Source organism: Bufo gargarizans, chromosome 6 (assembly GCF_014858855.1).
Source record: "Bufo gargarizans isolate SCDJY-AF-19 chromosome 6, ASM1485885v1, whole genome shotgun sequence".
Lineage (NCBI taxonomy): Eukaryota > Metazoa > Chordata > Amphibia > Anura > Bufonidae > Bufo > Bufo gargarizans.
The window spans coordinates 104082829-104186809 of record NC_058085.1 but is presented as its reverse complement, the minus strand read 5'-3'; the positions used below and the strand labels follow the sequence as shown (position 1 = coordinate 104186809).

Here is a 103981-nt window from a genome sequence, read left to right as displayed (position 1 = left end):
GCGCTCAATAATATATGTCCCGACAGATTAATATGGGTATGGTGGAATTTGTGAATGCCTATAAATAAAAGGGCTAGTTCCGGGGAGGGATGAACTGCGGCCGAAGAGATCTGGGACACCAAATTAAAGATTTGTTGCCAGTAGTTATACAGTTTAGGGCAGGACCACAGGGTATGATATAAAGTGCCCGTATTTCCACATTCTCTCCAGCAACAGGCCGATACCCCCCGGATACATTTGATTTAACCTGTCCGGTGTGAAGTACTCAATATCTCAATAAGGTCTTCACCCCTGCTTCATAATGCATGATGCATTTAAAGTTGGAGGAAATAAAACCAATGGCTTGAGAGCACTCCTCCTCCGGGTAAATTTGTCCTAAATCTGATTCCCACTTTAAAATGGGATTGGATTTGACAAACGTTGCTTTATCATTAATCAGATCATATACATGCCTAGTGCATTGTTTTTTATGTAAAAGAGGTTTTTGGAAGAGTCTAATTATGTCAGGGTTTAACCTTAAAGGTGATTTTAGTCACGTGTTGTAGACATTTCTCACTCTTAAGTATTTGTAAAATTCCTTTATGAGAGATGGAAAAACAGCTTTGTATTGACTCAAAAGAAAGCAACGAGCCTCTTTGGACAATCTGATCGAGGGTGTGTATGCCCGCCAGCGCCAAGCAGAAAGGTCCAGACCCTCAAAGCCACTTTCCAGGGTTCGGGTGGAAACCAACTTATTCGGGAGGTTACCCATCTCACCATGAGAGTGGTGAAACCAGTGCCACACCGACCCTGCATAAGCTACAGTGAGTAAGGTGGGTTTGGGAGGCCTGGGGTTCCATAGTAATTGAACCAGGTAGTCTTTCAAAGAGCGACTTGTTATGGATTCCGATTCAATTTGAACCCAGGGTTTAGAAAATGAGTCGCTCCACCATTCTCTCAGGAATGATAGGCGAATTGCGCAATGGTAATCTTTCATAGATGGAAGGCCAATCCTCCCGCTCCCCTCCTCCTCCTTATCAAGTTATGAGCTATTCGCGGTCGACCCGATTTCCAAAGAAACCTATTCAGGAGTGTCTCTGATTTCAAAAAGAAGGATTCTGGTGTAGGAATGGGCAGGGCTCGGAAGACATAAATCAGTTTAGGTAGTGTCATCATCTGAAAAGAGGCTATTCTACCAACCCAAGATATATTCTTCATAGCAAAGCTGTTAAGATCTTGCGCTAAGATGGACAAGAGGGGCTCATAGTTTGTATTGAAGAGAGCAAGGATTAGTAGGTTTGATGCCCAAGTACGTCAACTCTGAAGTTTGCCAATCTAGAGAATAAAGAGCTTTTTAGTTGTCTAACCTCAGATAAGGGGATATTAATTGGAAGTGCTTGTGATTTAGACTCGTTGACTTTGTAGTAGGACAGTGAACCAAAATGAGAGATGACGTTTAATGCGACTCCAAGGGATTCTGTTGGGTTAGATAAGGTAAGTATAATGTAATCCGCATAATAATGAGATAGTATGGGTAAATGATCCCACAGCAAACTTGTGTATCCCAACTGTATGTCTTATATGTTGTGCTAGGGGCTCCAGTGCTAAAATAAAAAGGAGGGGTGATAGTGGGCATCCCTGACGGGATCCATTAGTGATTGGGAAGCTGTTGGAAAGCAAACCATTTACGAAGACCTTTACAGTCGGGGTAGAATATAGGCTAGATATGGCATTTACAATGCAACCCTGGAACCCCATTTCCTCCAGTACAGAGAAGGCAAATGACCAGTGTAGGAAGTCAAACGCCTTCTCTGCATCCAGTGCCACTGCCAGTAGAGGGGAGTTCTGAGATTCAGCATAGTTGAAAAGATCCATTACCCTACGGATGTTATCGGAAGCTAAGCGTCCAGCCAGTTTGGTCCATTTTTAATGAGGGGAGGATGGGGGAAAGCCTAGTGGCTAGTAACTTCACAAATATTTTGATGTCCGAATTTAACAAGGAAATCGGTCTAAAGTTTTGCGGGATGTCGTTGGATTTGCCTGGTTTAGGAAGCGTTACGGTCAATGCCTGTAGCATATCTGTTGGGAAAGGAGTGCCCAGCATACATTGTTTAAAAATAGACAGGAGGTGAGGGGATAATACAGAATGGAACTGCTTGTAATATTCATTTGATAGGCCGTCGGGTCCTGGGGATTTTCCTTGAGGTAGGGCTAATATTAGTTTTCGAATCTCCAAATCAGTAGGGGGGAAGTTCAAAGCTTCCAGCTGGGCCTGATTAAGCGAAGGCAGAGCTGCCTTTGCCAGGAACTCCGAAACCAGGGAGGAGTAATTTTCCAGCAAAGTGGTAGTGTCCCTGAGATTATAGAGATTCATATAGAAAAGCCTAAATTGTTCAGCAATGTCTCTAGGGTCTAATAATTTTGCCGGAGTATGAGTTATATAAGGGATCTTAGATTTGGTTTGCTGGGCTTTGAGCTGTCTAGCTAGTAGTCGCCCGGATTTATTGCCTTGAGCATAGTAGGTAGATCTTAGTCTGAATAGACCTTTTTCATAATCCTGCAGCAATGCCAATCTCAGTTTATCCCTTTCTAGTCTTAGTTCCTCTGAAATAGGGCTGAAGGGTTCTGTTGTCTTTTCTAGTTTTTAGAGATTTTTTTTTCTAGTAGTGTTTTAGCCGTCTGCTCCTTTCTTTTCCTCTCTATATGGTTTATTTTGATAAGCAGGCCACGAATATAGGCCTTGTGCGCTTGCCCAACTACAAAAGGGTCTGAAATTGAACCCTCATTGAATAGAAAATATTCCTACAATGATTGTGTGATGTCAGTCTGGTAGGGAAGGAGGTTAAACAGGAAGGAATTATTCCTTCACACAGGAGCTGTGTGAGTCTGATATTGATCTTCTAAAGTGATGGTGATGGGAGCATGATCTGAGCCGCTGATGAAACCGATTTCTGACAATGTGGTATGGAAGAGAGTGGTTCGATCCACTATGAATAAGTGTATACGGGAGTATGACTCGTGGAACAGGGAGAAGTAGGTGTAATCCCTCTCAAGACTATGCTGTGCGTGCCAAAGATCTATAAGGCCTTCAGAGTGGATAAAGGAGGACAAACTGCTTGAGGAGCATCTAGAAGGGTTGGTGGAGTCCAAGGAGGGGTCTATTATAGAATTAAAGTCCCCACACAAGATTAACTTGCCTTGTTTGAGAGAATAAACTTACCTCATTACTTTGTGGAGGAAGGATAATTGGCGTTCATTAGGGGCATAGAGATTAACCAAGGTTTACACAATATTGTTGATGGAGCAAACCATAATGATGAATCTCCCATTCTTGTCCACCTGATAGGAGATGTGTGTAAAAGAAACAGTGTTTTTAATCGCAATGAAAACACCTCTAGCTGAGTGGTGTGAGTGGATTATGTTAGGGAATAGACTATGTTTAATCCGATGGGCATCACTACTTAAGTGATGAGACTCCTGAATGCATAGAATATCAGTTTTCAAAGACAACGCTTCCCTCCATACAAATGCCCTTTCTTAGGACAATTCAGTCCCCTGACATTTAAGGACATTATCTTGATTTCCATAGTGCAGGATGACTCCGCTTTACAATAATGGGGTACTGCCTGGGAAAATCAACATAATGTGTCCGAAAACCTATTGAAGAAGTGAACAGAATGAAAGAACATAACCATTGTAATAACAGTAACAAGAACAGTGTAACCCGTGTAAAGTTAGGTGAGGCAGAAGTCCTTGCAAGAATCCGGGAATGCAGAACGCAGGGGTGAGTAAACACTTCTGCAGAACAAGTGAAGAAGAAACTGCACCTATAAAGAAAGCATAGTATAGAAAGAAAACCTCTAAATCATCAAACAGTAAGGCCCACAAAGGCTTATCGTCCTCCACAAATAGGTCTATATAGGTGAGAAGCCTTCAGCACAGAGATTTAAAGAACAGATGAGAGGCTGTTACAATGCCTCTTAGAGTCTCCTCAGGCTTTCTGGCTTCTCCCGTGGGACACTTGTTTCCATTCCTGTGGGGTCAAGGAGACCTGAAGGGGGATTTAGATTCCAGATGAGACAGCGGGATTCTCCAGTCTTGGAGCAAGCTTTTGCCTTCTTCCAGGGTGTGGATCACATGCATGCGCCCATCTCGGAGTATCAGCAGCTTTAAGGGGAAGCCCCAACGATAAGGGATATTGGAATTGCGTAGTGAAATAGTTATAGGCAGGAGGTCTCGCCTTTGTTTTAGGGTCATTGCGGATAAATCGGCAAATATTTTCACGGATTAAAAAGGAGAAGGTAGTGTGCTGGTTTTTCTAGCAGCAGACATTATCGCCTCTTTTACATGAAAAAAAAGTGAACCCTCGCTAGAGTGTCTCTAGGGACGTCAGGGCCCAGGTGTTTTGGCTTTGGGACCCTATACCATCTTCTGGTATGCCCCTAAACTTTATATTGTTCCTACGCGAACGATCTTCAAAGTCGGCCATTTTTCTTTTAATAGCTTCAACCTCCTCTACCATATCGTTGTGAGCATCTATCAGTGTTTTGAGATGCGGCGAATTTGCCCATTTTCGTTTCCACGTGCAGGACTCTGTCCTCCATCTCCTGCAATCTTGCAGTTATCGGATGGATCACTGCGACAATGTCCTGCTGTATAGAAGCTTTCAGCGCTAGTAACATGTGTTTTAATGTCGCCTCTGTGGGCGGTTTGTCTGAAGTAGGTAAATTAGAGAGAGTCAGCTTGGTCATCGTGCTGTGCACAGCTCTCTAGGGAGGCACTAACCTCTGGATTGTCCATCCTGTCCAGCCTTGGTTTTTGCTACTTTAGGCTTGTGGACGGGGTGCAGTATGCTCATGCAGAGCGCCATGCTGCAGTTCCGCCTCTGGTAATGGCAGAGATCACACTCCTTCAGGGGTAGGAGGAAGAGAAGGTAAGACCGGCTCTGGATATGCAGGGGAACCTGGTCCCGATGGTGGAGATATCGATCCTGCAGAATGTGCCGGAGACACGCTGCGGACGGAGGCTCTATCTTGCTCTGTGAGTCCGCGCCATCTTTGTTTTTCCCCTTCTCGAGTAGAACACCAAATTTGCACAGCTGATCTTCGGCAGGTTCCTTTTAGTCTTCCCCATGCTGCCAGGAAGATTCATAGGTAGTGAGACAGCAGAATAAAGCGTAGTGGTTTTTACTAGTCAAATGTCGCTCTGGTGCAGGAGCTGTTCACCTATGCGGCCATTGCCTCCAGCAGCCAAGCCACGCCCCCACTCCCCCTTTTTTGGAAAGTTTTTAGACTGGCATTAGAAACGACACTTGTCCCTATATTTAGGCCCAATGGTGTTTTTAAAAATAAATTTAAAAAATCATCGGTTTGATGCTTTTTTATGCCAGTTTCTGGCATAGGGGATCGTAGTATGACCCCCTATTAGGGATGAGCGAACTTCTGTTTTCAAGTTCGGCGTACAAGGTTCGGGTTATATAAGAATTCCATTATGGATTTCACTACCACGGACCATAAGTTATAGTATTCCATAACGGAATTCTTAGGTAACCCGAACCTTGAAAACACAAGTTCGCTCAACATTACCCCTATGTATATTTCCCACAGGAACCAGTTTTTCCCTGTTTGCCAGTACCTACATGTTCAATAAAATAGGTATGTCCAAGGGAATCAGTCACCGCTGTGCACCCCAGAACAACAGGTGAAATACGTTGAGGGCTTAACCTAATACCTCTCACCTTTTGAAAATCCCAAATAGGGACGCCTCAGCAAATATTTTTTAACACTAAGTCACACCTCTAAGTCCACCCAATGCTTATGTATGTGCACCCTATCACACCCAGTTCCCCCTAGTGCCTCCACACAGTAGTCATGCCCCCCATAATGTCCCCTTACAGTATTCATGCCCCCATACAGTTGTTATGCTCCACTAGTGCCATCACACAGTAGTTATGCCCCCGTAGTATTGTTCTACTGATGAATGGAGCACATCATGCTCTCCACAGCAGCAGGCACCATGAGGCTACTTGATCACGTGTTGAGCTGAGGAGAGCGAACAGGCCGACTCCCAGTTGATGACTAAACCCTCCGCCTGTGCCCTCTACTGCACAGCTCAGCAGACGCGATGACATCACACTTTCCGTGTCTGCTGCTGCTGCGGAGACCACAGGCCGGTGAATGGTGGAACAGGTTCTTGACATATATCAGTCAGTCCCAGGACCGCTGGACAGCAGCCAAAATCCAGAACTGTCCTGTCGGATCTAGGTCAGTTGGTAGGTACGACTCCTTGTGTCCTCTCCATTATGTGAGCACACTCATGAGTCCTCTCTATGTATTCCACTGCCAGTTTGCAGGCGCACAGCTGGGAATGGGGGGAAGGGATATGGACCTATAAATTAGAGATCCAAACTCAGCGAGGGCAGTACTACTTATGTAGTACACAACACTTGATAGGGCTTGGGGGAGTTGACCGATTGCCTTTATTATGATATATTTTTCTTATTTTCATATTTAGAATTTTCAAAGTAACAAAAAAGGAAAGGAGCCCGAAGCAAAACCTAGTAGTAGCACCCCCTTTTGGCAAGCATCATAGCTTGTAGTCGCTTTTTGTAGTCAGCCAAGAGTCTTTAAATTCTTGTTTGAGGGATTTTCATCCATGCTTCCTTGCAAAAGTCTTCCAGTTCTGAGAGATTTCTGGGCCATCTTGCATGCACATGCTCTTCTGAAGGTCTATCCACAGATTTAATGGATAGACCTGTCAGCAGGACTATGCTGCACTCACTAAGGGCAGCCTAGTGTGTTGACAGACCCGCTGATTTCAGTGGTCTGTCACTACTATGATGGTGCGTGCCAGCGCTGAGACAGAGATGAGTCCGATGCTGCTCCTGATGATTGACGGGTTTCTTTTTCATGCACAACGGGAAAGAAATCTGTCAATCATCACCCGGAGGCAGGAGCATCGAGCAGCATCTGATTCATCTCTGTCACACGCTGGCGCAAGCTGCGGGCCTCGGCAAGTCAGTACTATAAGGATGAATGTACACGACCAGGATTTATGTGTGGACAATCCGCACTGAAATCCGTGCAGTCAATCTGCATCAATTGGTGTGGATTTAAGTGTAGATTAGCATGCGGATTTGACTCTCCTCATTGAAGTGAATGGAGAAAATCCAGACAGGAAAAATTGACAAGCTGTGGATTTAAAATCCGCACTGCAGGTCAAAATCTGCATCGTGTGCATAAGAATTTCAAATTCTCATAGAATACAATGTACGTGACCTACGGTGCAGATTGTCCGTGCAGAAAATCCGCACGCAATCCTGATCGTGTGCATTTACCCTAAGGCCCCTTGCAGACGAGCATTCCTCCCGCAGAGAGTCCGCATCGCAGCACCTGGCCTGACCTCCCAGCACTGACAGGATTCACACCCTTATGCCAGTGTTATCCAATACATTCCAGAACTGAAAGGGTTACATAGCATCATAAATCAATATAATGCTATGTGACCCCGGCAGCGCTGGGATGTCAGTCCGGAAGCTGCGTTGCGGACTCGGTGCGGGAGGAATGCTTGTCTGCAAGGGGCCTAAGGGTAAATCAATGTGTACTGGAAATTGTAGTGGAAAAGATGCCCATAAAAAACACAACAAAAACGCAAGTAGATGTGGGTTTTGCAGTGGAAAAGCAAGGTGATTTCACCCTCTACATTGCAAGGGTAGCATGAGGCCAGGACTACACTGCAACATGCGTCGCGCGACAATGTCACACAGCATACTGTATAATACTAGTCTATGGTATCGCACTGCGACACGACAGTCGCACAAAAATCCATTTTGGATGGGTTTTTTTAGCGACTGTTGTGTCGCAGTGCGACACATAGACTAGCATTATAAAGTATGTTGAGCGACATTACTGCAGCGAATAGTCGCGCAAAAAATGTCATTTTGTAGCTCTAGCCTAAATTGACAGGCTGCAGAATTCAAATCCGAACTGCAGGGCAATTTACGCTGCAGTTTTTGTATGCAGCATGTAGGGCAGACTTCAATCTCATTCACTTTGCTGGTACTGTACAAGGCCGTGGATTTGTCACACGAAAACCGTCAATGGCAAATCCACAGCTAATCAGTGACCACTGACATCAGCGGGTATGTCAGTACACTGGGCTGCCATTATCAGCCCCCTCCTGCCAAACCTCAGACTCTAGCATTGCTAGGAATGTAACTGACGCTGACCCTATAACCTACAGGGACACAGCTGTTACACGTGGTCACTGGGACAGGTGCCTACCAGTATCCACTGACTGATGTCCTGCTCAGAATGTATGATCAGTCATTAGGGCATCCTCTATCCATGGGAACTATAACCCCCAACATACCTCATTACTTGACGTGAACGATAAGTGTCTAGTGTAAGTGTCATTGGCGTCTGCAGATTTTAGTCCTATTCCTATGGTAATGGTCACACAACGGAATTTGAAAACGCTCTGAAAAAATCAGCACAGAATCCACTAGTTTCTTTTTTTCCAGCCCATTTTTCACATGTTTTTTTCGTGTGGTTTTCGATGTGGTTTTTTTTAACCAATGAGTGTTCACTTCAATACAAAGCTGCATTTTCAGATCAAGTTTTTTGGTGTGGATCCGCATGAAAAAAAATGCTCAGAAAACTCACAAAAACACATGGACTTACATGGAGCTGTTTATGCTCATTCATTTCAGCCCCCAGATATGGCATGCTGCTTCTTTTCTCCACATGGAAAATTTTTTTATTGCTACTTCCCATTGAAATGAATGGGAGTCTGTTTTGAGGCATTTTTGGAGCTGATTTTGAGGCCGAAACGGTCCAAAATCAACGCCAAAAAACTGCGTGTGAACTGGCTCTAACATGTGGCATTTGCTAAGGAGCGACTCTTCTTTCTGCTGTTTGAGGAATAAAGTAAAATGGTGAACCCCTCCTTCCCCAAACTGGAGGTGAGAAGGAAGTCAGGTACGCGGTGACATGTTCTCAGGACCCATCCTTGAATATTCTGGCTTCGCTTTCTTCTAAGGACTCATGCACACGAACACATTTTCTTTCTGGGCCTATTCCTTTTTTTTTTTTTTTTTTTTTTTTTTTTGCGGACCATATGTGGAACCATTCATTTCAATGGGTCCCCAAAAAAACTGAAGATACTCCATGTGCATTCCGTTTCCATATGTCCATTCCTGCAAAAAAATAGAACATTTCCTATTATTGTCCGCATTACGGACAAGGATAGTACTGTTCTATTAGGGGCCAGCTGTTCCGATCCGCAAAATATGAAATACATACGGATGTCCTACGTATTTTTTTGCAGATCCCTGTTCTTCGGACCGCAAAATACATACGGTTGTGTGCATGAGCCCTTAGTCATTCCTCCTTATGACATAAAAAAAAAAGTACTGACAATACTCCCAATGGTGCCCACAGTGCAAGATTTACTGCTGGGCCTAGAGCACCGCAGGACATGTACCTGTACAAAACTAACATCTCTTGATAGATTGCAGAGGTATTACGCTATACACTGTTATCGAGGGGGGTGGTCTCCGACCTGTCAGTGCACAGATTGTATAATTATAATTGGTAGAATTAGAGGTTTATTACAGATGGTAATTTGTCACACCATCTACATTAGCAGGTGAAGCGAAACAGCCAAGCAAATGTGGATTTTTTTCTATCCATTTTTCACTTTATTAGGCTCCATTCAGACATCCGTAACGTGTTTTGCGGATCTGCAAAACACGGACAGCAGCAATGTGCGTTCCGCATTTTGCGGACCCTAATAGAATATGCCTATTCTTGTCCACAATTGCGGACAAGAATAGGACATGTTCTATTTTTTTCAGAAACGGAATTGCGGACCCGGAAGCGCGGGTCCGCAATTTCGTATCCGGGCAGCACTTCGTGCAGCCCCATAGAAATGAATGGTTCCGCAAAATGTGGAACGAAATTGCGGACGTGTGAATGGAGCCTTATGCTGAAAACCTAGTCCATTTTGGTGATGCATGAAGAAGTTTGCTGCAAAACGTGTAAAAAAAAATTAAATATTATTCCAAAGCACATCCATGAGCTTAAGGGTCCATTCACCCATCCGTAGTGTACTGCGGATCCACAATACACCCGGCCGACACCCACATAGAACTGCCTATTCTTGTCCGCAATTGCGGACAAGAATAGAACATGTTCTATTTTTTTTCCGGAGCAGCGGACCAGAAGATCGGGGCCGCGCTCCGGAAATGTGGATGCGGACAGCACACTGCCCCAGTAGAGAATAGATGGGTCCGCAATTTGCGGAATGGGTGTGGACACATTCACGGATGTGTGAATGGATCCTAAGTCCTGAAAGAGATAAGGGGGTTGTCCAGGCTGCAGACATTGATCATCTCTCCTCACGATAGGTCAATATCAGATCGGTGCGGTTTCCATCAGGCACACCCACGATCAGCTGTTTCAAGCACCCGCGGCGCTGGAAACTATACAGGGTGCAGAGCTGGAAGCAGATGGCTCCATTAATCTGTGTAATGGCTGTGCAGAGGTACTGCAGCTCAGTTCCATTTATAAGAAATGAGCTGCAGTATGCCAGCACCAGAAACTACAAAACTACACAGTGTATGGAGCCTTCTGCCTACGTGCCTACCCCACTCCCCACTGTGTAGGTGCCAAAAACAGTTGATTGTGGGGGGTGTCAGTTGTCGGACCCCTGCCGATCTGACATTGATGACTTATCGTGAGAACTGATGATCAATGTCTGTAGCCTGGACAAATTACTTTAAATAAAAACTCGGTCAGTTCCTGTAAGGGCTCATGCACACGGCTTTAGGAGTCATGTGATCCGCAAAACATGGATCCCTGCCACCATTTTTTTTTTACTCCTGCAGAAATGTCTTATCCGCAAAACACACAAAAATAGGACATGTTCTATTCTTTTGCGGGGCTGCGGAATGGACTTACAGATGCGGACAGAACATGGGTGTGCTGACCGCATTTTTTGCGGCCCCCATTGAGATGAATGGGTCAGCATTAGATCCGCGTACCAAAACTACGGCCTTGTGCATGGACCCTAAATGTGATAAAATATCAAAAGAAGTGATACCACTTTTTTCCCCTGCTGCTTTCGATCCTCCCTACTGGTGTTGGTTTCCCTGGCTGCAGCAGTAACCTTCCATGCAGATCACCAATACAGCCTTAGTGGCCTCAGCAGTGATGCTCTGTATACTGCTGAAGCCAGTGATTGGCTGTATAGTGAACATCACTGCTGCAGCCCAAAAGATGACATCAGTGGTGCAGGACCAGAGCGTAAAGCTGGAAGTACCAGGGAAAAAAGTGGTAAGTATGGCTGCATTTATCATTTTATCACATTTAAGGCTACTACTTGAGTTTATATTTCACTCAGACCCCTTTAAAGACTGAACATTTATAGCCAGACACCGAGGAGCAACTAAAGGTGGCCATACACATTAGACAAAGGTACACTAATGGTGGAACAACCACTGAATGACCATCTGCTGAGCAATGGCTAAAGCAACGCTGCCATACACGTTTTAGTCACTGCAGGTGTTCAAGCTGGCCATACATGTTCAATGGCACAGGGTAAAGGATGAATGATCTTTCTGGGAACGTTCATTCAGGGAAAGATCTTTCATGGACGACGTCTTTCCAGACAATCATTTGTTTTTAATCAGGAGACCTATGGTGTCCTAACCATGGGCAGAATGAAATAGTGACAGACTCCTTTTGAAATGCTGAAAACAATAAATACAAGCCTGGAATGGGGAGAAGAATAGTGCTGAGCGAACTTGTGTTTTAAGTTTGGCTTCTAAAGTTCGGGTTATCGAAGAATCACGTTATGGATTCCGCTACCACGGACCATATCGGAATTTAGAATCCATAACGCGATTTTTCGATAACCCGAAGCCGAACTTAAAACACAAGTTCACTCAACACTAGAGAAGAATCTTCTGGGCAGCTCCTCACCAGGCTAGGCTAGAACTGGTTATTCCCTATACACAAATAGGGACAGCCCTATTGATCTGGCAGGGAGCCGTCCCCTGAATAGGACATTTTCTATAATCTACGGATGTGGACTACAGATGGATAACATCCGATGCGGAACCAAGGTATGGTTGTATGCATGAGCCTTTTGGGTATGTTCCCAGGGCCTAAATGTCACCTGGATTTCATCGTGGAGTATTCATGAAAACTCTAGCAAATTCACATTCCATTGTTTCCAACGGGAATCCATGTGGAAGGTGTCTGCCTCATTTAATGGGCCTAATCCATAGTCGGATCCACACCATGACAATGTGCCCTGTGTGAACATGGTCTTAAGTAGCTGAAAGGATTGTAAACCTTACGTGACGACCGTCTCGTTGAACCTTCAGTATAAACCACTGACAGGTACAGAGCTATATACTAGTTTTGACTATGGATGTAACCCACTTCATAAGGGCGTGCATCCATATAAACGAGCTGCTGCTGCTGTCCTATGGCTGACCTGCCAGTGTGTAGGAATAGGGAGTCTCTGGTCACACCCCGTGTAAAAACAAAAAGCAGACTATATTGTTAATCTGCTGTATACCATAAAGGGAACCTGCCACCATGAAAATGCAGGCAGTGTGTTATAGAGCAGGAGGATCTGAGCAGATTGATATATAGTTTTAAACACCATGTTCAGCTTGACAGGTTCCCTTTAATGGATTCACCACGTTTTTATTTTAAATCGCCCCCCAAATCTTTACCACAATTAACCCCATGCAGAGACCGTTTGCATGATGCCCCAATATAAAAATCAATGTATCCCAGATCCCAAACAAAGTAAGATGCATACTTTCTGATTTTCCAACATATTGAATTATTACAGGATTCTGATATATTTATTTTTTCTGCAAATCACTCTTTTTGTGAGAAGTTATCTTCATCATCTTCAAACAAAGCTACAGCATTCTTCCCTTCTGGGCAGTATAATAGTTCCACCACCTCTCCTCCATCATTCTTGGTTTTTCGAAAGTGGAGCTCCAAAAGATCCCTCAGCGTTTCTTCATCCGTGATATCAGGAATCCCTGTTATCAATACTGTCCGGTTACACAGCAAATTCTTCATCTGCACATGAAAGAGCAAAGGCTAGGTTACTATAGAGTATAGACCCTAGGTTCTCCCATAGGGGGGGGGTAGCCCTATCCTCATGCTGAGCACTTAATAGTGTATGTTGTAGAAAGGCACAACGGTCCGCCGTTGACGGAAGGAATGTGTCACCGAGATTCCTGGCCTCGGTGAAGTAAGAGCCGGTATTTTCAAGTGTTAGCAACGTGTCAACCAGTACTAGCTGCCGCTATTTTAGTATGGCTGTAAGCTGATCTGGGCCGGCTCTTACACGGAGTAGCCAAAGTGCTGGGTGGGTGGCTTTTCCCCACGCTCCAGGCCAGGTCTTTACTGGCCTATATCAAACCCAGCCAGCAGTCTCAGCTGGGTGTGTATTACTCCTCTGTGACAGTGGAGCGCTGTCAGTACCTGTGTGTCTTTTGAGATCTGAAAACTTGTTCCGTGCTGGGAGCCGCATGCTGAGAAACAGGCCCCTAAAGCCTGCTGTGGACCACAGGTGGAGAAACTGCAAACCAGGTGAAGGTTTTTGTTCTGTGGACTTTTCATAGACTGCAAAATGTCACTCCTTATGTGTGAATAAAACACTGAACTGCTTAAGTTAAAGACTTTGTGATCTATACTGTGTCCACTAGTCTACCAGAGCAAATCCCCACAATGGTCATACGGGTCCTGCTAGCTAATATTCTACAAAATGTCTTGCTACATATCAATTATATTTCTTTTACTGACTGTGTAGCGCATGGACATGTAGGGTCTATTACATGCTGGATACTCCTGAAAATAAGTGCTGCCCACTCATCGACCCTGCTCCATAAAAACTATGTGCACATTTAGCGTTAGGAGACAGGTGAGTCTAATGGGTAATTTGTGGCATGTAAGTCTTTCGGCCTATGATCTGGAATAGAGAGCTAGATACAACAATCATTTCTGAAGTGTACGGATCTTTAGCTTACCACATATCTTGTCATGTCGCCTTCTAAAGATGGAGATACAAAGACTTGGTGAGTTTCTTCATCCCCAAATGGCACATCAAACTTCTTTTTTTCCACCAACTGTGGAGCAACTGTAATGTAGACAAGAGGCTAGATCCCATTGACCAGAACATACAGACAAGACAGATTTGGACATTATTATGCTATAAATGTGGAGACTCGTGTCGCAATCTGACCTATAGCAACCGATTCTAGTCCTAATGGTTAGAATTACTAGATTCACCAGATCCAAACAGTGATAATTTTCCAGGCTGATCATCATCATCCGCTCTAAAATGCTAGCAAGCACATGGTGATCAGGGGAGGCCGTGTTCCCATTACCTAAATATCCGTGTAAGTAAATGAAGAACTCGGACCAAGATTAATCTACTAGATGACTTGGAGTTAATGAGCCAAGCCCACTGTTATTGAAGGGGGCAATTGACAACTTTCATAACCCCAAAAAGGAGGAACCCACACCCCCCCATGAAACTACAATATCCATCATCATACAGAATACCATTATATAATATCCATCATCATACAGAACACTCACATACTACCCATCATCATACAGAACACTCACATACTACCCATCATCATACAGAACACTCACATACTACCCATCATCATACAGAACACTCACATACTATCCATCATCATATAGAACACTCACATACTATCCATCATCATACAGAACACTCACATACTATCCATCATCATACAGAACACTCACATACTATCCATCATCATACAGAACACTCACATAATATCCAACATCATACAGAACACCCTTATATAATATCCATCAGCACAGCGGTATTTGTCCAGCCAATTCTTGGCATATTTTCCGGGTTGCGGAAGGATCTCTGCCGGTCCCCATTATAGGTAATGGGACCGGCGGACATTTGGGCAGTGTCCATCAAAGCCGGATCCAAAATTTGTGTAAAATTAGCATTAAAGACTCACTTTACTTTAACACAATTTAATTTAACAGAGAATGGTTTAAGTAGCACATTTCTAAATCACTTCATTTATAAAATCTGCCTGTATCCACCTAAAAAAAAAAAACTATAAAGTTATGGCCACTAGGGGTCTCACTTCCACCTAATTTGCCGTCTACTGCATGTTGTCAGGCAAGATCTGTCCCAGGTAACAGACACAGAAGATGCTCGCAGGAAATGGGGGAGTGTCAGAGCTAGCTAAGATCCTGAGCATGGTAAATAAAAAAAAAAATGTACTCTGTGATTTCCCCTCCTTATCTGTTCTATGAGCTCCAGGGCTGAAAATAAACATAGTGGGAACAGAAAGGATGTCACAGCAGTACAGTGCTGGTAGATTTTGTAACGCTACAACGGGTGTGGTCCCCACGGTGCCACTTACCGGTTTGGCTTTGGGCCAAACTTAGGAGCGGAATCTAAGTGTTCCCCTGGTTTTCACCCTTTATCCTGCTCCAAGATGCGGAAGCTGGTCTTAGCTGCAGGGGAGACACCAGGTCACTACCCCAAGAGTGGTCCCAGTTAAGTGGCACCTGGCCGAGCAGGCCAGAACGCCCCAGTGCAAGCACTGGGGATACAGGCAGGTGGAGCGAGCTGTCACTGGATGGAAGGAGCGCAGCAGCAGAGTCAAATGAAGCAGAGCTGGAGCTGTTAGAACAGCAGAGCTGAATAGATCAGGTGCAGCAGGTGTAACAAGCTGAACAGCAGACAGAGGCATGGTCGACAATCCGAATCATACACTTGAGAACAGCGAGGTACAGGAGGATCAGGCAGAGACGAGGTCAGGATACAGGCTAAGGTTGGAAGCAGGATAACAACACAGGAACTACGAGCTGGAAGCTTCGCTGTAGAAAACTACAATATTGCTCAGGCATCACAGGAAGGGGGGAAGCACCCTTACAAAGGTGGTGCCTGGCTGGGATTGGAGAGAAGGCGGAATCAGGGGCGTGCACGAACCCTTAAAGAAACAGGACGCGTGCGGCTCCTACAAGGTGCAACTGAAGCTGTCGCCGCCCGCGACTGTGCAGAAAAGCGGGTCCGGAGCCTGCAGCGGAGAAGAGGAGACTTGTGTGCAGTTTGACTGAGGTACATAGCAGGATGCGCTGCATGCTGGTGGCTGCCAGCTGCCATTGTTACAGTATCCCCCCTCTCATGCCCCCTGATGTGCTGAAAAAATCTTTTGAGAAGATTCGGAGCATGTACATTTTCCTCCGGCTCCCACAAACGTTCGTCAGGACCATAATTCTTCCAGTCTACAAGGAAGTACCTCTTGCCACCAATTACCTTGAAATTAAGAATGTTCTGTACTTCAAATTCTGATTCTTCGCCAGTAGGAACGGAAGTAGTTGTGGAGGGGGTTCTGGAAAAGGAGTTGAGGACCAATGGTTTCAAGAGAGATACATGGAACGAGTTTGGAATCCGGAGGGTAGGAGGCAACCGGAATTTGTAGGAAACAGGGTTGATGCGCTCTAGGATCTCAAACGGGCCCAGAAACCGGGTAGCAAATTTGTAACAGGGTACCTTCATGCGGATGTTCCGGGAGGAAAGCCAGACTTTCTAGTAGAGAACTGAGGAGGTGGTCTATGTCTGGTATCTGCATTCTTCTTCATACAGGTAACTGCCTGACAGATAGAATCCTTAGTCTGCCTCCAGATGCTGAGGAAGTCTCTGTACAAAGAATTAGCAGCTGGTACCTCAGAAGATGCAGACAGGGGTAAAGGAGTCCATACACTATATAAAAGGGAGAAGAACCCGTAGATTCTCCGGAATGGCTGTTCTAAGAGAATTCCGCCCAACGCAGGAACCGAACCCAGTCATGATGAGCAGAGACAAAGTGACGTAGGTAGTTCTCCAAGATCTGGTTAATTCGTTCAACTTGCCCATTAGACTGAGGATGGTAACGAGAAGAGAAATCCAACTTGACCTCAAGTAGCCCACAGAGCGCTCGCCAGAATTTCGAAGTGAATTGTACCCCGCGATCAGACACAATGTGCAGTAGTAGACCATGAAGGCGGAGAATTTGTGTTCTATAAACAGACAGGCCAATCGATTAGCAGAAAGCAATCCAGGAAGCGGAGTAAAATGTGCCATCTTGGAAAATCTGTCTACCACTACCTAGATTACGGATCAGCCAGCAGAGGATGGGAGATCTGTGATAAAGTCCATCATAGCGATGTACTGCCAGGGGACTTCAGGAATGGGTAACGGTATTAGCAAGCCCGTGGTTTTAGTTCAGGAAGCCTTGTTGCGGGCACAGGAAGTACAGGCAGACACAAACTCCCGAACATCTTTGGGTAGGGTCGGCCACCAATGTGACGGGACAGCAAATCAAGGGTCTTACGCACCCCAGGGTGACCAGCATGCTTGGAGCAATGTCCCCAAGAAAGAATCTTCCTCCTCTTGGCCTGTGGAACGAAGATCTTCCCCGGAGGAATATCTCTCACATGGCTGGCCACAGAAACCAGACGAGACGTTCTATAATATGTTGAGGTTCTTCAATCTGATCCGCTGGGTCGAAAGAATAGGAAAGTGCATCAGCCTTTACATTTTTATCAGCCGGTCGGAAATGCAGAAGAAAATTGAATCTGGCAAAGAAAAGTGCCCATCGAGCCTGACGTGGATTTAGACGCTGTGCAGACTGTAGATATGTCAGATTCTTGTGGTCAGTATATATCACCACAGGATGCAGAGCCCCCTCCAGAAGGTATCTCCATTCTTCCAAGGTCATCGTGATAGCCAGCAGCTCTCTATTGAATAGTTTTTTTCCGCAGAAAAGATGAGCTTTGAGAAGAAACCACTCGAGACAAATCTCCCTTTGGAGTTCTTCTGTAGCAGGACGGCACCTGCTCCAATAAAGGAAGCATCCACTTCAAGGAAGAACTGTTTGGAGGTATCCGGATGACGGAGAACAGGAGAAGCGGCAAAGACTTTGAGATGCAGGAAAGCAGACTCAGCTTCAGAGGTCCACTTCTTTGCATCCACCCCTTTCTTCGTCAGAGCAGAAATAGGAGCTGTGAGGGAAGAGAAGTTTGGGATGAACTGTCTATAGACGTTGGCAAACCCCAGGAACCTTGAGGACATGGCCAATTCAGGATGGCTGAGACCTTGTCGGGGTCCATTTGCAGACCAGAGCAGGAAACAATGTATCCCAGGAAGGGTAAGGTGGACTGCTCAAAGACACATTTCGAGCTTAGCGTACAGACCATTCTTCCTTAATCGCTGCAAAACCAGGCGCACTTGCTTCCGGTGAGTGGTTAAGTCGGGGGAATAGATGAGAATATCATTGAGATACACCGCTACACAGTTGTACAACAGGTCCCGGAAGATATCGTTCACAAATTCTTGAAAAACTGCAGGAGCTTTGCATAGGCCGAACAGCATGACCAGGTACTCATAGTGGCCATCATGGGTATTGAACGCCATCTTCCACTCGTCGCCTTCACGGATTTGGATCAGATTATACGCACCATGCAGATCCAACTTGGAAAATATCTGGGCGCCTCGGATACGGTCGAACAATTCAGAAATCAGAGGCAGGAGGGTACATGTTCGAGACAGTGATCTTGTTCAGCCCACGATAATCTATGCATGGACGGAGTGACCCGTCTTTCTTGGCCACGAAGAAGAAATCGGCTCCCGCCGGAGAGGTAGACTTTCGGATAAATCCCCTCTGGAGGTTTTCCTTAACATACTCGGCCATAGCCTAAGTTTAGGGTAGAGATAATGGATAAACCCTTCCGCGAGGTGGAGAAGTCCCAGGAAGAAGATCGATCGGGCAGTCATAAGACCGATGAGGTGGTAAGGTCTCAGGCCCTCTTACAGAAAACGTCCTCATATGCCACATATTGCGAAGGCAGACCAGACAGTTTCATAGGGACCGGACAAGGAGACGTTGGGCGAACCACCGACAGACAGGAAGAATGGCACTGAGGACCCCAGCGGAGAATATCCCCCGTACGCCAGTCTAAGACGGGAGAATGCTGCTGTAGCCAGGGCAATCCCAGAGTCACTGGGTCCGTGGAATCCAGCAGGACATAGAAAGATATTTCTTCAGAATGTAGCACCCCGACTTGGAGTTTAACAGGAGCCGTGATGAACTGAGGCAGGGTCTGGGCAGGGGTTGTCCATTAACAATAGTTGCCACCAGAGGCTTCGCCAGATGAGTGGTGGATAACTGGCACTGGGTCACCAGGGCTTGAATAACAGGAAGGCAGATACAGATATACTGGTTTTCCCAGAGGACAAGAGAACAGGAACAAGAAGTTTGGGAGAATTGTCTCTTTCGCCTAGGGTCACTTCTCCCATAGAGCCAAGGCGCAGAAGTTTTCCGCCTTCTGGAGACGGGTATGAACAATGTGACCCTTTCTAGCACAAGTCTTCTGGTCATCGCCGCTGGTGCTCCTGATCAGAGAGCTTCAGGCGTTCCACTTGCATAGGCTCTTCAGGCGGAACCGCAGCCGGAGTCTGAACAGTCCTCTGGAAGACAGGTGCGAGTCTAGATGTCCGTCTCACCCTTGCGGCTTGAGAGAAACGTTCTCGAAATCGCACGTCAATACGTGTGGCCAATGTGACCAGTGCGTCCAGAGACACAGGAAGATCCCTTCCCGCAAGTTCATCTTTAATACTGTCACTGAAGACCCTCACAGAATACGGCTTGTTGGACAGAGTACGTAACTGAATTGCGTATTGTCCCACTGTCATTGCGCCTTGACTCAGACGAAGGAGCGCAGAGGCTGCAGACGAGGCACGATCTGGTTCCTCAAATACTGTATGAAAAACAGTTAGGAAGGTCTGGAGGTTTGCAGTCTCAGGTCCGCTTCGCTCCCATATAGGATTAGCCGAGGCTAGAGCCTCTGCAGAGAGCAGAGAGACTATGAAAGCTACTTTCGCTTGGTCAGACTGGAACTTGTCTCCATGTAGCTCAAAGTGGATCAAGCACTGATTCAGGAACCCTCTGGAGGCTTTGGAATCGCCACTGTAGCGTGGAGGCAAAGGCAGCTGGATAGCAATTATGCCATGGTGTGAATACGACGCAACAGGATTTGCAGGAGTTGCTGGGACATGCTGGTACGGCAGGAGCAGGTGTAGATAGCGCATCCAGACAGGCAGATATCGTGTTCAGACACTGCAGCAGAACATCTTGGCGTTCGCTCTGGCGTTGTAGCCCTTGGTATAAATCTTGCACCACAGGCTTGGGCTTGCCAGCGGGGTCCGTGGCCTGAGCAAACTGTAATGCTCCAACGGGTGTGGTCCCCACGGTGCCACTTACCGGTTTGGCTTTGGGCCAAACTTGGGAGCGGAATCTAAGTGTTCCCCTAGTTTTCACCCTTTTTCCCGCTCCAAGATGCGTAAGCTGGTCTTAGCTGCAGGGGAGACACCAGGTCGCTACCACAAGAGTGGTCCCAGTTAAGTGGCAGCTGGCTGATTAGGCCAGAACGCCCCAGTGCAAGCACTGGGGATACAGGCTGGTGGAGAAAGCTGTCCCTGGATGGAAGGAGCGCAGCAGCAGAGTCAAATGAAGCAGATTGATTTAGCAGAGCTGGAGCTGTTAGAACAGCAGAGCTGAATAGCTCAGGTGCAGCAGGTGTAACAAGCTGAACAGCAGACAGAGGCGTGGTCGACAATCCGAATCATACACTTGAGAACAGCGAGATACAGGAGGATCAGGCAGAGACGAGGTCAGGATACAGGCTAAGGTAGGAAGCAGGATAGCAACACAGAAACAACAAGCTGGAACCTTCGCTGTAGAAAACTACAATATTGCTCAGGCATCCCAGGAAGGGGGAAGCATCCTTATAAAGGTGGTGCCTGGCCAGGATAGAGAGAAGGTGGAATCAGGGGCGTGCACGAACCCTTAAACAAACAGGACGCGTGTGGCTCCTACAAGGTGCAACTGAAGCTGTCGCCGCCCGCAACAATGCAGGAAAGCGGGTTCAGGAGCCTGCAGCGGAGAAGAGGAGCCTTGTGTGCAATTCGACTGAGGTACATAGCAGGATGCGCTGCACGCTGGCAGCTGTCATTGTTACAGATTTCACAGAAGGAAGACGACTCCTGCTTCTGAGTGAAATGCAATTAGCTCTGCAGCTGAAAGGAAACAATATAGCTGAAAGAAACATTAAGGGAGCCCAAAAAAGACTTGCTCCTTCACAGTTATGAATGTACAAAGAAGAACAGCCACTATATAAACTTTTCTTTTGGAAAACTCAGGTACGATTTAAGACATTTACCGTTCAGCAACTCCTTCTAGTACACAATAGGATAGGTTCACATGGCGGAAATACATGTTAGGCTACTTTCACACTCGCGTTTTGTGCGGATCCGTCATGGACGGATCTGTTCAGATAATACAACCGTCTGCATCCATTCAGAACGGATCCGTTTGTATTATCTTTAACATAGCCAAGACGGATCCGTCTTGAACACCATTGAAAGTGAAAGTCAATGGAAGACAGATCCGTTTTCTATTGTGCCAGATTGTGTCAGTGAAAACTGATCCGTCCCCATTGACTTACATTGTGTCAGGACGGATCCGTTTGGCTCAATCCGTTTCACCAGAGCAAGCACCGTTTTCGTGTCCATCTCCAAAGCGGAATGGAGACTAAACCGATGCATTCTGAGCGAATCCTTTTCCATTCAGAATGCATACTGATCCGTTTTGGACCGCTTGTGAGAGCCCTGAACGGATCTCACAAACGGAAAGCCAAAACGCGAGTGTGAAAGTAGGCTGACCCTTGGAGCTCTGCTGCGGATTTACATCTACAACTGCTGCAGGTCTGCATGTAGATTAGCCTCGTTCAATGAGGTGAATCCGCATGCAGCTAACCCATGGCATTTTCTGCACGTCACATCTATTTCAAGTCTTCGCAAATGGCATGGTTGCATAAGTGGCAATAGCAGCTTCCCATTAAAGACAAAGAGGGACAAATGTTGAAATATGCGCCAAAATCTGCATGTAAATACCGCCACTGTAAACATAATCCAGGGCACGCATCTCTCAACACCTACAGTGACTGAGTACAGCTGTGGAAATCTGATCTGATGGCCTCATCACATACACCTTCACCTACTAGGTGTCTACAGCAGCATTACAAGGACACGTACCTTTCACACACTGTAATATAGACACAACCATGCACAGGAGACCTGTTTTTACTGTATGACATGTATTCTATACCTCCTTCATCTACAAATGTCAGAATGACACTCCTGGAGTCATCAAGAAACTCCCTGCCGTCCACTTCTCCGCCACCATTTTTGGTCTTGGTAAAAAACAGCTCTATCTTGTCCAAAAGATTTTCTTTAGATTTGGAAGCTGGAAGATTGGACACTAGGATCTTTCGGGGGCTCCGGCTTATATCCATCTGTATGTTAGCAAAGAAGACTTCAATTACTGCAGTGATCTCCACAATAATCGATAAGGGGCTGCCTGAAGAGATTAAGGTTCTAAAAAGATTATTGTTAAAGGGAATATGTCTCCGGTTGTATTCTCCTATCTAAGGGTCAAGTAAGTGGCCCAGGCTCTGTGTCCCAGTTTATGCTGATTCAGATGGGGCAGCATAACAACGATGACAGATACCTATTAAAAACCCTGCTGCTCCTCACTTAGAAGTGAGCATAAGAAAACCATGCCTGTTTTCTTTCAAAAACAGCCCCACACCTGTCCAAAGGTAGTGTGTGGTATTGCATCTCTGACCAATTTACGTCAATGGAACTGAGCTGCAATACCAGACACGACACAATCCATGGATAGATTTGGCACCATTTCTGGAAGAAAACAGACATGTTTTTGTAATCCAGGACAAACCCTTTAAGCTTTGCTTCTAAACCAGTCCCCAACCAATCACTGGAACTAAGGAGAACATGGACTCCAGTCTTATCTGCCAGGTTTTCTTGATATTTCTTCATGAGTTTGCACAATGTCTTGTAGATGGACGGCAACACTAATTTCTAGGTTTAACGCTCCTTTCACCTGACTGACAGTACAGTAGACAGCTACTAAAATTCTCCCGTTTGGTCACTGATGTGCATTTCATAATCTATGTATTACTGCACCAGAACCGGACTCAAGAGAATTACTTACACTGATATCATCCAGGACCATAAGTTCTACAGGCTCAGCCTGCACTTTCATATAGAAGTCTTCAAATTCTTCAAATTCTACCTTTAGATGCTTCTTCTGAATTAATCTTGCAGCAACTACAAAGTAAATAGCTTTATTTAGCAGGAAAATGTTAAGACTGTACAGAATAGCAAGCCTACCTCCTTTTCGGTCAAAAACAGAGCCTGGAGACTATAGGCCGGTAAGTCTAACATTTGTTGTGGTTAAACTGAAGGCTTTATAAGAGATGCTATCCTGGAGTATCTGAGTGAAAATGGGGGTATAACACTGAATCAGCACAGGTTTATGAGGGATCGGTCCTGTCAACCTTATTTAATCAGTTTCTATGAGAAGGTAAGTTCTAGAGGGAACCAGGTTGAGTCACTGGATATCATATATCTTCTCTAAAGCATTTGATGCAGTGCCACATAAAAGGTTAGTATATAAAATGCTCGGACTGGGGGAAAATGTGTTTATGTGGGTACCTGGCTCAGTGATAAAACAGATTTTTTTATACCCAGGACCTGTGACAAGGGGACATCCTCTGTGTCTGTAGGAAAGACTATGGAATTTTCTGCCTGAGGAGGTGGTGATGGTGAATTCACTAAAAGAGCGTCACGGTGGGGAGTCGGGGGAAAACCCCCCCACCGCACAATGTCTATATAGACCATGCCACTAGGCCTGGGAGCCAGGATAAAGGAGCAGGTCACCTCCTATGCCTCGCTAAATACAATTCTTGACTGTATGAGCCAAGCCTGATGGTGGGAGGCCTCATACCCGGAACCTAGGATCCTAATTCACCCTGATGGTATTGTCAGGAGAAATAGACAACCGGTTCCTCCAAGACACGGAAGAACCGGAGTTTACCACAGGCCTAGCAACAAAGAAGGAGAAGAGAGCAAGCATAAATACATAACCGCAGGTTAGAGCCCAGCGCAAACGACACTCATTGCAACAACCACCACTTACCTGCCACAACGACTGGGTGGAACAACTACAGCTTGCTGACTTGTGGTTCACCCCTCCGGGAAACCATGGAGCCCACTTCCGCAGGCACAAACAGACAGGGAAAATGTCAAACAACCATGCTGGACTAAAAACACCAAATAGACCAGACATGGAACACCAAATGACATACAACAAACACCCTGTACATAAACCCACATCAAACATCATAAACAGGTGAGGCAGGGTAAGGGAACACGGGGAAACATCAGGCTGACATTGCCAAAGACCTTGATGTTCCACAAGGAGGCCCTCACGGACAAGTGACACATCCAGAGAGAAGCAAAGCTTCTACCAGTGTCGGACTGGGGTACCTAGGGCCCACCAGTGAAATTTATTTTGGGGGCCCACCATATGGATACATTCAAATATAATAAATCATCTAACAAGTTTTTTATATGAACATAGGCTGGTTGATGTGCTGTACATTGAATATATGTATGTAGTGCAGTAAATCTAATGTGCTATGTGCCACTTGTGCAGGGGGCGGGAGACTAGGGGCCCGTGGGGGATTCCCCTGTACCCCTGTGGGCCAGTCCGAGCCTGGCTTCTATTCATACAAAGGCAGACATACCACTACCCTCTACTCACAACTCCAGTATAAGGCCTCATGCACACGACAGTTTATTTTCACGGTCCGCAAAAACGGGGTCCGTAGGTCCGTGATCCGTGACAGTTTTTTCGTCCGTGGGTCTTCCTTGATTTTTGGAGGATCCACGGACATGAAAAAAAAGTCGTTTTGGTGTCCGCCTGGCCGTGCGGAGCCAAACGGATCCGTCCTGAATTACAATGCAAGTCAATGGGGACGGATCCGTTTGATGTTGACACAATATGGTGCCATTTCAAACGGATCCGTCCCCATTGACTTTCAATGTAAAGTCTGGAGTTCTTTTATACCATCGGATTGGAGTTTTCTCCAATCCGATGGTATATTTTAACTTGAAGCGTCCCCATCACCATGGGAACGCCTCTATGTTAGAATATACTGTCGGATATGAGCTACTTCGTAAAACTCAGATCCGACAGTATATTCTAACACAGAGGCGTTCCCATGGTGATGGGGACGCTTCTAGTTAGAATACACTACAAACTTTGTACAAGACTGCCCCCTGCTGCCTGGCAGCACCCGATCTCTTACAGGGGGCCGTGATCAGCACAATTAACTCCTCAGGTGCCGCACCTGAAGGGGTTAATTGTACTATCATATCCCCCTGTAAGAGATCAGGGCTGCCAGGCAGCAGGGGGCAGACCCCCCCCCCCTCCCCAGTTTGAATATCGTTGGTGGCACAGTGTGCGCCCACCATCGGGCCCCCCCTTCCTCCCTCTATTGTTATAAATCGTTGGTGGCACAGTGTGCACCCCCCATCGGGCCCCCCTTTCCTCCCTCTATTGTTATAAATAGTTGGTGGCACAGTGTGCGCCCCCCATCGGGCCCCCCCTTCCTCCCTCTATTGTTATAAATCGTTGGTGGCACAGTGTGCGCCCCCCATCGGCCCCCCTCCCTCTATAGCAGTAACAACATTGGTGGCAGTGTGCGGCCTCCCATCTCCCCCCCCCCGATCATTGGTGGCAGCGGAGTTCCGATCGGAGTCCCAGTTTAATCGCTGGGGCTCCGATCGGTAACCATGGCAACCAGGAAGCTACTGCAGCCCTGGTTGCCATGGTTACTTAGCAATAGTACAACAGTAGAAGATTCATACTTACCTGCTTGCTGCTGCGATGTCTGTGACCGGCCGGGAGCTCCTCCTACTGGTAAGTGACAGTTCTTTAGCAATGCGCCGCACAGACCTTTCACTTACCAGTAGGTGGAGCTCCCGGACGGACACAGACATCGCAGCAGCAAGCAGGTAACTATGAGTCTTCTACTATTGTACTATTGCTAAGTAACCATGGCAACCAGGACTGCAGTAACATCCTGGTTGCCATGGTTACCGATCGGAGCCCCAGCGATTAAACTGGGACTCCGATCGGAACTCCACTGCCACCAATGATCGGGGGGGGGGGGGGGAATGGGAGGCCGCACACTGCCACCAATGTTGTTACTGCTATAGAGGGAGGGGGGCCGATGGGGGGCGCACACTGTGCCACCAACGATTTATAACAATAGAAGGAGGAAGGGGGGGCCCGATGGGGGGCGCACACTGTGCCACCAACGATTTATAACAATAGAGGGAGGAAGGGGGGGCCTGATGGGGGGCGCACACTGTGCCACCAACGATTTATTACACTAGAGGGAGGAAGGGGGGCCCGATGGGGGGCGCACACTGTGCCACCAACGATATTCAAACTGGGGAGGGGGGGGTCTGCCCCCTGCTGCCTGGCAGCCCTGATCTCTTACAGGGGGATATGATAGTACAATTAACCCCTTCAGGTGCCGCACCTGACGGGGTTAATTGTGCTATCATATCCCCCTGTAAGAGATCGGGTGCTGCCAGGCAGCAGGGGGCAGTCTTGTACAAAGTTTGTAGTGTATTCTAACTAGAAGCGTCCCCATCACCATGGGAACGCCTCTGTGTTAGAATATACTGTCGGATATGAGTTTTCACGAAGTGAAAACTTAGATCTGAAAAAGCTTTTATGCAGACGGATCTTCGGATCCGTCTGTATGAAAGCAACCTACGGCCACGGATCACGGACACGGATGCCAATCTTGTGTGCATCCGTGTTCTTTCACGGACCCATTGACTTGAATGGGTCCGTGAACCGTTGTCCGTCAAAAAAATAGGACAGGTCATATTTTTTTGACGGACAGGATACATGGATCAGGGCCTCGGCTGCAAAACGGTGCATTTTCCGATTTTTCCACGGACCCATTGAAAGTCAATGGGTCCGCGAAAAAAGACGGAAAACGGCACAACGGCCACGGATGCACACAACGGTCGTGTGCATGAGGCCTAAGAAGAGCCATGAGGTCACACCCAGTTCCACCTTGCACACTCCTTTAACCCTAAACAAACCAAAATTGGAAGGAACACCAGCCTTAAAGGGGAAGTGTAAAATCATGCTAACAACACGCTGCTACAAGCAACAAGCATGCACGGCAAAAGTGTCACGGTCCACTACCACTAGACCATGACAGCCGTGACAAAGATTTCAAGAGGGGCCTGGATGTATTTCCAGAGTGTAATAATATTACAGGTTAGGCTACTTTCACATCTGCGGCATGGGATTTCGGCAGGCTGTTCCGGCACAACCAGAATGCCCACCATACCCTATAATGGGTTCCGGCAGAGATCCTGCAAATATGGCAAAAATCGGTTGGACAAACACTGCTGAACGCTGTGGTTTGTGTCTGGTCAATTCCCGGCATTCTCTGCTGGAACAAGCAGCTGGATTGCAGTGCCGCAGATGTGAAAGTAGCCTTATAGATATTAGATTTCTGGAAACGGGCCGTTGATCCAGGAAGTTATTCTGATTGCCTGACTGGCGTCAAAAAGGAATTTTTCCCCCTAATATGAGGAAAACTGGCTTCCAGCTAATGTTTTTTTTTTTTGCCTTCCTCTGAATCAACTTAAAGAATAACAGGCTGAACTGGATGGACAGAGGGCTTTTTTCAGCCTTACAAACTATGTTACTATGCTAATATGTTACCATTTACAACACATATTTAAATTTATTTTTGTCCTTTAACTTCATAATACCACAGAACTTTACCGTTCAGAGGTCGCACTACATTTTTTCCGAAAGAGTAAAAATACTCCTTTTACCGTTTTTGAGGAGTATTTTCATCCGAAGAGGAGTTCTAAAGTTGAAGTAATCAATATATATAATACATAGGTCTAAATAACATTAAGAGGCTGCTATTTATGCAAGAAAACATTACCAGTCAACTCTAATATTGTCTTCTATACATGAATAGCAAATTGAGATAATTTTACATTTCCGACTTCTGTGCTGTCCATGAGATTCAAAGCGTGCAAGTGCGCTGGTTAACTACATGAAAAGCCTTAATGCATATTCATACGCATCAGCCTTTTTCAAAGCGTAAAATTGCCTGAACAGGCGTCTGACGCTTGTACAGGCGTTATTATGACCTCTGGTACCGTTCATTGATCCTTACCAGATGGCTCTTCAAAGACGATAAGTGCTGTTCCTCCTTTTACAGGATATCTAATCTGATGTTTGACATTAATCCCACATTTGGAAGAAATGTTGTTGCTCACTTTCCCCTTGAAAACAATTTTCCCTTCCACTTCAGAAGAGCAAATCTGCAAAAAAAAATGAAAATGATGGTCATGGTTTCCATAATAATTTAAAAAAGTCAAGGATGGGTATTACCGTCTAAGCATTTAAAGGGGTTTTCCAGTCCTTTCCTCATGATACTAACCCCACACCCCCAAAGATAGTCTGTTCTGCTGTAGCTCTGGAGCTGGAAGTCAGTGCCGGAACTACTACTGTGTGTAGTGAATGAAGCCAGTTACTGAAGCCCTGCTTCCATTGACTTGATGGGGGCAGCACTACAGTAACCAGCTTTGGCCGATACACACAGTGGATGGAGCTGTAGTTTCAGTGCCAGAGCTGATGCAGAACAGCGAATAGACGGGGTGTTCGACACCAGTCGATCAAACATCGATGGTCTATCCTGTAAATAAGCCATCAATATAAAGGAACCAGAAAACCTTTCGAAAAGGGTTATGTGACTTCCAAAAAAGAATCTGGCCAGCAAAGTCTATAAAATAGAAACAAACAGTACTAAACTCTACAATCCTCCACCAAATCCAGCGCTGACGTTCCAGTAGTTCCCCCAGACTTTGCACACAAGAGGCCAGCATGTGACCACTGCCACCAATGAGTGACCTCAGTTGCCATGTGCCATATTAAAGGCATCACCGCTCAGTGTTGCTAGTATTACAGCATATGCCACTGAGACAATTGATTGGCTGCAGCGGTCACATGCGGGCCGCTTGTAAACAAAGACAGGTTAGCAGGGTTTCTTTTTTATAAAATTTGCTGTTAGATTTTTTACATTAATCAATATCAATGCATAATTGCAACAATCAGTTAATTGGTGGTGATCTGACACCGGGAAATCCCACAATCAGCAGTACACAATTCACATAGTCTGGAGTCCTGCGGCTTCTCTTGCTGCAGTACCACACCCACATAATGGATGCTGAGGATACTTACGGCCTCAAGATTCTCCGTTTCATTTTCTAGATAGATAACCTTGTCCTTGACGCTTTGTTCCTCTGCCTTCAGTTGCTGGTTCTGCTCCCGCAGACTTCTAACTTTTTCCTGTCAGAGAATAAATACAGGTATTATGTAATCATAGAAGTACAGGCTATCTTTGTCTCTACCTTGTCCATTCATGATGGTTTTTGAGAAAAGAAAAGTAAAAAAAAATATAAAACAATAAAGGGAATCGGTCATAAAAAAATTCACTATAATCTGAAGACAGAACAGGAGCAAAAAAAAAAAAAAAGGAGGAACTGAGCAATAGAACCCTGCAAGAAGACCAAGAGGAAGAGCAAGGGAGCAGGAGGAGGAGCAAGAAAGCAGGAGGAGCTGAGCAGGAGGAGGAGCAAGAGAGCAGGAGGAGCTGAGCAGGAGGAGGAGCAAGAGCAGGAGGAGGAGCAAGAGAGCAGGAGGAGCTGAGCAGATTGATACATGGTAAATGATTCCACTAAACTTGTAACTTATTCATTAGCTCAGTAGCCAAGTGGGTGGTCCTATCAGTGATTGACCGTTATCTATTTATACACTCTTACACAGGGAAGACTGTCAATCAGTGGTAAGACCACACACTTGGGCAACTGAGCTCAGAAAGAGCAGAGATTTTAATTAGTATTGAGCGATGAGAGCTTCAGATGCTTCATCCAAAGTCGCTTTGTTCAAAACTTCGGAATAATACTGAATGTATAGTATTAGAACGTATGGGCTCCAATGAGCCAAAGTTAAAGGGAACCTGTCACCGGGATTTTGTGTATAGAGCTGTCCCTGACTCATCTCAGGGACAGGACTCATCTCAGGTTAATTTGCATATGTATCAAAAATCGGTTTTTTTACACAATAAAAGCACACAGAGCTATGGGGAATGGATATTGCGGATGTGCTAGCGGCCATCTAGCAACCCATGTCCTCAGCTCTATACTCAAAATCCCAGTGACAGGTTCCCTTTAATTATTCTCTAAGTCGCGTGTGACTTCGCTGAATAACTTCAGTACCACTTTAAAACTTGAAACCGAAATTGGCTTTGGTTCCGACTGGTACCTATAATTTTAGTGACTAAATTGCATGTTTTACTGAATCATTTCCACAAAACTATATATTAATCTGCTCAGCTCCTCCTGCTCTATAAGATACTTCCTGCAGATTGCACTTCATTTTCATGGTCTTTAGAAACATACATCCAGCCTGGATTTCACTCAATGTTCTTAAAAAGTCACATCAGTAAATGGCCATCTTTGATGCCACCCAGTTTTCCTAGAATCCAGAATGCCCAAACCACCTGCTAATGTGGATATATTCCCTTCCCTAAGGTTCATGAACACAACTATATTATGGATCCATATTGTGCAGTTCTTTAACACAACGTCCATAGAAATATTGGTCCAGAGCGTGCCCCTTATGCAGAAGGAATACTGCAGTACTAATCCAATTTTGAATCCAACACAATATTTCAACCTATGTATGGGACTTTTCTAGTTTCAGAAAGGTTCAAAACATAATGTTTTTAAAAAAATTATTATTATGGATTAATAAAGTTTAATGGAAATTTTGTCCCCCATGTGGATGTGGTCACATTTTAATATTTCTTTTTGAGATGTTTGAACCGTGTGGTGGGCATACACTTTTAATCTTGGTAATGGATATGAATACTTGGGGTGTGCTGTGGACTTTGTTCCTTGATGACAGATGATATAGGAGTCACAGTTGTCTTAAGAACCACAATGAGGGTCCATTCACACATCCGTGCTCTCCGCATCCGCATTTCCAGAGCGCAGACCCGATCTTCCGGTCCGCGGCTCCGGAAAAAAATAGAACATGTCCTATTCTTGTCCGCAATTGGCAGTTCTATGGGGGTGCCAGCCGGGTGTATTGCGGATCCGCAATGCACTACGGACGCGTGAATGGACCCTGACAGTGACTGGTAAAATAAGCACAGGTCCTGTCTTCATTGCAGCCACGTAGTCATATAATCTCTGTGTACAGTCAGGCTTGCACATATTGCAGATGACTCACTTGCAGTCTGCCTGTATAGCACTCACCATTGGTAAATAGCTTTCAGACCATTCACTGTACACACCCTTAAACCCAAGACAGGTGGGAGGAAACTCGTCCATATCCTGGACAGTAAACATGGACGAGCTTTTAAATGCACAACACACAGGTGGGGTCCATGTGTGGTCTGTTTTTCCTGAAGGCTCACTGATTTGAATGAATGAATGAATGAGTCTTGTGGGAAAGACAGACAAACATAAAAGATGATGTGATTTTCTTGGTATGGACTGATGATCTATGCACAAATTTATTTATTTTTTTAAGATACCAATCAGGGTTCAGTGTTAAGTCCGGGCGTTGAACATTGTAAACTCCTCATGGCCTAGGTGAAATTAGCCTTAAACGGGTTGTCCAGGATTTTGATATTGATGGCCTACCCTCCTCCGATACACTACACCCCTGCTGATCAGCTGTTACCGTGTACCTCTGGAAGTCAATGCCTGAAACGCACTGCTTTGTTCACTAAACAACAGTAACTGCAGTGTTGCTCCCATTCACTACAATGGATTAGCTGATCAGCAGGCGTATGGGGTGTGGGACCACTCCTAATCTGATACTGATGGCCTATCCTGAAAATAAGCCATCAATACTGAAATCCTGGACAACCCCTTTAAGGCCGTTACAGTTACATACTGCAAGCACTAATATTGACAAACAGAAAGACAGAGTTCACATCAGCGTTATTTTTCTGTTTCCGATCAGTTTTTTTAGATGAAAAAAAAAGTACTGCATGCAGGATTTATTTTTTCTGTCTAAAAAAACTGATCTCAGACAGTACGGATGCACAGGATCATTTTTTTTAGTTGTTTTTTTTTTTACAGTGATTTTTTTCTGTTCTTCTGACGGATCAGAACAATGGAAAAATAATGGCGATGTGAACGCCCCCTAATATTGCGCTGTCCATTAATTGTGTTACTGCCTTCCCGCCATGATAATGGACGCAGCCGCTATTCTGCAATTACATGATAGAGCTTCTGTCATCAGAAACATGGTTATTAAGCTGGCTGACTTTAGACGTGCTAATGTCAGCTGAAGCTAGCAGCCTTTGTCCCTTCTTTTTATGTGCCTCCATTTTAGAGAGAAAAAAAGAACTCTTATTTTATGCAAATGAGCCTCTAGGAGCAATGGGGGTGTTTGCACTACTCCTAGAGACTCCGTTTCCCTCTGTCACCGCGCTCTCATCATGTTGATTGACAGGGCCAAGCAGTGTTCACATCATCCTACCTGGCCCTGACTTTGCCTTAGGGTCCATTCACACGTCCGCAAAATGGGTTTGCATCCGTTCCACAATTTTGGTGCGGACCCATTCATTTACAACGGGGCCGGAATGTGCTGTCTGCATCTGCATTTGCGGATCCGCACTTCCATTCCGCAAAAAAATAGAACATGTCCTATTCTTGTTTGCAATTGCGGACAAGAAAAGGCATTTTCTATGTGAGTGTCGGCGATGTGCGGTCCGCAAAATGTGGAACGCACATTGCCAGTGTCCGTGTTTTGCGGATCTGCAAAACACATACGGACATGTGAATGGACCCTTAAACCTTGAGCATGTGCCGTACAGTATGTGGTAAGGTGTAGTAAAGGATAGGTGCTCGCCGGCCGTGGACTTCCTTACTGTGCCTGCGCCGCATACGTAAGGAGGATCCAACGTTGACACAGCAATCTCCCTCTCTTCAGAGTGATGCCGGCTTCATTGTCTTCCGGGTGTACTGTTAAGCATGCGGTGCAGGCGCAGTAAGGAAGTCCGTGGCCGGTGAGCACCTATCCTTTACTACGCCTGAATGGCATGGCGTAGGCGCCAGGTTTAACCCAAAGTCAGGGTCAGATCAATCAACATGGTGCGTGGCAAGAGAAGGGAGAACAGAGCCACTGGGGCAGGGATCAGCAACCTTTGGCAATCTAGCTGCTGTGAAACTACAACTCCCAGCATGCAAACATGCTCGGCTATTCTGCTAACTCCCACAAAAGTAAAGGAAGCATTCTGGGAGTTGTAGTTTCTGAACTGCTGGAGTGCCGAAGGTTGCTAAACCCTAGTGCAATTGCTCCTAGAGGCTCATTTGCATAAAAGAATGTGTTTTTTTTCCACAAAAACGGAGGCACGTAGAAAGAAGGGACAAAGACTGTTAAGCTTCCGCTGACATTAGCACATGTCTACAGTCAGCCAGTTTAATAACAATGAAGCTTTTTGAAGCCCTTTTTAAAATACTGTGAAAATTAGTGCCCCAAACCGTACAATGCATAGTAGTATTATTTATGCAAGAGGGTAGACATGAAGAGAAAACTCGGGTAACAACTCTGCATTGGGTTATGCCTTGTGCAGGACCTAAAGATGGTGGCATTTAACACAGGGGTTCAAGTAACCGTCAGTCCCTGCACAAGGTGTAATACAATGCTAAGCTCTACCCTTGGAAACTTAAAGGGGTTGTCCGAGTTATGGAAAAAATAAATATAGCACTGTAAATCTGATAGTCAGCGATATATAACTAAGCTAAGCAAGTTTTAGGCAAAATAAAATATCTATTTCCTCATTTCCCTGGTTCAATCTCTGCCCCTCCCCCTGCACTGCCAAGGGAGTGAATACAAGTGCTGCCCTGAGTGACATGTCTGCCTGCTGGGAGACTCTGCAGCATGTTGTATGTGTAGAACTACAAGTCCCAGCTGTATAATGGCACTGCCAAGGGAGTGAATACAAGAGCTGCCCTGAGTGACATGTCTGCCTGCTGGGAGACTCAGCAGCATGTTGTATGTGTAGAACTACAAGTCCCAGCTGTATAATGGCACTGCCAAGGGAGTGAATACAAGAGCTGCCCTGAGTGACATGTCTGCCTGCTGGGAGACTCAGCAGCATGTTGTATGTGTAGCACTACAAGTCCCAGCTGTATAATGACACTGCTAAGGGAGTGAATACAAGTGCTGCCCTGAGTGACATGTCTGCCTGCTGGGAGACTCTGCAGCATGTTGTATGTGTAGAACTACAAGTCCCAGCTGTATAATGGCACTGCCAAGGGAGTGAATACAAGAGCTGCCCTGAGTGACATGTCTGCCTGCTGGGAGACTCTGCAGCATGTTGTATGTGTAGAACTACAAGTCCCAGCTGTATAATGGCACTGCCAAGGGAGTGAATACAAGAGCTGCCCTGAGTGACATGTCTGCCTGCTGGGAGACTCAGCAGCATGTTGTATGTGTAGAACTACAAGTCCCAGCTGTATAATGACACTGCCAAGGGAGTGAATACAAGTGCTGCCCTGAGTGACATGTCTGCCTGCTGGGAGACTCAGCAGCATGTTGTATGTGTAGCACTACAAGTCCCAGCTGTATAATGACACTGCCTAGGGAGTGAATACAAGTGCTGCCCTGAGTGACATGTCTGCCTGCTGGGAGACTCAGCAGCATGTTGTATGTGTAGCACTACAAGTCCCAGCTGTATAATGACACTGCTAAGGCCTCTTTCACACTTGCGTTGTCCGGATCCGGCGTGTACTCCACTTGCCGGAATTACACGCCGGATCCGGAAAAACGCAAGTGAACTGAAAGCATTTGAAGATGGATCCGTCTTCAAAATGCTTTCAGTGTTACTATGGCAGCCAGGACGCTATTAAAGTCCTGGTTGCCATAGTAGTAGTGGCGAGCGGGGGAGCGGTATACTTACAGTCCGTGCGGCTCCCGGGCCGCTCCAGAATGACGGCAGAGCGCCCCATGCGCATGGATGACGTGCCATGCGATCACGTCATCCATGCGCGTGGGGCGCCCTGACGTCACTCTGGAGCGCCCCGGGAGCCGCACGGACGGTAAGTATACTGCTCCCCCGCTCCCCCACTACACTTTACCATGGCTGCCAGAACTTTAGCGTCCCGGCAGCCATGGTAACCATTCAGAAAAAGCTAAACGTCGGATCCGGCAATGCGCCGAAACAACGTTTAGCTTAAGGCTGGATCCGGATCAATGCCTTTCAATGGGCATTCATTCCGGATCCGGCCTTGCGGCAAGTGTTCAGGATTTTTGGCCGGAGCAAAAAGTGCAGCATGCTGCGGTATTTTCTCCGGCCAAAAAACGTTCCGGTCCTGAACTGAAGACGGATTTCTCTCCATTCAGAATGCATTAGGATAAAACTGATCAGGATTCTTCCGGCATAGAGCCCCGACGACGGAACTCTATGCCGGAAGAAAAATCCCAGCTGTATAATGACACTGCTAAGGGAGTGAATACAAGTGCTGCCCTGAGTGACATGTCTGCCTGCTGGGAGACTCAGCAGCATGTGGTATGTGTAGGACTACAAGTCCCAGCTGTATAATGACACTGCTTAGGGAGTGATTACAAGTGCTGCCCTGAGTGACATGTCTGGCTGCTGGGAGACTCAGCAGCATGTTGTATGTGTAGAACTACAAGTCCCAGCTGCACAATGACACTGCTAATACACACAGGATCTTCCCCCTACCTGCAATCCTCTGCAGAACTTCTCTTTCAGCTCCTGTGCCCAGCATGCCTGCAGCTACACAGTAAACACAGTAAAAACAGCCCTGAGTCTGTGCAGCTGAAGGGGTTAAGTATCCTGGGAGAGAGCAATAGGCCGGCAGTGCAGGGGGGCGTGGCCAGCACAGTGACATCCTTTACAGATCTTTCAGGTTTGTGCACAACATAATCAGAGCAGGGAGAGACGCTGACATCACAGGTCATGTGACCCCAGGGGAGCACCCAGGAATTTTGTCTAGGGGGGGTCCGAAAGGCAAAAAAATGTGGGATGTGTAGTGTGCTGTGCTAATTCAATTTTTCAAAGCCCCCTTTATATTTAAAACTGCAGGGAGGGGGTGTAGTGTGTTGTGCTGATTCTTTTACTTGGCAATCCTAAAAGCTCAGCAGGAAATCAATAATTTTTGGCCCCGCCCATTATTAAAAGCCCCTCCTACATATAATAGGCCACTCCCAACAAACACTGTACAGCTGACATAGTTGCGGCCTGTCTCTACACACCATATGGAGAGAGGGGGAGGGTCTGTCCTGGCTGCACTGCCTGCTTCACATTATACAATAAACAGCAGACTACAGCCAGAAAGCTCCTCCGCTCTGCTCCCTCCCCAGACCCTGCTCAAGGCCTGTGGCCCCCCCCCCCCACCATCTGCCACCCACCCGTGGACTGCTGCCCCCTTTGGCCGTCCTCACCCAGCTCTGAATCCTCCTTCTGCAAATGGCAGGGGGAGGACCCGGAGCATCTCCTCTCCTACATAGCGCCTCATACCTCTTACATCCAGTGATGTCACCTTTGTTGTAGACGTTCTCTTTCCTCATCTTCTCCATTCAGACCAGACCGCCATGATGATTTTTCAGCCATCTCCCGTCTCTGCAGAGATTAACAAACAGACATTAGTTTCCCACATTTCCATCATCTTCACATCTTCTGAACACCCTTTCCTGCCACCCCCAATACTGTGCCCGCTGTGCCCCCAATACTATACTGCAGAAACAGTCCCCCTGGAAATACTACTACCACACAGATAGTGCCCCCTTCAACAATTATTGGCACACAGTGCTCTAAAAAAATAACTGCGCCCAGACACTAATAGTATAAAGATAATGTCCCCCAAAAATTATTGTGCTAAGCTGAAACGTGGCAGGGTGCCCCCAAAGTAACAGGGCTCACCAAAATAGAAATAATTCTCTGCCAGAGCACACTTAGTAGTAATAATGCCCCTATAGTGCCCATACTAGTAATCATGTTCCTCATAGCCCCCCAGTATTAGCAAAGCTCCGCATAATACCTCCTAGTACTAATAATTCTCCCTACAATATGACAGTATATGAAATACCCCCGCTTAGTGCCCGCTGTTGAGCTAATGTCCCCATAATGTATGCCAGTATAAAATACCCCTATATAGTGCCCCAGTAAATGCCCTCATAGTGCTCCTCTCCCCCTTCCCCATAGTGTCCCCCATAATATGCCAGTAAAAAATGCCCCTTCTAAGTGCCACCATATGCCCCAATAGTGCTCCTCTCCCCCATAGTGCCTACCATAATGTGCCAGTAAAAAATGCCCCCTTAGTGCCACCAGATGCCATAATGCCCCCATAATGTGCCAATAAGAATAAAGGCCCCTTTAGAGCCGCCACTTCCCCTTAGTGCCCCCAAATAATGCCCCTATAGTGCCACCAGATGCCCCATAGTGCTCCTCTCCCCCATAATGTGCCAGTAAGAAGTGCCACCCAAAAAAAAAGTACCACCAGATGCTCCATAGTGCCGTTCTCCCCTTTAGTGCCCCCATAGTGCCAGCTCCCCTTTAGTGCCCCCATAGTGCCGTTCTCCCCTTTAGTGCCCCCATAGTGCCAGCTCCCCTTTAGTGCCCCCATAGTGCCGTTCTCCCCTTTAGTGCCCCCATAGTGCCAGCTCCCATTTAGTGCCCCCATAGTGCCGTTCTCCCCTTTAGTGCCCCCATAGTGCCAGCTCCCCTTTAGTGCCCCCATAGTGCCGTTCTCCCCTTTTGTGCCCCCATAGTGCCAGCTCCCCTTTAGTGCCCCCATAGTGCTGTTCTCCCCTTTAGTGCCCCCATAGTGCCAGCTCCCCTTTAGTGCCCCTGCCCCCATAGTGCCGTTCTCCCCTTTAGTGCCCCCATAGTGCCAGCTCCCCTTTAGTGCCCCCATAGTGCCTTTCTCCCCTTTAGTGCCCCCATAGTGCCGTTCTCCCCTTTAGTGCCCCCATAGTGCCAGCTCCCCTTTAGTGCCCCTGCCCCCATAGTGCCGTTCTCCCCTTTAGTGCCCCCATAGTGCCAGCTCCCCTTTAGTGCCCCCATAGTGCCTTTCTCCCCTTTAGTGCCCCCATAGTGCCGTTCTCCCCTTTAGTGCCCCATAGTGCCAGCTCCCCTTTAGTGCCCCCATAGTGCCAGCTCCCCTTTAGTGCCCCCATAGTGCCAGCTCCCCTTTAGTGCCCCCATAGTGCCAGTTCCCCTTTAGTGCCCCCATAGTGCCAGCTCCCCTTTAGTGCCCCCATAGTGCCAGCTCCCCTTTAGTGCCCCCATAGTGCCAGCTCCCCTTTAGTGCCCCCATAGTGCCGTTCTCCCCTTTAGTGCCCCCATAGTGCCAGCTCCCCTTTAGTGCCCCCATAGTGCCAGCTCCCCTTTAGTGCCCCCATAGTGCCAGCTCCCCTTTAGTGCCCCTATAATGCCGTTCTCCCCTTTAGTGCCCCCATAGTGCCAGCTCTCCTTTGGTGCCCCCATAGTGCCAGCTCCCCTTTGGTGCCCCCATAGTGCCTTTCTCCCCTTTAGTGCCCCCATAGTGCCGTTCTCCCCTTTAGTGCCCCCATAGTGCCAGCTCTCCTTTAGTGCCCCCATAGTGCCAGCTCCCCTTTGGTGCCCCCATAGTGCCAGCTCCCCTTTGGTGCCCCCATAGTGCCAGCTCCCCCCCTCCAAAAAAACAACAACAAAAAATACACTGATACTTACCTCCAGCAGCCTCTTCCGGTCTGTGTCCTTGCTGTGTGCTGCCCGGCTCAGGCAGCACGATGATGACGTCATCGCGCTGCTAGAGCCGGCCTCTGATAGGCTGCAGGCATTAGTGCCTGCGGCCTATCAGAAGAACAGGGGAGGGACACGCCTCTCCCTCCCCTGCTCTGCCGCAGCACAGGCATCTATATCGCTGTCCTAAGGACAGCGATATAGATGCATTAGATATGGAGATGAGCGCTTCCACAATGGAAGCGCTCATCTCCTACGGCCCCCCACCACCGCCGCCGCAAATGCCCGCAATTTACATCCAGGGCCGCGCCGCCTGTGGTGCGGCCCTGGAGGATGAAAAAAAAAATTTGGGCTGGTTGTTCTAGGGGGGGTCCAGACCCGCTGGACCCCCCCTGTCGGTGCGCCACTGTGTGACCCTCTGTGAAATCTGAGAAACCAGCCACTGGAGATAAAGTGAGTGAATTGGAAAGCTGTTACATTTACCTAGTTAGAAACATAGAAAGAATAAAAAAAAAAAATCGGACAACCCCTTTAAGGCCCCCTGCACACGAACGTGTGCGCCCAGTGGTCGTGGTGCGGCCCCCAAATGCGGGCCGCAATGCACGAGCACAGTCCGCGGGGCAGCCGCAGCGGATCGCGGACCCATTCACTTGAATGGGTCCGCGATCCAGCTGTTCCGCAAAAAGATAGGACATGTTCTATCTTTTTGCGGAACGGAAGTACGGGACGAAACCCCACGATAGCACTCCGTAGGGTTCCGTTCCATGCTTCCATTCCGTATCTCCGGATCCATTCAAGTGAATGGGTCTGCATCCATGATGCTGAATGCCCACGGAACGGCACCCGTGTATTGCGGATCCGCAAATGCGGTCCGCAATACGGCAACGGGAAGCACACGTTTGTGTGCAGGGGGCCTAAGGCTGTATTACACCAGCCGTTTCTGTAGGCGATTGTCGGGAAGGAAGCATTTGCCTGCTCGCTAACGAAGGAGACTGCTGCTATTACATGCAGCGATCTCCTCCACAGTATGGGATAATAATAAGGACAGGTTTACATGAGGCAGAGCAAAGTGGCTGTAAATTATATGTGATTGAGCCTATATGTGGTTTTACTGTAACTGGCGCAGTCTTCAGACCGGTGGTTAATGGCTGTGTATTTTTTGAGGATAAACTGCTGTTCACCTGCTACTAACATTCATTCTGGAAACCACAGCAATTTGAGGCAAAATTATACATGTGTGAATTCAACCTCAAAGGGAACCTGTCACCTGGAAAAGACAATTTACACTAATCACAGTACCTTAAAGTATCTCTCATAGTGTGCCCAAAGATGTATTCATATCTTCTTTCTGCGTTGTGCTGTCTCATAAAATCAACTTTATAAAACTGTGTTTGGCACCTTTTTGAAGTCGTGCTGAAGTCACTGGGGACAGTGGCCTCCTTGACTCAACCGTTGGATCAGCCCGCCCCTATGCCGCTCCTCCGCATATTTATGGACATTTTTCCCTGTAGCTGGGACCGTGCTATTCTCGCGCATGCGTCGTGCGTGTCCTGCCACAGCATGATCCCGGCTACGGCTCCCTCCCTCCCTGGCATCTTCTTGTTCACTGCGCCGTTCCTATACAGCATGCTCGCGCCCATTGCTTCTCCCCTGCGGCGTTAGCGCGATCACTGTCTGCTTGCACTGCAGCGCAGTGAACATGCAGATGCCAGGGAGGGAGGGAGCCATAGCAGAGATCGCGCTGTGGCAGGATGCGCACGGCGCATGTGCGAGAAGAGCGCGGTCACGGCTACAGGGAAAAACGTCCATCAACATGCGGAGGAACGGCATAGGGGCTGACTTATCCGACGGTTGAGTCAAGGAGGCCACTGCCCCGTGACTTCAGCACGACTTCAAAAAGGTGCCAAACACAGTTTTATAAGTCGATTTTATGAGACAGCACAACGCAGAAAGAAGATATGAATACACCTTTGGGCACACTATGAGAGATACTTTAAGGTACTGTGATTAGTGCAAATTGTCTTTTCCAGGTGACATGTTCCCTTTAAAATAGTGACAAATGCTGATGTCAGCGGTGTCTCACTCATGAGCTAATAGTAAGTGGTTCCTGAGAACCAGCATCATAATCATTGCAGCCCAGGCCTTGAGAAGAGTCACGTCTACCTGAGAAGAGTCCTGGTGGTTATACATAATCTCCTGCTCTCCCGCCCACCTGCTGATGATTGGCAGTTTTCTCCTAGAGAAGGGGAGAAAACTAGGTAGAAGACTGACAGACATCAGCAAGTGGGCGGGAAGAGCAGGAGATTAGGAATAACCAGGACTCTTCTCAGGTGTCCAGGACTCTTTTCCAGGCCCAGTCTGCAATGATTGTGATGATGGTTCTCGGCAACCACTTGCTTTGAACTTATAAATGACAGACCTCTGAAATCAACTCACCTGTCTCTACTTTATGCTGCCGCTAGTATAGGCAGCATAAAGCTGATGACAGGTTCCCTTTAAAAAGGTTTCCCAGGAATACCTAATACCTACAACCTGCCTTTGCCATTGAAAGATTCACATTCATGTTCCCGCTGCGCCGGTCCTGCGCGGTCTGCCATTTGCACATCTTCCATTCCCCGGCTTGTTTACTTTTTCCCGGGTATGGCCACCTACTCTGCTGCAGCCAACCACTGAGGTGGCATGTCTCTTAGGCCTCATGCACACGACCGTTGTGTGCACCCGCGTCCGTTCTGTCATTATTTACAGTTTAGCGGAGGTCCCATTAATTTTTATGGAGCTGTGAAAAAAAACTGATAGTTCTCAGTTTTTTCTCCGCGTCCGTGATCCGTGATTCCAGTCCGTCCAAAAAATATAACCTGTCCTATTCTTGTCAGTGGAAAACGGAGGACGGACCCATTCAAGTCAATGGGTCCGTCAAAAAAAACAGATGCACAACTGGTATGTCATCCGTGTCCGCGTCAGTTTTTTTCTACAAGACCTTGGTGCAAAAAAATTACACTTTTCATTAACCTTCCTTTTTTTTCCCGTCAGACAAAAAAAAAAGAAGACACAAGGAAACACAACTGAAGCAAAATCGGACACGGACCACTGAAGCCAAATCTCTGACAGTGAAAAAACACTGTCGTGTGCATGAGGCCTTATGAGCACATCACCAGTCATTGGCTGCAGTGGAGCAGGTGACCATGCCCATACCTGGGAGGATGTAAGCAAGGAGGGGACCATGAGATGGACACATGAGAGCCAGTGAGCAGGAGTGGAGCAGAGGGAACACATAAGTATGAATCTTGCAATAGTGGAGACGGGCTCGGCATCAGGTAAAAGTCAGATATTCCAGGGTAACCCCTTTACAATAACCATACTAACCTGAAATTTCTGGTCCAGATCAAACAGGGTCTGTTCATTCGTCATCAGCTTTTTCTCCTCTTTTTCTGCTCTATCATGAAACTTCTGAGCCAGAACCTCTGCCTCGTTCTTCTTCAGCTCCAGTTTAGAGATATCTTCTAATAGGGCTGCATGTTTCTCCTAAAACAGTACACGTGACAATTAATGACTGTCGACCCCCTGAAGTTGCAAGGAGTATTAGACAGACATTTACACCATTACTGTGATCTTACACAAAAGATTAGGGATGAGCAAATCGACTTGCGATGAAACATCCGAAGTCGATTCGCATAAAACTTTGTTCCAATACTGTACGGAGCAGGAGCGCTGTACAGTATTAGAATGTATTGGCTCCGATGAGCTGAAGTTATTACTTCGCAAAGTCTCGCGAGACTTCGGGTAATAACTTCAGAAACTGATTTATACTGTAAAAAAACATTTCCCGAACTCAGATTCGGTTCCAAGGTACCACTTGGAACAAAATAATTTTTATTTGAATTTTCAAAGAAATTTCAATATAACATACAGAAAATTTAATGTTTCTCACGTAATATTACTTCATATCACATGAGGTGAGAACACAATCTACATTTCAAATATAATTAATGATGCTTGTATCAGAATAAATTGCAGTAAAATAAAATAAACATATACACAAAAGTGCCTTCTTAAATCTTTATTAACTTTAACATTAAATAAAGAAAGAAAAGGGAATCTTTATTACATATACATTGAGAACATATCTTTAATTACATGTATCACTAATCTTTCCTGGCAATACTAAATTGGTTTTATTCATTACAATCTCTATTATATTTGAAATCGAACCCGAGTTCGGGAAATGTTTTTTTACAGTACAAATTACTTTATTAAGTTATTACCCGAAGTCTTGCGAGACTTCGCGAAGCAATAGCTTTGGCTCATCAGAGCCAATACATTCTTATACTGTACGGCGCTCCTGCTCCGTACAGTATTGGAACGAAGTTTTATGCGAATCGACTTCGGATGTTTCATCGCAAGTCGATTCGCTCATGCCTAGTCAAAATATTAGGACTTCCCAATGATCGAGGCAATCGGCAGCAGTATTACACTGCCAGATAATCGCTAACGAGCGTTCATGCGAACACTCGTTGGCAATTGTCTGCAGTGTAGTACAGGTATAGGACTACCTGCACATGTTGCAGATTACGTGCACTTTTTTTTTGTGTGCAGATTTTCATGCAGGAAAAATTGCAGTTGTTATATAAGGCCTCTTTCACGCTACCGTTTTCTTTTTGCGGGCCATTTTTTGTGTTACGTATACGGTCCGTATACGAACCATTCATTTCAATTGGTCCTCAAAAAAAACAGAATGTACTCCGTATGCATTCCGTTTCCGTATCTCTGTTCCGTGCAAAGGTAGAACATGTCCTATATTTGGCCGCAAATCACGTTCCGTGGCTCAATTAAAGTCAATGGGTCCGCAAAAAAACGGAATGCATACGGAAATGCATCCGTATGTCTTCCGTATCCATTCAGTTTTTTGCGGAACCATCTATTGAAAATGTTATGCCCAGCCCAATTTGTTCTATGTAATTACTGTATACTGTATATGCCATACGGAAAAACGGAAACACAACGGGAAAAAAAAAGAAAACGAGCAACGAATCCAGGAAAAACGGACCGCAAAACACTGAAATAGCCATACGGTAGTGTGAAAAAGGCCTAATACACTACCAGCAAACTGAATGAGATTTGACAGCTCTCATATGCACTTCACTTTTTTCTTCTGTGCAGACATTGTTCTGCCGTATGGATTTTCAAATCATGTAGTGTTTTCCCCATAGATTTTAATGAAAATAGTGTGGATTTCTTGCGAATATTCTGCACTCAAATCTGCACCGTGATTCACGTTTCTGCACCCAAACCGCACCCAAAAAATTTCAACATCGGTTTTTGATCGGTTTTTCTGCAGATCTCACCCTTAGCCCTCATGCACACGACCGTTGTGTGTGTCCGTTGTTCCGTTTTCCGTGATTTTCTGCGGACCCATTGACTTTCCTTCATGTCAGGTGATCCTCCAAAAATCACGGAAGACACACAGAAGAAAAAACGGACACGGATCACGGAACAACGGAACCCCGTTTTGCGTGTGCATGAGGCCTTAATAAAGGGTTTCTACCATCAGAATTACTGTTATGTAGCTGACTGACATGAGCGATGCGTTAATGTCAGCACTACATAACAGTATGTTTTCTACCTTTCTCCCTGCAGCCGTTCTGATAAAATAAGTACTTTTATAATATGCTAATGAGCCTCTAGGTGCTATGTGGGCGTAGATTCAGCACCTAGAGGCTCCGTCTACTCACCCTTTCTCCTGCCCAAGTCCTCCGCTCTGCCCGCCCCGCTCCTCTTGATTGATGTCACGGTTCGCAGCATCGCTGACTAACCCTGGGTTCACACCTGAGCGTTCTAAAAGGAGCGCTCTGTATGCGCGATTGTACCGGCGTTTACAATCGCGCATACAGAGACAAGCGAACGCCCATTGTCGCGCGTTCCCGAAAGTCTATGTACGGGAACGCGCGACAAAACGCTGCAAAGAAGCTCAAGAACTTTTTTGAGCGTAGGGCGTTTTACAGCGCGTTCAAACTCGCTGTAAAACGCTCAAGTGTGAACCAGGGCCATAGGGAAGCATTGGTTTTCATGTGCTGAGCGTTTTACAGCGCGTTTGAACACGCTGTAAAACTCTCAGGTGTGAACCCAGCGTAAATCCTGCGCCGTCCACTTCTGTATTAGGTGCAGGCGCAGTGAGTGAATGATGCGCTCCTGGTGCCGACTCTCTCACTGTGACGTAGTCGGCGCAGGCGCAGTGAGGAGCGCGGCCTTCATTCACTGCGCCGAATACAGAAGTGAACGGCGCAGAAGCGGGATTTCGTTAGCGATGCTGCGAACCGTGACATCAATCAAGAGGAGCGGGACGGGCAGAACGGAGGACCTGGGCAGGATAAAGGATGAGTAGACGGAGCCTCTAGGTGCTGAATCTACGCCCACATAGCACCTAGAGGCTCATTAGCATATTATAAAAGTGTGTATTTTATCAGAACGGCTGCAGGGAGAAAGGTAAAAAATATACTGTTATGTAGTGCTGACATTAGCACATCGCTCATGTCAGTCAGCTACATAACAGTAATTCTGATAATAGGAACCCTTTAATTAGAAAACGTTGAAAACCGCAGCTAAAACCGCAAACATAATTTACATGCTGAGGGTTTTTAAATCCGCAAAGCAGGTTAATTTCAACAGGAAAATATCTACAAAGTGTACATGAGATTTGTGTTCTCTCATACACTTTGCTGGTACTATATGACACCACGTTTTTTTCACATGTAAATCCACATGTAAAAATAGCATGTATTCCGCACTGTATGCAGTTAACCTTAAGGGGTTCTCCAGGACTGCTGCTTTCTTCCAAAAACAGCCCCTTATCTGTCCCCGTCTCTGTGTGGTATTATAGCTCAACCCAATTCACTTCAATGGAGCCAAGCTGCAATACCACACACAACCTGTGGATAGGTGTGGTGCTGTTTTTGGGAGAAAGCAGCCATCTTTTCGTAGTCCTGGAGAACTCCTTTAGGGTCTGATTACAGCGCCCGATGCCAGGCAAAAAAGAGCACCTGTCAACAATATACAAGTCCAGCAGCACTCTTTTTAATGGACTTTTACATGATACCGATGCAAAGTGATGTGAACGAATGAGGTCCACTAAAACCTGAAAAACAAGAATAAAAAGCATAACCTGCTAAGAAAAGTTTGTCCGTAGCTCTTTCTGCATGGACAGAGATGGACTGGGAACTTAATGGTTCATGGTAAAAAATAAAAATTGGGGCAACATAAGTAGGTGGGGGACAAAGGAAGTAGGTGGGGCCAGCAATACCATAGTGTAGCACAAAATTCCCACCCCCCTCAAAAACCAAATACCGTAATGCAGCACAAAATATTGCTGTCCTCGCCACAGTATTCATTTGTATAACCATCCTGAGGCTGCAGGTCAGGGGTGCATAAGTAACTGATACGCCTAGCATAAATTAATGCTGAGACGCTCAGATCGTTATGTACCCAGCTAGCAGCTATGAGGAGAGCTCAGGAAGCCCCCTTACACTGGGTTCACACCTGAGCGTTTTACAGCGCGTTCAAACGCACTGTAAAACGCTCAACACATGAAAACCAATGCTTCCCTATGGCCCTGGTTCACACTTGAGCGTTTTACAGCGCGTTTGAACGCGCTGAAAAACGCCCTACGCTCAAAAAAGTTCTTGAGCTTCTTTGGGGCGTTTTGTCGCGCGTTCCCGTACATAGACTTTCGGGAACGCGCAACAATGGGCGTTCGCTTGTCTCTGTATGCGCGATTGTAAACGCCGGTACAATCGCGCATACAGAGCGCTCCTTTCAGAAAGCTCAGGTGTGAACCCAGGGTTAGAATCGGCCCACTTGGGAATTTCCCTAGGGTCTATGGCCAGTCTGCTCTTGTCTAATAGTTGATAAAGAAAGCAGTTTTAGCAGATCTCCTGCTGCCAAAGAAATGCCTTCTTCCTCCCAGCCCCTCCATCTTCGGCTGAGGACTGGCGTGAGCTCAATCTGGCCAGGAAGTTTGGGAAAGGGGTGAGGCCTAATACTCCTTTTATCTTGATGGACACTCAGCACTGAGTGGAAACTGCTAAACTTCTTAGAAAACCTCCCATTGTATATGTGCAGGTATACTAGAGAGTACCGGGACACTGACCCTACAGTTTCATCCCGCCATTCACTTTGCATATTGTCAGCAGCACATCCCCCGATTACACAGGGTGATGTGCTGCTGACAAATGAGGATTCATGTGCTGCATGAAAAACTCAATCACCAGACAAATAGGGAGACTTAAAGGGGTTGTCCGGGTTCAGAGTTGAATCCGGAAATATCCCCTTCTTCCCCTACACAGCCCCTCAACATGAGCATCAGAGCATTTTGTGCTCCGATGCTGTCCCTTGCAAGGGCTTTTTCTGGAGATTCGGTGACGTACCAGGCTCTCCATGGGTAAAGCTAGGCGGAGGCTTCTGCCTAATAGTGTGTCTGGCACTAATAGGCCGGCTTTCGCGCTGCCCTAGCCTGTAAAACGGTTAGGGCACCGCTAAAGGCCACCCATCAGTGCCAGTGACGTCATCGGGAACACTGCTAGGCGGAAGCCTCTACCTAGCAGTGTAAAAATATAACAATAAAAACTCTGATGCTCATGTCAGAGGGGCTGAGTGCGAGAAGAAGTGGATATGTCTGGATTTAGCTGTGAACCCAGACAACCCCTGTAACATGGGCCAACTGTTGGGAATGGGCGATCGCATAAATGTTCCCCCATAAGGTTTGTGTCTGGCCATGATTATTAGGAGGGAAGCTTGCTGCCGATCTGCTGGTGAGAGGAGAACTCGCTGCACCTTTCTCAGCCTTGGTTTTGAGATAGACGTGTATTGTGTGCCAGCCTCTCTGGTGGCTAGGACGGTGGGAGCGCGGCCACTGCTGATGGATTGCAGGGAGGTCGTAACCCCTGGATATGAGAAGTGTATAATGTGATAGAAAAATGAATCCAGCAAGCAAAGGAAGCAATATGGACAATCACAGTACATTAGTAAGTGCTTTCTATTAACTTTCTCTGCATGATAAATGCCATTTGCTGACGTGAGACAACCCCTTTAAGGGATAATAAATGAGATGCAAATTAAAGACAGGGACTCCTGTTTTCTTTTACTCCAAGAAAAAGCCGAGCTTAATAAATGTGCCCCAATGAGGTTTAGGGCTCTTTCACACCTGCGTTCTTTTCTTCCGGCATAGAGTTCCGTCGTCGGGGCTCTATGCCGGAAGAATCCTGATCAGGATTATCCTAATGCATTCTGAATGGAGAGAAATCCGTTCAGGATGCATCAGGATGTCTTCAGTTCAGGACCGGAACGTTTTTTGGCCGGAGAAAATACCGCAGCATGCTGAGCTTTTTGCTCCGGCCAAAAATCCTGAACACTTGCCACAAGGCCGGATCCGGAATTAATGCCTATTGAAAGGCATTAATCCGGATCCGGCCTTAAGCTAAACGTCGTTTCGGCGCATTACCGGATCCGACATTTAGCTTTTTCTGAATGGTTACCATGGCTGCCAGGACGCTAAAGTCCTGTTTGCTATGGTAAAGTGTAGTGGGGAGCGGGGGAACAGTATACTTACCGTCCGTGCGGCTCCCGGGGTGCTCCAGAGTTACGTCAGGGTGCCCCACGCACATGGATGACGTGATCGCATGGACACGTCATCCATGCGCATGGGGCGCTCTGACGTCATTCTGGAGCGCCCCGTAGCCGCACGGACGGTAAGTATACTGCTCCCCCGCTCCCCACTACTACTATGGCAACCAGGACTTTAATAGCGTCCTGGCTGCCATAGTAACACTGAACGCATTTTGAAGACTGATCCGTCTTCAAAAGCTTTCAGTTCACTTGCGTTTTTCCGGATCCGGCGTGTAATTCCGGCAAATGGAGTACACAACGGATCCGGACAACGCAAGTGTGAAAGAGGCCTTAGCTCATTAGAAGGAATTTTTAAGAAAAAAAACGAGGGGATCATTTATTATCCAGAAATATGCCTATATTATGCGTACTTCTGGCACAGATTGCGGCTCATCGGTTAGTTGCGCTGCAGTCTGTGACTTTTTCCTGCTCAAGCCAGGTCTAAAAAAAGTGGGCGTGGCATGGGCAGGGAAGGGGGCGGGTCGGCAGGCCCATTTCATTCATCATTTTCTACGCCTGTTTTAGGCCTCATGCACACGACAGTGTTTTTTCACTGTCAGTGATTTGGCTTCAGTGGTCCGTGTCCGATTTTGCTTCAGTTGTGTTTCCTTGTGTCTTCCTTTTTTTTTGTCTGACAGGGAAAAAAAGGAAGGTTAATGAAAAGTGTAATTTTATTGCACCAAGGTGTTGTAGAAAAAAAAAGGACGTGGACACGGATGACATACCAGTTGTGCATCCATTTTTTTGACGGACCCATTGACTTGAATGAGTCCGTCCTCTGTTTTCCACTGACAAGAATAGGACAGGTTATATTTTTTGGACGGACTGGAATCACGGATCACGGACGCGGAGAAAAAAAACGGAGGATTATCAGTTTTTTTTCACAGCTCCATAGAAATGAATGGGACCTCCGCTAAACTGTGAAAAATGACGGAACGGACGCGGATGCACACAACGGTCGTGTGCATGAGGCCTTAGGGTAGAAAATGGTCAAAATGTAAGACAGCAAGGAAGCTGCACCTCTTCATAACTTCATCGGATCCACCGCCAGCTATAGGGGTTATTAATGACCCCCTAGATGCCGGGTGGCATCACGTGATTTATAGAGGACCTTCCACCTCTCCTGACATTTCTGATTTAGCAAATACTGGCATTCTTCCTGAAATAACAATTCTGGAGCATCATTTCTCTTAACTCTGCGTTACCTCGTTCCTCTGTTATTCCTCTTGAACATTTATTAATGAATTCACAACTGACAATACCAAGTACGGCCACTATACAACGGAGGGCGCTGTGCTCGGCATGCTGTGAAGAGGCCGCAGCGCTAACTGGACTGCCACCACTTCCTATTCTGAGGACAGGCCTACAATATTCTACTCCTGGAAAGTCCAACCTGGATGTAAGTGTACGCCCCAAGGTGTGAGAGGAATGTATGGAGTGGGTGTGTAGTACAGATGACACCTGGCCACAGTGACTAGAGATAATCCCCACCCTGGTCATTTAAGGTTTTTTGCACACGAACGCAGCACGGCCAGGGGGCGCACACGTCCGTGTGCAAGAGGTCTAAGGATTAGAGATGAGTGAATTTCATATTTTGAAATTCGTTCACGCTTCGTTTGGTGGTAAAAGGTGAATTGCGTTATGGATTCCGTTACCACGGACCAACGAAGCGTTGTAATTTCACACTTGCGCTGTTGGATTCCGGCAATCTGTATGCAAACGGAAACCATTTGTAGACGGATCCAGATTCCGGTGTCACCCAGAGAAATTGATCCAGCATAATTTTTTTTTTAAAGATCTGCGCATGCGCTAATACATTCCAAAGGAAAAAAAAAGGCAAGTGTGCAGGATTTTTGGCCGGAGAGAAAAATGCAGCATGCTGCGGTATTTTCTACGTCCAAAAACCGTACAGTGACTGAACTGAAGACATCCTGAACGGATTGCTCTCCATTCAGAATACATTAGGATAAAACTGATCAGTTCTTTTCCAGTATTGATCCCCTAGGACGGAACTCGATACCGGAAAACTTTGACGCAAGTGTAAAAGTACCCTGACATAAAATTCGCTCATCTCTACTAAAGATCTATTCACACGCAGAAGTTAATAACATTAAAAAAACGCATCTGAAAACCCACACCCAGATTTGCTGACAGGGGAAACACGTTTTCATACTTCACCTGTAGTAAAAAATAAAAATAACTGAGCAATTACCACATGTGGCTTTTAAGATGCGTTTCCACTGCTGTGTGTGAATTCACTCTTACTGTCCCTGAGTATCTTACACAGCGAGCACATAGTTATGCTATGGACACGCTATTGTAGACCTTCAGATAGCCGGAGTTTACAAGTGTTATAAACTCTGCGGCTGTGGGACCACAAGTCCCAGCACGCCCGGCTGCTGCCTCTGGTCGCTGCGCCCTTTCACGCCTCCCTAGTGTTGTGCTGGCACACGCCCGCGGGTGTAACGCATGACGTCATGGCAGTATCCCGGGGTGGAGGAGGGGGGTGAGGTGAGCCGGAAGTTCCCGGCCCTCATTCCCTGGGATTCGGAACAATACTCGTCGCGCAGGGAGGAGCCTCCCCTCCCCCGCCGCTCTCCTACATTAGTTTCGCCCGTTTGCAGTCAGTCATTCGCAGCCGCACAGACAGGGCGCAGCCATGAGCGTCAATACGGCCGAGATCAACTTCAAGTGGGACCCGAAGTCCCTGGAGATCCGCACGCTGGCCGTGGAGCGACTGCTGGAGCCGCTGGTCACTCAGGTCACCACCCTGGTCAACTCCAGCAACAAAGGCCCCTCCGCCAAGAAGAAGGGCCGCTCCAAGAAAGCCAAAGTGCTGGCCGCCTCCGTGGAGCAAGCGACGCAGAACTTCCTGCAGAGCGGCGACAAGATCGCCCGAGAAAGCCAGTTCCTGCGGGAAGAGTTGGCGGCGGCGGTGGAGGATGTGCGCACTCAGGGCGAGCAGATGAGGTCAGCCTCCGGGGACTTCGCTGATGACCCCTGCTCCTCGGTGAAGAGGGGGAATGTCGTCCGAGCCGCCCGCACCCTGCTGTCCGCGGTCACCCGGCTGCTCATCCTGGCAGACATGGCCGATGTGTACAAGCTGCTGGTGCAGCTGAAGGTGGTGGAGGAGGGCATCCTCAAGCTGAGGAATGCGGGCACAGAGCAGGACCTGGGCATCCAGTACAAAGCCCTGAAGGCAGAGGTGGACAAGCTGCAAGCTATGACTGCAAAGCGCCAGCAGGAGCTCAAGGATAGTGGGCACCGGGATCCAGATGGCAGCAGCCAGGGGGATCCTGCAGAAGAACCTACCCATCCTCTACACTGCCACCCAGGCCTGTCTCCAGCACCCAGATGTAGCTGCCTACAGAGCTAACAGAGACCTGGTCTATAAGCAGCTCCAGCAAGCAGTGACTGGCATCTCCAACTCAGCCCAAGCCACCACCTCGGAGGAGACCCCTGCCCAGCATGGAGGTGAGCTTGCCGTTGCCTTAAATAACTTTGACAAACAGATTGTTATGGACCCCCAGGGATTCAGCGAGGAGCGTTTCAGGCCAACTCTAGAGGAACGCCTGGAGAGCATCATCAGTGGCGCCGCCCTAATGGCTGATTCTGCTTGCACCCGCGATGACCGCCGAGAGCGGATTGTGGCTGAATGTAATTCGGTGAGACAAGCTCTGCAGGACCTCCTCACGGAGTACATGGGAAATGCCGGGCGTAAAGAAAGGAGTGATGCCCTCAATATCGCCATAGACCGGATGACCAAAAAGACCAGAGACTTGCGCAGACAGCTACGTAAAGCAGTTATGGATCACGTTTCTGACTCCTTTCTTGAAACCAACGTGCCTCTTCTGGTCTTAATCGAGGCTGCCAAGAACGGGAATGAGAAAGAAGTCAAAGAGTACGCCCAGGTATTCCGTGAACATGCAACCAAATTGATTGAAGTGGCCAACTTGGCTTGCTCCATATCCAACAATGAAGATGGGGTTAAAATTGTCCGAATGTCTGCCAACCAGCTTGAAGCACTCTGCCCTCAGGTTATCAATGCAGCCTTGGCGCTGGCAGCTAAACCTCATAGTAAAGTGGCCATGGACAATATGGACATCTTCAAGGAACAGTGGGAGAAGCAAGTGTGTATCCTGACCGATGCTGTTGATGACATCACTTCCATTGATGACTTCTTGGCAGTCTCCGAGAACCACATATTAGAAGATGTCAACAAGTGTGTCATTGCCCTCCAGGAAAGGGATGTTGATGGACTCGATCGTACAGCTGGTGCAATTCGTGGTCGTGCTGCAAGAGTTATCCATGTTGTCACTGCTGAAATGGAAAACTATGAGGCTGGCATCTACACTGAGAAGGTCGTTGAGGCCACCAAACTCTTGTCAGATGTTGTTATGCCACGTTTTGCAGAGCAAGTAGAAGCTGCAGCCAGTGCTCTTACTGGAGACTCCAACCTACCAGTAGATGAGAATGAATTCATTGATGCCTCCAGACTGGTGTATGATGGCATCCGTGACATCCGCAAAGCCGTGCTTATGATAAGAACACCCGAAGAACTGGATGATTCTGACTTTGAGACTGAGGACTTTGATGTAAGGAGTCGTACCAGTATCCAGACTGAAGATGATCAGCTCATTGCTGGGCAGAGTGCCAGAGCCATCATGGCTCAGCTTCCAAAAGAGCAAAAAGCTAAAATTGCTGAGGAGGTGGCAAGTTTCCAGGAAGAAAAGAGCAAGTTGGATGCAGAGGTATCCAAATGGGATGACAATGGCAATGACATTATTGTCCTGGCCAAGCAGATGTGCATGATCATGATGGAGATGACTGATTTTACAAGGGGCAAAGGACCCCTCAAAAATGCTTCCGATGTCATTGGGGCAGCCAAGAAAATTGCAGAGGCTGGTTCACGGATGGATAAATTGGGCCGGACCATTGCTGACCACTGCCCTGACTCTGCCTGCAAACAGGACCTCCTGGCCTATCTCCAACGCATTGCCTTATACTGCCACCAGTTAAATATTTGCAGCAAAGTCAAAGCCGAAGTACAGAATCTTGGTGGCGAGTTGGTTGTCTCCGGAGCTGACAGCGCCATGTCCCTCATACAAGCTGCCAAGAATCTGATGAATGCTGTAGTGCAAACGGTGAAAGCATCTTACGTGGCCTCCACCAAATATCAGAAATCCCAAGGCATGGCTTCTCTTAACCTACCTGCAGTGTCTTGGAAAATGAAAGCCCCTGAGAAGAAGCCCCTTGTCAAGAGAGAGAAGCATGATGAGACCCAAACTAAGATCAAGCGAGCATCCCAGAAGAAGCATGTCAACCCAGTGCAGGCTCTTAGTGAGTTTAAAGCCATGGAGAGCATCTAAACAGACCTCTATGGACACTTGCAGATCATTCCCACTGCCCATCATTCTCTATTGTCCCAATTTCAGCTCCGTCTCTTTCCAGATTATCAAAGTTTTCTAACCACTAATAGAAATATTTAAAGGGAGGGTCCATATAAAATACCCTATTGCCGCTTCTAACTTGAAAACCTATACAGATACCTATGTCTTGATTGATTTAGGGGTTATTATGAGCACCCCTTCAAAACAGCCTGCAGCATAATAACCCCACCCCAAGTAAATGCAACTATTGGTAAGATTTTTGTTGGGTTAAGGCTATCAAAGGGGTTGTCTGGGTTCAGAGCCCGGACATACCCATAATTTCACCCCGGCAGCCCGCCTGACTTGAGCGTCTGCAGTTTATGCTCCGATGCTCTCCTTTGCCCTGCGCTAAATCACGCAGGGCACGGGCTCTTTTGTTTACTATAACACTGCTGGTTGGAGGCTTCCGCCCAGCAGTGTGTTCGGTGACGTCACTATCTCTGATGGGCGTGCTTTAGTGCTGCCCTAGCTGTTTTACTGGCTAGGGCAGCGCTAAAGCTCGCCCATCAGTGTCCGGTGACATCACCTGGCAGCCCCATGGAGAGCCCAGGACGTCACCGGATCTCCCAACAAAAATGCCTTTTCCCTGCGCGATTTAGCGCAGGGCAAAGGAGAGCATCGGAGCATAAACTATTCCGATGCTGAAGTCAGGGGATGCTGCCTGGGTGAAAATGGAAGGTATGTCTGGGTTCAGCTCTGAACCCGGACAACTCCTTTAATACTTCCGTATGTCAATGATTATTAATCACTGTGAATGCAAATGTATATGGCACAAAGTTTATATTTCCAGAATGAACGTATAGACCTTTACTGTTTGCTTATGACCATGCCGGCGGCCATATTGTTTACTGGACCAGTATTCAGGCTGTCAATCCATCTGGCCGAATATAGGGTTCAGTACACTGGCTTCTGTATGGGGTGTGGGGGCCTTCTGAATGCGGTTACTGATATCTTTTGGGTATATGCTTTGCCTCTTATGTTGTAATATGGTGACTTATTTATCATTTTTTAGGCCCCTATAGATGTTTAATTTATTAACCATATTTTACATTTGCTGTTTGACAGCAGTCTGCATCCCTCTAGTTGTGGTGTAACTATAACCCCCAGCATGCCTTGCCCACTAGTGGTGGTTGGAACATGTTGGGTGTTGTAGTTCCACGGCAGCTGGAGGACGACAGTATTGTGTAGAAGATAGAGATGTCAGAATGCAGCTCATATGAGAAATGTCATTTGTTCCGGATTATCGGACTAGTATATAAGGGTTAGCAATAATTAGTATGAGGGTATGTGTAGTTTGGAGGATACAGTTGGGGAGGGGAAATTCTGGGACTTGTAGATTTACAAAATAGTGGAGATGCCCCCTCCCTGCATCCCTCTACAAGGGTCTACACCTGTGATGGCTAACCTCTGGCACTCCAGTTGTGGTAAAACTACAACTCCCAAGATGCCCACGTGCTTGGTTGTTCTCAGAACTCCACAGAAATTAATGAAACAACCAAGCACGTGGGCATCTTGGGAGTTGTAGTTTTATTACAGTAGGAGTGCCGGAGGTTAAAGGAACCTGTCATCAACTGTACGCTGACCTCACTGAGGGCAGCATATATTAGTGACAAATGCTGATGTCAGCGATGTGTGTCACTCATGAGCTAATAGTAAGTGGTTGCCGAGAACCAGCATCATAATCATTGCAGCCCAGGCCTTGAGAAGAGTCACATCTACTTGAGAAGAGTCCTGGTGGTTATCCATAATCTCCTGCTCTCTCACCCACCTGCTGATCATTGGCAGATCTCTCCTAGAGAGAAAAGACTGACAGACATCAGCAGGTGGGCGGCAGAGCAGGAATCCATGAATAACCAGGACTCTTTTCCAGGCCCGGTCTGCAATGATCGTGATATTGGTTCTCAGCAACCACTTTTAACCTATAAATGACAGACCCCTGAAATCAACTTACCTGTCTGTAGTTTATGCTGCTGTTAGTATGGGCAGCATAAAGTTGATGACTGGTTCCCTTTTAACCATCACTGGTCTACACCAACTGACTGCAATAAGGGTTCACATAGTTTAGTTTCATGGATTCCTCTAAAAATGTATATACTTTTTGGTCTGGCCAGATTCTGTGGCATTTACTGCACAATTCTATCCATATAATCTATGCATTAATAACCTATATAAGACCCCCATACTGTGATGGTGACCATGTATATGCTCCTATATAAACATTAATCAGGTTAGCGGTACAGAGCGTCATGGCTTCCTTCTATAATCGCCTTATATTACAATTATATTCAGCGGGAAGCTCACAGTGCATGAGTGTTAGCGGTTGCTTACCTAGCTGTTACTAAGGGCTATTGCACAAGAAAATACAATTTTTTTTAAATATTTCTTCACCAAAGGAGTTTTTTAAGCGATTTATCATTGAGAATACTTCTCACCTCAGAGGCAGCCATTTTATGTGCACATGAGTAAATTGTTTATACATGTAAGGCTGGGGTCATTCCCGCCCCTGGAAGGAGACTCCAGCCTTAAACTTCCTTAGTTATATCAATTGCTCATGAGCATGGGTGACAAAATGGCTCCTCAATGCCTTTTTACTTTCCTTCGTCATCCCCATGACTATTCTGAGGAAAGTTACAGCAGGGGATGCTCTATGCTTTGCCTTCATGTTCATTGACTGTCTTTGTAGATGGCTACAGGCCGTGTATCTTGTATCACTGAGTGAATTGGGGGGTTCCACGTGTTACACATCCATCTGCATTAAAAGGGGTCCTGTACTTTTGTCTTTGCTGTTGCACCTGAAGTAAGCGGCCATGGCTGCCCTCAGCGGCTTCCTGCATTGGAAACACTACGTCATCAGTTATGTGTTCCCTATGGAGGTTCCTTTTACATAACGACGGACTGGTCCATCATGTACTGCCCCTTTTAATTTTTATGAAATGTGTCTCGCTAATGTTTTATCACTATACAGAGTCACAAGAGGTGTCAGAATGTAATGGAAAATGGCGGACCACTGTTCTAGTAACTAAAGGAGGGAATTTATTATGAGAGGAATTTTTCCCCAGTCTGCGTTCCTGTCCTTTTGTTCCAAATGACATTTGATAAATTTGGTGCATCTTTAAACAGTTTTGTGAAGATGTTACCCCATTTCTTTCCTTTTTATTCCACGGATTATAAATCTGGCGCACACCTAATTAGTATAGCTAACCACACCCCTTTAGCAACCACTTTTCAAGTGTGGCGTAAAATCACAAACAGTTGTGCGCCAAAATCAGATTTTATATATTTTATTTTTTGTCACTAGAATTTCCTAAGGAAATGATTAAATTCCCTCCTCGAGGCAGAACATGAGGCCTCGTGTATAAAAACTAGGGCAGCGCAAATGTGGAACGGTTGCCCAGAACAACCAATCTGAGAAGTGTTTATTGCTAGTTACAAAATAGAAGCAGTGTTCTGATTGGCTGCTGTGGACAACCGCATTAGTTTATACGTACAAGGCACAGCTGGTGTAGTACGAAGAATATTGTGCAACTTCCCTGACATATGACACACACCTGTGGGGGAAGCTGTACTGGACCTCGCAGCAGTTTAGCGCACGGTATTGGCAGTCCTGGTTCAGCTGCTTGAGATCCATTGGGTTAACCTCTTAAGGTAGGTCCACATCACCGTTTCATTTTCTGTTCTTCTGATTCATCAGAAAACAAAAAAACGGATCCTTTAATTTAAGCATCAGTTATGCACATTTTGCATCCGGTTTAGCCATTTCCGTCTGAGATACGTTATTTTAGATGGGGGGGAAAGTCCTCCACAAAGTACTTTCTTCCGTATAAAATAACGGATCTCATTCAGAAATGACTAAAACGGGTGCATACCTAAGCATAAGGGCTCATTCACACAACCATTTTGCAGATTGTGTTTTCCCTATTTTTCGGACATGTCAGAAGAATGAAAAGGGGAACTGGGATGTGACCCTACTATTCTTACATGTCTATTTGTTTGTGTGCTCCTCACATTTCAGCACATGGAGTGTTTTACATTGTGTTTGCGTTAATGAGGTTTTCTGGTAGAAAAACATTCTATAGTGCTGACTGTGCAAAAATAAAAGCAGTACTCGCCTCATGGATCCCTTACCACTCCTGTACTGATGCCGCTCTCTGCTTCCTGGTTCAGAGATGTTGTTCTGACACGGGTAGGTGACCGCTGCAGCAGTCATCACATGCCCCATGTCAGAATGTCATTGTGGTGGGGTACCTGGCGGCATCCATACAGGTGCGGCGGGGGATCGGTAAGGCGAACTGCTGTTTTTGTTTGTACAGCTCCCTCAGCACTATAGATAACATATTTTTTTAACTACCAGAAAACCCCTTTAAATTTTTCATTTGTGTTCCTTTTACAACTTTTGTTGGGTTTTTAAAGTTGCTTGTTTGACTGTAATATTCTGGAGTTTTTATTTGTACATTATTAAATTTTGATTTTACTTAGAAAAAAAGGTGTGACTTAATTTTTGGTTGCAGAGCTTGGGCAGTAAGATGTTTGGTCCTACCAGGAAGACCTTCCTAGGCTAGTTACAGATGAACGAGTCCAATGCAAGAAACGCACTACGCATAGCAGGCGCCTGTTCCGACCTCCACTCCTCTGTGTGACACACCCCCCCCCCCCCCCCAGACCAGTATCTCCTGAATTAGGGTCCATTCATACTGTCAGTATTTTTACCTTTCCAGATAAACGTTCCCGTTTTTTGCGGATCCTGAAAATCTGGATGACATGAGGATGCTTTTAGCATGTCTTCCGCATTTTTGACGGATCCATTGACTAGAATGGCATGACGGAACGCAAAAATCGGACAAATAGTAGGACAGGGTATATTTTTTTTTTTTCCTGGATCCGAATAAACGGAACCCACGGAACGGAATCTGAGAGCACCATAAGTGCTGTCCGATTATTTGCGGATTCCATTGAAAATGAATGGATCCGCATAACGTTCCGTTTTTAATTGGAACGGATGCAGAACACCAAAACGGACGTGTGAATGGACCCTTATACTGACTGCATTATGTCAGTACAATTCAATAGATCTGAGGTTGGACAGAGACACACAGCTGTGTGGTCCAGTGAAAGGAGCAGTGTGCATAATGGGAAATCGTGCTTCTGTGCGTTTCTCACATTAAACTTGCTCATCTATTACTAGACTTACAATACTGCAATTTTGGTGGGCACATTCAGGAGTGGGGGGCAAACATGGTGCTGTATGGTTGGTTTACTTTAGGGGCGTTCCAGTCTGAATATGGCCATGCAGATGGGTACTCTGCAACACCAGACGAAGTGCTGATTTACACAACTGCTCGGATCGGGAATCGCTGCCTGTGTGTTGGCCACAGCTTCTGGACGACTGTGGTTCCCCTGTCCTGAACTGACTGCATCATAATGATATGATAGTCAGTTCCTATCTGATTGCGGGTCTTTCGTGCTGTACTCACATGATGATCTGGGCTGCGGGCTGTCCAGGAGCTGTGGTTGACACATGGGCAGAGTTTCCCAGACCAAGCACAGTCATGTGAATCAGTTGGCATGCACTTAGATAGTGCTGTCACAACCAGGATTGCTCAACAGTGGTGATCCCATAGAAATTAATGGGATCACCGCAACAGTCGTGGCAATCTCATTCCTATGAGATCACCGATACTTGGTGATCCTGGCTGGGACAGCTGTCGTGTGACCAGTGTAGCCGTAGCCTAAAGAATGGAGGCAGCACACCATAATACGAAGTACTAGTAACTAGTTTATTCCAGATGCCACATTTTGTCTAGGCAAAGCCTTTTTCAAGCAGGCTGCCTCCATCCTTAAAGGGAATCTGTCACCGGCTTTTACCATTTTAAGCTGGCACCATCGCTATGTTCACTAAAGTACCTTATTTCCAGCAGTCTTCTTTTTACTTTATTTTGTTTTGTAGTTTTGATATAAAAGCGCTTTTTATGATAAAACTTGCGCAGGCGCAGTACTGCCTGCGCGATCATCAACCTCCTGAGGGCAACAGCCTCAAAAGTCTCACTGGGCATGCGCCGAGCCCAGTGATGTAACCTGAGCGCTGTTGCCCTCAGGAGGTTGATGATCGCGCAGGCTGTACTGCGCCTGCTGCAAGTTTTCTGGCCGCAGACAGGAAGGACGGGGCATTTCTATAAGGTAGACTATGACTGTGGGAAGAGGCCTGGAACCGTTTGCTGGGCTGTGGGAGGTTATTTGAGGATCAGGAGGCGTTCTTGGGCACTGCAGGGGGGCGTCACTGGGCACCGGAGAGTGAAAAAAACACCCCTCTGGGCACCTTGGAGCCTCATTAGCATAACATAAAAAGCGCTTTTATATCAAAACTACAAAACGAAATAAAAGTAAAAAGACTGCTGGAAATAGGGTACTTAAGTGAACATAGCGATGGTGCCAGCTTAAAATGGTAAAAGCCGGTGACAGATTCCCTTTAAAGGAGGATTTCCATCTCTGACAATGGGGGCATATCGCTAGGATATGGCCAATTGATAAGTGCAGGTCCCACATCCTGGCACCTACAGCGAGAATGGAAAGGGGAATGTGCTGGACGGAGGACCCCTGGTTTCCCGGGGTCTGTCCACGGCCAAGCATTCTCCCCATAGTGAATAGGAATGCACTGCGCTTGTGTGCTCACTGCTCCCATTCAGTTTTATAGGGCCGACTGAAATAGCCGAGCCAGTGGTTGTCTATTTTCGGTGGCCCCATAGAAATGAATTAAGGGCAGCTGTGCAGTGCGCCCTCCACAACTTTCAGGGATCAGTTCACCTCTGGGACCCGAACCAGACAATGGGGGCATATCCTCTGAGATGGGAATACCCCTTTAACTGTTTTGGATTATCTGCATTATTTAGGGGATTTGGGCTTGCACCGTGAGGGTTGGATTACTTTGTACATCGCCTGCAGTGGTGAAATCCAGCTGCTCAAGCCCTCTTTCCAACATCTGCCATCGGGGGAGCAGAGGACACCCCATGCACTTTATGGTAGAGCGGCCCCACTGAAATCAGTGCTCCCAGCCTTCAAGTTATTAGGGCTGAGAGCGATACCAAGCACAGCCTCTATTCAATGTATAGCACTGTGCTTGGTAAGCGAAGAGAAGGCCTGTGGTGCTCACGGGAGCACCGCTGCCTTCTCAAACAGTTGATCAGTGAGGGGCCTGGGTGTCGAACCCCGACCAATCAGATACTGATGACATATCCCAAGGATAGCTTAGGCTACTTTCACATTAGTGGTTTTTGCGGATCCGTCATGGATCTGCAAAAACGCTTCAGTTACCATAATACAACCGCTTGCATCCGTCATGAATGGATCCAGTTGTTATGTCTTCTATAGCCATGACAGATCCGTCATGAACACCATTGAAAGTCAATGGGGGACGGATCAGTTTTCTATTGTCAGAAAACTGATCCGTCCCCATTGACTTACGTTGGGTGCCAGGATGGATCCATCTTTCTCCGCACCACATCGCGGAGCAGAAAAAAAGCTGCTTACAGCGTTATTCTGTCTGTCTGATGGGAGTGCAACTTAAGGCTACTTTCACACTTGTGTTCAGAGCGGATCTGTCTGGTGTCTGCACAGATGGATCCGCTCCTATAATGCAGACAATGGGATCCGTTCAGGACGGATCCGTCTGCATTATAGTTTAGAAAATATTCTAAGTGTGAAAGTTGCTCAGACGGATCCGTCCAGACTTTACATTGAAAGTCAATGGGGACGGATCCGTTTGAAAATTTACATTGTAAGTCTGGACGGATCAGTTTGCCTCCGCGCGGCCAGGCGGACACCCCTGAGCAGAGCGGAGGACAAACGGTGCCAGACTGATGCATTCTGAGCGGATCCGCATCCACTCAGAATGCATTAGGGCAGTACGGATCCGTTCGGGGCCACTTGTGAGAGCCTTCAAACGGAACTCGCAAGCGGAGCCCCGAACGCTAATGTGAAAGTAGCCTTACGGAATCCATTTTGGTGCGTTCAGTTTTGTCCCCCATTGACAATGAATGGGGACAAAACTGAAGCGTTTTCTTCCACTATTGAGATCCTATGACCTTAACACTGGGTTCACACCTGAGCGTTCGCGATGGAGCGCTCTGTACGCGCTGTAAAACGCCCAGGTGAGACCCATTCCCATAGGGAATCATTGATTTCTCCTTGTTGAGCGTTTTACAGCGCTGTAAAACGCTCAGGTGTGAACCCAGCCTAATAGTGGAATGAAAGCGCTAATGTGAAAGCTGCCTTATCTGTATCAGAAACCCCCTTAGATATGCAGCATCTCCCACTGAACCCAGCCTTCAGGGGGTCCTGTTCTCATGATTGGTGGGGGTCCCAGCAGTAGGACCTCCACCAACCTAATAGTTATCCCCTATCCACATAACTGGAATATCCCTTTAAACACTATTGCCCTCAGCTGAAGGGGGCTCTACTGCTATTCTCCGACACAGCACTGTCCCCAAGCAGGTGCTGTGTATTGTATTCCAAAAAAGACCCTATTCAGCTTATTGGATATTTAAAGACTACCTGTCACCAAAAAAATGCAATATGACATCAGCATGCGATAGAGCAGGAGGAGCTGAGCAGATTGATATATAGTTTTGTAGGAAAAGAATCCGTAAAACTTGTAGTTTCTATCTTCGCTTTTTCCACTTCCTGTGAACAGCTATCGGTACAGTTACTGATGGCATTCTGTGTATAAGTGTGCTGCAGATACAAACCGTAAAAATTACAGGTTTTACTGAATCTTTTCCTACAAAATATCTATCTATCAATCTGCTCAGCTCCTCCTGCTCTATAACATGGTGCCTTCAGATTGCATTGCAGGTTTGTGGTGACAGGTCCTCTGTAAGGATATTTTTCCATGTGCTCCAGAAAGAGCCAGTGCAAAATATCACATTGCAATCTGATGCATACATGTGGTAGAATGGTCCCTGATCCCTTAAAAAAAAAAAAAGATACCCAGCATGTTACTATTATATCTGCCATCTCTATGTGCAGACATTAGCACATTGCAATATACAGTATCTCGGACCCCTCTCCTGCCCATGCAGACATTCTTTTTTTGTCTTCTGTATATATGGCAGTTTCAGATTTTTGGGTATGCTGTTCCCTATCAGCAGTGCTTGAGTGAAGAATGTGAGCAATGACTCATATCTAGGAATGCTGTAACATGTTTCATATGACAACTGTTCTGTGGACACTGGGATAGCAGAATACTGAAGCTTCCAGCGTTAAGGTTTCCAGGAATGTTATCATTTCCCATCGGGGGCCCCAGGCAGTAGATGGTATCTTCATTGTGTTTACAGGTTAGGAGGGGGCAGTGCTGCCCGATTTGGTAATGAGCAGCTCCTATGTGCAAGGCACAGACTTTGCTCACAATCTGTTGGGTATTTGGACCCCCTGGAATTGGGGTTCTGTGACGTTCCCCACAGTGAGGAACATCTCCTGTGCAGAATGTCACCTAACCTATTGGGGCCTGGAACAGTGACCCCTGATATAAGAACTCAGCAAGTATAATATTTCATGTCACAAATCCCAAAGGGAAGAATCGTGCTGCTGTGTGTCACCTCATGTCACATCAGGACCACACCTCTAAGAGGCACACAGTGGCGCTCGGCGCATAAGAAGGCAAGATGCAGCAACAAAGGTGGCAACAGCCATTCTGTTACTTCACGTTTTACCCAGGCCACCTAATGTGTATGGAGCCTCCAGACTTTCCTCACATCAGCGGAGATATCAACTGCGAGATAAGGGTCCATTCACACGTCCGTAAGTGTTTTGTGGATCCGCAAAACAGACATCGGAAGTGTGCATTCCGCAATTTGCGGACTGCACATTGCTGACACTATCATAGAAAATGCGTACCCTTGTCCGCAACTGCGGACAAGAATAGGATATGTTCTATTTTTTTAGCGGAAGCGCAGATCTGCAAATGCGGACAGCACATTCCGACCCCATTGAAAATGAATGGGTCTGCACCCGTTCCGCAAATTGCGTAATGGATGCGGACCAATTTTGCGGACATGTGAATAGACCCTAAGGGTATGTTCTGGCAGGCCCTTCCCGTAACATGTTCCTGTCATCAACGCCGGCCGGACAAAAGCCACTGCATGCAGTGGTAATTTGTCCATCTGAAACCTGGCATTTATGCCGGGAAGCGTCCGGAATGGTAGAATCCGGCAACTGCATTGGTGAATGTATCCCAGCCCGTTACCAGAGTTGTCTGGGAACAGCTTTCTCCCTCTGCTGAGCGTGCATGTGTACAGAGGAGTTGGGAGAGAAAGCGTGTTTGGCCAACAGCTCTCTAAAGTGTATTGACAACCTAAGGGCCCTTTTACGTGGGCCAATAAAGCAGCCACAGATCAGGAATCGGGAACGTTATCTGCATTTCAGCTGGCCATACACAAGATAAAAGATGTCCAATTTCGACAAACTCTCTTTTGAGAAGCTAGCACAAATGGTCGCTTGCAATGGCGACTACAGATTCTTTGCTGAAAATTTCAGCCGCTTTCAGCTGAAACTGCACATTTATGTCACGATTGGCCAAATTCAGCCGATCATTTCCCATTGTGCTGAAGGACAAGGGAGTCAGTTTAAAAAAAATTCACTCTGGTCAGCCAGTTTAGTCTGGCATGTTACTGGTGGGATCATTCATACGAACAATCCCACCGACGACTGATCAGCTGCAACGCGACCAATCATTGTCTGAAGTGTAGCTTTGCATGCAGCAGCTATTATCATCTTGGCCCAGGTACCACCAAAACCAGCATAGAAAGGAAATATATAATCAGGCACCCCCTATAATTGAGGAACCAAGAGCTACATACCTTGTACATCTTGATCTCCCTTATTAAGTATTCTTCTTGTACTTTCTCATTTCCAACATGTACAAAATCTTCCTAGAATGATGGAGACAGTTATGTCAGCACTTATTTATGTATGTATGTATATGTATATATATATATATATATATATATATATATATATATATATATATATTTTATATACCGATAGAACCAAATGCAATTGTAAACTACAGCCATATGTGAACAATAATATCATACTGCAATTTTGGAGCCACTTCCCTTTAGTATTGCGGTTAACCTGACGTTCCAGTATGGGTCCCCTTATAGTACAGTACTATATAATACTACCTCTGATAGTACAGTACTATATTATACTACCTTATAGTACTATATAATACTACCTCTGATAGTACAGTACTATATACTACCTCTGATAGTACAGTACTATATTATACTACCTTATAGTACAGTACTATATAATACTACCTCTTCTAGTACAGTACTATATAATAACAGTATAACATCATAATTGCTTACATTACAAGCAGGAGTAATCGGCAACAGGTAAGTACTATGTAGAACACAGGTTCCTGTTCATTTGAATGGATCACATCAATCAATTTCCACTGAAGTGTATTTGAGAATCTTACCAAAATGTGATATGTCAGGTTGGATTCTTTTGACTGTTGATGGCTAAATCTACTAGGCATGATTGGCTGATCATTTAGCACTACCATTTTCAAATATGCAAATGAGCTGTTCAGTGCCCCAAGGGTGGCTTGAACCTGTTGGAGCACCAAAGTGCTGTCCTTCTGTAAAGTTAATAGTAAGAGAGATCCCACCGCACACTCAGGGTTACATGCAAATAAAATTATTTTATTGTGACATATCCTCCAATGAGTACATGGGTAATAACCGAAGAATGCCTATATTGTGACTCAGAGTCTTGACGTTTCAGTCACTTTGGACCTTGGTCACATAAGTCACGAGAGTAGGGAGGAGTATGGAGAATGTCCTTCATGGAAATTCCTGGAGGGCCCCAGTGGAACAGCGTGATCTCACTGCGGGGGAGACTGCAGGCCAGTGTCAGCGCGTTCACGCCTGTTCCACGGGGGCCCTCCAGGAATTTCCATGAAGGACATTCTCCATACTCCTCCCTACTCTTGTGACTTATGTGACCAAGGTCCAAAGTGACCGAAACATCAAGACTCAGAGTCACAATATAGGCATTCTTCTGTAATTACCTATGTACTCATTGGAGGATATGTCACAATAAAATAATTTTATTTGCATGATAACCTGAGTGTGCGGTGGTATCTCTCTTACTATTGTCTATCTGGATTGTATTCACTCCACTGAAGCACCTCACAAATTAGACAACGAGTGCAACCCAATCAATTTACTTCTTCTGTAAAGTTAGCCACTCCAGTTACGTTGCGATTGACAGGGCCAGGTGTCCTGAATCCTGCTCATACTTGGCCCAGTAATCTCGCACATGCACAGTGCAGCCTCTAGTTTAGGCGCCAGAGACAAGCTGTACTGGGGCTGGTGCACTGCGCTTGCGCAAGATTTCATTGACTGACTCCCTTTAAAGTGTCACCAGTTTAGTCTGATAGGTTGATGGTTAGAACATTTCTACAAACAATCCAAAGGATGATTGATCGCACATTGTGGCCCATCATAATCTTATGTCCACGGCGAGCTTAGGTGCGTCAGACACACGTCAATTGGCTGATTACCGGGGCATTTTGCTTTAGAGAAGGTGTTGTCCATATGGCACATCCTTTTTAAGAAACTATCATAGAATACACAAGCAGCAGGGAAAATATCTTCGTGACCAGTTTTAGATCAGAAGTACATGTTCTGGTCTATATCCGGCATAAGAAACAGGATGAGAAGACATGGCTGAGTATACAATGGATCGTAGTCAATAGGGTCAAGGTCAGAAGTTCTACATAACAGTGTAAAGGCCCCCATATCCATTAGCGTAATGTCGGCCGAACACGCCGGTAACTGTATGTTCACACGGCAGTCTAGTGTGTGGTGAGCTCCCAACTCTCCCCTGATATTTGATGTTGGGGGTGAGAAGGATTGGGTGAAGTGAATATTTTTGCCTGATCCTTTAGTTCTCCAAGGCAATAAGCCACCGCTAGAGGTGTTTGGCAGCAGCTTTCTCCCAATTCACTACACACGCACGTTCAGCCGAGACAGGAAGGAATCCAGAGAGTTTGGCCAAAAGCCATTGAATATGTAGGGCAACCATTATGTTTAGGGTGGGGGGAGGGGGCATGAGCTGGTCTTAGGAGAGTCATCCATAAGAGTAATGCAACACTGTCTGATATTCTGCCCCACTGTGATGACCAATAACAGCACAATTTTACTGCAAAATCATGTAGTCATTGGCTACTGCAGGTGTATGGCCTCACCTTGGGCAAACATTTTTCAGCCACAGGTGGACAGATTGCTTTTGTACAGCTGCTTCCAAAACTGCTTGGTCTCTGTCTTGTAGGGCGTTACCTCTGAGGCTGTAGAATTGGATTGACTAAAATGCTCACTAGATTTTTAGATGAGTATATTACCAACCCATGAATAACATCTCTTGTAAGAATATGAACTTTTCTTTTAAATATTACAAAGTTATTTCTGATGGGGCACATGTTATGACAGCTCTCCCAGGGTGTTGGCAGTTAAACACAATACCTGCATCTGGCTAGGGCATTGAGTGCGAAGTGTAATCTTGAGCTTCACTGGGTCGCCTCCATCAGAGGGTATCTAACAAATGAAATGTGTGTAACTAATAGTAAATAAGGGTGCTATCCCACATACACTGAGCTACATCATATAGTGATATAGTAAATGGTCTAATCAAACCGTAAGTCATACTGGGAAATGTTGACTTTTTTTGAAATCCTGGTTTCCCAGTAGGTAAGAAGTCCTAATTTAGAAGGGCTGCCATTTTTAGGCCTTATGCCCACAACCATATTTTCATTTCTATAGGGCCACAAAAAATGTGGACAGCACATGGATGTCATCAGTGTACTGTCCACATCCATGCAGCCCTATGTCCGTTTTAGGACAAGAATAGGCATTTTTACAATAGGGCGGGACGCACACTATATTCCTGTATTCATCTTCCGTGGATCAGCAATTTGCAGACCACAAAACAAATACAGTCTTCTGCATAAAGCCTAACATGAGCGTTGGCAAACTGATCCCGGCCTGCTTGGTGTGCGTACAGGCACAGCAGGGAACAGATAGAATATACAATGCTTTACCCTCCCATACACTAATAGTTGAGGTAGGAACAGGTGGTTCCCGGGGTGTGGACATATTTGTAAGAATTCTCCCATGGTAATAAGGTTGAGAATTACTGCCATAATGAATAATCAATGTACATGACCCAGCAGGTTTTAATCGCTAGTAGTAAGTACTAGCTGGAACTCCATGCCCATGGTTATCTTCTGTATTACTGAAGTGCTGATGTACCACCAGAATTTCCACTCCCTGCATTTTAAAAGGGAAGATCAGCGTTCTCTCCCTGATTTAGATCCACTATGTCCATTAATCTGCAGACCATTAGAAAATGACCCTCCAGTTTCTTCTTTGTTCAGCTTGTGTTGACAGAATGTTGGGGGTTTCAAGGACTTTGGCGAAGCAGGCTAGAGGGCTCCAGTTATCACTTTGAATGGTTATGTTTGGCCAGATTATAATTTAAAGGCCCCCATACTATCAGCCAAACTCATCGAGAACTACAGGTTTGGCCAACAGTCTATGTGTGTGGAGACCTCCAGACGAGTAAAGTGAATATTCTTACCCAATCCTGTTGTTCCCCCAGGTAAATGGCCACCTCCAGAAGTGTCTGGCATTGGCTTACTCTGCCCTCCCCATAGAATACACTTACATGTCTGGCTGAGCCAAACGTGTATGGGAGACTTGGGAGAGATAGCTGTCGACCAAACAATCAGTCAGCTGATGACTATTGAATGTGTATGGCCGCCCTAACTCCAGAGGTGGGCTGACAGGACATGGGCTAGATGCATGTCAGTACGTTACTATCTTGATGTTGACAATTACATGTAGGCCTAGGGCAACAAACAGAATCCTTACCCTTGGAGCAGTAAAGCTGAGGTTTCTTCTACCCTTAAACACTGATTAATGATATAGCAATTCAATACTGTGCTCATCTAAGGACCCTTTACATAGGCTGATAATTGCCTAAACTATGGTCGCATATACAATCGTTCACATATTCGGATTGTCCGTTTGGCCATTTCTGTAGGCAGCACATCACTGTGTACACGGGGAGATGGGCTGCCAACAAATGATCAGTTTTATGTGCACATAAAAGATGTGGTCGCAGGCACCTTTACACGGGGCAATGATCTGGAACCAATGTTTGAAATGGTGATTGTTCGCCAGATTATCTGCCGGTATGAAGGAACCCTCAATCAATGCATCTCAAGCAAACTGCTGATCTGCAAAACACAGATACCGGCCGTGTACGTTCCGCATTTTACGAAACGGCCAGCCCTATAATAGAAATGGCTATGCGGACAAGAATAGGACATGTTCTTTCTATTTTTCAGGGCCACGGAACGGCCCCATTGAAATGAATGGGTCTGCATACACAAACATACAGTTGTCTGAATGAGGCAGGCTAGACAACAGCTGTGCCTCCCTCTGTGCTGATCATTGTACCAGCTGCTCCACCTATGTGACCTTCAACCCCATTCCTCAGGCTGGTAACCCACCCCATATGTAGACCTAGAGAAGTCGGATTTTGCTGCATGCTATTTGGGAAAATCCTCTCCATTTTAAACAAACTGGAACACAAATGTTAATAGTGACAGTCTTTCTACAGCACTGCTGGATATGTGGGCGCTATAGAAGCAACGGGAAATATAATAGACAGTTTTGACCAGCATTTTCATGTGACAGAGGGGAGGATAGATCGTAAATGTAAGCGAAATAGTACGCCAGCCACGGACTGCTGCAGATGTGTCTAATTTATGATGAGGCGTTCGCTAATTTATGAGGCGTACGGCCACGCGGTCAGGTTTCCTTATACAGTTTTGGAAGCCAAAATTAGGAATTAATTCAAGAAAGAGAAGTCGTATCTATTATATTTTCTCTCCTTTTAGGATCCACTCCTGATTTTGGCTTCCAAAATTGCATCAGGAAACCGGACCGCGTTTTATTAGAAAATACAGCGTACACATTATCATAAATTAGACACATCTGAGGCAGTCCGTGGCTGGCGTACTATTTCGCTTACATTTGCACCTGCTTCCAAATGGCAATCCGCAATGCACGGGCATCGGCCATGTGCTTGCCATTTGCAGATGCGGACCCATCACTGCGCGATCTGCATGTTCTATTTTTATGGTGCGGAGGCACGGACCAAAATCCCACAAAAGCCATTCGTAGTGCCTCTGCTCTAGATCTTATGGATTGCGGACCCATTCAAGTAAATGATACGGAGCGGACACGGCCGGTGCCCATATATTGCAGACGCGCCGTTTGCAGGCCGCAATACTGTGCATGAGCCCTAAATTAGGGGTCAGAAGCCTCCATCACTCCAGCTGTTGTGAAAAGACACCTCCCAGCATGCACACTGAAAGGCGTTGTCTTGCTTCAGCAAATGACATTTATTATGTAGAGAAAATTAATACAAGGCACTTACTAATGTATTGTGGTGTCCATGTTGCCTCCTTTGCTGGCTGGATTCATTTTTCCATTGCATAATACACTTTTATTTCCATGGTTATGAAAACCCGCGCTCTCTAGCAGCAGTGGTCACGCTTGCACATCGGAAAAAGTACCGACCTCTCTGGTGGCCAGGGCCACCATAGTGCACATAGGTCAGCACCTTTTCCTATAGTGTTTAAGCACGGCCACCGCTGATGGACTGCAGGGTGGCTATAACCATGGAAACGAGCAGTGTATAATGTGATGGGAAAATGAATCCAGCCAGCAAAGGAAGCAACATGGACAATCACAGTACATTAGGAAGTGCCTTGTATTAACTTTCTCTACATGATAAATGTAACTTGATGAAGTGAGACAACCTCTTTAATCAGTTGTTCTCGGAACTCCCACAGAAGTGAACGGAGCATGTTGAGAGTTGTAGTTTCACAACAGCTGGAGTGCCTGAGGTTGTTGAACCCTGCACCAGACGCATACTTACCAACACTGTTGTGGAGCACATGAGCCTTGATCCATCAATATCATAGCAACTGAGGACCGTCAGTTATGGCCAGGGCTCAGATAATCTGTCTCTGAAAAATAGAGACAGACATCTTGGATTTCAGGATGCCCGATCCTTTTGTTCTCAAGAGAGATAAACCGTTGCCAGAGATGTCTGGCAGAGGTTTATTGCCCTCTCCCCGATTATAACACATGCTAGGCCAAGTGGGTATGGGAGAAGTTGGGGAGGGGGGTTGTGTTGGAAACAGAAGGGTGCAGCCAGCCTTACTAAACAGGTAAATTTATCAACTGGCTATGGCCTTATGCACACGACCATATGTATTTCCACAAATTGCGGATCCACAAAATACAGATACTTGTACGTGTTGCATACGCATTTTTTGCGTATCCATTGACTTCCGTAGGTTTATGGTCCACATTTTACACCCAAAAATAGAAAGGGCATTCAGATGTGCAAAGCACACCGATCATCCTTGTGCTTTCCGCATCCATGTGTCCGTTCCGCGGAAAGATACTATATGTCTGCAAAATGCAGACCACGGACCCACTGAAGTGAATTGGTCGGCCCCCAAAAATGCGGACGGCACACAGACCGTATCCTCATTTTGCGAATATACAATTTGCAGACTACAAAACGGATTCAGTCGTGGGCATGAGGCCTAATACGGAATAATACGGTAAATCTGCCTTAACCCTACGGAAGTGCCTACAGCTAATGAGATTAAGACAACTGTAATCTGCATCATACGTACTTCAAGACATTAATCCATTATCTAGAAAGCAATGACCCGGAGCCCACGCCTTGCTCATATGCTCAATGCTTTGTTCTTCTATCCTAGCTTTAGGCCATCAAAAAACGTTGTCCTGCAGAAATACTCCCCCATACCATAAAGGTAAAAATTGGTTTCACTATCCTTCCCCCCCCCTGGGACGAATGCTAATGTGTCACTAAACAGCCAGCCACAGGCACTGCAGCCATTAGCATCACCCTGCAATTTTACCCCGCCCGCATTTCAAACTATCAGATACCATCCTTGTCCCGCCCGGCCGCAGGGCAATGGAAAGTGTGAAATCTACTGCAAATCCGCATCATTTCTGCACCGGAAGTCACAGAAACAGATATGTTGTTAACTATGAAATGACGCAACATATTAATAACTTCCCATCGCCTATAATAGGGTTATATTAGTAGGCTATGTGGTTTTTGTGTCCATGTATGTGACTGTGATACCGTGGCTGCGCATGCGCTGGCTCTATGTAAACTATGGCACAGATTTACTAAGGCTAAGTTCACATATGTGATGTGAATTCTGGCAGCTTGATCCGAGTTCACCATATTCGGCTGGGGCCACGCACCAATGTCTACAACTGGTATCTGGCTGCTTTCTGACATAAATGCCTGCTTTCGGCTGGACAAAAAGTCCTGCATGCATGTTAATATTATGGATCTGAAATTCCACCCACCCCCATAGAAATCTTCGGACCCATGATGTATCTGTTTCATATAAAATTGTTCTATGGGATGCCACATGTTGGTAGAAGTATGGTGTCTATGAGAGAATATGCTGCTGTATGGAGACAGCAGATATGGTACACGGGGTCCTTACGGATCGGTATAGCCGCTATTCACCGATAAACAACTTACCTGGCCCGGCTGCCCAGAGAAAAACATTATGCCGCCATTTGAACATACAAATCATTGAGCTCTTCTACTCCTTAAAGGGAACCTGTCACTGGGATTTTGTGTATAGAGCTGAGGACATGGGTTGCTAGATGGCCGCTAGCACATCCGCAATACCCAGTCCCCAATGATGAGCTCTTCTACTACTTAAACTATAAAATAGGCAATTGGTATCACAGATAAGTGTCACAAGGTTGTAAACATTTATTTTAATTTTACCTCTTTGCTGGACGCCATCTTAGTACTTTCAGCACGACCGCAATGATATCTGTAATCAAATCAGAAATCAGTTTAGTAAGAAAATTATTAAAGGACTTGTGCAGTGCAAAAGTACTGATGACCTATGCTCAGTTCGGCGGGGGTCCGACTCCTGGTAACCCTGCTGATCAACTATATGAAGGGGTGAAGCCACTTGTGCTCCATTCACTGCTATGGGCCTTCTAAAAACAGCCGTCGGTTGGTACTTTTGGAAGCCCCATAGCAGTGAAAGGAGATGACACTGAACACGCATGGTGTGCTCTTCTTCATTTCAGGTGCCTCCAGGTAGGAGCCCCCTTAAGGCACCTTTACATTATCTGGAATGAAAGTTTCTAGGAACACTTGTTCCCGATAATTGCCCTGTGCAGAGCAAATGCTCGTTCAAAGGGTGAAAGCATGGTTGATGTTGTCACAAAAATCATTGGGTGTCATTTAAAAACATTTTTACGCCAGTTTTTGGCGGTAAAAATGTTGCACAACCCCATTTTTGAACGTCCACACGACAATATTTTGTTCCATGGGTGTTTTTTTGCCGTATTTGATGGTGTGATGGATGCCAGGTCGGGCCTTACCAAAATTTACTCCTGAAAACCGGCGTAGATCTCAGCGAGAAACTACTCCAGGCACATGGGGGCACATTTTTCTAGCTTGCTTGTTTTTAGGCGTAAAATTAGTCTGGTGTATTTCATTTGGCTGTCTTTCTTTGGCCGAGTATTTATTAAAAGTCACACAGCTCTTCCTGAGTCACACTAGGCGTATTGTTATCAGTCTGACAGGTTCAAAGTCACATAGACTGGTCTAATCTATTTGTGCATGAAAAAAGTTGCATCTTTGCGGAGAAAAGCTGCACGTCTCCTGGAAAATACAAAGAAAGGACGCCAGCCCTGGGGTGGGGTTTCTGCAACAAATTCAAAGGCAAAAAAAAGGCGCACCTACATAAACAGGTCGCAAAAGTTATAAAACTTCTGAATTAGTCTAAAAAAATCTAAATAGTCAAACGAGGAGCGAAAGCCTCCAAAGCAGTACTAAATGTGACTAAAAAATAAGACAATCGAAAACCCAATTTTTTTGACTAAAAACTGGTGGAAATACTTTGGTGAATGAGCTCATTGGACTGTTGAAGGTGCGCCCGATTTAGGACGAGGAGCATGCCTTGACATAAATTAGGCGCATCTAATGCTGGCAAAGCCAGAGCAAATAGGAAACAAAGACCAGCGTAAAAAGCCGGTCTTAGTAAATGACCCTCATTGTTTCGTGCAGCAGGGTGTCCTGTGTAAACAGTGATTCACTAGAAGACGAATGATAACAGTAGTGATTGCTCATCCCCATACAGCGGAAGTGATTGCTGAATGCAAATGTAACTCTTACCATCTCTGACAAGAAGGCAATTATTGGGAACAAATGGTTCGTTCACGATAATTGCCTCCTGAGTCGGCCCATGTAACTGTCTAATTCATTGGAAACACAGAAAGTTCCAGCATTGCGGTCATATCGCGGACAAAAAAATGTTAAAACCAGACTCTTACTGTATTAATTATATTGCCATTCTATTTAATGGTGAACACGCACCCATGGTCCCTTTGCTGCCAAGAATGGAAGTGATGGGGCCGTCGGACGCTTCCGGAGGTAATAGCTTACCTTTTTTAAGAGGTATCAGCAATAATGTATATAATAAACAAGATAATAGCACCATGTACAACATTTCACCGAGGATGACTATACATACTAGGTGCCAGTGAGACATCTGCCAGTCATTCACCTCCCTACTACAACAGAAAGGAGAAGGAGGGGCGGCTGTCAGACACAACCGGAGGTGGGGAAACAAATGATTAAAAATACCGAGATCCAACATGACCGAAACTTGCTTCCCTGCCAGGCACGTTGCACCCCTACACATCACCGTCAGCAGATTCCACTGGAGCAGTGGGATCAGGTGACGTTTTGCGTGGCTGGCTGACTACATTTGTGAAATGTTTGCCCTTAGTAAACAATAGGCCTCCACAGAGCTCTATTGTATGACTGCAGATAGGCTGTAGTGCTTGTGCCAGTAACCTGCAGGTAAAGCAGGCTGGAATTACATACAGGGGGTGATGTATCCCAAGGAGAAATGTTAACGTCAATTTAGCAGGAGTCTGCACTGCCAGAATTTGAGCCAAATGTATAAAATTTTGGACAATGTTAAGGGGACAGTGGCATCAACGCGCCTGTTGTGCACAGCCCAGGTCAGGGATGACGTGCTCTGTTCACCAGGGAGGGATAGGTGAGCAGTGGTCCTTTATTTTATTTAAGGGGCAACAAGTGGACAGCACAACTGTGAAGGGGCACTAAGGGGGTGGCACTTTTGTAAGGAGACAGCAGTATTATGTAGGGGCACTAGAGGGGCAACACTATTGTGAAGGGGCACTAAGGGGGTGGCACATTTGAAGGAGGCAGCAGTATTATGTAGGGGCACTATTATTGTGAAGGGGCACTAGAGGGGCTTTCTACTGTGTGGGGGCACAAAGAGGACTGGGCAGGATTGGGCGTGTATAGATGGTCAGTGAGCAGAGGTGTGGCTTAGTGGAAAACAATTAGCCGCAGATTGGTACTTGAGCCCCTAGTTTTGTCCCTCAGGCTTATCAAGACTTTAAGTCTAAGGCCCTTTTCACACGAACAAGTTTTCTGCGTGGGTGCGATGCGTGACGTGAACGCATAGCACCCGCACTGAATCCTGGCCCATTCATTTCAATGGGTCTGTGTACATTTTTTTCACGCATCAGTTCTGTGTTGTGTGAAAAACGCAGCATGTTCTATATTCTGCATTTTCAAGCAGCCCTGGCCCGATAGAAGTGAATGGGGCTTCAGTGAAAAACGATTTGCTTCCGGAAGCAAGTGCGGATGCAATGCGTTTTTCACTGATGGTTGCTAGGAGATGTTGATTGTAAGGGTCCATTTACACGTCCGCAATTTCGTTACGCATTTTGCGGAACGGAATTGCGGACCCATTCATTTCTATGGGGCAGCACTTCTGGGACCGCATTTCCGTTCCCGAAAAAAAAAAAAAAGCAACATGTCCTATTCTTGTCCGCAATTGCGGACAAGAATAGGCATTTTCTATTAAGTGCCGTCGATGTGCGGTCTGCAAAATGCGGAACGCACATCGCCGATGTCCGTGTTTTGCAGATCCACGGATGGACGGATGAATGGACCCTAAACCTTCAGTTTTTTATCACGCGCGTGAAAAACGCATCAAAACGCATTGCACTCTAGCGGAAAAAAGGAACAACTGAACGCAATCGCAGACAAAACTGACTGAACTTGCTTGCAAAATGGTGCGAGTTTCACTGAACGCATCCTGAGCTAATCCGTATAATTCGTGTGAAAGAGACCTAAGGGTATCCGCACATGATATGTAGTTGTATGCAGAAAATCCGCATTAAAATCGCATCAAAAACACAATAAAATTCACACATAAGGGTGCATTGACACGACTGTATGTATTTTGCGATCTGCAAAACTCAGATCCCCCAAAAATATGGAAGACGTCCTTGTGTTGTCCATGTTGCACCTGGTTTTTTTTTTGCTGACCCACTGTAACAATGCCTATTATTTTCCGCAATAGTAGAAAGAAAAGGAATCTGCACTCCTATATTTTTGAGGTGCCGTGGTGTACGGCACTGTGCCCATAAATACTTGAGTTGAGAGAACCACACACACTCAATCAAGTATAATATGCTATGTGGATTTATTGTATGGCACTCAAAATTGGTGAAAAAAATAGTAACAAATAGGTTGGAGATGAATTCACAGTAGATTGTCTTGAACAGCAGGCAAGTATTGTTAGGTGACAACCATATACAGTTGCAAGAAAAAGTATGTGAACCCTTTGGAATGATATGGATTTCTGCACAAATTGGTCATAAAATGTGATCTGATCTTCATCTAAGTCACAACAATAGACAATCACAGTCTGCTTAACTAATAACACACAAAGAATTAAATGTTACCATGTTTTTATTTAACACACCATGTAAACATTCACAGTGCAGGTGGAAAAAGTATGTGAACCCCTAGACTAATTAATGACATACACCAGTTCTGGGTTTGCTTTTCACAAGAAGCATGTGAATGATGCCTCGCACAAAAGAGCTCTCAGAAGACCTACGATTAAGAATTGTTGACTTGCATAAAGCTGGAAAGGGTTATAAAAGTATCTCCAAAAGCCTTGCTGTTCATCAGTCCACGGTAAGGCGAAATGCACATAGCCGTGAGCGGTCCATGGTATCCCGGCCTGGCATCCTGCTGACAGCAGGAGCGCACGGCGTCATTGGTTGCTTTGACGCTGTGCGCTTCGTGCCGCCGCTGCACTACAGTAATACACTGGTATGATCTATACGAGTGTATTACTGTAGTCACACGAAAGAGAAGACGTCATCGGCGCAGGCGCACTGAGGGAGTGCTGAGGAAGCGAGCGTACTTCTCTCAGAGCGCCTGCGCCGAATTGAATTGCAGACAGGGCCAGCTGGAGGAGGAGAGTGCTCCCTGGCCCTGTCAATCAGCAGGAGGAGGGGGCGTTTTTTTGAAAGGAGGATGCGACGGCTACCAGCAAGTAGACGCCCTGCTTGCTGGTAGTAAAGTCATTTGCATATTTTAAAAGATCAATTTTTTGTGAAACCAAGCTAAAGAACAAGGTAAGAGCCCTATATAGGTAATAGTTGTCCAATAAGGATTTTAATATGCTCAAAAATGAAAAATGAGTTTTGGGGGTGACAGAAGCCCTTTAAGGGAAACCAATATAAATATAAGGTACAGAATCGCAGAAACAAATGACATGCTGCAGAATTTAAAATCCACATGGCTGTTAAATTTCCGCACATACAAAATACGCAATGTGCACATGAGATTTGGCAAATCTCATTCACTTTGCTAGTACTGTATTATGCTGCCGTTGTTGAACACAAAAATCCGCATCAATGTGCAGTTACCCAACACTTCTGTCTTCAGATGTTACTCCACTTTCTATGGCACCACTTTACTGGAGTAAAGATTGCAACAATTTTTATACGCCAGCCTTGATTCCCTGTTACAGTGAGGTTACTTTAACATCTCCGGCGTGAATCTATCATGCAGTGGTTTGTGTCCAGCCGCTTCTCCACATTGTCTGCCTTAGACCTCCTGCACACGAACGTGTGCGCCCCGTGGCCGTGCTGCGGCCCGCATTTTGCACAAACACCGACCGTGGGGCAGCCGCAGCGGATTGCGGACCCATTCACGTTAATAGGTCCCCGATCCAGCCGTTCTGCAAAAATATAGGACATGTTCTATCTTTTTGCGGAACATGTAGAAGTATGGGACGAAATCCCACTGAAGCACTCCATAGTGCTTCCGTTCCGCACCATTTCGCATCTCCATATCTGCAGACTGTTAAAAGAAGAGGGGATGCCACACAATGGTAGACATGGCCCTGTTTGTGGACTGGAACATGGAAACGGTCATGTGCATGAGGCCTAAGGGGACAATGCAACTCTTGGCATATTTTTTTTTAGAGTGTCTGCTGGGTTTGAAGCCAGTTTTATTAGGACAAATTTACAAAATGTCGCAAAGATGCGTGGCATAAAATACCTATGGATTTTCAGTCTAACGTATACTCATATTTATTACAGGCTCCATCAGTTTGTATGCAACCAGTGGACTGAAATACATTCGCAACTTTTTTTTCGGGTAGCGCAAATTCCTACTCCATCTGCCCTATAGTTTTTTTATTCTCAGGATAGTTAATCAATATCAGATCAGTGGGGGGGGCTGACTCCCGTCACCCACACCGATTAGCTTTTTGAAGAGATGGTGGTGCCCCGGTGAACGCCGCAGCCTCTTACTAGACCTGTGATGTCATGTTCATCATTCACATGACCTAGGCACAAGTGAATGGGGCTGAGCTGCAATACCAAGCACAGCCACTATACAATAGACGGCGCTGTGCTTAGTAAGCTGCGAGGAGGCCGCAGCCTCTTTAAACCGCTAATCGACAAGTGTGCCAGGAGTAAGACCTCCATCGATCTTATATTGATGACCTATGGTGAATAGGTGAACGTACCCTTAAAGTCTATAGTGAATTATGAAATTCACTAGAAAGTTTTGCATTTTTCAACAAAATGTGGCAAAGTATGGCATATTTTAACTTTGTCCTTTAAGCAGTCTCAACATTAAAAAATGTTAAAAAACAAAACAAAACACTGGCTTATTAACCACCAGCTAGCCTATGGCTGCCACATTTTAACCGCTTGCCGTCACGGTAACGCCGATAGGCGTCCAGACGGCAGCGCTCTCAGGTCTTAGTGACGCCTATTGGCATCATCTCGTGAGACACCTGAGATTTCCTGTGAACGCGCGCTCACAGGATTGCACAGTATTCAAGTTTAACTACAGCCTGCCAGCGCTGATCATTGGCTGGCAGGCTGTAGATTTTTAAAAGAACCAATCAAATAGGTATATCAGACGCTATTTTGTTAACAGCGTCTGATATACCTGCTACCTGCTCCTCTGGTGGTCCCTTTTGCTTGGATCGACCACCAGAAGACACAGGTAGCTCTGAAAGTAGCACTAAGCACCACACACACATTACACCCCCCATCACTTATTAACCCCTTATTAACCCCTGATCACCCCATATAGACTCCCTGATCACCCCCCTGTAATTGATCACCTCCCTGTAAGGCTCCCTTATCACCGCCAGTTAGTTAGCTACTTGTTAGGTAGTTAGAGCGCAGCCCACCGCACCGCACCGCAGTCACTGATTAGTCGCTGATTAGCGTAATCGCTGTTGCTAATCAGCACTAGTACTATATAGTATCTGTAAGTGATCAAGACTGATCGCAATCAGATCTATATCAGTACAATAGGGTCACCTTAGGCTCTACAAAAAATGCAGTGTTCGCTCGATCAGGCCTGATCTTGTGCCCACACTTGCGTTCAGTCCGCCCCACCGCAGTGGCAGAATTGTTTTTTTTCTGATCACTGCAAAAACAACGTAAAATCGCTGCGGCGCTATAAAGATCACTTTTGAGTGGCATGGCGAGTTCATAGAAGATTGTTTTTTGGGCACAAGTTAGCGGATATTTTTTTTATATTTTTTTTACAGAGTCTCATATTCCACTAACTTGTGACAAAAAATTAAATCTTACATGAACTCACCATACCCCTCACGGAATACCTTGGGTTGCCTTCTTTCCAAAATGGGGTCACTTGTGGGGTATTTATACTGCCCTGGCATTTTAGGGGCCCTAAAGCGTGAGAAGTAGTTTGGAGTCCAAATGCGTAAAAATGCCCTGTGAAATTCTAAAGGTACTCATTGGAATTTGGGCCCCTTTGTGCACCTAGGCTGCAAAAAAGTGTCACACATGTGGTATCGCCGTACTCAGGACAAGTAGGGCAATGTGTTTTGGGGTGTAAATATCTCTGTAAATTACAACTTTTAAAAATCTTTTATACAAAGTTGTCAATTTACAGAAATATTTCTTCCACCCAGCATGGGTATATGTGAAAATACACCCCAAAACACATTGCCCTACTTCTGAGTACGGCGATACCACATGTGTGACACTTTTTTGCAGCCTAAGTGCGTAAAGGGGCCGAAAGTCCAATGAGTACCTTTACCCTGGGTTCACACCTGAGCGTTCCTCAAACGCGCGTTTTACGCGCGTTTGTGTCGCGCGTTTTTATGCGCGTTTTTTGCAATAGTAAACGCGCGTTTGACGCGCGTTTGTGTCATTGACTGCAGTGTCCTATGGCCACAAACGCGCGTCAAAACGCCCCAAAGAAGCTCAAGTACTTGTTTGAGCGTCGGGCGTTTTACAGCGCGTTCGTACGCGCTGTAAAACGCCCAGGTGTGAACCCTTCCCATAGGGAAGCATTGGTTTTCATGTCTTAAGCGTTTTACAGCGCGTTTGAACGCGCTGTAAAACGCTCAGGTGTGAACCCAGGGTTAGGCTTTACAGGGTTGCTCACAATTTACCCCCGCCCAAAATGCCAGAACAGTAAACACACCCCACAAATGACCCCATTTCGGAAAGTAGACACCCCACGGTATTCACTGAGGGGCATAGTGAGTCCGTGGGAGATTTTATTTTTTTGCCAGAAGTTAGCAGAAATGGAAACTTTATTATTATTTTTTTTTCCTTTAGAAAGTGTCATTTTCTGCTAACTTGGGAAAAAATTTTTAATCATACATGAACTCACCATGCCCCTCTGCGAATACTTTGGGGTGTCTTCTTTCTAAAATGGGGTAATTTGGGGGGTATTTATACTATCCTGGCATTCTAGCACCTCAAGAAACATGACAGGTGCTCAGAAAGTCAGAGCTTCTTCAAAATGCGGAAATTCATATTTTTGTACCATAGTTTGTAAACGCTATAACTTTTGTGCAAACAATAAATATATACTTATTGGATTTTTTTTATCAAAAGACATGTAGCACAATAAATTCTGACACAAACTTGTATAGAAATGTAATTATATTTGAACAATTTTACTAGAAAAAGTCTTTTTTGATTAATATCAGAAAAAACAAAAAATCTCAACAGCAATCAAATACCACCAAAAGAAAGCTGTATTTGTGAGAAGAAAAGGAGGTAAAATTCATTTGGGTGCCAAGTTGCATGACCGAGCGATAAACTGTTAAAGTTGTGAAGTGCCGATTTGTAAAAAAGGGCCTGGTCACTAGGGGGTATAAACCTGTGGTCCTTAAAGGGTTAGCTCACAAACAATATTTATCGCCAATACACAGGAAAGGTGATGCAAATAGGAGCATGGAGGATCCGAGCATTGGGACCCCCCCAAGCAATCCTGAGAATGGAAGGTCCCCTCTCCGATTTGACCGGTGGTGCACATGTTGGGCCACTGCTCCATAATGTTAATGGGGCTAATGTAGCCATTGCTCCATGGCAATCATACAGCATATATGTCCCATACACAAACATCCCAAAATGTATACATTAATATAAATAAAAACATAACACACGAGAGTGGATGTAAACCGATGGCCATGGTCTGTTTATTAACTCATAATTAACCAAATAACCATAACATATTTTAGAGCCTAGTCATAAAGTCAGATTCAACCATAATAATAATAACTTCGGAGTCCATCCTATAAACAGGATGACCTATGTAATACCACCCAAACACCAGTGATGGCCAGTTCGCAGTGTTCGCCCGCGAACACATGCGGGCTGCCATCTTGACTCACAAGTCCGGTGATGCACAGGCAAGCCCTTACCTGTGCCGGTCTGAAACAAATGCGGTCACCGGGAGCAGGCAGTTCCGAGAACAGCCCAATGAAGGCCCCCGGCGGCTGTTCTCGGAACTGCCTGCTCCCGGTGACCGCATTTGATTTCAGACAGGCTGGCGGCACAGGCAAGGGCTTAACTGTGCATCGCCGGACTTGTGAATCAAGATGGCAGGCCGCATATGTTCGCGGGCGAACACTGCGAACTGGCCATCACTGCCAAACACACCAAAAACCATTACCCTTTCAATAGGGGTGGGGGCAGGGGCACACAGATCCAGGGCTCCACAGGCTGGTACAGACAAAAGGCAAGCCAGCCCGCGGAGCCAGGACACTTATAGCGCCACTCCTTAACCCCCCCCACCAATCAGGCACCTGTTACCAGGGTGCAGGTATCTCTACCCGAAACCCTGGAACATAAAAGGCCCAGACCTCAGTCAATCACGGCCATCACTGGGCAGAATGCCCAGCGACCCACTGCAAAGCGGTGGAACATTTTCCCTCCAAAACCTGTCCTAATAATAGAATCTTAATCACTGGGCAGAAAACAACCTTTACATGGGACAAATGCTGATATGGCCACGTGGATCCGGCCATTAATCCCATAAACATGCTCCATTCAGACAAAAGAACCTCAATTCTCGGGATTGCTGGGGTCCCAGTGGTTGGACGACCTGCAGTCTAATACTCATCACATGTGTTTTGAGCATATGGTCAGTTTTCATAGTTTTATGATGCCGCATGCCCAGATTGTACAGCGGGTTCAAGCCATGCACCCAAAAACTCCATTGGAAAACTACAGCAAATCAGCGGTAAAATCATGTACGGTTTTGTTGCAATTTGTTTGAATGCATGAGCAAAAAAGTAGAGTGTAAAACACGTTAAAGGGGTATACCAGTTATATGAAATTATCCCATATTCACAGGGCAGGAGATAACTATTAGGCCGAATGCACACGGCAGTGGAACACGGCCTTGAGCGGTCCGTGGTATCCCGGCCTGGCATCCTGCTGACAGCAGGAGCGCATGGCGACATTGGTTGCTATGACACCGTGCGCTTGGTGCCGCCGCTGCACTACAGTAATACACTGGTATGATCTATACAAGTGTATTACTGTAGTGCAGTGGTGGCATGAAGCACACGGCGTCATAGCAACCAATGACGCCGTGCGCTCCTGCTCTCAGTAGGAATCCAGACAGTGTTACCACGGACCGCTCACGGACGTGTGCATTCGGCCTTTGATCCAAAATGGGGACCCCCACTTATCACTCTATCTGCAAAATTCCCATAAAAATGAATGGAACAGCCTTGCGCATGCCCCCACCAATCTAATATCCCGTGGATAGGGCATAACTTTATATAACCAGAATATCCCTTTAAAGCGGGCAGCCCCAGCAAATTCATCATTTACACTATTTCAGGCATAAATAATAATGCTTTAAAGGGGTTCTGCAGATTTTTCTTTCTGATGATCTATCCTCTGAATAGATCATCAGCATCTGATCGTCGGGGATCCGACACCCAGGACCCCCACCGATCAGCTGTTTGAGCTCCTGTAGCGCTGCAGCCTTCTCTCCGTTTACCGCAGGCCCGGTGACATCACGACTAGTATTACTGGCCTGGCTAGTGAACAGGGCTTAGCTGCACCCAGGCCAGTGATGCAGAGGATAGATCATCAGAAAGAAAATGCAGAACCCCTTTAAATGTACTCCAGTCAAGGACTGGAGAACATTTCAATCTAGACCAGGCATGCTCAACCTGCGGCCCTCCAGCTGTGGGAGTGGTAGTTTAACAACAGCTGGAGGGCCGCAGGTTGAGCATGCCTGGTCTAGGCGAACCGACTGCCTGAGAAAGGGCCTCGTCAAAGGGGTTGTACAGCCAGTACATATGGATGACCTATCCTCAGGATCAGTTTTTTGCGGACTGCAAAATATATACGGCGTGCATGAGCCCTAATAAAAATACGCCGAATCGAATTCAACTGCTGTGCGACTTTTAATAAATACTCGCCAAAAGAAAGATAGCCGAAGCAAATAAGGCCTGTCTGATTTTACGCCTAAAAACAGGCGAGCTTGATAAACGTACCCCAATTATTTTTCAAGCCCAACAGCTAAAATACCTATCCATTAAGGCTGGGGCCACACGTGACTGATTAGATTCAGATTACCGTGTGCAAATTCCGCAGCATAGCACAGTGCCAGCAAAGTGGAAGACAATTTCAGAATTCTCATTCAAACGCTGTATTAAAAAAAAAAAAAACGCTAAAGAAAAGTTGCGGTTTAAAAATCTGCAGCATGTCAATTTATACAGCGGATTTCTCTTACAGAATTTCCGTCACGTGTACTCGGCAGAAAAAACAAGTTCGCTCAAACGCTAATTGTGGCCTATGATAGCGAAGTCGCTTCTGACTTCCAACCAAAAATCCTACAGTATTTGCAGTTGTGCCATCTGACATCGTGACTCCACAAGCAAACATTACACGTGTCACCCAAGCCAGGGGCGTAACTATAAGGGAAGCGGCTGCTTTGGGGCCCTGACCCAGAAGGGGCCCATCCAGGAGGAGGAGGACTAAAAGATTTTGTCAGGGCCGCCTCAACAGTATTACACAATGAAATTATATACAGTGCCGGTGTTCTGCCGAAAGTCTTCAGTTTGCCGAAAGTCTTTAGCGGAAGTCACGTGGTGCCTCCACTGCAGTAGTTCGCACACCACTTAAGGGTATAGACTTCTTAAAGTGACAGTCTCTATACCCCCCCCCCCCCCCCCCCGCCGCGCTCATTAATCTACATTAATTTGTACCCTCGCGGACTCGCTTTTACTGGAGATGACTGTCACTTTAAGACGATGATTCCGATGATTCGTGGAAGTACGCTTGTGCGCTTGCGCAGCGCACCACGTGACTTCCGCTATAGACTTTCGGCAGAACACCGGCCCTGGTCTGAGAGAGCGATCTTTACTAGCCACAGGAATGGGGGCGGCATGAAAGGAAGGGGTTGCGAAAAAATTACTGGGGGAGGGGGGGCCCTATAATTTTTTTTGCTGTTGGGCCCAGTCATTTCTAGCTACGCCACTGGCCCAAGCCCTATAAAATAATTCATATTAAAGTGACCTTTCAGCCTCTTATGGCATGTATCATACAATAGGAGGGCGCCCCATTATATAGTGTAATGCCGCCTGGACTGACCCCCACCACCCCTTTCCACTTGCTGACTGACATCACATACCCAAGCTGCTCAAACACAGTAGATAAGCTGTCAGCCCCATAGACATCCCCCATTTCCCTTTTCAAACACATCTATAAAAGCAAGACTACCTTCGGTGTGGAGGAGTGTGATCTGTTCTGAATGCAGGTGCTCCATCCCCCCCACTAATGATTGACACCTCCACCTTACTGCACATAGGGCTGTCAATCATCAGGGGTGTATAATGAATCCTCCTCGTTGGCACTGCAAGGAATACCCTGCAAATTCACATATATGTAAGGCTACTTTCACACTGGCGTTTTGGTTTCCGTTTCTGAGATCCGTTCAGGGCTCTCACAAGCGGTCCAACACAGATCCATTTGCCCTAATACATTCTGAGCGGATTCTTATCCATTCAGAATGCATCAGTTTGGCTCCATTCGGCTCTGGAGGCGGACACCAAAAGCGTTTTCACTGACACAATATGGCACAATAGAAAACTGATCCGTCCCCCATTGACTTTCAGTGGTGTTCAAAACAGATCCGTTTTGGCTATGTTACAGATAATACAAATGGATCCGTTTTGAACGGATGCATGCGGTTGTATTATCTGAACGGAAGCGTTTGTGCGGATCCATGACGGATCCGCACCAAACGCGAAGTGTGAAAGTAGCCTTATGCCTCATTCACACGTCAGTGTTTGGTCAGTGATTTCCATCAGTGATTTTGAGCCAAAACCAGACGCAGATCTAAACACAGAACAAGTGCAGATCTCTTCATTATACCTTATGTCTGTGGAGACTCCGATCCTGGTTTTAGCTCACAATCACTGATGGAAATCACTGACCAAAACACTGACGTGTGAATGAGGCTTTACAGTGGCTGAAAACTTTGGGGCACATTTACTAAGAACGCCTTTCTATGCCAGTCATAGTTTCCCCCATGCGCTGCCGTTAGATTCGTCTAATTTATCACCAGGCGTGCACCTCGTCATAAATCAGGCACATCTGTGGCAGTCCCTGCGCCTGGCGTAGTTTACGCTCACATTTATACCTCTCTCCAGGCATAAATGTTTGTAAATTTGCCAGAGCTTGAGACCCGGTCCTGGCACGACCCCCGACACACCTATTTGACGGACCCGGCAACTAAATATTGTCGCACAGCTTGTTTAAAAAATAAGGGGACTTGCGACTATTTTATGGCTAAAATAGTCGCAAGTCCCTTAGTAAAAGTGCCCCTTTGTGTCTGTCTTATGCTACCCTCAGGGACTGACAGGTTCCCTTTAAAGGGGTCCTGGTGCTGGCAGGGGCTGGCTCTACAAAGACAGGGCATCAAGTCTAACCGGTGTGTTGTGGAATATAGGAAGAATTCGGATGAAATAGTGACGTTTCTGTACCTCTCCTCTGTCAGCTCGGTCCCGTCGTCTTCCTGGTGTCCCACTCTGTTAGCTTTCACTTTCATTTCTCTTGCAGGAAATTCTCTGCCATTAATAGAAAAAACAGCTGCATGCAGCTTCCTGCATTCCTCAGCCGCTCTACGGGAAGGAGCCTCGCTTTCCCAGCTCAGGGTACATTCATGTGCAATAAATAGTTTAGGCCTCATGCACACGACCGTTCCCTTTTTTGCGGTCCACAAACCGTGGATCCGCAAAAAACTGAAGCCGCCCGTGTGCCTTCCATAATTTGCGGAACGGAACAGGTGGCCCATTGTAGAAATGCCTATTCTTGTTGGCAAAACGGACAAGAATAGGACATGTTCTATTTTTTTTGCGGTGCCACGGAACGGAGCAACGGATGCGAACAGCACACGGAGTGCTGTCCGCATCTTTTGCGGCCCTATTAAAGTTATTAGGTCCTCATGCACACGACCGTGGTGTGTTTCGTGGTTCGCAAATCGCAGATCCGCAAAACACGGATGGCGTCCGTGTGCTTTCCGCAATTTGCGGAACGGCTCGGACAGCCTTCAATATAAATGGCTATCCTGAATAACCCACTGAGGAAGAAATAGGGATCTATTTCGAAACGCGTCGGGGGACTTACGCTGGGTTCACACCTGAGCGTTCTGAAAGGAGCGCTCTTTATGCGCGATTGTACCGGCGTTTGCAATCGCGCATACAGAGACAAGCGAACGCCCATTGTCGCGCGTTCCCGAAAGTCTATGTACGGGAACGCGCGACAAGACGCCCCAAAGAAGCTCATGTACTTCTTGGGGCGTCGTGCGTTTTACAGGGCGATCGTACGCGCTGTAAAACGCCCAGGTGAGAACCATTCCCATAGGGAATCATTGGTTTCTCCTTGTTGAGCGTTTTACAGCGCGTAGGAACGCGCTGTAAAACGATCAGGTGTGAACCCAGCCTTAAGGTTTATTCATAAAGAGTCCAGTACACCATCATGGCCATGCACTACTGAAAGACTAACTACAAAAAGACCGCCGTGGTGTCAAGGTAATACTTTGCGATAAAACAAGCGAAGGCTCACTGTGGATTGAAGTTATTTACGGCATTATACGAAAGAAAGGTAATCACCTATTTTCGTGATAATACGAACAAAGATTTACTGTGAACTGAAGCCATACGAAAGAAAGGCAACAGTTCATCTCGCGAGAATAGGAACGAGTCATCGGAGTTCCGATCTACTTCATCAGCGATCAACTACACCCTACCGTGTATCGAGGTAAGCGCTTCTACACGTGGGACGCCACAAGTACGCGCACTACCGAACAGTGAGTACTAAAGAGCCATACATTGTTATTTATCACCACAAACTTTATGAAACAGGAACTAAAAAGTTACTAGAGTAACGGGACCGTTTTTTTCCGCACTTGAGGATGTGGGTCAGTGTTTTTAGTACGGATGGATGCTCTATTTTGTCTGTGTTAACGGAGCCATCACGTCCATTATAGTCTATGGGTCCGTGAAAACCACGGATGCCATCCGTGTTGCATGCGTCTTTCACGGATTATTAGGAAGAGATGCTTTGAAAATTATTTTTCAGCTGTTCAGTGTCAGTGAAACACGGATGCAACACGGACAACAAAAAACGGACACACAGACCCAACACGGATTCTTCACGGATGCATCACTGACCACCAATGAGGCTTAAGGGGTAAATGTTCCAGATGTAAATGTTAATAAATTGGCCGGGGCCCGGACACGGCCCCGAACAACACGCACAACTGTTGAACGGGGCATAAACCGGCTGTGCGACTATATATTGTTGCAAGAATGATAATATAGAGTCCAAGATTTGGTGGCACTACGGCAAACTATCGCTTTCACCACCGGTCACATGGAGAAAACAGGGGCCACGGTACTCTCGCAATCTGGTGGCGCACAGCTTGTGAGATGCAAATATGATTCCACAAATAGAAATAAATAAGCGGCACTCACCATTCAATGAAAATATTTCCTAAACTGGGTACAGCATTCTTAGGCCTCATGCACACTGAAAAACCGTATGGCCAGATGAAGCGGTGATACGCGAAACGGCCGTCGCCATGTTCTTGTGATTGCACTGTTTGTTCTTCCCCTCTCTGTACCCAGCATAAAAGAAACATTCGCATCGAATGGTGAGTGCCGCTTATTTATTTCTATTTGTGGAATCATATTTTGTTGCACAGCTGATCAAAAAAAGGGACTTGCTAAATGACCCCTGAAAAAAATCTAAGTCCCTTGATAAATGACCCCCTAAATGCGTGCATGACAACTGCTTTTGGTGATGTTTTTATGCACTCATGACATTTCTAGTGAAGTTTTTTGTACCTACGTACTTTTGTGCAATTTAAAACGCACAACACACAATGATGCCATGTTTTGTCTTTCTGACTTCTTTTCAGAAGCGCAGCATGCTGAAGCTCTTGCCACTTTTTCAGTATTTTTCACATCACCTACTCTATAGGAGAAAAACGCCATGGATGTGGTTTTTGTCCACAACCAATCTGCATGAGCCCTAAGGCCTCATGCACACGACTGTTTTGGTCCGCGCAGTTTTTGCGGCTTAGATGCGGACCCATTCACTTCAATGGGGATGCAAAAGATGCGGACAGCACTCGGTGTGCTGTCCGCATCCGTTGCTCCGTTACGTGGTCCGCGAAAAAATATAACCTGTCCTATTCTTGTCCGTTTTGCGGACAAGAATAGGCATTTATATCAATGGCTGTCCGCGCCGTTCCGCAAATTGCAGAACGCACACGGACGCCATCCGTGTTTTGCGGATCCGCAATTTGCAGACCACAAAACACACAACGGTCGTGTGCATGAGGCCTAAGACTGGTGTTACAAAAGCCAATCTTAGGCCTCATTCACACATCAGTGATTCACAAACGTGTGCTGTCAATGTTCTCCACGGACAGCACATGTAACCATTCGTTTTAATGTGTATTCATACATCCGTATTTTAGCACGGTCTGTGGTTTTAGCATGGAAGCATGCCCTATTTTTGTCCGTGTTTACAGGTCCATTACAAGTACTCAATTCGGTCAGTGGACCGACAAAAATCCCTGTAGGGGTCCTAAACTAAATAACTTTATTGTAACATATCTAAAATCTAAAGACCTACAGGGATAGGTTAAAATTATCAGGAATGAGAGGGGGGTGACGGTTCCTCACTTGCAATTGGTGCCGCCTCACACTTTATGGACCATTTGGTTATTTTATGGGCGCAGAGCCCGTCACAGAACTGAGGATAGCTAGACCACATTAAGGCCTCTTTCAGACGGGCGTTGCGGGAAAATGTGCGGGTGCATTGCGGGAACACCCGTGATTTTTCCGCACGAGTGCAAAACATTGTAATGCGTTTTGCACTCGCGTGAGAAAAATCGCGCATGTTTGGTGCCCAAACCCGAACTTCTTCACAGAAGTTCAGGCTTGGGATCGGTGTTCTGTAGCTTGTATTCTGGTTATAAGGGAAAATAATAGTATTCTGAATACAGAATGCATAGTAAAATAGCGCTGGAGGGGTTAAAAAATAAAATAATTTAACTCACCTTAGTCCACTTGATCGCGTAGCCCGGCATCTCTTCTGTCTCCTTTGCTGAACAGGACCTGTGGTGAGCATTCATTTCAGGAACAGGACCTGTGGTGACGTCACTCCGGTCATCAGATGATCCATCACATGATCCATCACCATGGTAAAAGATCATGTGATGGAACATGTGATGACCGGAGTGATGTCACCACAGGTCCTGTTCAGCAAAGGAGACAGACGAGATGCCGGACAGAGCGATCAAGTGGACTAAGGTGAGTTAAATTATTTTATTTATTTTTTTAACCCCTCCAGCGCTATTTTACTACGCATTCTATATTCAGAATGCTATTATTTTCCCTTATAACCATGTGATAAGGGAAAATAATAATGATCGGGTCTCCATCGAGATCGTCTCCTAGCAACCGTGCGTGAAAATCGCACCACATCCGCACTTGCTTGCGGATGCTTGCGATTTTCACGCAACCCCATTCATTTCTATGTGAAAAACGCACAATATAGAACATGCTGCAATTTTCACGCAACGCATAAGTGATGCGTGAAAATCACCGCTTATGTGAACAGCCCCATAGAAATGAATGGGTCGGTATTCAGTGCGGGTGCAATGCGTTCAACTCACGCATCGCATCGGCGCAGAATACTCGCCCGTGTGAAAGGGGCCTAAGGATCAGGTGTGGTTGACATGTGTGGTACTGCTGTGCGAGACTGAGAGTTCATTAATAAACAATTAGGGGCAATCTAGGTTGCTGCCATTGAATGTTATCTTACAGTCTCCCAGAAACTCGTAGCAATTATTGCCAATAGTAATGGAATTGTTTGATTCGTGCAACTCACATTTGATCAATTAGCCTTCAGACCAGGGGTACTAATCGGTTCTGTTGTATAGGTACTGAGGCTCAGTACCAACACACAAAACGTAATTCCTGTCCCTATAAACTATATCTCTGTATTGTGTCTCACAGGCCTAAGATATCTGCCCCTGTACAAACAACGGTGGTCACACACATACACGGGTCACATTTAGAGATGAGCGAACCTCTGTTTTAAGTTCGGCGTCTAAAGTTCGGGTTTGGATTAGCGGAGAATCCCGATCTGGAACCGGATATGGATTCCGACTTCCGTTGTGGTCCGTGGTAGCGGAATCAATAATCGGCCATTATTGATTCCGCTACCACGGACCACAACGGAAGTCGGAATCCATATCCGGTTCCAGATCGGGATTCTCCACTAATCCAAACCCGAACTTTAGACGCCGAACTTAAAACAGAGGTTCGCTCATCTCTAGTCACATTCAACCTTCATTCCTGCCTAAAATGCCGCGCCTAACACTCCTCCACCCGACATGTTTCGCCGCAATGCGGCCTCATGAGGAGTTTGGAGCAATAGCCTAAGGCCGAGTTCACATCTGTCAAAAAGATCTTATAACATTTGATAACTGTCACTAAATGTGCAAAGGACACCCAAATAAAAAAGCCACAAAAACGCCTGTGGTTATTCAGTTTATTTTTTTTTTGTTTTTTTTACTGGTTGAAATAAGACAAACTTTGTGTGTGTTGCGATCCTCCATATTGAGACAATATGGATACTTGCTTGTTGAGAACTATACTTTAGCTTAGGCAGTCAGGTACCTCGCCAACGCCTAGAACAAGAATCTTACTTTCATGCTTCATTATGTGCCTCAAGACAGTTTCTGTTCATCTCAAGCAAGCAGCTTCCTCCATCTAGAAGGGGGGGGGGGGACTTCCTCTTGCACATAGATGTGACAGAAAATACAGTTATAGCCAATAGAAAAGAATATACGCCACCCTACCTCCCCGCTTCTTCCTGTCCTATATACTGTCTGCTGTTCTGCAGTAAACCAGAGATCTTGCTTTGACCCCAGCTGTGTGTCTCAGTTTGATCTTTCCGTGCACGTATTCATTTAGCATTGATTTGGAGCAGTACATCACCCGAACTGGCAGCTTGACCAGATCCAAAACACAGGGTTCTGCCACATGTTTTTATTTTGTTGGTGTAAAACAGCATCTAAAAATGCCTAACTTTGTTTTTGTGAAACTTTTGGCCAAATAGTGTATTTGAGCACCTGGGGTTTTTGATGGCGGTTTTTGTCTGCCTTGCATTTTTATATGTGAAAGTATATACCCCCTGTAACATCACTTCCTCTGTATCGGAAGAATGCAAAGAACACCATTAAAAAGCACAAGTCACACTAGCACTTGAGTATTTTCAAGCAGGGTAAACCAAGCCAATGGATGTCTATGGGACAAGAATATCACAAAACACCAGACACAGAGCATATTGTGATTAACCACCTCCGGACCGCCTAACGCAGATGTGCGGTCCGGAGGTGGCAGCCCTGCGCAGAGTCACGCATATATGCGTCATCTCGCGAGGGCCAGGATTTCCTGTGAACGCGCGCACACAGGCGCGCGCGCTCACAGGAACGGAAGGTAAGCGAGTGGATCTCCAGCCTGCCAGCGGCGATCGCTCGCTGGCAGGCTGGAGATCTGATTTTTTTAACCCCTAACAGGTATATTAGACGCTGTTTTGATAACAGCGTCTAATATACCTGCTACCTGGTCCTCTGGTGGTCCCTTTTGTTAGGATCGACCACCAGAGGACTCAGGTAGCTCAGTACAGTCGCACCAAACACCACACTACACTACACCCCCCCCCCGGTCACTTATTAACCCCTTATAAACCCCTGATCACCCATGATCACCCAATATAAACTCCCTGATCACCCCATATAAACTCCCTGATCACCCCCCTGTCATTGATCACCCCCCTGTCAGGCTCCGTTCAGACGTCCGTATGATTTTTACGGATCCACGGATACATGGATCGGATCCGCAAAACGCATACGGACGTCTGAATGGAGCCTTACAGGGGGGTGATCAATGACAAGTGGGTGATCACGCACATAAACTTCCTGATCACTTCCCTGTCATTGATCACCCCCCTGTAAGGCTCCATTCAGACATCCGCATGATTTTTACGGATCCACTGATACATGGATCGGATCCGCAAAACACATGCGGACCTCTGAATGAAGCCTTACAGGGGGGTGATCAATGACAAGGGGTGATCACGCATATAGACTTCCTGATCACTTCCCTGTCATTGATCACCCCTCTGTCATTGATCACCCCCCTGTAAGGCTCCATTCAGACATCCGCATGATTTTTACGGATCCACTGATACATGGATCGGATCCGCAAAACACATGCGGACCTCTGAATGGAGCCTTACAGGGGGGTGATCAATGACAAGGGGGTGATCACGCATATAGACTTCCTGATCACTTCCCTGTCATTGATCATCCCTCTGTCATTGATCACCCCCCTGTAAGGCTCCATTCAGACATCCGCATGATTTTTACGGATCCACTGATACATGGATCGGATCCGCAAAACACATGCGGACCTCTGAATGGAGCCTTACAGGGGGGTGATCAATGACAAGGGGGTGATCACGCATATAGACTTCCTGATCACTTCCCTGTCATTGATCACCCCTCTGTCATTGATCACCCCCCTGTAAGGCTCCATTCAGACATCCGCATGATTTTTACGGATCCACTGATACATGGATCGGATCCGCAAAACACATACGGACGTCTGAATGGAGCCTTACAGGGGGGTGATCAGGGAGTCTATATGGGTGATCACCCCTCTGTCATTGATCACCCCCCCCCCTGTAAGGCTCCATTCAGACGTCCGCATGTGTTTTGCGGATCCGATCCATGTATCCGTGGATCCGTAAAAAATCATACGGACGTCTGAATGGAGCCTTACAGGGGGGTGATCAGGGAGTCTATATGGGTGATCACCCCTCTGTCATTGATCACCCCCCCTGTAAGGCTCCATTCAGACGTCCGCATGTGTTTTGCGGATCCGATCCATGTATCCGTGGATCCGTAAAAAATCATACGGACGTCTGAATGGAGCCTTACAGGGGGGTGATCAGGGAGTCTATATGGGTGATCACCCCTCTGTCATTGATCACCCCCCCCCCTGTAAGGCTCCATTCAGACGTCCGCATGTGTTTTGCGGATCCGATCCATGTATCCGTGGATCCGTAAAAAATCATACGGACGTCTGAATGGAGCCTTACAGGGGGGTGATCAGGGAGTCTATATGGGTGATCACCCCTCTGTCATTGATCACCCCCCCCTGTAAGGCTCCATTCAGACGTCCGCATGTGTTTTGCGGATCCGATCCATGTATCCGTGGATCCGTAAAAAATCATACGGACGTCTGAATGGAGCCTTACAGGGGGGTGATCAGGGAGTCTATATGGGTGATCACCCCTCTGTCATTGATCACCCCCCCTGTAAGGCTCCATTCAGACGTCCGCATGTGTTTTGCGGATCCGATCCATGTATCCGTGGATCCGTAAAAAATCATACGGACGTCTGAATAGAGCCTTACAGGGGGGGTGATCAGTGACAGGGGGGTGATCACCCTGATCACCCCCTGTCATTGATAACCCTCATGTAAGGCTCCATTCAGACGTCCGCATGTGTTTTGCGGATCCGATCCATGTATCCATGGATCCGTAAAAATCATACGGACGTCTGAATGGAGCCTTACCAGGGGGGTGATCAGTGACAGGGGGGTGATCAGGGAGTCTGTATGGGTGATCACCCCCCTGTCATTGATCACCCCCCTGTCATTGATCACCCCCCCCTGTAAGGCTCCATTCAGACATTTTCTTGGCCCAAGTTAGCGGAAATTTTTTGTTTGTTTTTTCTTACAAAGTCTCATATTCCACTAACTTGTGTCAAAAAATAAAATCTCACATGAACTCACCATACCCCTCACGGAATCCAAATGCGTAAACATTTTTAGACATTTATATTCCAGACTTCTTCTCACGCTTTAGGGCCCCTAAAAAGCCAGGGCAGTATAAATACCCCACATGTGACCCCATTTCGGAAAGAAGACACCCCAAGGTATTCCGTGAGGGGCATATTGAGTCCATGAAAGATTGAAATTTATGTCCTAAGTTAGCGGAAAGTGAGACTTTGTGAGTAAAAAACAAAAAAAATCAATTTCCGCTAACTTATGCAAAAAAAAAAAAAATTTCTATGAACTCGCCAGGCCCCTCATTGAATACCTTGGGGTGTCTTCTTTCCAAAGTGGGGTCACATGTGGGGTATTTATACTGCCCTGGCTTTTTAGGGGCCCGAAAGTGTGAGAAGAAGTCTGGGATCCAAATGTCTAAAAATGCCCTCCTAAAAGGAATTTGGGCACCTTTGCGCATCTAGGCTGCAAAAAAGTGTCACACATCTGGTATCGCCGTACTCAGGAGAAGTTGGGCAATGTGTTTTGGGGTGTCATTTTACATATACCCATGCTGGGTGAGAAAAATATCTAATGCCAACTGCCAACTTTGTATAAAAAAATGGGAAAAGTTGTCTTTTGCCAAGATATTTCTCTCACCCAGCATGGGTATATGTAAAATTACACCCCAAAACACATTCCCCAACTTCTCCTGAGTACGGCGATACCAGATGTGTGACACTTTTTTGATGCCAAGGTGGGCAAAGGGGCACATATTCCAAAGTGCACCTTTCGGATTTCACCGGTCATTTTTTACAGATTTTGATTGCAAAGTACTTCTCACACATATGGGCCCCTAAATTGCCAGGGCAGTATAACTACGCCACAAGTGACCCCATTTTGGAAAGAAGACACCCCAAGGTATTCCGTGAGGGGCATGGCGAGTTCCTAGAATTTTTTATTTTTTGTCGCAAGTTAGTGGAATATGAGACTTTGTAAGGAAAAAAGAGAAAAAAAAAGAAATCATCATTTTCCGCTAACTTGTGACAAAAAAAATATAATTCTAGGAACTCGCAGTGCCCCTCACGGAATACCTTGGGGTGTCTTCTTTCCAAAATGGGGTCACTTGTGGCGTAGTTATACTGCCCTGGCAATTTAGGGGCCCAAATGTGTGAGAAGAACTTTGCAATCAAAATGTGTAAAAAATGGCCTGCAAAATCCGAAAGGTGCACTTTGGAATATGTGCCCCTTTGCCCACCTTGGCAGCAAAAAAGTGTGACACATCTGGTATCGCCGTACTCAGGAGAAGTTGGGCAATGTGTTTTGGGGTGTCATTTTACATATACCCATGCTGGGTGAGAAAAATATCTTGGTCAAATGCCAACTTTGTATAAAAAAATGGGCAAAGTTGTCTTTTGCCAAGATATTTCTCTCACCCAGCATGGGTATATGTAAAATGACACCCCAAAACACATTCCCCAACTTCTCCTGAGTACGGCGATACCAGATGTGTGACACTTTTTTGCTGCCAAGGTGGGCAAAGGGGCACATATTCCAAAGTGCACCTTTCGGATTTCACCGGTCATTTTTTACACATTTTGATTGCAAAGTTCTTCTCACACATTAGGGCCCCTAAATTGCCAGGGCAGTATAACTACGCCACAAGTGACCCCATTTTGGAAAGAAGACACCCCAAGGTATTCTGTGAGGGGCACGGCGAGTTCCTAGAATTTTTTATTTTTTGTCGCAAGTTAGTGGAATATGAGACTTTGTAAGAAAAAAAAAAAAAAGAAAAAATCATCATCATTTTCCGCTAACTTGTGACAAAAAATAAAAAGTTCTATGAACTCACTATGCCCATCAGCGAATACCTTAGGGTGTCTACTTTCCGAAATGGGGTCATTTGTGGGGTTTTTCTACTGTTTGGGCATTGTAGATCCTCAGGAATCATGACAGGTGCTCAGAAAATCAGAGCCGTTTCAAAAAGCGGAAATTCACATTTTTGTACCATAGTGTGTAAACGCTATAACTTTTACCCAAACCATTTTTTTTTTTGCCCAAACATTTTTTTTTATCAAAGACATGTAGAACAATAAATTTGGCGAAAAATTTATATATGGATGTCGTTTTTTTTGCAAAATTTTACAGCTGAAAGTGAAAAATGTCATTTTTTTGCAAAAAAATCGTTACATTTTGATTATAACAAAAAAAGTAAAAATGTCAGCAGCAATAAAATACCACCAAATGAAAGCTCCATTAGTGAGAAGAAAAGGAGGTAAAATTCATTTGGGTGGTAAGTTGCATGACCGAGCGATAAACGGTGAAAGGAGTGTAGTGCCGAAGTGTAAAAAGTGCTCTGGTCATGAAGGGGGTTTCAGCTAGCGGGGCTGAAGTGGTTAAAAACGCTTCTCACCCAAAAAAATAAAAAAATAAAGTCACTATGAAAAAACTTGTTCGTCTTGCCTTTAATAATTCCGATAGATTTCTGTGCAACACCTGAAATTGGGAATTTTGTCAAAAAACGCACCCCAAAAAAATAAAAATGCAAAAAAATGTCTGGAGGCTGGTTTCAGAAGGTTGTAATATGGCCAAAAGCCCCACAGAATAGGACTGCAGGGGGTTAGAAAATAGCAGCCATAGGCCTCATGCACACGACAGTTGTTTTTATCGGTCTGCAAAATGGGGTTCCGTTGTTCCGTGATCCGTTTCCGTTTTTGTTTCCGTGTGTCTTCCTTTATTTTTGGAGGATCACCAGACACGAAGGAAAGTAAAAAAAAAGTCTAAGTCAAGTTTGCCATGCAAATGATAGGAAAAAAAGCGGACGCGGATGACAATTTTGTGTGCCTCCGCGTTTTTTCACGGACCCATTGACTTGAATGGGTCCGCAAACTGTTTTCCGTGACAAAAAATAGGACAGGTTATATTTTTTTGACGGACTGGAACCACGGATCACGGACGCGGATGACAAACAGTGCATTAGCCGAGTTTTCAACGGACCCATTGAAAGTTAATGGGTCCGCAGAAAATCACGAAGAAACAGAATAACTGACACGGAATGAAACAACGGTCGTGTGCATGAGCATCGCTGGGGGTCATTTATAAACAGCGCTACACAAATTTTGGACGTAAAAAAAAGTCGCAAGAACTTTTTTTTGCAACTTTGGAAACCACACGGGCGTTTTTGCGCTGCCTTTGACACTTGAAACTGGCCCTGACAAATTTACCAACATTTATACCTGCAAACGCTGACCTGCAAATGTTGGCGAAAGAATACTCCAGTCAGGGTAGTTTTTGCACCTGGTGCATGGACTGCCGGAGGAGAGCTTAACCTCTTCAGGACACATGACGTACCGGTACGTCATGATGTCCTGGTACTTAAGGACACATGACGTACCGGTACGTCATGAATGGTTCCGATCACCGCCGCTCGGCGGGCGGTGATCGGAACCCGGTGCCTGCTCAAATCATTGAGCAGGCACCTGGGGCAAATGCGCCGGGGGGTCCTGTGACCCCCCCATGTCGGCGATCGCAGAAAACCGCAGGTCAATTCAGACCTGCGGTTTTCTGCGTTTCCGGGATATTCGGGTCTCTGAAGATCCGATAACCCGGAACAGGATGGTGATGGTGGTGTGATTTCACTCCACCAATCACCATCCAGCGATCCTGAGTGGTGATGGTGACATCACCACTCAGGATCGCTTTCTGATTGGTCAGTGGGCGGTCCGGCGGCAGATTCAAAAGAGGCAGGCGCTCCTCTCCTCCTCCTTTTGTGTTCCGGAGCCGGAGGAGAGAGGAGCTGCCTGCACGTGTGTCCGCCATCGCTGCCAGCACCCCCAGGACCCGATCTGTGCCCCAGCACCCCCCATCAGGTACATAGGGACAGCACAGGGAAAGTTTGGTTTAAGGCCTCATGCACACGACAGTTTTTTTTCACGGTCCGCAAAAACGGGGTCCGTGGGTCCGTGATCCGTGACCGTTTTTTCGTCCGTGGGTCTTCCTTGATTTTTGGAGGATCCACGGACATGAAAAAAAAGTCGTTTTGGTGTCTGCCTGGCCGTGCGGAGCCAAACGGATCCGTCTTCCTGAATTACAATGCAAGTCAATGGGGACGGATCCGTTTGAGGTTGACACAATATGGTGCCATTTCAAACGGATCCGTCCCCATTGACTTTCAATGTAAAGTCTGGAGTTCTTTTATACCATCGGATTGGAGTTTTCTCCAATCCGATGGTATATTTTAACTTGAAGCGTCCCCATCACCATGGGAACGCCTCTATGTTAGAATATACTGTCGGATATGAGCTACATCGTGAAACTCATATCCGACAGTATATTCTAACACAGAGGCGTTCCCATGGTGATGGGGACGCTTCTAGTTAGAATACACTACAAACTTTGTACAAGACTGCCCCCTGCTGCCTGGCAGCACCCGATCTCTTACAGGGGGATATGATAGCACAATTAACCCCTTCAGGTGCGGCACCTGAAGGGGTTAATTGTACTATCATATCCCCCTGTAAGAGATCAGGGCTGCCAGGCAGCAGGGGGCAGACCCCCCCCCCTCCCCAGTTTGAATATCGTTGGTGGCACAGTGTGCGCCCCCCATCGGGCCCCCCTTCCTCCCTCTAGTGTAATAAATCGTTGGTGGCACAGTGTGCGCCCCCCATCGGGCCCCCCCCTTCCTCCCTCTATTGTTATAAATCGTTGGTGGCACAGTGTGCGCCCCCCATCGGCCCCCCTGCCTCTATAGCAGTAACAACATTGGTGGCCAGTGTGCGGGGGGCTGATGGGGGGCGCACACTGTGCCACCAACGATTTATTACACTAGAGGGAGGAAGGGGGGCCCGATGGGGGGCGCACACTGTGCCACCAACGATATTCAAACTGGGGAGGGGGGGGGGGTCTGCCCCCTGCTGCCTGGCAGCCCTGATCTCTTACAGGGGGATATGATAGTACAATTAACCCCTTCAGGTGCCGCACCTGAAGGGGTTAATTGTGCTATCATATCCCCCTGTAAGAGATCGGGTGCTCCCAGGCAGCAGGGGGCAGTCTTGTACAAAGTTTGTAGTGTATTCTAACTAGAAGCGTCCCCATCACCATGGGAACGCCTCTGTGTTAGAATATACTGTCGGATATGAGTTTTCACGAAGTGAAAACTTAGATCTGAAAAAGCTTTTATGCAGACGGATCTTCGGATCCGTCTGTATGAAAGCAACCTACGGCCACGGATCACGGACACGGATGCCAATCTTGTGTGCATCCGTGTTCTTTCACGGACCCATTGACTTGAATGGGTCCGTGAACCGTTGTCCGTCAAAAAAATAGGACAGGTCATATTTTTTTGACGGACAGGATACACGGATCACGGCCTCGGCTGCAAAACGGTGCATTTTCCGATTTTTCCACGGACCCATTGAAAGTCAATGGGTCCGCGAAAAAAAACGGAAAACGGCACAACAGCCACGGATGCACACAACGGTCGTGTGCATGAGGCCTTAGGCAGGGAAAAAAAAGGGAAAGTTAGTTTCTGAACTTTGATTGCATTACCCTAAGTTAGGGTGTCTGGGGTCCACTGTGTGACCCTAGACCCCCCAGGGGTGCTGCCATTTCCCCCCCCACCCCACCTTTTTTGGGGTGCATTTTTAAAAAAAAATTTTTGGTGTTAGCGCATCGCACACCCCACTGTTAGCGCATCGCACACCCCACCGCTGATCAACTTCAAACGGTTGATCAGCGGTTTTGAATTTTTTGTTAGTTTTAGGGTGAGTTCGTGAACACCCGTGCCCCCACACACACGCACACAAAATAAAGAGTTACACACACGCACATATACACGCAGACACACACTCCCCTATGGCCCGCCGGACGTTCTCGGCCGAGGAGGCATACGCCAAGCTTGCCTCCGACTCCGAGAGTCCCAGTGAGGACGAGGATGACCCCACTTTCCTGTTGTCATCCGCGTCCTCCTCATCATCTAGCGATGATGATGAGCCCCCAAGGCGGCGGAGACGCCGCCAGGCGGAGCAAGGGGACCGCCATGTTAGGGACCCTGTGGCCCAGCCTAGTACGAGCAGCTCTGGGGCTCGTACTGGTTTCCCGGCCCACCAGTTAAATCCACCGGAGCACCCTGCCGGTGAACTTGTCTGGTGTAGCCCAGAGCGATACGAGCCCGTGATTCCTGATTTTGTAGGCCAATCAGGAATCCAGATTTCCACAGTGGGCTACACTGAATATGACTTTTTTCGTCATTTTTTCAGTGACCCACTGGTAAATCTGATGGTGGAGCAGACGAATCTGTACGCCCAACAGTTCGTCGCTCAACAGCCGGGCTCCTTTTTGGCCAGGCCCGGTGGCTGGACGCCGGTCAGTGCAGCCGAAATGAGGACATTTTGGGGCCTCGTGCTGCATATGGGCCTGGTCAAGAAACCCAGTGTCAGGCTGTACTGGAGTGGGGACGTCCTATACCAGACCCCACTTTACAGTACAGCTATGACACGCTCCCGGTTTGAGGCCATCCGGAAATGTCTGCATTATTCCGATAATGCAGCATGTCCCCCCCGAGGTGATCCTGCCCTTGACCGTCTGTATAAGATACGGCCGGTCATCGATCACTTTGGGGCCAAATTCATGGAGGCCTATGTACCTGGAAGGGAGGTCGCAGTTGATGAGTCTCTCATTGCATTCAAGGGGAGACTCATTTTCCGCCAGTATGTGCCCTCCAAGCGGGCGAGGTATGGCGTGAAGCTATACAAAATTTGTGAGAGTACCTCAGGGTACACTTACAAATTTCGTATATACGAGGGGCGAGATTCCCGGATTCAACCCCCAGAATGTCCCCCCACTCTGGGTGTTACCGGGAAACTTGTGTGGGACCTTATGTACCCACTGCTGGATAAGGGTTACCACCTGTACGTGGATAACTTTTATACCAGTATCCCCTTGTTCCAGTCCCTTGCCGCCAGATCCACGTTCGCTTGTGGGACCGTGCGGAAAAATCAACGCGGCCTCCCTGCCCTCCCCCTCCAGGTACCTATCCCCAGGGGTGAGACCCGTGCCCTTACCACTGGAAACCTGTTGCTGGTCAGGTATAAGGACAAGAGGGATGTCCTTATGCTGTCCACAATTCATGGTAACGGCATCACCCCTGTCCCTGTGCGAGGTACCGCGGCAACGGTCCTCAAGCCCGATTGTATCGTCGCCTACAATCGGTATATGGGAGGAGTTGATCTCTCGGATCAAGTCCTCAAGCCATATAACGCCATGCGCAAAACCCGGGCATGGTACAAAAAAGTTGCGGTCTACTTGGTGCAGGTTGCCATGTACAACTCTTTTGTACTATCCCGAAGCGCTGGCAGCACAGGGACATTCCTCCAGTTCTATGAGGCAGTCCTCATGGCCCTGATCTTTTCGGACCGGGAAAGAGCAGGCCGGAGTACCTCGGGAACTGTAGGTGCCCGGATCGTTCCTGGCCAACACTTTCCAGGTGTGGTCCCCCATACTGGAAAGAAGGGACGAACCCAAAAAAGGTGCAGAGTGTGTCACAGGAGGGGGATACGGAAGGACACCACTACTCAATGTGACACGTGCCCGATCATCCGGGCCTCTGCATTATTGGTTGCTTCAGGGAGTATCACACTTCCATGGAGTACTAAATTTATATCCCAATTTAGCACTGACATCGGATAAAAAAACAGGTTTTCAGACTTGAGACTAAAACTAAAATAATTTATCAAAAGTAGACATATTAGGTATCGCCGCGTCGGTAATAATCTCCTCTATAAAAATACCCCATGACCTAACCCCCCAGATTAACACGGTCAAGGAAAAAAAAAAAAAAAAGGTGCAAAAAAAGATTTTTTTTTGTCACCTTACATAACAAAAGGTTTAATAGCAAGCGATCATAAAGTCATATAGCCCCCAAAATAGTGCCAATAAAACCGTCCGCTCGTCCCGCAAAAAATGAGCCCCCACATAAGATAATCGGATAAAAAAAAATATATATATGACACCTAGACTTTAGAGATACAAAATTTTTTTTTTGTATCAATAAGGATAATATAGTCTAAAACCTAAATAAATGTAAAAAAAGTTGACTTATTAGGTATCGCCGCGTCTGTAAGAATCTCCTCTATAAAAATACCCCATGATCCAACCCCCCAGATTAACACGGTCAAAAAAAGTGCAAAAAACGATTTTTTTTGTCACCAAACATAACAAAAAATTTAATAGCAAGCGATAAAAAATTTATATAGCCACCAAAATAGTGCCAATAAAACCGTTCGCTCGTTCCGCAAAAAATGAGCCCCACATAAGATAATCGGATAAAAAATAAATAAAAAAATGACACCTAGACTTTAGAGATACAAAATTTTTATTTTTGTATCAAAAAGGATAATATAGTCAAAAACCTAAATAAATGTAAAAAAAGTTGACTTATTAGGTATCGCCGCGTCCGTAAGAATCCCCTCTATAAAAATATCCCATGACCTAACCCCCCAGATTAACACGGTTAAAAAAAAACGGTGCCAAAAACGCAATTTTTGGCACTATTCCATTTCAATCCGTTTTTTTCCGGTAACAAAACAAGGGTTAACAACCAAACAAAAGTTAATATTTATTACCCTGATACTGCAGTTTACAGAAATGCCACATTTGTGGTCATAAACTGCTGTATCAGTAAAAGGGAGGCCGCAAAAGGAAAGTACCGACATGGTTTCTGGAAGGCCGATTTTGATGGCCTTTTTTATTGACACCATGTCCCTTTTGAAGCCCCCCTAGAGTAAAAACTCCCTAAAAGTGACCCCATCTAAGAAACTACACCCCTCAAGGTATTCAAAACTGATTATACACACTTTATTAACCCTTTAGGTGTTCCTCAACAGTTAATGGCAAAT

At 46.3% G+C, this 103981-nt stretch overlaps 2 protein-coding genes across 5 annotated transcripts; one reads left to right on the top strand and one right to left on the bottom strand.

The window, feature by feature from the left end:
* Positions 1 to 12816: 12816 nt before the first annotated feature.
* IFI35 (interferon induced protein 35) lies at positions 12817 to 86821 on the bottom strand. Of its 4 annotated transcripts, XM_044298355.1 has the most exons (11): positions 86715 to 86794; positions 72836 to 72884; positions 67429 to 67500; positions 64750 to 64821; positions 42183 to 42341; positions 29288 to 29395; positions 28221 to 28368; positions 23138 to 23253; positions 22232 to 22418; positions 14042 to 14151; positions 12817 to 13088 (listed from the first exon to the last, which is right to left on the bottom strand). In XM_044298355.1, exons 1-11 carry the CDS (start codon positions 86777 to 86779, stop codon positions 12879 to 12881), a joined length of 1296 nt encoding a protein of 431 aa, XP_044154290.1. In that variant the 5' UTR covers positions 86780 to 86794; the 3' UTR covers positions 12817 to 12878. The 4 variants fall into 4 exon arrangements, with proteins under 4 accessions (XP_044154290.1, XP_044154291.1, XP_044154292.1 ...); XM_044298356.1 differs by lacking the exon at positions 67429 to 67500 and having other exon boundaries at positions 86715 to 86820; XM_044298357.1 differs by lacking the exon at positions 42183 to 42341.
* On the top strand, positions 50970 to 54261 carry LOC122941261 (catenin alpha-1-like). The gene is given in 2 exon segments (XM_044298354.1): positions 50970 to 51744; positions 51746 to 54261. Coding segments are annotated over 2 exon segments (2709 nt in total). The 5' UTR covers positions 50970 to 51132; the 3' UTR covers positions 53843 to 54261.
* Positions 86822 to 103981: the final 17160 nt, after the last annotated feature.

What these genes read in the sequence shown, in the direction of transcription:
- IFI35 (XM_044298355.1), bottom strand. Translation starts at nt 86,779, where the DNA reads ATGAAAGTGAAAGCTAACAGAGTGGGACACCAGGAAGACGACGGGACC. An exon ending in ATCTGGACCAGAAATTTCAG is followed by an intron (nt 29,396 to 42,182) that starts GTTAGTATGGTT and finishes ATTCTCTGACAG; the next exon opens with GAAAAAGTTAGAAGTCTGCG. An exon ending in TGGTCCTGGATGATATCAGT is followed by an intron (nt 22,419 to 23,137) that starts GTAAGTAATTCT and finishes GCTAACATACAG; the next exon opens with ATGGATATAAGCCGGAGCCC.